The 134,821-nt window shown below is 39.3% G+C and overlaps 7 protein-coding genes and 1 long non-coding RNA gene across 13 annotated transcripts; 5 read left to right on the top strand and 3 right to left on the bottom strand.

The window, feature by feature from the left end:
• Positions 1-16,327: 16,327 nt before the first annotated feature.
• Positions 16,328-18,547, bottom strand: LOC122662791 (patatin-like protein 2). The gene is made up of 7 exons (XM_043858506.1): positions 18,404-18,547; positions 18,116-18,297; positions 17,795-17,981; positions 17,189-17,350; positions 16,787-17,089; positions 16,499-16,674; positions 16,328-16,403 (listed from the first exon to the last, which is right to left on the bottom strand). Exons 1-7 carry the CDS (start codon positions 18,545-18,547, stop codon positions 16,328-16,330), a joined length of 1,230 nt encoding a protein of 409 aa, XP_043714441.1.
• Positions 18,548-26,941: 8,394 nt separating this feature from the next.
• On the top strand, positions 26,942-46,388 carry LOC122661930. Of its 3 annotated transcripts, none has more exons than XM_043857447.1 (10): positions 26,942-27,933; positions 28,122-29,264; positions 29,408-30,595; positions 31,069-31,113; positions 36,441-36,517; positions 43,314-43,398; positions 43,499-43,582; positions 43,785-43,886; positions 43,975-44,073; positions 46,235-46,388. In XM_043857447.1, exons 1-10 carry the CDS (start codon positions 27,193-27,195, stop codon positions 46,343-46,345), a joined length of 3,675 nt encoding a protein of 1,224 aa, XP_043713382.1. In that variant the 5' UTR covers positions 26,942-27,192; the 3' UTR covers positions 46,346-46,388. The 3 variants fall into 3 exon arrangements, 2 of the variants coding, with proteins under 2 accessions (XP_043713382.1, XP_043713383.1); XM_043857448.1 differs by having other exon boundaries at positions 27,799-27,933; positions 28,165-29,264; XR_006332940.1 differs by lacking the exons at positions 43,314-43,398; positions 43,499-43,582; positions 43,785-43,886; positions 43,975-44,073; positions 46,235-46,388 and having other exon boundaries at positions 31,019-31,113; positions 36,441-36,492.
• On the bottom strand, positions 35,048-47,395 carry LOC122661931. The gene is made up of 3 exons (XR_006332941.1): positions 47,384-47,395; positions 38,457-38,466; positions 35,048-35,159 (listed from the first exon to the last, which is right to left on the bottom strand). It is a non-coding gene; the product is annotated as an uncharacterized LOC122661931 (long non-coding RNA).
• Positions 47,396-49,099: 1,704 nt separating this feature from the next.
• Positions 49,100-52,525, top strand: LOC122660823 (probable inactive heme oxygenase 2, chloroplastic). 2 transcript variants are annotated; one of them, XM_043856064.1, is made up of 5 exons: positions 49,100-49,708; positions 50,141-50,364; positions 51,576-51,683; positions 51,781-51,994; positions 52,229-52,525. In XM_043856064.1, exons 1-4 carry the CDS (start codon positions 49,135-49,137, stop codon positions 51,877-51,879), a joined length of 1,005 nt encoding a protein of 334 aa, XP_043711999.1. In that variant the 5' UTR covers positions 49,100-49,134; the 3' UTR covers positions 51,880-51,994; positions 52,229-52,525. The 2 variants fall into 2 exon arrangements, with proteins under 2 accessions (XP_043711999.1, XP_043712000.1); XM_043856065.1 differs by having other exon boundaries at positions 51,777-51,994.
• A 4,123-nt stretch (positions 52,526-56,648) lies between these two features.
• LOC122661006 lies at positions 56,649-63,974 on the top strand. The gene is made up of 6 exons (XM_043856294.1): positions 56,649-57,033; positions 61,413-61,483; positions 61,559-61,623; positions 61,702-62,166; positions 62,245-62,335; positions 63,783-63,974. The coding sequence occupies exons 1-6, from the start codon at positions 56,892-56,894 to the stop codon at positions 63,867-63,869; spliced, it is 921 nt and encodes a 306-aa protein (XP_043712229.1). The 5' UTR covers positions 56,649-56,891; the 3' UTR covers positions 63,870-63,974.
• Positions 63,975-76,431: 12,457 nt separating this feature from the next.
• LOC122661005 (nodulation protein H-like) lies at positions 76,432-81,384 on the top strand. The gene is made up of 6 exons (XM_043856293.1): positions 76,432-76,561; positions 77,214-77,449; positions 77,536-77,794; positions 80,611-80,790; positions 80,882-81,037; positions 81,165-81,384. Exons 1-6 carry the CDS (start codon positions 76,532-76,534, stop codon positions 81,336-81,338), a joined length of 1,035 nt encoding a protein of 344 aa, XP_043712228.1. The 5' UTR covers positions 76,432-76,531; the 3' UTR covers positions 81,339-81,384.
• Positions 81,385-83,215: 1,831 nt separating this feature from the next.
• Positions 83,216-98,441, bottom strand: LOC122661003. 3 transcript variants are annotated; one of them, XM_043856290.1, is made up of 16 exons: positions 98,260-98,441; positions 97,148-97,574; positions 96,807-97,032; positions 96,454-96,699; positions 96,199-96,314; positions 95,600-95,698; positions 95,424-95,511; positions 89,939-90,168; positions 87,499-87,683; positions 87,098-87,297; positions 85,959-86,291; positions 85,562-85,663; positions 85,057-85,354; positions 84,406-84,554; positions 84,025-84,309; positions 83,216-83,510 (listed from the first exon to the last, which is right to left on the bottom strand). In XM_043856290.1, exons 2-16 carry the CDS (start codon positions 97,444-97,446, stop codon positions 83,313-83,315), a joined length of 3,054 nt encoding a protein of 1,017 aa, XP_043712225.1. In that variant the 5' UTR covers positions 97,447-97,574; positions 98,260-98,441; the 3' UTR covers positions 83,216-83,312. The 3 variants fall into 3 exon arrangements, with proteins under 3 accessions (XP_043712225.1, XP_043712226.1, XP_043712227.1); XM_043856291.1 differs by lacking the exon at positions 98,260-98,441 and adding an exon at positions 97,642-97,655; XM_043856292.1 differs by lacking the exon at positions 98,260-98,441 and having other exon boundaries at positions 96,807-96,883; positions 96,976-97,032; positions 97,148-97,222.
• A 34,587-nt stretch (positions 98,442-133,028) lies between these two features.
• Positions 133,029-133,364, top strand: LOC122662790 (precursor of CEP6-like). Its single transcript, XM_043858505.1, has one exon. The coding sequence runs from the start codon at positions 133,029-133,031 to the stop codon at positions 133,362-133,364; it is 336 nt and encodes a 111-aa protein (XP_043714440.1).
• Positions 133,365-134,821: the final 1,457 nt, after the last annotated feature.

Here is a 134,821-nt window from a genome sequence, read left to right as displayed (position 1 = left end):
AGGGTCGATCATTGATGTCGGCCTGGTCTATGAGGACCGGTCTTACGACTTCAACTTGGGAGCTTGCCAATACGTTAAGTGTTGGAGAAAAAGACTTTATTGAATCAAATGTCGGAACTGAAGCGAATACAAGCATGCTCAATTATTGAAAAACTTCTTCAAATTTTCCGAGTTCCAAGGTCTCGGTACCTTCTTGCCCCTGAGTCTGCAGCGTATACGTGCAGGCAAATTTGCTTGGAGACTATGTACGGGCCTTCCCAATTTGGTGCTAATTTTCCTTGTTGCTTCGGTTGGGATGCGCTGAGTTTTCTGAGAACAAGGTCCCTTTGACGGAAATGCCGCTCTTTGACTCTTGAATCATAGTAGCCTGCCGTCTTCTGTTTGTACGCCGCGTTCTGGAGTAAGGCATTTTCTTGGACTTCATCGAGGAAGTCAAGATTTGCTCTCAGCCCATCTTCATAGGTCTTCTCATTGAAGTTGAGCACTCGGTACGATGAGGCCATAACTTCAACCGGTGCGAGGGCTTCGGTCCCATAAGCGAGGTGAAATGGACTCTCCCCGGTTGGAGTTCTTATAGTCGTCCGATATGCCCATAGGACGCTTGGGAGTTCTTCCACCCATCTCCCCTTGGCCTCATCCAACCTTCTCTTAATGCCGGCGAGTAATGTTCGGTTGGACACTTCTACTTGTCCATTTGCTTGCTGATGAGCTATCGAGATGGGTCGGAAGTCAATGTGGAAGTGCTCGCAGAACTCTCGGAAGGCCGGGTTGTTGAATTGTGCGCCATTATCAGTGATGAGAACTTTTGGTACCCCGAACTGGTAGATGACCTTATCTCGGAAAAATTTCTCCATGTTCTTCTCAGTGATGGTGGCAAGGGGCTCGGCCTCGACCCACTTGGTGAAGTAATCGATCGCTACTACTACGTATTTTCTGTTTCCCGATGCCGGGGTGAAATCTCCGAGAGTATCCATTCCCCACATAGCGAATGGGATTGGGCTCAGCATTGAGGTTAACTTTGTTGCTGGTCAACTTGGGATTGGCGCGAACAGTTGGCACTTCTCACACGTCTTCACGTATCTCATGGCCTCTTCTTGCATTCTTGGCCAATAGAATCCTTGCCGAAGTATCTTGTATGCAAGAGCTCGGCCGCCCATGTGACTCCCGCATATTCCCTCATGCACCTCGGCTAGTGCATACTCGGCCCCTTCGGTCCCGGACATCGGAGAAGAGGGGCCGAGATTGCCCTTTGTAGAGTACTCCGTCGATCATCGAGTACTTGGAAGCTCGGATCTTGACCTTCCTTGCTTCGTCTCGGTTCCCGGAGCAGTCATTCTCCAAGTAGTTGACAATGGGGTCCAACCAGGTCGGCCCGTCCTCTTCAATGTGCTTTACGCTTTCTTCTTGTAAGGATGGCTTCTCCAATATTTCTATGTATACTTGGCCAGCTCGGTATTGGAGGTCGGCCTCGGCCAACCTGGATAAGGAGTCCGCCGCGGCATTCTCTTTTCTCGGTATTCGAGTCATCTCAAAGTGCTCGAACTCGGAGATCGATCTTGGGCTCGGCCCGGTATGCTATCATCCTTTCGTCTTTCGCCTCGTAGTCTCCGTTGACCTGGTTGACCACAAGTTGGGAGTCTCCTCGCACCTTCAACGCTTTATGCCCATAGCTTTGCCGACTCAAGTCCACTAGAAGGGCTTCATACTCACCTCGTTGTTCGAGGCGGGAAACTTGAACCTTAGGGCATATTGGACCGAGAAGCCTTCGGGGCTTACAAGTATTAGGCCGGCCCGCTTCCTCCGGAGTTGCTTGAGCCGTCAACATTCATGGTCCAAATCGGGTCGGCCGTAGCCCCGACCTCCTCGATCGTCTTTTCTTCTCCGGCCTCATGTTCGAACCCGTGCATTCGGCGATGAAGTCGGCAAGGGCTTGTCCTTTTATCGCCGTCCTCGGTCGATAGCTTATATCGTATTCACTTAGCTCAACCGCCGAAATCAGCCGTCCCAAACGCTCGAGTTTTTGCAATATCTTCTTGAGTGGCTGGTTGGTCGATCGCGATCGGATGAGCTTGGAAGTACGGCCTTAGTTTCCTTGCAGCCATGACTAGAGCGAATGCTACCTTCTCGAACCCGAAATACCTTGTCTCGGCATCAACAAGAACGTGGCTGATATAGTATATCGGCCTTTGAGTTCGACTCTCTTCTCGATCAACACCGCACCGACCGCTACGGGAGTGGCGGCTAAGTAGATTTGAAGCTCCTCTTTTGGTTCAGGTCGGTGAGAAGAGGCGGGTTCTCCAAATATTTCTTCACTCTTCAAAAGCTTCCCGGCATTCGGACAACCGAGATAAAGTCTTTTGGGTTCCGATATTCTTTAGGGCCTTAAAGAACGGTAGGCACTTGTCGCCCGATCTCGACATGAATCGCGCCAACGCCGCCACACGTCCGTTTAGGCTCTGTACTTCTTGGATCGTCCTTGGAGGACTCATCTCTTTGATGGCTCTGATTTTTGCCGGATTGGCTTCGATGCCTCTGATAGAGACCATGAAGTCGAGGAATTTTCCCGAGGTTACGCCGAATGCACACTTGGCGGGATTCACTTCATCCGGTTCTTCCTCAATACGCCGAAGGCTTCTTCCAGTCGGCCAAGTGGTGCTCGGCCTTCAAACTTTTCACCAACATGTCATCCACGTAGACTTCCATGTTCTTTCCGATCTGCCGCGAATATATAGTTCACGAGGCGCCGGTATGTCGCTCCGTGTTCTTCATCCGAACGGCATGACCTTGTAGCGAAATTCTCTTGGTCGGTTCGGAAGGCCGTGTACGACTCGTCCTCCTCATGCATCATGATTTGGTTGTAGCCGAGTACGCGTCCATGAAGCTCGGCATCTCGTGACCTGCCGTGGCGTCGATCAAGAGGTCGATCCGAGGTAATGGGTATTCATCTTTTGGGCAAGCCTTGTTGAGGTCGGTGTAGTCAACACACATTCTCCACTTCCCGTTCGGTTTAGGGACCATGACGACGTTAGCCAACCAGGTCGGGAATTTCTCCTCTCGGATGAATCCCGATCGTGAAGCTTCTCCACCTCTTCTTTGATTGCGCTTGTCAATCAAGTGCGTAGTTCCTTCTCTTCCTGATTGGTTTTCGACCCGGATCCACATGGAGTCGGTGCTCGGCTATATGTCCGGTATGCTCGACATGTCGGCCGACCAGGCGAAGACATCGGCGTCGCTTTTAAGAAAACTCCGAGCCGCCTCCTTTGATCTTCATTTAGTAGTGATCCGAGTGGACCACCTTTGCTGGGTCATCTTCACCGAGATGAAGTGGGGTCAGGTCCTCCACGGGTCGTCCTCTTCTCTCGATAAGCTCATCCCGCTGATCTTAGGGAGATGCTCGACGCACATGGCCATTCCTCGAACATTACCCTTGTTTTGCTTGACGAAAGTAGCGTAGCACTCTCGTGCCTTCTTCTGATCGCCTCGGACCTCGCCGACACCGTTCTCGGTGGGGAACTTCATTTTCAAGTGAGTCGGGGAGATGATGGCTTGGAGGGCGGTCAATGAAGTTGAAAGCCACTACCGACCGTACCACCATGAATTTGACTTGGATCGTCGCCTGGCATGGAGCTTGCCCAATTGTGACTAGTAGATCGATCGAGCCCTTGATGGTCGCGGCTGCTCCCGAGAACCCGTGAAGCTAGGTGCCTTCGGGCTTGAGCGCATCGTCACCGAAGCCAAATTGCCGGTACGCTTCTAGTGACATAAGGTCCACGGATGCGCCGGTATCGACCAATACACGGTGGATGGGCCTGTTCTCAATTTCTACCTGCACCACTAAAGCATCGTCATGAGGTAAACTTATACCTTCGAGGTCGGCTTCGGTGAAGGAGATCGTCACCGCCGGCTTGAGTTTCTTGGCGGGCATCTCGGCTACTCCGATGAAGCGAGCGTTTGCCTTAGCCTTTCGAGTACTCTCTTGCCCGGGCCCTCCGAGGATAGTGTATATGGGGGCTCCCTTGTCATTGCTTGGCCCGGATCCGTCCTCCTTCTTCTCGGCTCGGACCTTGTCATCGTCTCTTTCAACTCGCCTATTTTTGGCCCTAGGCTCGACTCTTCTTTGATCTCGGTCATCAGGCCGCCGACCTCCATGATCTTCTCGGCCTCCTTTGATATATCGCTTCAAGTGGCCCGCTTTTATCAGCTCTTCGATTTCTCTTTTCAGCTGATAACAATCTTCGGTGTCGTGACCGGTGTCCTTGTGGAATTGGCAATATTTGTTGGGATTTTGAGATGACCCCGCTTGCATCGATCGGGGTCGGCGGATGTACCCCCCATCTTGTATTTGCATCAGGATCTCCTTGCGAGACGCATTCGGTGGCGTGTAGTCGGGCTCGTGCTCGATCCGACTGGCGCCTTGGCGATCCGTCCTTGGCCTTTTGTCTTCCCTTCTATCGCCTGCTGTCGGCCTTTTTCTTGTCGATCGACCTTCGTTGCCCTTCCGGGCTTGGAGGACCTCGGCCATATTTGCGAACTCGTTGCACCTCTCCAAGAGCTCGGCCAGGTTTTTTGTCGGCTTAGGCCAAGTCCTTGATAAGGTCCATGTCGGCCAATCCGTTGCTCATAGCCGTATGGGCCGTGGCCTCATCCAAATCCTTGATGTCCAAGGATTCCTTGTTGAAGAGGGAGACGAATGCTCGGATCGACTCGTCGGGCCTTTGCTTCATCTGAGGAGGTTGACCGTGGTCTTCTTATGTTTCATACTACTCGGAAGTGCGTGACAAAGGCTCGCAGAGTTGAGCGAAGCTTTTATGGAATTCGACGACAACCAGGAGAACCATGAGGTCGCCGCGCCCTTGAGGGATGCAGGGAAGGCTCGACAAGAGACGATCTTGGTTCCCCGTACATGGTCATCATCGCATTAAAGTAGTTGATGTGATCGTCGGTCGGTCGTCCGTCAGACGATCGAACGGGGAGGCTTGAAATCGTTGGGTAGCGGCGCGTCATGATCTCGGGAGGATACGGGTGACGCCCGACCAAAGAGTAGGCATCCGGGGTCGCTTATTTCTTCAACCCCTCCACTTGCTCGGCCAAATCTCGTAGCCGCTTCTCCAGCTCGGTTTCAGGTGCTCGGCCAACCGGCTCCTCAGCCCGGGGTCGATAGGGTCGGTTGTCCCGTTGTAGTCGGCCATTCTGGTCAGCTCGGTCCTCACCATCCTTCCTTGTTCTTTTTTCTTCTTGGAAGTTGGACCCTCGGGGGCTCCCCTATTGTTCTTCTCGGGGAGGTGAGCTCTGACGCCGGGGAGTATGACGCGATCCTTCTTCGTGTCTCGGTGCGGGCCTTTCAACCGGGTCTTTCCTTTGTTCTCGGAATCTCCTCGGCGGTTCGTCCTCTCCGATCCGTCCAGAAAATACCGACCTCCTTGCTACAGAGCCGGTCGGTTCAATTTCCTGCCTTGTTCGTGGGCTTTGGCGATGTTCTTGTTCACCCCGTCGAGCGCCTCTACTGGGGCGCGGAGGTGGAGTCTTCTGATGAGACGGGTGCGAGGACGCAGCCCGACTCGGCTCGGCCCTACGTCGGCCACCATTTTGTTGTAAGTTTCTTTCGGCGGACCGAGGGGGAGGAGCGCGCGCGGCGGCTGGCCCATCAGCCCGCCTCGGGCCATCCCAGTTCATTAAGGCGCGCAGACATCTCGTTGGTGTGGAGCATCTGCACTGCAAATCCATAACACATCAATTATTTGCCGGGGCTTCACGGGTCCAAACTCTCCGGCAAGGGTGGCGGTGCTGGTAGGCCATTCCCGTCCAAACTTGGCTCGGCCTGTACCCGGCTAGCCGCGGCCGTGGTTAGCGCACCTCCCCCATTCCCGCTCTCTGGAGGGGGAATGGTGCCCGTGATGGGCTGCGCACCACCTGCCCTAGGGGGTCTTCTGTTTATCCCCTGCTGAGAGGCTTCGGGGGGGGTGATAGCCTCGTCTGCACAACGGGTTGCGGCTCCTCCGTACGGGAAGTAGAGCCATGCTGTCCTGACCTCGTGTGCACCATTATTATTGCTCTGGGAATTGGCAGAAACGACGATGCTTGCTGATGTCGTTCCCACAGACGGTGCCAAATCTGTTGCGTGTGAAAACCTCCGGTGCTTGGTTCGCCTGTGGATGAACCTGCAAAAACCAAGCAATGAGCGCAAGAGGGCCGGTGTGGCTCCAGCCTAGGACTCTCCGATGCTCAAGTCAGGTCTCCAACGCGACAGCGTAACTGCGTAGTAGAAAGCAAGATGCGGAATAGTGCTCCATACCTGGGTATTTATAGGGTAAGGAGGAGATGAGACGGTTTGGAAGAGTCCTAGTATGGTAGGAGTCCTTCTTTCGGAAGGTTCTCTCGCGTAGAGCGGAGTGGAGAGTTATTTTTGGCCGGACTCTTATTAAGGTAAGAGTCCATGTGTGGTGCGATTCCGTGTCGCTACCGGGATCGTGGCTCGGTCCTTATCCCGTGATTCTTGGGATGTGGCCGACGTGGCCTGAGATCCCCGGTGGGGGCTATGAGAGCTTCAATGGAGGAGGGCTCGGCCTACGAGGTCGGCCCATGGGGTCGGCAATGGAGGTCGAGCTCGGGAGGTTGGTCTCGGCCATGAGCTCGGCTAGGTGTCTATGGCTGACCCGTATAATCTCGGCCTCAGCCACCGGCTAGCTCGCTCAAAACAGGCTTTGTCAGGTGACTTATTGGATATGGGGTCGGCCCAATTTCCTGCTCGGCCCCACTCGGTTCTCGGACTGAGGTCGGGTCGACCACGTGGTAGCCTCTGATAGGTGGGGTGTTTTATGCCTCATCAGATAAAGCACATTAAAGATGAATCCGAGTCAGCAAATTCTAAAGGAGAGGATGTAAATGTCCACCTCAGCTGTGGTTGGTGGTGGTTTTGAAGTTTTTTATTTTTTTATTTGTTGGCAGCTTTGAAGCTCTTTTAGCAAGGATAAGAAAATTAGAGTGTCCATGTCTTTCGCGGGACAAAATTGATGAGATAGGGAAACAATTAAATAAAAAGTTTTATCTTATTTTGATGAGATAGTTGTTTATTGATAGACATCGAACCATTTTTTATTAACATAATGACACCGAGCCTTTATTGCGGCAAAGAAGATTCAAATTCAAATTCAATATCATCAATGGGATTGTATGTTGATCAAGTCAATGCATATCTCATGCAAGGCTCCAACCGGCTATCCTCTTCTTACTATTTCTCTTCATATTGTTGTATAGAGTAGTTTGGAATCTAGATCCTCTGCCGTACTACAAGGTGTGTGGTGCACATCCTGCAGCACAGCAGAGGTCACGTGATACACATGGTGTCATAAAAAAAAACTCCGTTTGAAGAAGGAAACTTCAAACTGCTTTGAACGCGATCTCGCTATCTTAAAGGAGATATTTGCCCCACACGGCAAATTCACCTTCAGGAATCAACAAAGCAATAAAAGTAAAACACAGAACTCCACTTAGAGATACTGAAATGCAACAGAGAGAGATAATTCGTTTGAACACAGGACCTCTATTTTATAGAAGTGGAGCACCTCTTCTGAATAGACATATCTATTCATTCTGTATCCATTAGATCGATTGCCATCTGATCTAACTGTCCAGATTAAACCAGAGATGAACCTGTTCACAACAGTCATATCTTATCAAACGTGACCGTAGGATCTTCTAATCCGACGGATCTGATCATTTCACAAAATCAACGTAGCGATGCAAAGTGCTAAGTGCGTGCGTATGCCACTAACGCCTCTACAGCCCACTGCCCACGCCGCACGTGCGCGTGCGCAGACAGATACGCCGTCCTCGCATATACACCGTAGAATGTTTCCCTTTTCCGATTTAATTCAAGAGATAAAGAAGGTAATATAATAAATACCATTTATAACTCTTGTAGTTTTCCGATGTGGGACTAAAGCACTTTTCCCAAAATAACAAATTATTTATTTAATCTCTCATTTTATTACAATCTATCTACCACATGGCACACATAGCTATTGCTGTGCCGCAGGATATGCACCACATACACACCCTGCAATATGGTACAGGATTTTTATACGAATAGTTTGTACTTACTCAAACTCTATGCTATCTTTTTGAATTTCAAATATACTATGTAAAGCTCATGTACGATACAAGTAGAGAAGACCAGAGAACTCAAAGAGTGCGGATGAATTCTTATCCAATTCTCTTCTTTGTTTTTTTATCTTTACATCTTTGATGAAAGTTTGAACTAGAAATTTGTACATTTTTGGCCAAATTCACAGTGAGTTTGAATCGTTTGAAACATACAAAGGGAACAATTTAGTTAGAGTTTTTGGTAATATTGGCGTGTAGTTATCTGGTCAAGATTCAAAATCACAACTTCGTCCTCAGGTTGTTGTATTGTTGGGGGGGGGGGGGGCTCTCTCCCGCGTTTTTTTTTTTTTCATTCTTCTTTCTTCTGTATTATTCTTTCCTCTAATTTTGGAAGATTGACACATTCTCACTCGAATGTTGAACCATATGCCCTCTAAATAATTAGGTGAGGCTAAGAATTTGTATATATGTGAATCTTAAAATCTTCTTTTCACATCTCATGAATGGTGGGAGATCGATTCTAGTGATTAAATGTCATTGGAGAAGATCCGAACTCGTACTGATGATGTAAGATGAGACGGTACGACAATGGCAGAAGATCAAAGGGCAGCAGAACATGGGAGGGGCAACAATACAATGATGATGAATCGTGGGTGATGTAGTGGCAACGACATCGAATGGCAGTGGTTTAAACCACCTTCTCTGACAGTAAAAAAAGTGCCTATATGTACGAGTCCAGGGGGGATTTAGTCGGCCTAAAGTCGGATACCCCTCCTGTCTCCAAAAAAAAAAAAAAAAAGTGCCTGCCAAAAATATGGTGTTGGCATCATATATATTCCTTTGATTTTAAGTCATTTGGAAGATAACACGGTAAACTTCAACCGTTGGATGGGTTAGCCAGTAGGGGTGTGAAGGAGTGGATTACATTATTTAAACCGACGACTTGACTTATTGGAACCGAAACCAGACCAACCAGTTAGTAAACTGCCTAGTCTCGAGCAGAGACCGATTGTTAATCGGCCTTTCTTGGTGTTTGGTCCCACTAAAGCACATAGTTGGAAAATCGGGTTTTGACTGGGGGTCATCCGAGTCAAGTCAAATTTTTGAAAAACCTGCTCAAGAGCCATGTAGACTAGGTCAAGGTAAAAGAGGACGAGACTGGGTTATGAATCGTCCAAGTCAAATATGACTTGGTGTTTTTACCTGAGTCATGACAAACTCGGCAAGTTTAGTCGTTTTTAAAAAAACCATAAAGCTGGTTCATTTAGATTCTGAGTTGAGTAAAGTAGTAAATCCGTACTCTAAAACAATAAGAAATCCTCAACTCCTCGATTCCCTTCTCTTGTTCAATGGTATAAACTCTAAATGCAATGATATGTGATTCCTTTTTCATATAAATATTTTTCTGATTTTTTTATTATTAATTTATACATATTTATTGCATTAAAAAAAATTAACAAATGTGACTCACCTTGACCGGGTTTGACAAGGCTAGGTCTGGTTTTTCTGAAAAAACGAGTCGAGTAAAAAAACCTAGTTTTCCAACTATACTTAAGCATCGACATTACAAAATTAGTTTTCATTTTTTATATTTTTAATGTCCATGCATAGGTAGGATAGGTAATTCATAGGGTTCATAGCACTACAATTTCTTAGAGCTAGCATTTCAAATAACGTCAACAAAGAAAGTCCAAGATTTTGTTAACACAATAACAATCCAAGCCATAGCTGAGGACACACATCTAGCCATGGAGCATATAGTAGCTTCCCACTATATTAATTGTTGGCAACTTTGTGTTTGGCTCTTTTTCTAGTTGCTCAAACAATTAGTCTACCGTTTGATCGGTCAATCGTCATTGAATAACATGCGATAATGAGTGCGGGCGTGCTAGAGTCTCCAAAATTCTAAATTTGAAGAAGATCGCACTTCTGACTTCTATCAGGAGATGTGGATTCTCCTCTTGCCTCGATTGCTCCAAGGACTTTATGTTAAAGGTCAAATTGCAATGCGTGAAAAAAGGATAATTACATAAACAAATGATAGAAATGAAAATAGCGGAAATCAAGAATTTCTATTGATCTCAGTGTTGATATACACGAAGGACATACCACTGAAAGAGGGAATAAAGGGAAGAACTTGACAAAGAAAAATGACCACGATGGTCAGGGAGAAGATTACACTAAGGGAAAAAAAATGCAGTAAATGAAATAAAAGATTAGTAAAATAACAGGTTGTTGATTGATCGAGAGATCCTCTCTTCTTTTGAGATTCTGACTTTTATACTTGTGAGGATGGAGTCTCCATTAGCCATTCTTTAATTGCACTACCTTTGACAGTTATAGAACCGCTTGATTGTCATGTCTCCCTAGAGTAGTTCCCACTTCAATGGTGGTGTTAGTATTGGGTGCTTCACAGTTATAACCGTTCTGGTCCCACTAACCTTCCTCATGGGGAATCTGCTTTGCTGACTGATCTTTTTACAATTCGAACTTAATCGGTCTACCATTACCAGCCAATTGGTAATTTTAGGGTGTAAACACTTTGTTATGGAGTGATCTTTGCTCCCGAAATATCCTTTCTTTTGAAAGCAATTCTGCAAACCTGTTTGTAACAAAGAAAATGATCAATTAATATTTAGGCTCATAAGATGATCATTAATCACAGTATAGGCTCTACAAAATGTTGAGAAAAAAATTTTGGGTGGATAAAATATATTCAACCAAGCCCAGAAATCCTCCCCCCCCCCCTCCGGGCCAAATGGAGGAAAAATAAGAAAAAAAAATACATGGAGATAGATCCACAATAAAATCAATGGCTTATCTCTACAGTCGAATCAATCTATAAGGAACAACTGAGGAAGACACAAGGACAGAGCCAGCCCAAAACAGCCAGACACTTAGCCAACCCGAGAGAACCAAGCCAACTGAGAGGACTGGTCACCAAAACAGCTCTACAAAGAGAATAAAAAGGGTGTACCCAGTGCACGAGGCTCCCGCCAAGGTCTGGGGAGGGTCATAACTCATAATGTACGCAGCCTTACCCCTGCTTTTGCAGGGAGGCTGTTTCCATACTCGAACACGTGACCACTTGTTCACAATGGATCAATCTTTACCGTTGCACCAAGGCTCGGGTTCATTAGCTCTACAAAGAGAATGTTGAGATAAAATTTAAAGTAGCACTTACTTTGTAAGAGCCTCTGCATTGGTGACACCATTGTTAACAGGTTTCGTGAGACCAGTCTCTGGATTCACCCTCGAAAGTGGTTTTCTTCAGTAACTCTTCACCAACCTTCACAAGATTGTTCAAGTTTTCTTTGGTAGCAATATCAACTAAAGATAGATTACTAGTTAACTTATCATCCTGAATTTCATTTTGAATGGCATAGTCAGTAATAATTCATGGACGTTCGAAAAATTACAACTTAGATTATTGTTCGGATTTCAAGCGAATTGCAGAAGTAATAATCACACATCGGAAGTGAATAGTCCAATGTAAAAACTTATAGGTACTTGGGCACCCTCTCCTTAACAACCATCTTCTAAGGATGAGTTCCACCCAAATCCCTATAACAATTATATCATCTAAGAAGAGTTTCATCATTTCAATTACCTGAATTCGTAGGTAATTCTCTTCAGAGTGCAATGCTTGAAAGACCACACCAAGATGGAGATCAACCATGTCTGCACTTGCTTTACTAAACACAGATTAATGGAGTTGAGCCATCATTATGTATCCAATTAATAGCTCCCCACTTGGCTGCCTCAGTAGCAGTATATATGTGTTCTATATTTGCTGCTCCTGATCCTATAGAGATGACTAGAAATCGACCATAGTCCATGGTTTTGATTGGGAAGAAATCTTGATTTTTTCTCAAAACCTGCTTGGTGACTTCACCAATTGCAACTAAGGCCTAGAACTATGTGGGTGAAAATCCATTAGCTTATGTTAAATACTGATGCTAAGGCTCTGTTTGTTTCAGCGTAAACTATTACTTGGAAAACTTTACTTGAAAATTTTCACTTCAAATTTACATGTTGAAAAGTGTTCCAATGTTTGTTTTTTTTATGGAAAAAAATATTGAAAATTTTTTTAACATATAAGATTTTAAATTTACGAAGTAAAATTTATCAAGGAAAATTGTCCAGGTAAAATTTTACACCGAAACAAACGGAGCCTAAAAAAAAAAGTAAATAACAAGGTTTTTAGTCATGAATTTACCGGATTATTAGTGGCTACGCCGCCATCGGTGAGATTGAATTCTCTCACATTCTTTCTTTATCTTCATTTTTAAAGTAATAGGTTGAAAGGTATGTTGGAGCTGCAAAGGTACCAATACATATGTCTGCAAGTTGAGCATTCATTGTTGGATCATTGCCAACCTGCATGAGAAAAAGAAAAAGAGTATATTGTTTTAGTAAGAGTAGATGAGAGAGAGAAAGAGAGAGAGAGAGAGATCAACCTCAAAGCTGGAGAAGATAGTGGGCTGGAGTCGCTTGATGTCAAAGGTGGGAATGACAACACAGGTTAGGGTTTCGCTCAACCTCTTTGTTCCCAGCTTCTCCTTTGTGACTTTAAGAAGACACTACCCATCATATTTAGGTCCTGTCACTTCTTTGACCTGCATTTCAATCGAGCTAATCGGGCCACCATGAGTAGAAAGGGAGAAAAAGATAGGGAGGATTTAGCTAGCTCTATATATAGAAAACAAAATCACAAACAAACAATCACACAATGCATACAAGGGTTTACGTGGTTTGACTATATCCATATAGTGAAACCTTATATAGGAATTTTATCGAAATACCCATATAGCTCTTGAGGTCTTCGGCCTCTTAACAGTCCTTCCAAATCAACCCACTAAAGCAAATTACGGAATACTAGACATTGTATCCCCCAACACTCTAGGCATTAGGGTATGGGGGTGAACCTTTCTTGTGGGAAAATCTTGGGGCAGTTCTCAAGGTAAAAGGGTTTGATATCTTTGGCAGCAAACAAAGGATGATTGTTATCATTTGGAGCTGTTAACATGGCCGCCACAAGTCCACCTGTACTCCTCCCTGCAATCACGTCAAAGTAGTCTGCAAGTCTTGCCTCTTCACCATCCAGTTTCTGTTCATTGAAGAAATAAGAGAATCCTAACATGAGTGTTTCATACATTATTGCATTTCTATACTAAAATCATATATGAACAATAATTAGCTTATATGTACGAAAGACTAGGCTCAATGAATGTTCATATTAATGGTTAAACATGGTTAGGACTCAAGAGACCTGAAGTTGGGACTCGAGGAGCTCGAGAATGGTGGCCGGAATAATCCCTCTTATTCCTCCTCCATCAATGCTAAGGATGGTAATAAGGTTACCAAAGGTGGGAGGTTGTATCTGAGGCACTGATATTGATGGCTTTCTCTCCATTTGGAAATTGATTCAGGCTAAAAAATGTGACTTGTAATGAATTAAGGAAGTGGGTAATGCTCAAGAACTCCAAATTAGAACTATGTATAGTAAGTATGGATTCAATAGAAGATGGTTTAGAGGATAAACAAAGAAATAGAAGTATTTATAATCAATCCTTGTTTTCTTGTATTCGTCTAGTAATGTTCGGACGCTAAACACTTGTAATTTTTAATTTCTTTTTAATATAATCTTGTTGACCTTTAGCAGAAAAAAAAAAAAAAAATCTTTTCACATTATGTACAACAAAGACCTCTATCCTGTGGTAAAATCAATGCTAAGAAATGGTCATTTGCAGGTCGAAGAATATATAAGAATCTGTTTTATTTCATACAAGACTAATTAACCAAGCAAGACTTTTAATTGTTGAATTAATGATGACCACTTGGGTTATAGTACTTTTAATTAATTGTTGAATTAATGATGATCAGTTGACCATTTGGGTTGGCTCTCACATGTACGTTCACTTGTTGATACGTTCCAGATGATTCATTCTCGATAATCAAGTCGTCGAAGCAACGTTACAACCACAACGCCCAACAACCTAAAAGAATCGCATTTTTTAGAGGAATGAATCTAACACTGGATTCAAAAAATTATTTCTTTGTTTTTCCCTCTTGGTGGTGACGAAATAAACAATTACAAAGGACGAGTGGACGAGTGGGAGAGAATCGGGGATCTGTTAATACCGCCATGATTAGGGATTAGGGTTATTCTTCTCCATAGTATTTATTAATTTGATGTACCCTTAAATCTAAAAATAAACAACAACATTAGACACATGTGGTTTAATTTCTGAAAAGATGAATAGATATAAACTATGACCAAGGAGTTGAAACATGAAGGTCACATTTAAGAATTCTGGTGCCTCTATTTCTATTATTTATTAAAGCTGATCACATTTAAGAATTTTAGTGTCTATGACCTCTGTTATTGTTTTTTATTTTGACCATTCATATAAAGGTCAACGCTTTTAAGGGTTACAATGACCACCCTACCCCTGTACGAACACTTTGCACGGGTGGGGTCCATCCCCTCTTATTAGAGGCACTGAGGGACTTGGGGCGGGTAGGAAACTGGAGAAGATAATTTTCTGAGGGAGTAAGAACAAGTTGTCACCATTCTATGTGACACAAGAATTTAAATGAGACAAAACCTCATAATGAGATAACTTTTCGTTACCCAAATTACTTTTATTGTATGGAGGTTCAATTGGGGCCAAGGTTGGTGTATGGTTGGTTACACCAAGCTAGACCCTTTTCTAAACTTTTTTTGTAGTTTAGAATAAAGGAATTTGTATATTTTCTTGGACCAGGTCTTTCTTCGTCCACTGTGAAAAATAATCTCTTAATCCATGAATTTTGGTGTTTGAATGGGACTCCTACTATAGTGTCAAGGGTATTTTTGACTTTGTACAGTAGGTGGGCAAAAGGATTATATAATGACACATCAATGACTAGATTCTCTTCACCAGTAATGAAAAAAAACTCACATTTATTTTCTTGAAATTTTAATTTGACGGGAATGACAAGGGGTGCAATGGTCATTTTGTGCACCCCATGTGTCTGGGCACAGGGGCAATGTGTGCTGCTCGACCGGGTGGCATTTTAATTTTTTGCCATAATACATATATAGCTTATTGTCTCAATACTTTTCACCCTACAATCAGGAGCACTATATATATATATACACATTTGTTACTGTTTCAATGAAGGTGATGCATCCGTATCAATTGAGTTCATGGATCCCATATGTTCCACAGTTATTGCAATCAAGGTTGGGCACCTTAATTACATGCCCTACCGTATTTGATTTATGGATTATAATTAAAGAAGGTAATTTTTGTTTATCAACCTTATTGGATATGCTCAATAGATTATTACATGGCTACCACATACAAAGATAACAACTATGACATGGAATGCCACGTAGTACGTGAGATAAAACTTGGGGGTAGCCTGCCTATTTGGACCTTAGACTAGATAATTAAAAACCAGGGGTTGGTCTGCGTTTCAATTGAAAACTAGGGGGTGACGTGTAATTTACCTTTTACATTTTGAATCAAAAGGAATTGGATGCAAAGTAAAGCAAAATTTAATAACCAAATATGGAATAATTTGGAGTTAGTAATACAGTCATCTGGGATAATGATTACAAAAGTTTTTTTTTTAGGTTTAAAGTTTTCACTTTCTTTCCTTTTAATCCCCCTTGCAACATACGAAGGAGCCGGAGGTGTTGTCAGATATCTGTCAAGCATTTCATGCCCAAAACATTGGGTATTGTTAAAGGGGATGTTTGCTTATAAATAAGGGGCCTTGGGACATCTCTCAATTTACAAGACTTTTGCATGTTGGGCCGCAGGTTTTAGTTCTAATCAATTCATCAAACATAGCTCCGAACATGGAATTCTGGCCAGCGTACGTTAGAGAGAGAGAGAGAGAGAGAGTAGTTGTGGTTGTCTCGAATATACTCTACCTCCGACTTTGAATAACTCACCGTAGTCTTTCCAAATTGATATTTCAACAGCTATGCGTTCTTCACGTTCTAATAAATAAATCTCTTCTATTACTTAAAGGATGTCTTATTTCAAATAACGAATTAATGAACAAACAATTTTTGAGGTTCAACTCCACATTTACAAAATTTCTAATACATAAAAGAATTAAGATTAAATTAAAAAAACTAGGAGGAACAAATTAATACAGTAACAATCCAAGCCATAACTAAGGATTCACATCTAGCCATAAAGCATAGTAGTTTCCCACTATATTAATTGTTGGTAACTTTGTTATGGGGTGATCTTTGCTCACGAAGTTTCCTTTCTTTTGAAAGCAATTCTGCAAACCTGTTTGTAACAAAAAAAAAAAAAAAAAAAAAATCAATTAATATTTAACACCATAACAAAGAGAATGTTGAGAGAAAATTTAAACTATGCCGTACTTCTTAAGAGCTTCAGCATTGGTGACACCATTTTTAACAAGTTCAGTGAGGCCAGTCTCTGGATTTACCCTTGAAAGTGGTTTTTTCAGTAACTCTTCTCCCACCTTCACAAGATTGTTCAAGTTTGTTGGGGTAGCAATATCAACTGAAGACACATTACCAGTTAATGAATCTTCCTGAAATTTCCATTGGAAGAGCATATAAAGTAAGTAAAAATTCATACAAGTTTGAAAGGTTGAGAGCTCAGATTATAACATATAAGAAGAGTGTCATGATCAGTTCAAGTACCTGAATTCTTAGGTAATTATCTTCGGAGTGCAATGCTTGAAAGATCACACCAAGATGGAGATCAACCATGTCTGCACTTGCTTGTGTAAACACATCAACTAATGGAGTTGAGCCATTATGAAGTAACCAGTTAACAGCTCCCCACTTGGCTGCCTTATTAGCAGTATATTTTTGTTCTATCTTTGCTGCTCCAGTTCCTATTGAGATGACTAGAAAGCGACCATAGTCCATGGGCTTGATAGGGAAGAAATCTTGATTTTTCTTGAAGATTTGTTTGGTGATTTCCCCAATTGCTACCAGGGTCTAGAACATGTGGGGTGAAAATCCATTAGTTAATTATGTAATTATATATTTCAATTACTAGCTAATCATCATAGTTAATTAACTTCATCGTAAAATTACCGGATTATTAGCTGCTACACCGCCATCGGTGAGATTGAATTCTCTCACATTCCCTTCTTTATCTTCATTCTTGAAGTAATAGGTTGGAAGGTATGTTGGGGCTGCAGAGGTGCCAATACATATGTCTGAAAGTTGAGCATTCATTGTTGGATCATTGCTAACCTGCATGAGAAAAATAAAAATGAGTATTTAGGTTTAGTGTCCATAACCTAGCAAAGCTAACAACTATGTTAGAACACATTTAATAATTGCAGTATTTACTATATATACTAATTTACTTAGGCTGTGTTTGGTATGCATTCTTAGAATGCATTTTAGTCCAATTTTGCATTCTCGAATGATAAAAAATAGTTGTTTTTATCATCTGAGAATGCGAAATCAACCTAGAATGCATACCAAACCCTTGGTCTGTGTTTAGTATGCATTCTAGGTTGATTTCACATTCTCGGATGATAAAAATAGTTGTTTTTATCGTTTGAAAATGTGAAATAGACCTAGAATGCATTCCAAACACAACCTTAGATTTTAGCTACGATATTTGAATCTTTTGAGTCAATATATCCACAAGTGTGTGTGTGTGTGAGAGAGAGAGAGAGAGAGAGCAACCTCATAGCTGGAGAAAATGGTGGGTTGGAGTTGTTTGATATCAAAGGTGGGAATGGCAATAGAGGTTAGGGTTTGGCTCAACCTCTTTGATCCCAGCTTCTCCTTTATGAGCTTATGAAGATACGTCCCATCATATTTGGGTCCTGCCACTGTTTTGAATAGCTTTGCAATTGAGCTAAATGGGCCCCTGTGAATAGAAAGAGAAGGATATGAAGAGGATTAATTATCTATCTAAGGATTAGGGTTTCTAATGAAGCAATATTTTCTTAAAAGAAAAGAAAAGAAACATTAATAGAGTAATATTAATATTTGATTTAATACCTTTCCTGTGGGAAAATCTTTGGGCAGTTCTCAAGGTAAAAGGGCTTGATATCTTTGGCAGCAAACAAAGGACGATTGTTATCATCTGGAGCTGTTAACATGGCAGTCACAAGCCCACCAGTACTCGTCCCTGCAATCACATCAAAGTAGTCTGCAAGTCTTGCCTGCTCACCATCCAGTTCCTGCCCATTAAAAAAAAATAAGAAAATCCTAACATGAGTTCTTCATATATTATTGCACTTTGATACTAATAGTGAAACATGGTAATTAAGGACTTAAGAGATAGACCTGAAGTTGGGACTCAAGGAACTCGAGAATGGTGGCCGGAATAATCCCTCTAATTCCTCCTCCATCAATGCTAAGGATAGTAATTAGGTTACCGTAGGTGGGAGGTTGTATCTGAGGCACTGATATTGATGGGTTTTTCTCCATTGGAAATTGATTTTAGGGGAAAAATTGAGAATTTGAATGAATTAAGGAAGTGGGTAAAGTTCACGAACTCCAAATAGAGAGCTTTATCTGTAATAAGTAGGGATTTGATAATGAAGGATGATTTGGATGATAACTAACTTAGTAGAAGTATTTATAATCGATCTTTGTGTTGATGAGATAAAGAAGGAACCAACCAATTGCCAGTTAATTAAAGATTTTCTTCTCATGGCATTTACATGGAACAGGTGATGAAGGAGTCCAAGAAGCCCTCTATGCTTTGCTTTGACTACTGATTTGAAAAGATCAATTCAAGGAAATGGTAGTTTCAAGATTGAAAAATCTCTTCTACTGGACACAAGACCAACCAAGAAGAATTTTAATTATTTGTTAAACAATATTAGCCACATGGGCGGGCTAAGATTTTCTCCACCAAAGTTGCCAATCTAGTATGTTTTCTTCATCATTTAATAGTTAAATCAAAACTAAATTTATAGGAGAAAGTTTTCTTGTAACCAAAGGGAACTCTTTACCCACAAATCTACCATCACAATTACCTATCCTCCTATTAATTAAGTGAAGGTATGAAATGTCTTTTCATGTTCCCAAGTCCCATCTAAAGGCATTAATAAGGGTGTCAATCGGTTCAGTTTCAATTCGATTATATAATATGTGGAAATTGAAACTGAATAAAGCCTATTTTTCTAAATGAACGGTTTCAATTTTGGTTTTTGGTTTTGATTAATTCGGTAAAAGGGTTTGATATCTTTGGCAGCAAACAAAGGACGATTGTTATCATCTAGAGCTGTCAACATGGCCGCCACAAGTCCACCTGTACTCGTCCCTGCAATCACGTCAAAGTAGTCTGCAAGTCTTGCCTCTTCACCATCCAGTTTCTGCTCATTGAAGAAATAAGAGAATCCTAACATGAGTGTTTCATACATTATTGCATTTCTATACTAAAATTATATATGAACAATAATTAGCTTATATGTACGAAAGACTAGGCTCAATGAATGTTCATATTAATGGTTAAACATGGTTAGGACTCAAGAGACCTGAAGTTGGGACTCAAGGAACTCGAGAATGGTGGCCGGAATAATCCCTCTTATTCCTCCTCCATCAATGCTAAGGATGGTAATAAGGTTACCAAAGGTGGGAGGTTGTATCTGAGGCACTGATATTGATGGCTTTCTCTCCATTTGGAAATTGATTCAAGCTAAAAAATGTGACTTGTAATGAATTAAGGAAGTGGGTAATGCTCAAGAACTCCAAATTAGAACTATGTATAGTAAGTATGGATTCAATAGAAGATGGTTTAGAGGATAACCAAAGAAGTAGAAGTATTTACAATCAATCCTTAATTGTTTTCTTGTATTCGTCTAGTAATGTTCGGACGCTAAACACTTGTAATTTTTAATTTCTTCTTAATATAATCTTGTTGACCTTTAGCCAAAAAAAAAAAAAAATTTATTTTCACATTATGTACAACAAAGACCTCTATCCCGTGGTATGATCAATGCTAAGAAATGGTAATGTGCAGGTCGAAGAATATATAACTCTGTTTATTTCATACAAGACTAATTAACCAAGCAAGACTTTTAATTGTTGAATTAATGATGACCACTTGGGTTATAGTACTTTTAATTAATTGTTGAATTAATGATGATCAGTTGACCACTTGGGTTGGCTCTCACATGTACGATCACTTGTTGATACGTTCCAGATGATTCATTCTCGATAATCAAGTCGTTGAAGCAACGTTACAACCACAACACCCAACAACCTAAAAGAATCGCATTTTTTAGAGGAATGAATCTAACACTGGATTCAAAAAATTATTTCTTTGTTTTTCCCTCTTGGTGGTGATGAAATAAACAATTACAAAGGACTAGTGGACGAGTGGGAGAGAATCGGGGATCCGTTAATACCGCCATGATTAGGGAGTAGGGATTAGGGATTAGGGATTAGGGATTAGGGTTCTTCTTCTCCATAGTATTTATTAATTTGGTGTACCCTTAAATCTAAAAATAAAAAACAACAACATTAGACGCATGTGGTTTAATTTCTGAAAAGATGAATAGATATAAACTATGACCAAGGAGAATGAAGATGAAACATGAAGGTCACATTTAAGAATTCTGGTGCCTTTATTTCTATTATTTGTTAAAGCTGATCACATTTAAGAATTTTAGTGTCTATGACCTCTGTTATTGTTTTTTATTTTGACCATTCATATAAAGGTCAACGCTTTTAAGGGTTTTGGCTGTGAATATATATATAGATATATTTTTAAGTTACAAGTTGGTGTGACCAAGCAGGGTAACAGCGGATCTTTATCCCCTCCAATTCTTCTAATAGGGGGTACAATGACCACCCTACCCCTGCACGAACACTTTGCACGGGTGGGGTCCATCCCCTCTTATTAGAGGCATTGAGGGACTTGGGCGGGGTAAGAAACTGGAGAAGATAATTTTTTGAGGGAGTAAGAACAAGTTGTCACCATTCTATGTGACACAAGAATTTAAATGAGACAAAACCTCATAATGAGATAACTTTTCGTTACCCAAATTACTTTTATTGTATGGAGGTTCGATTGGGGCCAAGGTTGGTGTATGGTTGGTTACACCAAGCTAGACCGTTTTCTAAATTCTTTTTGTAGTTTAGAAAAAGGAATTTGTATATTTTCTTGGACCAGGTCTTTCTTCGTCCACTGTGAAAAATAATCTCTTAATCCATGAATTCTAGTGTTTGAAGGGGACTCCTACTATAGTGTCAAGGGTATTTTAGACTTTGTATAGTAGGTGGGCAAAAGGAATAATGACACATCAATGACTAGATTCTCTTCACCAGTAATGAAAAAAACTCACATTTATTTTCTTGAAATTTTAATCTGTCGGGAATGACCAGGGGTGCAACGGTCATTTTGTGCACCCCATGTGTCTGGGCACAGGGGCAATGTGTGCTGCTCGACCGGGTGGCATTTTAATTTTCTTCCATAATACATATATAGCTTATGTCTCAATACTTTTCACCCGTTTCAATGAAGGTGATGCATCCGTATCAATTGAGTTCATGGATCCCATATGTTCCACAGTTATTGCAATCAAGGTTGGGCACCTTAATTACATGCCCTACCGTATTTGAATTATGGATTACAATTAAAGAAGGTAATTTTTGTTTATCAACCTTATTGGATATGCTCAATAGATTATTACGTGGCTACCACATTCAAAGATAACAACTATGACATGGAATGCCACGTAGTATGTGAGATAAAACTTGGGGGTAGCCTGCCTATTTGGACCTTAGACTAGACAATTAAACTTGGTCAACTAGTACATATATATGATAAGTGATCTAGCTTATTATATTGTTTCCCAGATGAACTAGAAAGAAATTTAGTTAAGGTGGATTAATATAAACCATAAGATAAGCCAATATCCATGCAGAAACATGCAATTCAAATAAAAACCTTTTTGCATCAAAATCCGATCCTTGATAAGTTGACTGATCAAAATCTCTGAGAAGTTGGAGAAAAATTGATGTGTTTCTTAAAACGGAAGGGGTTTGCTGTCAGGCTGCATGGCCCATGTACCAGTGTGAAGGGCCAACAGGAATGTGCACACGGGCATCCAAGGGAAGGGGTGGATTGATCATTCACTGCTTTATGTGAGAGGGCGCAACGGAATGCTAACAGACAACGTTCTTTTTCCCTTCAACTTAATGGAAAATATAGGACCTTGTGTATTCATCTTTAGCTAAAGCTTGTAGCTAACTGAATCACCTTTTATATGGTTTAAGAGTCAAGTCAATTCGAGTTTGAGAGAATAAGTTATAGTCATTTTACTAAGAAGTGTTTGGAGGATGAATAGTGACGGATGTTTGCAATGACTGAAGAGTGACGGTTGATCGGACTAAAACAAACATTTTCGCCATTTAACAGTGATGGACGTCCATTCACAGTTTTGAATGGCCATACTTATGACTGTTTAAGAGTATAACAACTAGTGTTAACCCCACGAACATCTATAGGCTACCTTTGGTTGCAAAGGGGAATTGAAGGGAGAGGAAGTGAAAATTTTTAAATCTAAAAAAGAAACTTTGTAATGATTATCCCTTGCGATTGTATAAACTACTTAAATTTTTTAGTAATGATACATTTTACATGTAATTATTTTATTTTTAGGTAAATTACACATCACCCCTTGGTTTTCAAACGACTCAGATCACCCCCTGGTTTTTGAAAAAACTCAAACGTCCCTCTACAGTAACGGTGTTAATTTAAATGAAACCAAAAAGTTAAATGACATAATTACCATTAACTCATTCATTTCCCTGTTTGAGATTTCTGGGCAGCAGAACCACCTCTCCCAGTCAGCGACACCCCCACCGCAACTCATCTCTCCGACAGGACTGGGCTACATTAATAAAAAAAAACAAGAAGAAGAAAAAGAAATCAAAGGCCATAACGTTTTTGGGCAGGCAGAGCACATCTCCTATTAAAAAATAGCTAAAAAAAACAGAGCATCGTGGTGTGAAGGGGATCTGAAACCGCATGAAATATTCTTGGTGGATAGCCTTCAAACTTGTATCGAGCGGTCCTAGGTAACATGCCATGTGTGTCCACAATAGGAAACAGTCCAAATTGGAAAACCATTATTGGTTTTTTGTACGGGTATAATAAAACAGAAGTTAGTAACATGTGCATCTGCCATGGATGCTCTTTCACACCAGCCTAGTTCGTGAATCATGTAGGAGGCACAGATGTATCAAATCCATTGAAGCACATAGTTGTGGTTTCTTCCCCATTTTAATGAAGACTGGTATTTTTCTATTTGGTTTTTGTCTTGGGGTTTTGTGGTGGGAGGAAACAGGGAAAGCTAATCGTGAGGTGCAAGGATCGCTGGAGATTGATGGCGTCTGACGCCCTGCGACTGGTCGCTGGCCTATCACCATCCTTCGTTGGGATTATTGGGCTACTGTCACGGTGTTTTGGCCGCCATTCACGATTTTTCCTTGAGGCGGAACCCTAAGGGTTTTACTGTTTTCTATTTTGTCTTTCCGTTGATTTGGGGAATCAGAGGGGAATGGGGAAGAAGAGGGAATATTCCCCTTTGATTCCCCTCATCTTTGTATAGTAAAAAAAATTGGGGTTTTTAGATCCAAGGGTAAAAAAGTAACTCTACACTAGTCAAAGGGTAGTTTAGGGATTTAAATTTATTTAACTGGGTGACATCATCACTTAACAGCATAAAACTAACGTTAGGGACTAATTTGTCATTTTGGGGTCTAAACCAGGGGGTGGTCTGCGTTTCAATTGAAAACTAGGGGGTGACGTGTAATTTACCCTTTACTTTTTAAACCAAAGGGAATTGAATGCAAAGTAAAGCAAAATTTAATAACCAAATATAAAATAATTTAGAGTTAGTAATACAGTCATCTGGAATAATGATTACAAAAGTTTTTGTTTTAGGTTTAAAGTTTTCATTTCCTTTCCTTTTAATCCCCCTTGCAACATTACGGAAGAGCCATAGGTGTTGTCAGATATTTCATGCCCAAAACATTGGGTATTCTTAAAGGGGATGTTTGCTTATAAATAAGGGGCCTTGGGACATCTCTCAATTTACAAGACTTTTGCATGTTACTTGCACATTTTTTATTCTTGGATCTCGGTGATTTGAAAAACTTTCTATTGCATGATAAGACTAAAAGATGTTCCGTACCACGGCAAATTCCCTATGTTGTGTGATTGTTTACTTAGTTTCTTCCTTGTGGTTATTCATTCATTCCCAATATCTTGCTTATTCATCTTTTGACATTTTGTGTTGTAAATTCTCTTCTTTATAAGAGTTGTTAATGGAGATTAGGTACCTCCAAGCTGTAATCACGTAAGTGATTGAGAATGTTTAAAAGCTACCATTTAAAAAGCAACTGGGTTTGTGTGTGAGCTCGTGGAAACAATTGGATGGATTGTGATAAACAAAATTTTAAAGGTTTGATCATTACCTTTGGGAAAGCGATTAAGATAGTGAGAAGTCCAAGAGCATGAATATCTCTTTATGTTAGTTATTTTTTTCCTTTATCTTGATCACAATTTGTTTCTCATCAGTTGGGTTAGAAAGTAAAATAAAATTTACAAAAACAAGATGTGAGAGGTTACCATATCTTGTTAGATAATGATTTACAAAAATTTCCGGTTTAGTGTTGATTTGATTTCCTCTCCCTTCTTTTATTTTCCATGCAACCAGACAAGCCTATGGGTCTTGTATAATGGATGGCCCATTCCGATATTTGATCCACCAACCGTTAGGTTTCAGGTGGATTGGTTATGGTGCTCTACTTTTGTAGCTCACAATGGTGCATTGGAATCAAAATGGTGGTCCAATTTGTCTAATAGCTCAGCACCTTGTTAGTCAGACTAATGGGAACTAGCCCAAGCCCAAATCCAAGCCCAACCACAAGGCCAATAGTATAATACATTTTAGAATAGATCTTGAAATGTAAATTAAATGTTTCTTTTCTTATGCAACCTTTCTATAAAAACCTACAACTCTGTTTGGTTGCGAGGGAAATGGGGAAAGAGAAGAAGCGAAGAGCAGGCAAATATTTGTATTTCCTGTAAAATATATTTTATTTTTTAAAAAAATATTTGCATTTTGTCGGCAATTAAACATTAAAGATGTTTTATTTTTTTCATAAATTATATGCAAACTAACAGAGCCTAAGTTATTTTGTTAAAGAAAAAAAATTCCCACACAGCCAATGTATCTTCTCGCACTGGTTTAACTGTTTAAGTTATTATTTTCTCTCTTTCTCTAACAGCCAATGATACCGTTTTCGACACCACCATTGGTATGACGAGGGAGATTTCGCTTTACATTCGCATCATGAGGAACCCTCTCTAACAGCCAATGGCGTCAGTTGGGTGAAAAACAAGCCCAAACCCAAGCCCAAGCTCAATAAAATGGAACCCTAGTGACTGGTAACTGGTTCTAGTTGGGTTTAGCTACTGGTCTGGGTCGAAGTTGGGTGAAAAACAAGCCCAAGCCCAAGCCCAATTTTTTTAATTTCGTTTGATTTGTTCTTCATTTGGACCAATCAGTCCAATGATGAACTTTTCCAGCCAACTTAATGTAGGATTTGTGGTCTAACTTCCATATTGTGTCACAACAAAAGTTTGCACCCCTTGTAATAAGGTTAAGGGCAAGAGATGGCTGTGTGATCGTTTAGCCGTTGCACTAGCACAGGACCAATGGGAGTGTAGGGGCATTTTTTTTATTTCACAGATGGCGGAGTGGTAAATTATCGGCCTCATGCATAGGCACATGGGTTATGTGACTAGGCATCGTTCTTTTTCTCTAAGGTTAAAAACCTTTAGACGAGAAGAGCCTCTTGGCATGGTCATGGTGATTGTTGTCAGTATGGTATAGAGCGTTGATGTAAGTCTGGGGGATGCCTGACATCCATGTTATTCCCCCTTATCCCCCTCCCCCTGCCTCTTGTAGTTGGAGTTAAAAGTTCCATTAAGAAGTTAGATAGGATAAAAAAAAAAAAACCCTTTACCACTCCATTTGATTGGTTGCAAGGGAGGTGCGGAAAGGGAAGTGAAGCCCCCCCCCACCCCACTCTTCCCTTGCCTCTTAGAGTTGTAGTTAAAAGTTCCATTAGGCAATTAGATAGAATAGACTCAGAAAAAAAACATTTAGACTCCATTAGGTTGCAAGGGATGTGGGAAAGGGAAGTGAAGGTTTTCCACTTACTTGAGTCCAATTATCAATGAGTTTGGAGAGGGTTTCTGCTTAGTTCTTACGAACAAACTGTGATGATTCAATAAGAAACCAAATGGAATGGGCCACATCCAACCTTTAATTGAAAAATGTTCTTATCTCTCCTGTGGACGTGGGTACCTTGTTGAACTACGTAACTCATTGTATTGCGATTGTGTGTGATTATTTATTCTTTTTAATTATTATGTATATTGGATCATGAATAGGATCCAATCCATGATAATGTTTCCTAAAAGTCATAAGACAGATCTGAGTCATCCATTTTCATGATTTTTCTTATTTAAATCGTCTTAATTACATTTATATTAAATTTATCAAAAAAATTAAAATGACAACAATGCTTGTGATACTGATATTTGACGAAAAAAATAATAAAAATGAGGATAAAGGCTGGAGTTTTGGACACGCTAGCTGTGTGCCAGCAATGCCTCTCTCTCTTCATCCCAAGGAAAAGTCCTCAAAGCTCTAGAAAAACTAACGGCGTGTTCATCAACCTCCGTTCTAAAAATAAATTGGATTATCCTAGATTCTTTATCGATCCGAATATATTCTAGATGCCCATTTCAAGATCCGAACCGGTATTTAAACACCCCGGAAGCCTCGCGTGTCGCGAAGCCTCCATTCCTTACCTCCACTCTATTCTCCAACGCGACACCGCGCAGACGCACGCACAGCCTCTTTTCGCCGCGAGAATCGCCTCGCTTCTCTTCTCCTATCCTCTCCTGCAACTCTCGAAATTATTCTTATTCTATCTTTAATTCTTCATCCTCTAATAACTAGCTTCATGAACCAGTTGATTATGAGATGAGAGAACTCCATTACCATTTATTGTTGGATAATTAGTTAATTACCTTCGATATGCTTCGTCTCTGTATCGGTAGAACCCGACGTTTCCCACTTCGATTCTCCTCTTCTTCTTCGTCTTCTCGTCCACTCGGAAACCCTATCGACTCCCCAAAAGACCTCCAAAATCCCCAACATGTCCCTTCCCCCCCTCCTCCAGTCCTCCATCACCCCGCTTCTCTTCTCTCTACCACCACCACCACCTCTGCTTTCACTCGCAAATCTCTCCTCGCCCTCTCCGCAGCTCTATTCTCCGCCATTATCGCCTCCGCCGCCCTAATCTTCGCTGACGAAGATCGATTCAAGCGTACAACCATCGATATCTACGCTGATCTCGAACACTCGGTCGAGCGCTCCAATGAATCTTTCAAGAAGGTTCTCCACCAAATGAAGCAGACCGGCGTCGCCGCCTCTGTTCTCTTGAAGTCCTTGAGTTCTGTCTTATCGTCGGCGAACCAGGAAGTCCGTTCCGGCTTTGAACTCAGGGTTGCGGCTCTTCTTGCCGACATTGCTGCGGCCAATGAGAGTCGCAGGTTGGCGATCGTTGGTGCCGGTGGTGGCGCTGTAGTGGATTGGCTCCTCGAGACCGTTTCTTCTTCGGGTGATAATAACTCAGGCACCCAAGCTGAGGCTGCGAGGGCTCTCTCCCACTTGATTGCTGACCCAAGTGTGGGCCACGCCGTGCTTGGACGTCCCCACGCTATTCCATATCTTCTGAGGTCGATATTTTCTATTCAGCCTCATCGCTCCAAGAAGGTCAGTAGTAACTTTGTTCTTCGTTTGTTTTCTTCTTGGTTTTGGATAATTCTGTTGGATTTAACGATACATGGGGCCGTACTTATTAGCTAAATTTTTTTTTTTCTTTTTTGACATTTAATTCTGTATTTCCTTCATGTTTTGTGAAATTGTTCGGCTATAAACTACTTGTTTTCTTGTGGGACCAGCAAATTAGACGAAGTTCATTTGATGCTTCTGATACTTTGAAAGGTCGGAGCATGCTTGTTGCTGCCATCATGGACATTGTCACTTCCAACTGTGATAGCTTAGACAAAACTACGTTTCGACCATTGCTACCTGGAAATGCTGATATGAGGGACATTGCGGCTGTCATTCAGGTAATTGAGGAAGGTGGCATGCACATTGATGCGCCGCTTGGTGATGACAATGATGAGGATGGTGGGAAGGGACTTCGGGGTATTGGAATTAAAGTTCTTGGAGGAACGACTGTGCTAGGATTTTCGAGAAGTGATGAATCTGATGTGAATTACTTAGAATCAGTTGGGTCTATTCCTAGACCAATTAAATTGCTGGAAAATCATGATAGTTCGCTTGTGCAAGCGAATATAGCTTCTGGTTTTACTCCAGGGCTCTGGGATGATTTGCAGGGTCAACATGTTGCTGTGCCTTTCGCAGCATGGGCCTTAGCAAATTGGGCATCGGCATCAAACCTTAATCGATCACATATTCAAGAACTCGATCAAGATGGGCATGCTGTCATGACTGCTTTGGTGGCGCCTGAGAGGACTGTCAAATGGCATGGAAGTTTGGTCGCTAGGCTGTTGTTGGAAGATCATAATTTACCATTAAGCAATTCTGTTCCCGATTGGAGCTCCATTCTTCTTTCTACTGCTTCTCAGTCAAGTAAATCGGAAGACATTGCTTTGGCTCGGATGGCTTTATCGGCTTTTCTTGTTTCAGTTCAGAGAAGTCCTGATGCACAAAATGTAGTGATGGAGAAGGGTCTTCATCTAATGAGAGAAACCGCTAAGAAGACTCAAAAGCATAAGCATGTACAAGAAGCATTGGCAAAAGCTTTGGAATTGCTTTGTACTGGAGACAAGCATTTATCTCTCGAAGAAAGCCAAAAATGGTCCAGTATCCTTCTGCCTTGGGTTTTTGGAAAATTCTCATCAGACACCATACGGTTTTCAGCTTCTGAAATCCTGTCACGCATTCTTGAAGACTATGGGCCATATTCAATCCCAATTTCTCAAGGATGGTTGGCTCTGTTGCTCACTGAGGTTCTGGGTTTGAGCAAGACAACATCAATGAAAGGAACCAAAGAGCCTAAAGACGATAAAGTGAAGGTTCAAAGATGTTAAATTTTTCATTGTTCTGTTTTAGCATGGAAATTCAATTTGTGTTCCTAAAGTGGCTTTGTTTTCTTAAAATTAACCAACTTATTTTTTTTCTACTGGCATTCATAGAATTTTTTTTTTAATCTTTGCAGACTCATATTGATCATTCAAATGCTGCTTCTGCCACACAGATTGCGAGTCAATTAGTTGGTGCTGTTGTTAATCGTGCAGGAAAGCAGTTGGGTACAGCCACTGATTCTGTTGATGTATTTCCTCTCGCAGATCTTCTTTCTCTAGAACCATTTACTGGTCCATTCAAAAAGATGAAAAAAAATGGTTTGCCCAAGTTTGATGCTGCAGATTCTGCAGTGGCTACACTTAAGGGTATTAAAGCACTGTGCGAAGTTTGCGATGAAGATTCTGTTGCCCAAAACAAAATAGCTGATTTTGGGGTATTGTGTTTGCTGAGGCGCTTCCTATTGCGGGATGATTATGAACAGCTGGCTGCTATTGAGGCATATGATGCATCAAGAATCCGTGAGATGCAGGACCAAGCTGCAAATGCCCCTTCTGAAGCCACTGCTTTAAATTCTAATGATTCTTCCAGTGTCCGAGTTCCTCCCACAGCTCATATTCGAAGACATGCTGCTCGGCTGCTCACCATTCTTTCTGTTCTCCCAAAGGTTCAGAAGGTTGTTGTAGCGGATGAAACTTGGTGCAGATGGCTTGAAGATTGTGCCAATGGGAAAATCCCTGGTTGCAATGATCTTAAAATTCAAAGTTATGCAAGGGCAACACTGTTAAATATTTTTTGCTCACGGAAAGGTGATGAAAATCCTGTAGATGATAATGTTCCTGATGTAGGTGCTCGGATCCAGAGTAGTATGTATCCCTACTATGATGACATGATATTTTTAATCAATCCTGAGCTGCCACATTGGAAATGTCCTGAAAAAACTGGTTCAGATGCAGGTCAACCAGAGTTTCCAGCTTCAAAGAAACCAAATTGTAATGATAATGCATCTGCATATCATGATGAATCTGTTAACAGTGATGGTAGGTCTGTTATTGGATATTCAGATGATACAGGTGTCTCTCATGCTACTGTGTCTGGCAAACTCTCACAGTCAGAGGTTCCTTTACTGGATGTTGTTTTTGTTCATGGTCTGCGTGGTGGGCCTTTCAAAAGTTGGCGCATTTCAGAGGACAAGTCCTCAACTACTAAATCTGGTCTGGTAGAGAATATCGATTTGGATGCTGGAAAAGAGGGAACATTTTGGCCTGGAGAATGGCTTCCAACTGATTTTCCTCGTGCTCGTTTATTTAGTGTTAAATACAAGGTTTGTGATGTACTCTGCTGCATTAATAGTTTGACATTGCATCTTGCATCAGTGTGAAGTTCCTATCCTTTATCAAGAGTTCTAAGCAAGGTTTTAGTTCACAATATCAACGCGGTATCAGGCGCTGCTGATACTGTTACTGATACAGATTGGCCATATCAGGCTGATTCCAGTACAGAAAACCACTTTTTGTCCAAGAAAAAGCACTTTTTAACCATTTCGGTCAATATGTAGTGGTGCTGTATCGGTATTGATCACCGCCGATACCAGTATGAATTGGCCAATATGGCCGGCCTGATACTGATACCTAAATTCATGGTTCTAAGAGTATCTTCTTCCATAGTTTTATTGTGAAGACTGCTATCCTTCATGTCCATCTTTGTAGCAGCTCTAGTAATTTTAATATTCTAAGGTCGTCTCCAGGTTGGGACCCTCTGATGAACATGTACCATCTAATTGAATGATTCATGCAGACAAATCTGACTCAGTGGTCTGGAGGAGCTAGCCTGCCTCTTCAGGTATGCCATTTTTATTCATCTATTATAATACATGTTCTTTGATTTTGAAAGGAATTTCTGTTTCATCAGTTTTGTTGGCTTTGATAGATGACACAGAAGTTATCAGACCAAATTCCGAGTTTGGATCGGTTATATGTCAACTTATAGTTATTTATTTTGAACTCTTTTCTGCTGATGCGATAAGAAAACAAGATGTTATTGAAGCTCTTCTTCTGAGAATTTATGCAGCACAATGTTTACAGTTAGGTAGTAGGAAAAGGGAAAGAAATGTTTAAGGTTATGAATTTAGTGGTTTTAGGTTACAGAATTCTATGAGCCACTCTTTCAATGATTACCGCTTTAACTTCGACACCGCATTTAAATGGGCATGTTATTTCATAAATGCATGATCCTTATCAACCTATTATGTCTGAATATAATACTGTATTGATCAGATTTGGTGGATCTGATTGGCCTGCGGGTAATGGGCTCACAAATGGAATTAAAGAGATCCCAATCTGATGGTTAGATATAGCGGTCAGATTTTGATCTAGGGGTTGATATGGCTGGATCTGAATCTAAATCTAATGATAAAAAAGAATAATCCAGATCTGTTGGTCAAATTTTGTGGAAGACTAAAAGCAGAATTCCAAGGCACTGTTTCAGATAGTAATAAAAACTAACAAGAAGATGTGAAATTGATAGAGAAGAAAGGAGGAGAGAAGGAAACTGTTGGCTGTTCAAAGATGGAAAGTAAGACAACGACACAAGAGAGAGAAAATATGATGCAGTTATGCGTAGGAATTAGGATTTATCTTTTTGAGTTAAAAATTGTAATTTTCTTGTTTAGTATTTTATTCTTGATAGAGTCGTACATACTACGTAGAGTTAGAGGTAGAGTTTGTTTCAGTTTGAATCCCATATAGAGTCGAACTCTATTTCAGTTTCAAGGTAGGATTAGGATTTTATTTTCCTTTAAATACTTGGCTGTACCCAATGGTTGAGGTTGGATTATTTTGATTGAAATTGAAAGAAGTGCTTACCGGTGCTGCCAAGAGTTGTGTGTGCAACCTTTCCTCCTCTGATTGTCTCTCTCTTTTCTCCCATACTCCTATCTTCTTAATCTCTTCATTTGTTATTAATACCTATTTCCAGCGACACCTGCAACCTACCAGATCTGAACTGAACTCTAAAATCCTGTCCAGTTCTTCCTGAAAACTGGAGTGAAGATCTTACACTTACAGGGTGATTTCTCCATCTGATTTTCAGACTGAAATACACAATGGGCTGTGAGATCGAGACCAGAAACTACTGTTGGTTCCTGTTCCACCACCAGAAGCAAAATCAGGTAATTTCCCTTTGACGATTTGAGGGCTGTTCACTGGAATAGTGCTTGGATTTTAAAGGATTTTGAACTGCGATTCAAGGCTAAAATCCTTGGCTTGATTGAATATATTGCTTGGAAATTTCTGAGGTCGACTCATAATCCTTTCCTGCCGCTGGGTTCTGGTATGTCTCAAGGTTGAAGACACATAACCAGACACACGATTATTGGCCCTAACACTTCTTTATTTCTTGTTAGTTGAATACCCCTTCTTTTACCTTTATTTGCTTCTTACCCCTTGCATTATAATTACTTCCTAGTTTACCCTTAGTCATTAAATCAAAACCCCTTTTTTATTCTTTCCTTTTATTTACTTATTCAACTTTTAAGATTCTTCTTATTTACAGTTCTGCCATCTTAATTTAGAAGGGGTTCAAGTAAGAACCACTCTACAGTAGGATCGATGATAGGTTGCAGCAGAACATCAAAATAGCAACAAAATCAGAATTAGCAGCTTAGAGAAATAAAACCAAATCAGCCATCAGAACTGCACCAGATTGGGATTGAGTGAAGGAGGAGTTGTGGAGGACCTGTGCTCCAAATCTTAGCCTATTCTGATGGCTAACAACTGAGATATGAGATGGAGTCAAAATTAGAAGGTTGTAGCAGATATTGCAAACCAGGGGAAACTGGGTCTTCAAACAATGGATCGAGTGGAGCTCCTGGTGTGATTCAACCCTCCAAACCTCTGCTGAAACTGAGTTCAGGTTGCAGAGAAATGGAGGCTTGAAGTTTGCTGGAGAAATAGAGCAGAACAGCAGGGCCACAAGGTTGTCCAGACCTCCTCTGGATTGTATGTCACAGCAGCAGTCCTTGAGGTGATTGGAGATTGATTCAGGCTTTCAAGGAGTCTTCACAGCAATTGTATTGAGCAGCAGAGAACAGCAGCAGCACAAGGATCAATTTTAAGGGCAGAGATAATAGAAGGCAGGGTGATAATGGGATTTGGCTCTCTCAGCCAGGCTCCTAATGACCCTTCATGTCACTCATAAGGGACAAGAGAATCTTTGCATTCAAAGCAAACTTCCGTTCAACTCATAAAATCGTTCTGAGGCTTCTAAAAGTCTTTACAATAAATAGAGGGCTTATACTTGCTCCTCAAGAAACTAACTTGACTGGAAAATAGAAACTAAATCTTGCAACGTAAAAATAGAAACTGTTTGAAAATAATAACTACTAAGGTTTTATAGAATCAGCCTTCTAAACATGCAAGGAAACAAAAATAGAAACAAACTGAAATTAGAAACTACCTAATATATTTTCTAAAACTGAAAATAGAACCTAAACTATGGCAGCATTAGGATAGAATCTTTCTCCACTTGATGGGCTCACAAAATCTTCAAAAAAATATCTCCACACAAGGAAAATATGGGCTGTGACAACGTTCATGTGAACAGTGTTTTGGCGGCTTCTTCTTCATTTACTATTTTGCCATCAATCTTTTAATTTGAACCCCCTACTCTTTGTGTGGGCCCATAAGCGTCTCCAAAAGGGTTTCCAAACCCCAGGGTTGCATGTCCTAACTCAGCACCTTTCTTAGAGTCATTCTACCTCTGGCTCTTTTAGCTCCTTCAATTTGAATCAAATCATCCCTCCATACTGGAGCATTCAAAGGTCTCCGTTGTATATGTCATTGCCACCTCAAATGACTTTCTCGCAACTTATCGTGTATCGGAGCTGCTTTTAATTTAGCTTTAATTTGTTAATTCCTTATTTTATCTTTTCTATATTTACCACTTATCTATCTCAACATCCTCATTTCGCCTACTCTAAGTTTGTTTGTATGTTATGTTTTCACTGCCCAACATTGAGTTTCACACATCATTGCTTGTTGTATAACTGTCCAATAAAATATTCCTATGAAGTTTAAAGATACACTGTTCATACAATACTCCGGAAACACCCCTCCACCATAGTTGTCATGGCGTCTGGGTGACCTAAGGCATTGGATGGTGCCTGGATGCAAGGCGACACCAACAAGCCATCCAAGGCCCCTGCCTAGGCGACACTTTGACAACTATGCCCTCCACTTCATCCACCATATTCTAATTCTTTGTGTAATATCATCCTCTATTTCTTCTTCTTTATTTATTTAGGTACCTAAATTTTCACTTTGTTGTATCTCCCTATCATCAATTTCCACTACCCCACTTTCAATCCTATTGTTATTAAAGTTACACACCATAACTTTGTTTTTGTTCTACTTATCTTAAAACCTTTTGATTCCAATGTTGATCTCCATAATTCTAACTTCGCATTCATCCATCAAACGATATCATCAACAAAAGGCATACACCAAGGGATTTGATCTTGAATGTTTTTACTCAGCTCTTCTATGATTAGAGCAAACAAATATGAGCTTAAGATGATCCTTGATGTAATCCAATCATGATTGAGAATTCACTACGTTCCTCCCCCCCCCCCCCCAAAAGTTCTTACACTACCTAATAAACTATTACACACACTTTAATTGTCCACATATTTACTTGAAACACTTTTGTGTTCTAACACTTGCAAACAAACTCTCTGGAAACTTTTATCATGAGTTTTTTGTTAGTCAATAAGATATAAAGATGCTTCTTACATTCTCTAAATCTTCCCTTTAGCCTCCTAAGCAAATAAATAGCTTCTGTGGTTGATCTTCCCAGCATAAAACCAAATTTGTTATCTGAAATATTAGTTCCTTGTCTAGGCGGTGATGGGATCCCGGGATTCGGAAACCCTGTTTGGGTTCGCTACGGATCCACCCAATCATGAAATAGCTCAAATCAAGAATGGAGTGGCAGAATTATAAATATTATAAACATGTAGGGTCCCTTATGGTATAGAACAGGATAAAGACTTAAATAAAATAAGTGTTCAAAGATGAGGGTATTTCTGGAATTAGAGTAACGACAAGGGAATAATAAAATAAAGAAAGAAGTGGGGTGATATCACAAAGTAAGAGTTTAAAGAAAACAACCCATAATTTAGGTTGTCTTCGACCTTATGAAAAGAACAGGAGGCAGAAGACCAGGAGCTGTTTTGGATGAGAGAACTCCCTCTACAGGACACCAAACAATGTGAGGTTTTATTCATAGGTTGCTACTTCAATACTCTACCGAATGCAAGCCCTAGCAGCTCCATGGATCCACAACTAACAGAGATTTAAATCTCTGAATATATTAGGAGCTGAAACTTAGCTTGAATTGAGAAGAGGAAGAGAAACAGGAAATGGGGATGAGGAAACAGCAAGTATAATGGAACCAAAGATTAAAGAATTAAAATCCCACTTTTGGAATTTATGTTTCAGTCTATTATAATAATCAAACCTAAGGCCCAAACCAAACCAAAGCTAAAACCCAGCCCACATTTAAACCAGGCCTGTATCAACAGTATACTGGACCTTAGATGTGTCTTGGATATGAAAAACAATATTAAAATCTTGAGCAAATAATATTATTAATTGTTGTTGGGGTCACAAATTATTTTTTTTTTTAATGATGTGTTGGGGTCACAATTGATCTTCTTGATGCACTTCTAGCTATCCTTTTCTGGAAGCTCCTAGTGGACTCTTTCCTTCAACATGTACATCCGTGGCTACCAAGTGTCCTTTTGGAGGACATGGTTATATTAAGAGTTTCCTCAGCTATTTATCATTGTGATAGTCACAAGGTCCTGTAAGGATTCGAACTTGTTTATTCATTACCTCCACAAAATTTTTTTATGCTTGCAGTTTTCTGCATGTTTTATATTAGTTGCCTCATTTTATTTATCTTCCCTAACTGCATATTTTTATGCAAATCCCTTCGTTACTTTTTATAACTGTGACATTACATGACCTAAGGGCGTTGAACTTGTGGTATTTATTATTTTCCAAGAAATTTTTTATCCGCGTTATTTTCTGCATGTTTTCTCTAGTTTTTTTCATTTTATGGTTTCTTCTGTTAATTCAATCTAGCCTCTGACTGTGGAAAATGTACAGGAAGTCAGCTCGCTGCTGCTAAAGAAACTTACTGCTGCAGGCATTGGGAATCGACCTGTTGTGTTTGTGACTCACAGGTTTGTGCTTATTTCGGCTTGTTTTGCTATGTCAATGATTTTGGACTGTCTATCAAGCATTTGCATTCACTATGATACTTGAACTGGATTGTCATTCATAATTATGCTGTTTTAACCTTTGCTTTTATGGAAGACTGAAACGATGGCCTCTCTAATTACAGGAACTATCAATTCAAAATTTCAAATGTAAAATGTTGATGGAAAGTGATCAATTATATACTTGATGTTTTTGTTTGGATGTTTGCTGAGCTGGGTTTTATTTATAGGAATAGGCTTGTGAAAAATTAGGTTTTAGGTTAAATTATTCTGACATGAAGTTGTTATATGTGTTGGTGACTTGGTGAAAGGCTCCTGTCCTTTTTTTTTGGGGGGGAGGGAAGTTACTGACTAAAAACAAATTTCTGACTAGCATCATTAGATAAGACATGTATGAGCAAGTTTGAATGAAAATATGGTCTAGTAGGCTTTGGAAGGGCTAGAGTTCAACATTGCCCCATTTTCTGAATTCAGCACTAGGGGATGACATGTCTGCAAATTAACGGTACTGGAATCACCGTGATCTTACTAATTGCTACATATGTCAATGATCAATATATTGACATTATTCTTGTCATTTTGCATTTTTACTGTTACCATGCTTTTCTTCATATTGCGGAGGTATTATTATGTTAGCATGTTGTTAGTGAATATGTTACAAAGGTAAACGGCAAGAGGGAAAAACCGCAAGGAGTTTCCATAGAGGAAAAGTAAGAAGTTTGCTCGCAAGTGAAGATTACAAGAATCCAACTTTTGTTTAGGAGATTATACAGAACATAAAATCAAGTATCCATTGGTTAAAAGGAGTGAAAAAATGTTCTTATTCCCAGAAGATGGAGAATGCAACAAGTTGATTCCCAAATTTTCATGCTTGAAAAGGTTGTTCTTTCTGTTGAAGAGAATATGATGCAAGGGAGTTGCAGTTCTTCCAAGGACTACTTTTAGAATCAAATTTATTGTTTAATTGTATTTATCCCGTAGAAGGAACTATATTTCTTCCAAGGACTATTTTCAGGTCCATTTGACCATCAACAATCACCTGTATGGAATTATTTCCCAAATGCATACAAGTATAGAGGATGCAGTGAAGTTGCCAATCCTCTCCCTTGGTTTCAGTCATTAGGATGTGGCTAACCACATAAGCACCATAAGATTCCTCCTCATTTGCATTGTCATCAATATCACCAGTGGTGTCTTCATCATCAAGTGGATATGGGAATAAATCATCATCATCAGCATCTCCCTCCACATTAGCAGCTGCATTAACCTTATGACGAAACGGACTAGTTTTTGCAAAGTGCCCGAATTCCTTACAGTGAAAGAATTGTTCCTTTCTGTTGCTGGTCATAGAGTGCCTTCCCTTTATTGTCAAAGCATGTAGGGGCCGTGGCACGTGTAGGACCCGTATTGGTGGGTATTTGTGCTGGAAAAATTTCTGTGATACTCCCCAAATTGGAACCCAAATCTTCTCCTAGAGGATGTCAGTAGTTTTGCACGTATAGCTTTCTCAAAGCAATCCTGGAGTCTGTAAACATCTGTAACACCAATTGCCTTAATGTCAGATTTCATTGCCTGTACGAGCAGAAAGAGATTCAAATTTCTCCATGTATTCAGCTACTGCTAGATTCCCTTGTTGAAGGGAGTTTAGTTGATCTTGCAGTTGAGCCTTGAATGTCTGTGGTAAGTACTTTTCCTTCAGCTCTTCTTTCATCTTGTCCCACAAAGTGGGTGCTCTGCCACGGTTTTCAAGCTTCCTCTCATTTGAACTGTTAGAGAAGAGCCGTGTCAATGTATACACCAACACTCCCTTGCACGTGGAGCTCACACGGCATTTCTTTCTCGCAGCACCATGGGAGAAGAAATGTTGAAAAAACTCTTCCGATGCACTTCCCAAGAGTCGAACACTTGACTTCCTTGCTTTGATACCATGTTCACTACCGTTTTACCTAAAAGCTCAAACTGTTAGGGAGGGGCAGCGTCAATGTGTACATCAATACTACCCTGCATGTGTAGGCCAAGATCCCATGGCTCTTGCATGTGGAGCCCACGTGGCATCGAGGGAGAAGAAATGTTGGGAAAACTCTTCCGATGCACTTCCCAGGAGTCGAACACTTAACCTCCCTACTCTGATACCATGTTCGCTACCGTTTCACCTAGAAGTTCAAACTGTTAGGGAGGGGCCGCGTCAATGTATGCATCAACATGTCCACCATTCACGTGTTGCACCGATCAATTTAGTTCGAGCCAACTTCATCTTTCTTGTTTCAAGAGTTCGAACCGATCAAAGTAGTCATCCAAGCTTGCCAACCAGTTATAAAATATCTGTGGATCATGTCTCACACTGTACTCCTTTAGTTTGAGCTTGACCTTCTGTGTCATCAAAGCGTCATTGGGGTACACTATTACCACCATTAAAATATGATTGCATGTGGTCTTCAAAAGTTGGTTGGCGTGTATTAATCCTCTATGGGCCTCTATCCGTGAACCTTTGAGTGTGGTTGTTCATTGTAGAATGTGCCAGACATCTTGTGTAATCTTCAGGAGGTGCATAACTCCCTTGTTTAAGGGCAGCCATTTAATTTTCCATTCATGTCATCCACTCATTCATGCTTTTCTGATTAGATGTTATCTTCTGAAACATCTCCAATATCCTGCTGAAAGGATCAGGAGGGGGGGGGGTTCTGGATTTCTTGAACTATTCTCTGCCGTAGCTCCGATACCACTAATGTAATGCTGATTTAAGAAGTTAAAATGGTATGGAATTATAATTGACAATAGAGGAACAATAACCCAGATTTAAGAGAAAAGTCATTGATGCAAGAGCAGATGTCTTATTATGCAGCCAAAGGAACATCTTGTTGTCATGGACCCATCTTGTAGTGGAAAAATTATTATGCAGCTAAAGGAACATCTTGTTGTCTTGGAGGCTGAGATTGACAGATGCCTTAGCAGATGTATTTGCCAAGTCTGGGTGGGAAGAGAGGTCTTTTATATAGGCTGTATCAAGGATTTAAGTATCGGTATCGGGTATCGTATTGGTCGGGCGATTTTAAGAGACGTATCGTATCGTATCGGAGATACGTATCGACCGGTGCAGAAACGCATGAAAATGATCAAAATACACATGGAAATACACTTTTGGACAATAAAAACAATATAAACAAGCAATTTGTGTCATATATCATGCATATATACTAAGAATTGTGAATAATCAATAACCAGACAAGTGCAGCACATTGAAATTGTTATAAAAGATTAAAAGATGAAATTTCTTAGATGTAGAGTCACTCTATTGCCATGAAGAATGTTGGGGTGGATCAAAGTCATGTCTATAAGGGTCTTCCACAATAGGAGCGACTATTGTGATAGATTTTAGGGTAAATATATAATCTTCTTGGAATGTGATAGATCTATACATAATGTAGTACATATATTATATACATTAGCATTTGTTTTAAATTTTAGAAGAGAATAAAAAAAAATCATTTTAAAGAAGCAATTTTCGGGTTTGGGTAAAAAATGCAAAGAAACATGGATTTTGAACTCAAATCTTTGTAAATGTATACAAAGAATGCAATATTAAGTTAGTTTAACATATTCCCTTTGAATCATAGCAAAAAAAAATACCAAAAATCAAAGATTTAAACAAAAGAATCAAGTTTTTTTCAAAAAACCTACCTTTCCCTTCAAGAACACCTTTTGATTTCGAATGTGAGCTGTTAGATGCAGCAAATGATGAGATTTCACCTCCTTTAGGATCCTTTTTGGCAAAGGAATCAAAGCCCTCAACAAATCTTTGGCAAAAACCAAGTTTAAAGATGTTTTTTGATGGGTTTCTCAAAGCTGGAACTGTTTTTTTTCCGCCAGCCTGCTCCTGCTCGAGTTTTCTGTTCTGAGAAGACTTGGGCCCATATGGTTTTTAAGTTGCCGATACGTATCTAGACGTCTCGGTATGTATCGATATGTATCGACTGATACATATCGAGACGTCTCGATACGTATCGTTATTTCAAAAATAATAAAATAATGGTTTAAATCATGTCTCGTCTGTATCGATACGTATCAACCGTATCGTATTGTATCGATATGTATCGGTCGATACATACCGATACATTCGAGACATTTACATTTAAAAAAAAAAAGATACGTCTCGACCTGTCTTGTCTCGGCCACGACCGATACCGAGACGTATCGGCCGAGACGATACGATACGCTCCGATACTTAATTCCTTGGGCTGTATCCTATTGGTATGAGGTGAGGTTTTTTTGGTATATTTTGGGTTTCACATACTCGTGGGGGTTTTTGTCAGTCTTGTTTATGCTTATATACTTCTTGTACTCCTACCCCCCCCCCCCCCCAAAAAAAGGCCACTTTTCATCAAGGTTCAAGGTTTTAGTTTCAAAACCAGGCGAAACTGCGAAATTTTTGTCGAAACCTGGAAGGTTTTGGTTGCTGGTTTCGATTGATGTTTTTTATGCCCAAATGGCTAAATTTGTTACCAATTTCTAGAAAACCCTATTTTAGGCCCTTTAACCATAGTGGAACCCTTTGATTGTAAGAAACATATACAAAATGTTAGTTTGTCTATGAACTCTAGGTTGGTATTGTACGCACTACACCATATGGTGTACAATGCTATATACACAAAATGTAGTTCTATAACACACATAATTCAATTAAAACAACTAAAATATAATGAAGAAGTAGTTCAACTAAGAACCACTCTACAGTAGGATTGATTATAGGCCAGTAGTAGAGTCCAGCAACAATGGTCCACCCAGTGCATGAAGCTCCCGCCACTGCGGGGTCTGGGGAGAGTCATAATGTACGCCGCGTTACCCCTGCTTTCCCAGAGAGGCTGTTTCCAGAACAATGATCCCTAGTTGAATGATGAACAAATCAGAAATATTCTTCAGCTTATAGATCTTCTAAACAGCAGCAACAATGAAGCTTCGATTGTATCTTAGATGTATATTAACTCACAGAACAATAAACTAGTAAGTAAGAACGAAACTGCAAAATAGAGAAGGGATAGGGATGGGTCTCTCACCCGTGGCCTCTCACCGTGGCTGCCTCTCACAGTCATAGGAGCTGTCTGTCACAGTCATTGCGCAAAGCAACATCCCTTTTTTTCTAATATAAAATCTTTGGCTGATCCATACGGCTTCTTGCTTTTATTTATAACTAAAGCATGGTTACAAAATAGTAATTTCCCTTTTGGCTATTAGGAAGGATAACAAAATAGAAACCAAATGAAAATAGAAACTAAATCTAACTAAAAGGAAACAGAATGAAATAGAAACTTCTAAATAAAAGCTAAGCCTGTTTTCTAAATCTGAAATTAGAAACTATATCTAGGCAGTACATGGAAATAGAAGTAATTAAAAATTGAAGTAGCTAAAATAGAAATATTGTCCTCCATGGAAGTCAATATTCTGGACTGGGGTACATGCTCCATCAAACCAACAAAAACCTGCCACATCATCAGACCAGGCTGCCTCCCACCGCAGTTGAATCCACAACTATACCAAGCTGGTTTTGGGGCCTTGTTGGCTACACATGGTCCTGTGATCTACATCAAAATATGCTTCAGGAATGAATAAACATAAAGTTAGAAACCATTTCATAATTATCAAATATTATTCATGGCTCAATACAAAGATATGGCAGTGATATGGCCAAAAATCATAAGAACTAAGGTTTTTCTAAGAAGTTTCCCTCTTTGGAGTCAAACTAGCGAAACGATACCCGAAACTCGAAACATGGTTGAAATTTCATTGAAACTGCAAAATTTTGATTGAAGCCATGCATTTTATACAAACAGTTTGGCCGAAACGATATCGAAATCCGAAACATGGTTGAAAGTTGAAACTACGCCGAAACTGCAAAAGTTTGGTCGAAACATTGCAATTCTTCAGTATCACAGGTTGTTTTGTTTCAATAGCTTGCGAAACTGAAATATTTCAGTTGCTTTTGCGAAATTTCATCGAAACATTGTACCATGTGTCCATGTTCATTACCTCCGGGTAGATACTCTTTGAGAAGCCTAGAGTTGTTGATTCTCATGCAACTTCTATTGTTTTATAGTTGTTTTCGATCTCTGCTTGCATACACAATCATTATATGCATAAATTAATAGAGGATAGAGCTAATACAGGCATAGTTATCACAACAACAAGGCAACCCAAGTTGTGTCGCCCAGGCTGGCAATACATGGCTATATGTAATATAGCAAATGATAATTGTATAAATTATACTTAAATGCAACATAGAAACCATATCAATGTAATATGATATAATTATGCTAGTAATGACCTAATATGAGAAAACCAACCTATAATAAAACAAAGCATAGGATATAATATAAGCATGTTTATCAAAAAAACAAAACAATGAACATAAAGCAGCGTAAACTCAAGTGTAAACAAGGTGTGTTGTCGCCTTGAACCCAAGAAAAAGCCTGGAGCCCTAGGTGGCGCCTTGACAACAATGAATGGATTGATGATCACTCATGGTTGGTAGAAGATGAAGAACTCTTATAGGGGAGATGACTGCTAGATTATGCATGTTTCTGGAAGTTATTATGTACTGGCCCATGTAAATCTTGACCAGAAGAGCTACTCTGGTGAATATGTCATTTTCCATCTAATTAGCATTATCAACTTGAGAGTAACTGAGGTTGGATATGTGTTTTACAGAAGCCTGATATTTAGAGTGTGTTTTTTATACTAATACTTATCGATGGGTTCTTCTTTGCAGCATGGGAGGCCTGGTTGTTAAGCAGCTTCTGTTCCAAGCAAAGGCGGATAACTTGAATAATTTTATCAACAACACCATTGGAGTTGTAAGTTTCCTTCACAATTTTGTCATTTACTTTCAATGCACCTTTACCTTACATTTTTATTTAGTGTAATTTGTGACAATTGTTCGTGCTATTGCTTCAGGTTTTCTATAGCTGTCCACATTTTGGCAGCAAGCTTGCAGACATGCCTTGGCGGATGGGCTTTGTTCTTCGTCCAGCTCCCACTGTTAGTATTTCTTCATTATAACCTGAGCTTCTGAAAATTTCGTCCAGCTCCCACTGTTAGTATTTCTTCATTATAACCTGAGCTTCTGAAAATAAATCATTACTAGCCCATGATTTTCCATCACAAACAGTGCTGCTAATTTCTTGGTAGTTCTTAATCATGCTTTGACATCATAATTATTACTCTCTTCCATCTTTTGTAGATAGGAGAGCTAAGGAGTGGATCTCCGAGACTGATAGAGCTTAATGACTTTATTCGTCACCTTCATAATAAAGGATTGCTCAAGGTTCTCAGTTTCAGCGAGGTATCAATGTTTGTGCTTTTGATAGTCCCTAACATTTCAAAATCATTTCTATAGTGCATGGGGTAGGCTAATTAGAGCTGTTTCGCAGACCAAGGTAACTCCACTTGTTGAAGGTTATGGAGGATGGGCATTCCGAATGGAAATTGTACCAATTGAATCTGCATATCCTGGGTTTGGTGAACTTGTTGTAAGTTTTTTTTCCTTTTCTTTTTTCTTCTCAACAACTTCTTGTATGTTTGGTACTGTTATTGATTGGTTACTGTGATGAGATATATTTTAAAAAAATGCTGCTAGCACCGGACAGTGCCGGAAGCCAACCGCCAACCTGCACGGTCATGGTGGGCCATTTCTTGATTTCCTCCCTGTAGTGGGATGATTTGATCACCTTTGTATAGATGGAGAATTCCCTAGAGGCCTCACGTGAATTTAATAGCCACCTCAATTGTATGTAATGTAGAAAGTGGTTCAACTAAGAACCACTCTACAGTAGGATCATTAATAGTTGCAGCAGATGATCAATAATAGAAGCATATCAAAACTTAGAAGGTAACAAATACTAGGTAATCCAGCCAGCAGTTTGGTGTCAAGCTTGGATCGAATGGAGCAGGGACCGAGTAGGTCTAGTGCTCCAAATCTCAGCCTGTTGTGATGGCTGGTTGCTGAGATATGAACTGAAGTCAAAATTAGAAGGTTAAAGCAGATTTCCTAAACCAGGGGTCGAGTGTAGCCCTTGGTTGTGTGATTCAGCCCTCCAAATCTCTTCTGGTTCCAGTGCCTGATGGTGGAGTTGTTCAAAGTCTGAAACTTGCAGCAGCCTGGGCAGAAACTGGAATCGCAGGGATGCTTGTCGTCTCCTTTGTGTTGAACAGCAGCAGCAGTTAATATCTCAATTTGGTGGATTGAATCTAATCTTTGAAGTGATCGTCAGCACAGGTAGCAGTCACAGGCAGCCGCAGCAACAGAAGGGAATCAAATAGGGCAAGGGAAGAAGATAGGAGAAGAAGAGGGAAAGGGATAGGAGGATTCGGCTCTCACAGCCAGACTCCTATTAGCCCTAGGATTTTGGCTCTCTCGGCCAGGCCACCCAGCCCTTTATGTCACAGCCATTGGACTAGAGAATCTTTTGCTTCAAAGCAATTTTTTTTCATTCAACTATTCAAATCGTGGGGTGACTCTATGGGCAGGTTACAATATATAAAGGCCCAAGGATTGAGCTCCAAATTAGAAAGTCCCTTATAAGGCTGAGACTTGGGTTACAAGTAATGAAATTAAAATAGTAACTCTAAGTTGCAAGGTTCAAAATAGAAACCAAGTCTAATTAAAAATAGAAACTTAAGCTGACTTTCTAAATCTGAAATTAGAAACTAAACTAAACTTCTAAATCCCCACGCATAAAACACCATGCAATCTGATCTTGTGCCCCACTGAATCTTCTAATAATATTCTCACCAAGGCAAAATAAGGGGCTGACACTGTTCACGTGAACAGTAACGTGAATAGTGTTTTAGCCTCTTTTTCTTCATGTTTTGTCCTACATCAGTATGGTTCACCAATCCACCATATATGATGCCCATTTGTTTTTTTCATTATTCAACAATATTCTTCAAAGAGTTTTCAGAGCATTATATTGACACATCATGAGGCCAGTTTTCTTGATTTCCTGGGCTTGCCTCTTTCCTCTTAGTCTCATTTTTCATTTTTCCATTTATCACTTTTCTCATCTCATTTCTTCATTTATCTTACTTGCACTTTGTTAGGACCTCTATTTTCCCTACTTTGTTTTGTAAGGATCCATGTAACCGACCCCATTTAGTTGGGATAAGGCTGAATTTTTGTTGTTGCATGAGGCCAGTTTTGGACTGAAGAAATAATTGAAGGATTGATGATGATGTGTATACTTGTCCATTAAATTTGATTGTTAACCATACTGCCATGTTGTGACTCTGCTTATTAAATTTTGAGAGAATGCTATATTTGATTAAAAAAAATTCTAAAGCATAAGCTTATTTCCACACTAATTTCACTCATCAGTATCAGTATGAGTGAAGCGGGTGATATCTGTGTTTATTTTGGCTGTCATGTCGAAATTTAGTACTATACAGTACAGTTTTTAAGGTTTCTTAGGCTTTAGACTATTTTCTTCATTTTGTATGAGAATACATCACAAGAACAAATTTCCATGTTATTAGTTAAGCTTTTCATTTGAAAGCAGCTGGGAATGGTGCCTATGGTTACAGGCTCCAATTCTTCTACTTGCCGGCCTTCTTTGCCTGTATAGCCTAAAATATTGACCAAGATTTTTTACTTAAACCAGCTTATATTTTTGTTTGGGTATGTTTCTGGAGCAGGTATTAGAGTCGACTGATCACATAAATTCCTGCAAGCCACTCAGCCGCACAGATCCATCCTACACAGAGACATTACAGTTCATGCAGAAGCTAAAAGCCCATTGTACATGAAGAGATATTTGGTTCTGTAAATTTGGCACATGGCCCTTGTGTATATAAAAGGAATAACTATAGTTAAGAGCTTCATGCACCCACAAATCAAAAGGTTGGAGCAGGTAGCTTGATGTAGACATATACATGTACATTTGCAGGATTCGGATAACAAGAAGACACAAAGAGCTGAAATGTTGATTGAGGTGAAGCTCTTTGTGTGAAAGGTCATCCAGCCAGTTCCCATGACACAGGCAGTCATTTCTGCTAAAGACAGACTGAGAACATGATATCAATGTCATTCATTATTGTATTTTATTTAGTTTAATTTAATTATTGGGGAGGAAGTTGGTTGTATCTTATTTCAAGTAATGGTTCAGACAGCGCAGAATGTTGATGATGATGTTGTAATCTAATTGTATGAAACTTGATTTCCTGAAAAGAAGAAAAGATAATTGATTCAGATACGGAAGCTGAGAATTCTGGTGTTTCTGGAATGGATTTGCTTTATCTGTTGATATATGGAGATCTGGTGGAAACTGGAAATGCTTCGTGAAGAAAATAGAATTGATTTGTACAATGGAGAAAGGTCATCAATTGCCTTCTTGTAGTGCTTCTTCCGTCCTAACGTATGGTATGATTATGAATGCTCTTTGTTGCAGGCTTGCAGCATGTGGGGTAACCCACTTAAACTTAGGCTGGAGATTTTACGTTTGTCAAGTTTCAGCCCAGCAGCAGTGCTTTGCGATAAAATAAAGTTTGGGCCAATGGACATAGGCACCACACAGCTTGGTAATTTTCTTTTTCTCTTTATTTTTGTAAGTTTTTCTTATTGATATACTCAAGGTGTCAAATAATTAATGGAATCCTATTCACCGCAGGACGGGAGAATGGGGGCATACCCGAAAGCCCTAAGAAATGCATGGGAAAGAGGGTTAGATAAAATGGGTGTTTTGTATTGTATCGAACCTCCCCACATGGTAGCCAGGTGGGAACATGTTTACTGCCAACAAAGAATGAGATGTCTATTTCTTGGGGGGGTTGGGACGCCACTTCTACTTCGCTGGATATATTGTGATCTACGACAGGTAGATCACTTCACCATTCGGCCCATCAAGAGAGTCATATCCTAAACCAAACCTATTTAGGGTTTTATCGTCTCCTTCATCCCAACGCATCGTAACATTTGTATCAACGATTCCATAAAAGGAGAGGAAATTGGATCCATCCCTGGGGGCATAGGCATAGATAGAGAAAGCAGAAGCATAGGGAGAAGTTGAAGTAGCAGCAAAGGAGGGGGATTGAATGAGGAATGCATCTCCTGAATTGGAAGATTGGGGTATTCCGACTTATACCCACTTATACAGGTAAGATATCGTCCTTTGATGGGGAGGGCGGAGAGGATAAGAAATGAATGCAAATTTTATCTCCTTTATGCAACTCCTCTTCTCTTATACAAATCGGCTAGACTAGAAAGCCTATCAAGAGGGTATTTACTACATACCAAAACCCTAGGAGGGGTTTGTAAACCCTAAGGTGGTGGGTGAACCGTCCTCTATAGGTGGAGGAAACTTAATCTAATAATTTATAACCTTACTTTTGGAGAAAGTTTTCCTCCATCGCACAGTGATGAATCAACCATCAATCTAGCGTTCACAAACCCCTATAGAGTTTTAATATGTTGTTCAAAATACCCTCTTGATACGTATATCTGAAACCCCCTCAGTTCCCATTCACCATAGTGGAGGGAAACTCGATCCTACTTTTTTACCTTTTTAAAATACAAAAATTGTGATTAAGTTGTGATCTTCATTTAATGGTCCATTTTATTATTTTCAAAATTTATTATTAAATATTATATTTAATACATAAATTAGAAAAGATTAAACTTTTAGTTTAATGCAATATTAATTTTTTTCAACATAATTCGGTTTGGGAAAGAGCGCCATCTGGTCGCACAACACACGCCGCCCCTGTGCCCCAGACACAAGGGTGTACGAAATGACCGTCGCTTCCCTAGTCATTTCCATCTTTCAAGGGGGTGCGACAGTCATTATGCATACCCTTATGTATAGGCGTAAGGACAACGTGTATTACATAGGGACGGCGTGCGTTGCTCGTGTGACGTTCTTTCTCCCATTCGGTTTTTATGTAAAATGAGATTCTCTCATTGGAAGTTTAAAGAAAAAAGGTAAGTAGTTCTCTGTCTGGGAGTGTAGCCTACGTCAGCATTCCCATGTGTATATTTTTCTCCTTCTCAAAACAAAAACAAGGGGCAGTAGGGTCTTTTCATATGAGGAGGAGAGAGATAGACTCATGGGAGTGCTGGTGTAGGCCACACTCTCCCACAGGGTTCCCCCCCCCCCCCCCCCACACAAAAAAAAAATTGGGTTATTTGATTAGCCCTTTGGTTAAAGGGAGAATGTTCTCTGTACCAAGGGTGCAGGCTGCGCCCAGACACATGGGGTGGGCGCAATAACCACCCTACCCCTTGAGTGGCAAGCCCATCTGTCTGGGCGCAGCACAAAGAACATGAGCCCTTGGTTAAAACTTACAACAAGATTTTGCCAGTAATGATTTGCCTAATAATGCTTTACCAAAAAAAAAAGAAAAAAATTTGGCTAATAATGCACACGTCAGCTGCGACCCTAATCCAAAGTGGCTCGCTCGTGTCAAAAGAGAAAACTTTTCCTTTGAACGGTTGAACCTCGACTTTCTCCCTCTGGAGGGTTATAAAATCTAAGCAGTTCTCAAGTCTGGAAGTTAAAACCCCGAAGCCAAAACTTGCCGTGGTAAGAGGGAGTGAGAGGATGTTCTCTTCTCCAGCAGCAGCAGCAGCTGCAATACAGACAACTTCGCCTTTCCAGATGTCGTTGAGGCCGTTGGTGGGTAAGCCTTTGGTAGATGGTGGTAGACTACATTTCTCACTTCGCCATGAAATTGGGTTTCAGTTACCCAAGTTTAATACGGCAAAGTTTCAGTCTCAGAGGAGCAGAAATAATGGCCTTTTCCTATTCTGTTGCTCTAATTCGGATAATTCAACTGCTAATGATACTGCCTCGACAGCGACAGCAGTAGTTCCTCAACCACCTCCAGTTATAAAGCAGAGGAAGAGATACAGGAAGCTTTATCCAGGAGAAAACGAGGGCATCGTCGAAGAGATGAGGTTTGTTGCCATGAGACTCCGCAACAACAAAGGTAAGCCTATCTCTACTGTAGGAGATGAAGAAGAAATGAAAGAAGAGGAATCGTCATCATCGCCAGATGGTGTTGTGGAAGAGACGTGGCAACCCAGCATGGAAGGCTTCCTCAAGTACCTGGTCGACAGCAAGCTTGTCTTCGATACCCTTGACAGCATCGTCGAAGCATCCGATGATGTCGCTTGTGAGCTTCTTTTCCCTCCCTTTCTGAAATTTCGCTTTCTATTTCCAATAATTTCTTGTTTTACACATGAAAGCAGCTTTCGCAAATTTAGGGCTATTATTGTGTCCATGTCGCAGCCATGAGTACAGGGTATTAATCCGAATCTGCTTTTGAAACTAAAATAAATAAGAACATAGTACTGTTTAGACTCTAGAACTGCTTTGATTGGAGACCAGTTCTAAGATTAGTTATTCAGTCAAATAATAGCAAGAACAGGAACTAGAAACGAGGGGAAAGAAAAATGGTGAGGAGCTTGTTTATGGATTTGCTTTGCTTGGCAACCTCTGTAAGAGTAAAATAATGGCATAGATGAATGACTCTTTCATACTTGTTACTCTGTATTGGACTCCTGTCACTCACAACTGGTTTCTCTCTGTCTGTCTTTTTCTACAGATGCTTACTTTCGAAAAACTGGATTAGAGCGATCTGAATGTCTTTCCAAAGATCTAGAGTGGTTTGCTCAACAGGATATTGCGATTCCAGAACCTGGTCCTCCTGGAGTTTCTTATGCTGAATATTTGAGGGAACTTGCAGAAAAGAGTGCTCCGCTGTTTCTCTGCCATTTTTATAATGTATATTTTGCCCACATTGCCGGTGGTCAAGTGATTGCAAAACAGGTACAATGTTGTCATTCATGGGCCATTTAGATGAGCATATGACTCTTCTCATGGCTGTATAATATTTGGAATTTAATGTATGAAATAAGAAAATCCTACGAGTGCAGGGCACGGTAGTGTTTAATGAGTTCTTATGATGTCAGACACCTCATACAGCAGTGGTGAGATTTTGCCATCTTATTTAATCATGCCTGGTAAGATACCGAGTGTGATCCATCATCCAAGGGCTTAGTATCCATAACCTAGTTTCATTCCTAAATATGAGTTTCTTTAGGTTACATATTTGAGAAGTAGGGCTGTGTGAAGTTTATGTTCTAGTAATGGTGTTTGTATTTTACTAGGAGTCGGATCTTCTGACTCTAGGTTCTTAGGTTGTGTGATGCAGCTAGATTGGCTTTGAAGCTCATTTTAAAGGTGCATGAACAGATCCTACAATGAAAATAGCTAGTTGCAGACTTTACTACTAATGAAAATGCATTCACTTATTTATAACCATTGAACAAAACATTCATTGAGAATTGGGTACAATAATGAACTAATTGCAGTACAATAAATAATTCCATGTGTCAGTATATACAAATTTAGAATGTACAAATTAGACATACATAGTTGGATGTTGTGTACTAGACACGGTTTAACTTCTCATTTTTGGTTTCTCTCTTTACCAAATCGTTCCATGAATGTAAACTACCAAAATTTACATTTGAGTGCATGTCCAAAATAGTATTTGCATACCAGAAACCATCAAAGTTTCTGGGGAAGAAGAATGGCCTTGCTTGACTTTAGGATAATATAACAGTGAACAAAAACGGAAGTACAGTAAATCAAGAAATGAAAGCTTCTGTACATTAAGTGGCAAATCAGAAGCTTTAAACATGCTTTTACAATTTTCCAGTGAATCGCTGCATAGCAACATATGTAATGCCTAGTATATGAAGATTGGAAATATTCCTATAACTCCTCTCAGCTCTCTCCCTTGTTTTCTTATCTCTGTTATGTTGGTAAATATTATGTTCTAGATGTTGTATTCTTGGCCTTCACACTTGTGGTTTCCATGAACTGTATCCTCATTACCTGATATCTGCAAGTACAGGAATCATTTTTCCTTGTTTGGAAAACTGTGAATTAATAGTTCATGAGATAAGTCCTTTCTCATAAAATTACACTGGTGGTAAGATTTACAGGCTGGTCTCTCTGCATTGTCATTGTAGGTTTCAGAGAAGCTCCTCGAAGGAAGGCAGCTGGAGTTTTACAAATGGGATGGGGATGTGCAGGAGACGTTGAAAGATGTAAGAGAGAAGCTCAACAGGCTTGGGGAGGTAAATGCTTCATGTAAGTTACTTGTATCTGTTCAGAAGGAATGAGTAGAACTTCTCTTGATTTATTTTTTTGGCTTATGGGTTTTTGACAAGGCAGCATTGGACGCGAGATGAGAAAAACAGATGCTTGAGAGAAGCAAAGAAGTCGTTCACGTTCTTAGGGCAGATCATCCGCTTGATAATTTTAGTAGTCTAACATGGTTTCACTCAGTGGATCTGAAAATGCTCTCCAATTACATGGCATCGGCTGGTTCTACCTTGAAGAACTTATACCATCTGGAAACTTATTAATTAAGCAAAATGGAATTGCTGTATGTTTTCTTATCTTCCCTTATTGTCTAATGGCTTAGCTCTCACACACACACACACTTGTCCATGCATGCACTAGTCCAGCAAAATAAGAGACTGTTCTAAACACCCTTGTATTTTCTCCACCTCGCATTCGTATATTCCTTTTTTCAATTTTTAAGTTTAAACCAGTAAACCCACATTCTTCTACATACCTTTCTGCTTCTTACCAGGACCTTGTATAATCTGTGATGCAGTTATTTGACTTGACCAATGGTTCATGTATCAGACTTGTTGGATTTATGTAACAGAAGTGGGCTGGCTGTCAATGGAAATATCCGGTTCAATGAAGGTGTGGAGGATGATACCATCATCATCAATCATCAAATATCCCTGGAAACAGAAATACCAACATTATTATTTTCCTTTGTGTGTTTTTTCTTGACTAGAACCAAGTACTAATCTAACAAATGATATGCTCTGATTCCTCTCCTGAACCTTGTAAAATCTTTTGAATATCAGAATTCAGGACCCACCGGTAGATGGGTTCCAGCCCAGAGATCGTCAAATATCAATGCCAAAGATGAGGTAGGAGATTAATGGGCTAGTGCGGTAGGCGTTTGGGCCCCCCCTGAGGTCGCGGTTTTAAGCCTCAGTTCCACAGGTAGGATCCACCCCCTAGTATACCTCTTGTCCCCTCTTCTTGATCCCCTTTTGTGGTTCCATTTGTTTCGACGTAAAGTTTTCCAGACTTGAAAATTCACTTCAAAAAAATTTAGATGTAAAATTTTAAATGTTGAAAAGTGTTCCAATGTTTGTTTTTTTATGGAAACAAACATTAGAAAATTTTTCAACGTGTAAAATTTTATCGCGTAAAATTTTACGTCCAAACAAACAGAGCATGTGTAGTTCAGGCTTGGGCCCAAGCCTTATGTATTGGGCCTAACCTCATGTATATGTAGTTCAGGCTTGAGCCCAAACCTTGAGCCTAGGGCAAGCAATCGGGCTGAGTTGACATCACATATCAGACTAGGGCTGGGCTTGACCTTAAACTTTTTGGTCCTCTGTGGTGTCAAACTATTCAGGCTTATTTTAGGGCCGGGCTGATTAGGCCACAGACTGGGCCAAGAGTTGAATAAAACATTATAGTTCTCAAAACAGAAATTCCATTACAGGTTAACACCCAACCAATAAATGAAGTTTGATAACCTAATATGAAATGATTCGGAGTTCGTGAAGTAACCTTCTGGGATAATGATTGCAGAAATTTCTTTATTAGGTTTGAGATTTTCACTTCAATTTCCCTAGCAACCAGAATTGAAATGTCGGGAAATGGATGACACTATTGGACATAAGGAAATAAATAAATCAATAGAGGAAATGATTTCTATGGGGAGTGTGACCCTTACGCCTAGACACAAGAGGGGGGGTGCAAAATGATTGCCCGCTCCCATGAAAAATAGAAATGCCCACCTTCTTGATGTTTTCGTGCATGCTTTCATTGGTCCGTGTGTGCTCAGGTGCCACACTCCCCCATGGAGAACTCTTCCCCAATTCAATATAAGGTAGATCCATATGGTTAAATTGGAGTTTTGCATTATCATTGGTTCTATCTATCCAACGGTTCTTATAAGCTGAAATGTTGCATCATCAATTCATGCCGCTGAAACTTCCACTGACCCCTCTGGTAAAAATTTTCAGGGAAAGAGAATGCTATCTAGTCGCGTGCGGTGCGTGGCCCCTATGCCTAGGCACATGGCCGCACGAAATGATTGATGTGTCCTCAAGAATTTTTGCCTCTCTATGGGAATGTGGCGGTCATTTTGTGTAGCTCTGTGTCTGTCTGCAGGGGTTGCGTGCCGCATTCGATCAGATAGCATTCTTTTTACAATTATATACAAAATCAATCATGAGCTATTTTTCTTTGGAGGAGGTGATTCTCTAATGGATAAAAATCTTGTCCAATTCTCATATCGAGGAGTGTTTTGTAATGCTACCTTCAGCGTGCGACACGTGGCCTGAACGAATTGTGTGGATGAGGCTGATTTGCACCATTTCAGCTAGCCAAACCCGTTTTCCTTACCGGATCGCTCAGAACCCGCCTGGATATGTAAAACGAAACCCCCAAAAATTTCTTTCCCTCTCGTCCGACAGTTCATCTCCCCATTCCATTTTCGAGCTTCAAAGGTCTAAAACCAGAATGCATTCATGGAGATTTTGTGCTTTCTTCAACATCTTTGAAGAGAATGCGCTTGCCCAGCTTGTGAGAAGAAAGGTCCAATTCGAAGATTTCAAATTGCATTGTTCTTCACTTTCCCTCTCTCGACGAATGACGATTTGAAGATTCACTGATCATCGACGATTTGCGGATTCAGACGAACGAAACCCAGATCTTGTAGGTGATTGAATCAGACGAGTTTGCTATTGCCCTGTGCTCTGCGATTTGGGGATTCAGACGAACGAAACCAAAGCTATTATGGATCATTGGAACTTTCATCTCTCTGATCGACAAAGCAAAAAAACGAAGGATTGAGATTCTTGGGAGGGTTATTTTTGGCAATTCAAAGGAGGAGATTTTTGACGTTTGAGTTCTCCTCATTAGGGCCTAGGGGTGTCAACTGGTGAAGATTTTACGGCCCCACACCATGACTCGTAGGTTAAGGCATGGACATATTTCTATTTGGTTGATTGGTTATTGATCTATAATCAAGCTAAATCTTGTATCAGGTTGTTTTACTAGTCGGATCATCCGATGAATCGATCAATCCGATATTGGACTTTAACCGTATAGATAGACCAATGTAGACCAACATTTGACACTCCTACTCATAACCACCTCTACTCCGCCAAATAGAGAACTTTCTTCCTTTCTGTTTTAACTGCATCAAAATTTTCTTCCTTTCTATTTTACCCAACATAGAAACTTTTTAGATGGTATTAATGAGAAACAAAAATTCTCTATATATAAGGGGTTTATCAGAACCATTTGCCTTAAAAAATAGGGGAATATCCATCCTAATAAACACGTGTTATAATGTCTTGATTCCAGGGTTTAAGAGGGTAAAATCACAACAGTTATAACAAAAGAATAACGAAAAAGGAACCGAGTACCTGAGGAAGCCAATTTTTCGGCTAAGATCCTCATTTGTCGAAGTGGGAAGTGAGCGATCGCTGGCAGCTGCTGAAGCGCACTGCCGACTGGTATGAATGATTTCTTATCGAATTTTCCCAATTTCGTTTCATTTCCTTCTCAGAGAACCCTTCGGTTAGAATATTTAATGATGTCGAACCCTCCCTACCTCACCGCATGAGCAGGCCATTCTAAGCTTCTTCTATAGGCTTGATCTGTGACTGAGAACACTTTTCCCGTTCTCTTGTTTGAATGCAATCGAGGGTCAATTGATCAGACAGAGTATATTTTGGGGCGAACTGAGAGAACGGACTTCCACTTTTGAAATTGTTTGCAGGTTTGTAGTTGCACAACTTTCAATCAGACTGATGTGGAATCTTTTTTTATATTGTTTCAGCTATTGTAGATTTTCCCTACTTCTCTTTATTCCAATAAAACTCGCGCCTTTTCTTGCAACAATTAAAGAGAATGGAATCCGACGGAAAATTAGGTTGGAGATGCATCGAAGCTTATGTCTTCCAGGATCTCCACCGAAAATTTTGGATGCCTCACTGGATAACCAGAAGAGATTTTGTATTTGTCTGTCTATCAAGTACTGTTCATGGGTCTCTACCAGAAGCTTTTTAGGCATTCTCTCAGGTGCTTCTTGTAGAAGATCAAACGATTGAAATTGCTGCACCTATTGATAAGGTTGAATTAGGGGACATCAATGAAAACATCAAGGAACCCACAACAATCCGACTAGAAATGGACACAGAGAGGGCCAGAATCGGTGTAACAAAAGAAATTGAATTGTAGCAGCGCATGGTTATCCAAACACCTTCTCCATTCTGGACCACCTTACCCAATAAAATAACCAAACCCTTTCTCTTTCTAACCCAGAAACCGACTGAATCTCTTTCTAAGAAAGAGCAGAAATGCTTTCGGTGAACTTTTAGCAAAGAGAGCTAAAGTTTCTTAATCCTATTACGTTGTGCTTGACAAACTAAAATGCATTATTTTCACTGTTATATTTGATATTAAATATTTCAGATACATGGTTATATCAGTTTTTGCCTACTAACATACTGTAAACAGACTCTATGTATTCTTCCCCCTCTCCCCAACCCCCCAAGCAATGAAGAGGGTGGCACATGCGATTTTTTCTGTTATAGTGTATAGAGGTGTTATGTACATACCTTATTTCAATGAAAATAATATTTCTTGGAAAATTGATTTGTGGTTATAAAATTTATTTTGTATTTTCTTTTTTATTTTACATGATAACAAAGCATAATTTGGTATGTTTGAATGATGAAAGGAACATTGGAACATATAATGGGTTTAGTATCCTCAGTAGGTGGCATTTATATGATTAAGCAAGATATGTCACTTTTTCCCCTCCAGAAAAGAACATCCAGAAAATTAAATTGGAAGTTTTCTTTTGCTTTTAAAACAATTTGGTTAAAGTATCTTCGGTTGGAATAAACTGAGCCAAAGTTTAAAATGCCATACCCAAGTTGTACTTTTGCTCAATATGGTGCACATCACATGTATTATTTATGATCATATATTTTCTCAAGGCTTACCATCGTATATATGTCATGTTGAGCTGATCATTATGGTGGGTTTGCAGTTTTCTCAAATTTATTCATGTGCACATGCACTCTCCCTAGTTGAGCTTGCATATTTGCATTATACTGGAGTTGACATAGCTCTGATTCTATACCTCCCTCCCTGTTTTGTTCCCTTCAATCGCAATCAAAATCTCCCCTTTCTTCTGCTTTGTATCCTGCTTTGAACAGAAAGAAATGGCTGACAAACCAAGCCGAGGTTTGGTGTTGTATGGTGATGGGTTGGTGCGTCTAATTTCTCCTTCGCATACCAATATGCATTCTCTTGCGGCTCGGGGAATATGCGGCTTCTTGTCCCTTCCACATTCCCTTGATGCAGGTCTGCACGTTCTCTAACCTTCTCTCCTTTCTCTCTTTCTTCTATGAGTGATGAATTTGTTTTAAGCTTTTAATACAGTATTGGAGCCAATCAAGGGACCTGGATTGTGTTAATGTCATTGTTTGACTTTCTTTTTGATCTGTTACTCGTAATAAAACCATGTGGAAGAGTGGGTTGCAGGGCTGAAGAACAAAGTCAGAACCATGCTGATTGAGAATCTAGGCAATAATTCATGAAGAGATGGCCAGAAAAATAAAAGAAGGGGGGGGGGGAGATGTAAGAACCTATGTAATTCATCATTGACTTGCATTCTTCAGGAATTTCAAGTTAAATTGATCACTTCTTGGTTGATGTGCTCAAAAAATCCATTCATACCCAAACTTGATGCCGTGGCTGGAGCGCATGACTACCATGAGTTGATTCAACAACTCTTCATTCTCCATTTCAGGTTTTGTAAATGCTGATCAGTAACTCCACAAATTGAATGAACATATTGCTTCAGTAATGGTAATGGTAATGCCACCTGGGGTGAGAAGACACACATTGATTGTTTTTAATGAGCTAGTTATATTGCTTATGTGTAGGGTAGATGCAACTTTTGTTGGAGACAAAATTCAGACTTAAACGACTCACAAGTTGCGGATCGAGCAATTACGGATGGGTGAGGTGCTGCCGAATGACCCGGGGGGGCGGCAACTGCCGGAGATAGGGAAGCAGTTGCGTATTGTTGATTTCTTCAGGCCTATGTCCAAACCGGCCGAAGGGGTGGAGCAGTTGGGTGCTGCGGTGCAAGCCGATGGTGTTGGTGGCCTCTCTAGGCCTCCTTTGGGGCATTCGTACGCCTAGGCTGTGGGTGGGTCGTTGCCAGTCTTGGCCGATCTACCAGACCCTATCAAGGCTGGTAATTTTACAAAGATTATTATACCCCAAGAGGCTTACGAATCTGAACTTCAAAATTTCAAGAATGCCTTGATTGGCAGAACCAACTTTCGGTTTGTTACGTTGGATGATATAAGGGGAGCATGCAGATCTGCATGGCAATTAGAGGGAAGGGTGATGCTATCACCGATGGGGAAAGGTTATTTCCTGGCTAGATTTGAGAAGCAGAGCGATATGGCGGCTGTTTGGAAACGTGGTACAATGAGGGTGGGGTCCCAGGTTGTCTCTTTCCAGCGATGGCGACCGAGGTTTAGTCCACACGATAAGACGCCGGCGACGAAATTGGTCTGGATCAGATTCCCAGATCTTCCACTTGAATACTGGAATGAAAAAATACTATTCTCCATGGCCAAAGCTGCGGGAAGGCCTGTGGCGATTGATCGGCGGACCCAGCGACTGCTGTTTGGGAACTTCGCTAGAGTCTTGGTAGAAGTTGACGTGGAAGGTGATAGAACTGGAGAAATCCAAGTGGAGCATTTAAATCCTGGTTCCAGCGATCCTTTCTAGTTCCAACAGGGTATTGTTTATGAAGATGAACTGGAGTGGTGTGCCTTGTGTAAACGAGTAGGGCACTCATTAGAGAAGTGTCGTGTTCAGTGTAGTTCTGAGGAAGGTGATCGGGATGCTGCCACGAGAGGTCACCGGGATGTTCCCACCATCGAGGGGAAGGGCGGCCGGCGAAGACGACGACGATCTAGGATGCATCATTCTCGGTCATGCTCGGCTCATGAGAATCGTGACAACTTTGGTATCCTTCCTAATGAGGAAGATCCCAAGTCACACTCACCTTCCTTGGAGCATAATCCACGTCAAGTGGAGGCAGTTTTGGATGCTGTTACCTTATTGGGTGGAGATTTAGTGGGGATTGATAAGTCCAAGGATAATAGAGGGAAGTCGGTAATTGTTGATAAAGCTTTTGCGTTGTTAGCGGACCTGGAGGAGGATTCGTTGGAGTCCAATAATGAAGATATTGGTGCTGGTTTGGTAGGTAAAGATTTGTCTATCCAAGAGGTTAATCATCTTGATCCCATTGTGGATTCTCATACGGCTGTAGATGAGGATGATGGTAATCAATATAAAGAATTTAATGCAACAAGGAATATGGGAGTTATAAGTAATGATGAGGTGGAGATTGAGTTGGGAAAGGAGTCTTTATATTCAAATAAGGAGGGATCTTCTCACGTAGGTGGGTCGGATGGAGTGGATTCGGGCCTAAATATAGGTGTGGGTTCTGCCTGTGCATCCGGGTCAGACGTGGGTGGGTCGGATTATGACCAATTTTATCAAAGAGGAGATGAAAGGTGGGTGGACTCCGGTGTTGGGTCGGAAAAATCGCAATGGCCGCGGGAATGCCCCTCGAGGTGGTCGTGTGGGTTGCCGTATGGCAACTCCAGTTATTGGTAGAACTCGACGTCAAAAGAAGGCAAAGCCTGGTGTTAAAGCGGTGGACATGGCAGTAGATAGACCTCTGGTTGAAAAGGAGACCGCATCTTCCTTTTCACCAAAGGAGGAGGCTCTTTTGGCTCGTGTGGCTTTTGATCGGCCTGGTGTATATGCTGAGATCCCCCGACGATCAAATAGGACAAGGACCCCCTCGGTGCGCCTCGCAGATCCCCCGTAGCCTTGTTTTATTTTTCCTCTCGGGTTTGCGAGCGGCCTGACGCCCTCGTCAATATGGTTTAGGACTGAGTCCCCCCCTTTGTAAGCTTTAGCTTTCTTTGCCAGTATTCTGTCATAGGCTTGTTTGCCCACTTTTATATATTCAATAAAATTTCACTTAAAAAAAGAAAGAAAGAAAGAAAGAAAAGAAAAGAAAAAAAGATGCAACTTTTGTTAAATGACTTCATTGATAACCAAAAATAATAAAAAAGAGAAGTTGAATACACAATCTAAACAACAACAAGAAGAACAATAACACAGACACACTATCACACACAAAATGTAACCACCCAAGACTGTTGGTTGATGACCAAAGTACATAGGTTTCCTTAGTGCACCACTTTTTACCTAGTTTTCCTGCTTGGACATTACTGAAATGAGGTTACATTGAGAACAAAATGATCATAGTGGAGATGAAGGTCTTAATTATGTTGACAAGATGAGAAACCCTCCATGCAGCTCTACTATCAAATATAATCTGACAATTACTATGGTGTAATAGCTCTAATGCAGTGAAGAAGAATAGTTAAGGCTAGGTAACAGTGATATATGCTCCAGTTTAACTGACTCTGCTACGCCAATGGACCATAGAAGACTCGAATCATGTCTACTTCACTATACTGAAATGGACCACCAATACCTGTTGTACGTTGATTGTGAAGGGAACACTCACCAAATCCCTAGGCCAAATTTCAATGGGAGGGGAGGACATGGTAATCTGGAACCAACTGTAAATGATAGAACCAGAGGATGGTCCATGGAAATTGGAATGTGCCAATCTTTGAAGCTGACCAAGCTGCTCTAGGTTTTCTGCAACCATGAATAACCTATTATTTTGCTCCTTCAAGATTCTTCAGGCTCTCTCCAGTAATGTGTCTCCAATTCTACATAGAGCTTGCCTCAGCCCAAATGGAATACAGTAACTAGTAGAAACTCAACATAAAGTGAAGGACATCACTGGGTGACATCAAGGAGACTTGGAGGAGACATAGGAAATAGAGCCAGATCCTTCGCATTACCATGGAAAATGTAGAAGTGATTAGCTGACTTCCCATCTGCCATGGGAGGAGCCAAGACTTTCTAACTTTATCTTATGTTCAGAAATCAATTCGTTGTTGTGCTGCATATATGGCAGCGGAGAAGAAGAATTTAGATGACAACTCTCCTTTTATTGAGAGAATCCAGACATACTACGCATACAGTCTTGGGTGATGAAAACCTCCTTAAGGCCATGAATTAATGAAATGCTACATTCTATTTCCACATTTCTCATTTTATGTGTGAACCCAAACCCCAAACAACCAAGAGGAGTTATTCAGATGCAGTCGCTGTATATTCTCTTCATAACATAGAAAATGGTGCTTCATAGGAGAAGGTTTGTCCATGTGTTTCAAATTTGTAACGGAGATCTGATTAGGTTATTTTCTAATATGACCTAATAATTGCTACTATTTCTTCTCTGCCAGCTCATCGGTTTCAACATCAGATTTGTATGTAGAAGAACTCATTGGAAACGTTTCTTTTCCGTCTTTCTGAATGATTATTTTCTAACATGCCATTGCCAATTAATTTGTCACTGCTTATGATGTCACATTTGCAAAATTATTCATGTAACTGTTAGTACTTCCTGGACCAGGTAGCAAGTGGAGCAATATTAGTTTCAACATAGAATCTAGTGCTTTAGAGAGCTTACATAATCTAGTTTCGAATATGATACTAAAATAAAAATTATCTTGCGACTTATCTGTTACTTTTCAAGCGTACTTGAATTTGTCATGCAGAAACTGAGGATGAGAGAGTGGTTAGAGAGATGGCTCAACTACTGGATTCCGATTATGATTACATCAGCAAAGTAAGTTTCATAACTTATTCATGTCCTAAAGCACAAAACCAGTGAACCTGTTAGCTGATGTACTTTAATTTTCAGGATGGAGAGCATGCTTCCACAATTGAATGTCAGCAAACATCCTTTTTGCCAACTATTTCAGAGAAGTAAAATAGCTTTGGTCTCTCTAAACTTGATACTGTTGCGTATCATATAAAGCAACATCTTTCTGTATTGAACTTCAGGTTCATGGGACTGAGAGCTGCTATTTTGACAACCAATTCAAACGTGAAGTCTTTGGGAAGAAACCTTGGCTTCACAGTGTTTGGTTTTAATGAGTTGACCAATGAATCCTCCCAGGATGTTTTAGTCTCTGAGATATTACAGTTGCTGGGTTTTCATGAGGGAAGGATGTTAGAAACGAGCCAATTTGATTTAGTGTTGGTGCATGTTGGTCATGTTGGGAAGGAAAATGAACTAGATTGGCTCAATGCTTTGGTTGGAAGGATTACGCAAACAGCGCGACCTGGATCAGAAGTTGGTTCCTGTCTTCACTTCTCTATTGTCATGAGCTATGGGGCTGTATCTAATGATGAGGATCCAAATTTAACAATTTTGATCTCACACAAGCAGACAAACTCCAATCTTTCATTGCTCGTCCCTAATCAAAGTTACACTATGAAAGGAGGGAATTTACTGAAAAACATTCGGTAAGTGGAAAGTAAAACTGTCCATTTCTTGGTGTTCTTGCAACATATACTGAAAAACTTCTAATTTCTGTCCTGCAGGCACCATTGTCCAATGTTAATTGCACAGTGGCAGGAGGCTGTAACTCGGAAGGATATGGTTGAGACATTTTCATTCGAGGAATTTAAGGAGGTAAACATTAACTGATATGAAATTTCTAACTAATATGGTTATATTATTTGAATCATGATTATTTCATAATCTATTGAGTAGAAACTTTTACGTTCATCCTCGTTACTCAATTACTGGCCTATCGGGGAATGAAAGGACATTTCCACATTGTCTTATCTGTTGAATGTTTTGTTAGTGTCCATGTAGAACAGTCTAAAATGTGCATTGCTTTCTTCAGCATTCTGACCGACCTTAAATCAGCTAGCATTACTCAAAGAAGAGCTGATGGGGGGGGGGGGGGGGACGACTAAGATTCCAAGGTATTCTGCTAGCCTTTATTGGTGTCATAAGCTGGGATGTATTCGACTGTTTGGGATTTAAGATGAGCATGGTAAGAAAACACAAAAAAGGAGAGGGGCAGGCGGTGCAGATTTTTTTTTGTGCACGTTTCTGGAAATACGCATGCATGTAAATTCAAAGAAATACAGTCACTGAACTGTCTTTAGCTAAAGTTAGCACAAAATGTGGAAGCAATTATTGGCTTTCATATTTACTAATAACTAATTTGAAGTTTATTAAGATTTACAAGCTTATAGAATCTGGATCATAAGTTATGTGAACTTTTAAATATCAGCTACATGTTGCCTGTTGGTTCCAAAATGATTTCTAATTCTTTCATTCCCTTTTCTTTATGTAAAATTTGGGACTATAAAAGGGCCAATGCTCATAAATTAGAGCATAGAAAGATCAAGCAAATAGTATGAATACCTGTACAGATAATGCAGTAAAGCTATCAAGCAAATAGTCTGATCAGCTGTACAGATTATACAGTAAAGCTATTATCTCCAGAAGTAATTTTCCCCCTCTAAGCTCATTTTACTCATCACCATTCCTACTAATGACTGTGGGGCTGTTTCTGTTTTTGTGCATAAAAGAATTGGGAGTATCCCTCAATCAAATTGACCTTTCTATCTCCTCCCCCCCCCCCCCCCCCCCCAACCCTCAAAAAATGCCACAAAGTGTGTGTGTGGGGGGGGGGGGGGGGAGTCGTGGCCAAGCAGGAATAATTTGTTGATGGTTGGGGGATGATAGACTCTAGACCTAGGTCTGTTGGTCTCAACACTCTCAACACAGTTTACCAAATAAGCTAGCTGGCATCTTCAGTAATATATTTAGGGAGAGCTTGGGTACTACTACTACCAATGTATTTATTTGGAATCTATTGTATAGTCTAGTTGTACAGTCATATTCCCTTCCTCTATTTACTGATTCCTTGACTCCTTTTCTGGAGTTGTACTCCTCTCCATAAACACCAAAAAATTGGGTTAGTTGTATCACAAATCCAAGCAGAGTAGTGCACCATGAATTATAAGTAATCTATTTGTCTAAACAAAGATACTGGGTTTGTAGGTATCAATGAATTGCATACTCTCTGATATATGTCTTGCTTTTGTTGCTCTTCGTGCAGCACGGTGCAAACCTTGCTATGCCTGCAAACCGGTTTTTGCATGAGGTAGCATTTAAGATTTGGAAGGCCCCTAAATATGGAGCATGAGGGTCTTCTCGCATATCCAAAATGCTTGAGTAGGAAGTTCAATATCGCCAACCAAATCTAGAACAAAGTAGCTTTATTTATTTATTTATTTTTTCTGTCTAATATCTTTCTATCTTTTTGTCATTCTTAAGATTCTTATCAATGTATTGTGTGATGGAGATCGGAACAACGATACTGCTCAAGTTCCATCGATAAGCTGTTTGCATTCGTTGTATTATTGTAATCAGGGTGCGATTCCTTGCACTTTTATGAAAAGTACTTTGAAGGAAGACCTTAACCTTTAAAAGTAATCTATGGAGTCTATTCACAATTCTATTGTGAACCTATCTGTAATTGTCTAGGGTGCTTTATACCCATTAGTCTTGCACATATCTGTGAACCAAAGATAATTGGTTCCCACATAAAACAAGGATCTGTGGAGCTTCCTGGAATGAAATCTCCATGCCACCAATTTCTGGCTTTTCTCACCATGAAAGTTCTGATCCTTATACTTATCACAGCCATCAAGCAGGAACATAAACCATGTCTGCCTCACCCCTCCATCAATGGGAAGAGCACATAGTTCAACTGGTGTTGCTAATCAACTGCATTGGCAATTACTGTCCCACCTAAAGCTCATGAGATTAATACATTGGCTTTCTAATGATCTGAGGTTACAAAATTGCTGAAGATGGCAAATAAAACTTGTTACCAGAAGAGTTACTTCTATAAATACAGCATGAAGTGGTGGAAGTTAATTAAAAATCTCACTTACAACTCGTTTTGCAATTCAAACCAGGATGAAAAGTGTTTGGTACTTGAGTCATCGGATGCATGAAATACCATTATTTGATCCTAGATCCCAAAATAACTTATGAAGACTAGAGTGAAAAAATATTTCCTTTCATCTATTTATTGGTTGGGTCAAGTAATCTATGTAGTAATGTTTTATAAGCATCCTCAACTGTGCCTTATCCCGACCAAATGGGTCGGTTACATGGATCCTTTTTCTTCAATCAGCTTTATTTAGAGTCATACATGTTACTAGTCCTAAGCTATGAATTTCTTTCCTCACCATTTCTTCTGGAATCATTTATAACATACTTGGGTTTCTTGATTTGAATCAAATCCCCTTTTTGTACTGACACACTCAAAAGCCTCTGTTGCCCATGTCCATGTCACTTCGAACGATTTTCTTGTAACTTATCATGTATCAGAGCTACTCTTTCTGTAGATCACCCAAATTGCTAAACATTTGTGTTTCTAGAGGACCAAGAAATTTTTTTTTTCTCTTACAAGGGTAAATTAGTAGCTGTACTAAATGGTAAAGGTCATTGAAGAATGATTTGCTTTATAAAGTTCATAAGTTGTTGTAAATAGGTGACCCTTTACACAAAAGATCTTACATCCATCTCATAGGTCAAGTTTGAGTCTCATATAAGTATGTAATGTTGAATAAAGTATTGGGATTGAGTCAATCTGGAGATTTCAATTTTCATATCCTTGATTGGTCAAACACTGAATGCCCCATGTTTGGAGACAAATGAGGAAGGGTTAAGATTTTTCTTTTCTTTTTTTTTTTTTGGGGGGGGGGGGGGGGGGGGAGGGATGGGTTAAAGAAAGAATTAGGAGATTAAGTGGTGGAAACTGGAAAGGAAGCAAATGAGAATGAAGTACACATCGCTGAATTGTATGTGGATATGTATGTGATCCCCCACACGACCACACCACAGGACCACAGGGCCACAGTTAGTTAGAAATGATTTTTAATGTCTCAGGCGAGCCAAGACATTACCTGTGGCCTATGGATCATTCCCTCACTTAGTGGACTTTTTTCATATTTCAATTATAAATTAGAAACTCCTTATTTCTTTTATAATTTCAATAATACACTTTCTTCGACCCAAAAAAAAAAAAAAAAATTTTAATATACTTTCTCCAAACCAATTATTTTCTTTCTCATTTCAAACTACAACAGTATATACGTTTCTAATTATATTAGGGAGATTATTATTTATTGGACCTGATAGACCTGCAGATTTGGTTTACAGAGAGTGAGATCTGGTTCTTGAACCCTACCCGAATCAGACAAAATACATGAAAAGAAAGATTTGGAAGCATTTATGCCAGGCTGCCACCTCATTGTCAATTATATAAAACCATGGAATATAGAATTCAGGGCAATGATAAGATTGCTCTATTCGATCTAGTGCTCGTGAGTTTGAGTCAAAAAAACAATATCTTCTTAAAATAGAAATAAAACTGCAGACATTATGGCCTTTGCTAGATACAACCTTTAGATAGGAAGTCCAGAGGGATCAGAGGGGGAAGTGGGTGTAAGTAGGAGGGAGGAGATTCCAAGCAAATAATTTTAATTCTTTCCTCTTCGAGTATGGGTGTCAAAAAAGAATTTTTCTCCTCTCAGGTTTCCTGTCCGGTCAGATTCGTAGGTTCCTCTCATAGGGAGGGCAGAAATGACGACTTCACCCCACCCGATCAATGTGTTCAGGCAAGGAATGAGGTCGTCACTTCCGGCCCCTTATAAGAGGAACCTACGAACCTGACCGGGCAGGAGACCAATCTGATTTTGAACTGGTTGGATTATGTATCAGTTTGGTATTAGTTTTGATTTTAGAAATCGTTAAAAAATCCGAAACCAGCACCGTTAAGATTGACTGAAATTGATTGTATGACAATAATAATTCATCTTTATTTTATATTTTCCCTTTTATATATGAAAAATGATAATAGATTGTTTAGAAGCAGTTTTCTGTTCGGGAGTGTGGCCTACGCCAACACTCCCATGTGTCTATCTCTCTCTTCTTTAAAACAAAAGGGCAGAGGTGTCTTTTCAAATGGGGAGGAGAGATATAGACTCATGGGAGTGCTGGCATAGGCCACACTCCTGGACAGAGAACTTTCTCCTTAGATTGTTTGAAGAAATCGATAACAAAACAAAATCGATCGGCCGATAGCTATTAGCTTCTATTTGACTTTTATAAATTAAAAAACTTATTGGTTTGATTTTGGTTTAACTTGATACATAAAAAAAATTAAACAAAAATGAGAAACCGGACCATCAATTTGACACACTGTCACACAGGTGGAGTGGGGAGAGGGCAATGGACACCACTAGTGTTTCCCACAATGGCAGTGTAAAAAAGAATCTACACACCACACTAATGAGGGTATGAAGAATGATATCATTCACATAGGATCCACATACGGCCCATATGAATGAGAGAGAGAGGAATCTGTACAGGGCAGCGCATGCTTCTTTTTCCCTATATATAATGTCAAAAAATAAGACATACTAAGAGGAAAGAAAAGAGAAACGTAGAGTTATGTGAGGAGTTCATACTTGTTGAAGAGGATGTTTGTTGCTGCCTTGCCTTCCATGCATGATTCCATCTTATATTTATTTATTGGGAAAAAGAATACTACTTGGTCGCGTGATTAACGTGGCTCTTCTGCCTAAACATAGTTTCATCTTGCCCCATAGAAAGACAGAAATTCAGTCCAAATCGATGCTTACATGCACGCTAAGGCAGCGTTCTATCGCCAATGGATACCGCCATGGATATAGTGGAAGTGGATCCACCCAGCGTGCATGTGTTAGGTGTGAGGATTAAGGAATGTAATTAGATACCAAAGTTTAGAAAGAACTTTAACTAGACTTCCTTTAGATTATAATCCTAATTACTAGATTAATGATCTGAGAAAAGTGAGAAGAATATTCAAATAAGGAAAAGGATTCTAAAGGGATAAAGGGAATGAGTTTTTCCCATTTAATTTATATATATATTAGCTGAGAATCACCATGATCACAATGTGGTTTGGTACTCTCTTCCCCAAACACATACACGTTTTTCTTTTGGTAAAATCCCAAATACATACACAGCACAGAGAAAAGAGAAAAGTTTGTTTCTTATTCTTGCTCATCTTTATAATATATGATACTATTTTATCGCATTTTATTAGTACACTTTCGGCTTGCATCATACAGGAGGGATAGGAATATAGGATCATTTCAAAGGAGAAAGAGAGACATAGATACAAGGGGTGTTAGCTCGTTGTACGCGGGGAGTGAGTTCAACATTTTACCATTTATAATGGTATAGAAATAGAGTATTCTATCCACAAAAAAAAAAAACTGATTACGTATTTGGATAATCGGAAATTTGAATTCAATTCTCACCCGTATCTGTTTAGGGGCATCTGTATTTGTCTAGGTATCTGGATCCGAATTTGGATAAAATCCGAAACAAAATCTATCTGTGTCGCAGCGCAACCTGAGCCCAAACACATGGGCTGAATATTTAGGGGGGCAGGGTGATCATTTCGCCCACCCCCATGTGTCTGGGCGCAACCTGCACCCCGGCACAGAGAACATTTGATCTAGAAGGAAATATCATTATTGAAATTTTGACAATTTCTAAAGATGAGGAAAATAACTAAGACGATTCAGAGACATGGATTGTGAACAAATTATATCCGTCGAGGGGAGGAAGGTTTAGATTACACAAATCAAGAATGTAAACAGGTAGTTCAAAATTTGAATTCGATTCATATTTGTATCTAATTAGGAATATTTGTATCCAGATCCAATCACATCCGATTTGTATTTGATCACTTGGTTTTGTGTGGTCTTTACGGAACTGTCTATATAATCAATCGATTAGCTAACAAAAAATGGATGAAAGGACTAGTAATACGTAATAATCAATAACAGGGAGTGCTCCTCTGCTCCCTCTATTCTTACACTGAGAGACTCAAAAATAAATTTAAAAAAAAAAGTAAAGTATCAGGGAAAGAAGGAACCACCAATTATAAATTCACTTGCACCCAATCAGGACTGCACAGTTGGGTCGGCGAGGCTAGTGGATGTGGGTCGTGATCTTTATTGTTAAAAAGCTGCGTACGCCCTACGCGGTGGTATGCTCTTGGTTGAGAGGGTCGGTTGGTCCACACTCCTCAGCCCTCGTGAGTCGAGCCATGACTCATGACCATAAATAGTTTTGCCGTAACGGCGTAAATGAGAGGGCAGTAGTAGTAAGAAAGTAATAATTTTGCAAAAAGTCAATAAGCACTGGAAATGGTAAATGGATGGCTTTGGAACGAACTAGTCATAATTAATGATCATTAATGTTAATGAATAATAATAAAAGATAAAATCTCAACTCCCCAAACTGCCCTTCTCTGTGTGTTTGAATTATTATTATGGAAAAAAGAACCATGAGTCTGCAATCTCGTTCTCGTGCTTTATGCCTTCACTTTAGATAGTAATTAGAAATCCATAACCATATAAAAATAAATATGATATTGACTTTGGTGGCATGCAATCATGGCCATATGGGGATGGACCCATTTATGATTGGGTGTTCTTGTGGGGTAGGCTTCCTAGGAAGAATTAAATTAGAGCAATAAAAAATGTTTTTGCTACGCATACTATGCTCCTTCGAGGTATTTGAAAGCAGAGGAATGCTAGAGCTTATGACACTATATACATATCAACCCTTCATCGATAGTTTTGATCATAGTTAATTCAAATGGCAATCCTCACCTCCAAAAAAAAAACCTTTGTTCTATATTACATATTTTAAATTTAAAATTTTAAATTTTAAAACAGTTCGAAATTTGAATATGACGATAAAAAAATATAGTCAAACATTTGGAAAACGACAATGAACCAGCTTATGTATTATTAATAGGGTAAAAGATCTCTACTTGGTGGTGAATAGTTGAAAAACTAAGTTTTCTGATTCGATTCATCTTTTAGAAAAACTTGATGAGTGATGTTTTTTTAAATTTTTACTATATATGTATAAATTAGTAAAATATTAGAAAAATATAAAAATAGATACAATAATGAATCACATATCAATGCATTTTGAGTTTATACCATTGAATAAGAGAAGGGAGTCAAAGCGTTTGAGGGTTTATTACTGTTTTAGAATATTCTCTTTCCTTTCTTTCTTTAAGTATTCTTTCTTTTTCTCAGAGCATTAGCCGAGTGAGTAGGATTTTAAACCAAAGGAAGTAACCTAGCTAATAAAAGTTCTAAACTTTAGTATCTAATTACGTACCTTAAATCCTCACCTAACACATGCACGTTGGGTGCATGGGTCCACTTCTGCTAATTAAATTAATGGTGGCAGCCGGTAGGGGTGTCAATCGATCAATTCAGGTTAGTTTTAGTCCAGACTTAATCGATTTTGGTCTAATTTGGACTCGATTTGGCATATATAATATGTATACAAAAATTATGAGAAAATACATTTTTAATGAGTTTTGGGTTAGTAAGAGATTCTTATCGATTAGTGTGGCTTCAATTTTGGTCCGGTTTTTTCACCCAGTTTTGGTTCCCACATAGTGGATGCCTTCTGGGTGGCTCACACCCATTCTCGTACATTTTCATACAAAAATAAGATCCAAGCTCCCCTACTATCCCAGTACAGAAAATTATCCTCTCCAATTCCTTAAAGCTCGATAGTTCGATAGTGCTAGGAAGAGATGTTGACACATGGCAGCGCGGACATCCAACAGTCCAACCTCAACATAATCAATGAACCCGTATCGTTAAATATCCAAGCTGTCATGTGTCGATATTTTCACCTAGTAGTGCTACACTGCCGAACTTTAACAATTAGAGAGGATAATAATCCAGAAAACCTGGAAATAATAAAGAAGAATGGAAACGTGCACAGACCAGATTTCCGTTGTAGGTAGACGCAATGAAGACCACCCACCCCAAGGTAGTGGGGGTCCTCTCTCCGTCTCACACTGCAAATATTCTTTTGGTTTTGTGTGTTCTTCACGTAATTGTCTATATATCCCATTGATTAGTTAACAAAAATTGATCAAAAAGTACTACTAATACGTAATAATCAACAACAGGGGTTGCTCACTTGATTCTTATTTCTTACTCCTTTAAAGACTCAAAAATAATAAAAAAACGAAGGAGGAGAAGAAAGCTGCCTGGTCGCATGCCCCTGCACCAGTATAAGGTCAATGAGAGCACACGTTGGGGTATCCAATAGGGAAGGATTATTTATTTTATAAGGAGAAGGATGGACCGGTTATTTCAAGAGGTGTTGTGTTTAGATACACCACCCGAACAAGCAACGTTATTTTTTTCAAAATAAAATTATGTGCAAGTAGCAAGGAGAGACCCACCAAATATAAACTCACTTGCACCCAATCAAGATCGATCATTTGGTTCAACTAGGCCAGTGTAGGTCTTGATTTTATAATTTTACAAAAAAGGGGCATAACTGTCAGGCTATGTGGTTATGTGGTCCTTGGACCAGCATAGGGGCCAAATTGGCCAATAATCATTTTGCCCTTTCTGATCAAACACCATACAGCTTGACAGCTTTCTTTTTCCTCTTCATAGACGGTGACACGCCCTTGGGTCGAGTGATCGGTGACTCGGTCCTCAACTCAGTCCTCTAGACCTTTAGTTCTTTACTTGGTTTTTGCGTAAATGGTAAGGGAAGTAAGTAATTATTATAAAAAGGCAATAATAAAAGCTATGGGAAGAAGTGGACGCTGGTTTCTTTCGAACTGAACTCACTAGTCACTAGCACTCATAATGATCATCAATGTTAATAATAAAATATTAAAATGCCCAAACTGCCCATCTCTTTTTGCTCCAACACCCACACACCCATGACCCACCACACTTGTTGTATTACACAATTACCCAAAAAAAAAAAGTCATGTTATGTATGATCTTCTACAGGAATTAATTGTGGCAGTTGAGTAATCTCATCTCGTGCCTTACGCCTCTATTTTTAATTGTAATTAAAAATCCAATAAAACATAAAATATGAGGATTTGACTTTTTTTGTAGCATGTTATTTATGATCTATCATAGCTCTCTTCCCACTCTCTCTTCCATTTTCAAATAAAAAAATAAAATAAATTTAAATAATATGTTGTGGGAACCCAATCTCCATGGATAGCTCAAATCATAGTTAGTTAATATAAGCAAGTTTAAAAAACTTTATTTGGTATGATGTGTTTAAAAAGATTCAGAATTCAAATGCAACGGTAAATAAACATGGTCAAATATTTTGAAAATAGTAAAAAACAAAAAATATTACTCAGATTATATTAATTAAATAGTAATATATAATGTGTGGGTGATAGATTTCATAATAAAAATTATGATTTTAGTGCCTTTTTTTCACACAAAAAATAGCAAACGCATCTTAGAGTTGTTATAACTTATGTTATTTTTAGGCGTATAGTGAGGATGAATTTAGGATGAATTTGCCATCTTGTTTTTATGTTGTTTTCTAAATTCATCATAACTTTTTAACTGATTATTTGGTCAAAGACGATTCTACCCTTCGACATTTTTTTTGTATAAAAGTAACCTATTAGAAATTACAAGGGGATGAAGGGTATTGTTGCGTTAAGAATTGGGATGGAACGTACCGTTCCTGCAAAGAAGAGAACAGAAATAGAGGATTGGACTGAGCCGGTTTGGTCGCTCTGATGCCTAAGTCAGAACTCTCTAGCAACAAATAATTGTGATTGAATGCAGATGATCATGGAAGGAGATTATCCGGTTATTTATAGGCAATTGGGAGAGTCCTGCAAGCAGTGACGTGACTTAATAGGAAAGGAAATTTCCTTGGTGTGAGTTTAGGAGACTAGGAGGCCATTAGGGCCATCCTGTTTCATTTTCGGGATATGATTTTGCCGCTTTATCGGGATTTGTTATCACACCGTGGTCAGGCCTCTATTAGGATCGGGTCACCATTTATACTAGGTCGGCCCTTTTCCCACCTCGTCCTTCATGGAACTACTTGATCGAGTGCCCACGCCTCGTTCTCTCTGACCTCTCCCCCGATAGGACACATGTGTCTTCTCTCTATTGGGTGTCAATTTTATGATGTATTAGGTATTAATGAAAACAAAAAGAACAATTGATTACCTCTCTGATACGAAATCAAGATTATTCATCCATCTAGATCAACTTTGACACCGTAAAAGATCACTTCCATTAAGAATACACGATGGACGATGGACTCATTCTCTGACTAGTCATTGTTCTTTGGGTGAGCTTATATAGAGGAAGAATTGTTCTTTAGGTGAGCTCAGAAGGAGGCTAACTGTTAAGAATAGTGTTGAGGAAGTCACGAAAGGCGACTGAAGACCAAAGTAGATCGGGCCCTAAAAATCTACGAACTATTGCGGCTTCAACATTCAAAGCAACCACTAGAAGATGAGACTCTTCACAAAAGTCACATTATCAGGAATCTCACCATTTAATTTTTCATTTTTTGTTATTAGGTTGGCGTCCCAAGTCCCAACTCCCAAGAGGTGGGTTATTTTTTGATTCTTTATATGAGGTGCTATTTAGAGGTTTGAGCAATTCAGCCGCCTCTCACTGTGGATGATCATACGGGTTTGTAATTATATTTTGGATCCAAGTTTTCTGTGGGGAGTGTGGGCCTATGCATACATGGGGTCAATGAGATGTGTATATTGGTATCATGGGGATAGGATTTTTGCCTCTCATAAGGGCAACGCGGTTACTTATGGTTTTAAAAAGATCGAAATTGATTGACACTGACCCTGATTTTCATCGCTCTTAATCGTTGTTTTTTCGAATTGATCAATTTCTAGTCATTTTCTTTATAATTTATCTTGAATCGAACTGATTTACGGGTTGATTTCTAATTTCTAATCCTTGAACCACTTCAATTTTCATCAAAAAATAGCTTAGATTCTCGATTCTTGAACCAATTTATATCAAATTAGATCAAAATCATCACTAATGGATTCTGAATTTTAAAACCTTGAGTACACTCTTTTCCACATAGAACTTTTCTCCATAAATTTTTTTTTACTTTGTAGATCAAATAAGAGAAATGATTCCCCAAATAAGAGAAATGACAAAAGTAAAATTCATTATCATTTTTTTTAAAAAAAAAAAGTAAAATCTATTGTAGTGTATAGAAAATGAATTTTGAAATTTTTTTATTATGACGTGTAAAATATCATACCGCCTTAGCTGGGATAAAGTTGGGTTTAATTGAGTTGTTGAGTTGAGTTGTGTAAATATAATACTTTTCCGGCTTTCCCTCCTTATACGTGTTAAGAATTGGCAAAATTTTGTAGGGTGGCAGTCGGTCAGTATAACACTATAACTAGCAGAGGGGCAAAAAGGTAATTACAAACCCACTAGGGATATAAATATCGGTGTCGGTGTTTGTATCTGTCGTATCAGGCCGCATCAGACATAAATTAAAAAACAAAACCACTTTTTGATCCATCAAAGATAAAACCCACACATACCTTACATCCATAAAAACAACTTAAAGGTGGAAGGTAAACCCATATATATTGTATTGAGAATGAGAGATGAGTAAATGACAGGACCATTTCTAAATTTGTAACTAATTCAAACGAGAAAACTTAGTATTAGTAGTAGGATAGACCCACAAATTTGGGGCTGTTGATGATAAGTTTCTCATGCACTCTCCCACACACGGTTTTAGTTATCTTGATTGGAATCGGTCTCGGTCGATATCCGGATCACCCTGAATCCGGATTGATTTGACGTTTTTACCCTTGTTTTTCTTTTTAAAAAAAAAACAAAATTGAATTTTTGACTCTTGATCCATACCAATCCACTGATACTCTGTCGATTCCGATATAAATCACCAATTTCGGCGATCCTCAAACCATGCTCCCACATAATCAAATGCAAAAATGGTAGATATTATTTTTCTTTTTAAGATAGGATTGTCTAAGCTATGGAGAACCCATCAATCAAGATTCAAGAGTGGGGAAGAGAGAGAGAGAGAAAGAAGAGCGATTGAACCTCTATCTAGGGTTTCAATCGATCGGTTTAATCTGGTTTTCGATCAAACTAATATCGTATTAGGTCAAATCGAAACCAAACCATTTCGACAAAGTTCGGTTTCAATCATTTTTAGTTTTGAGCTAGTTTGGTTCTGTCCTTTTATGGGCTAGTATCGGTCCATCCGTTGGTTGGACCAACCATGGGTATTTGGGGACATGGGAGGGAGAGAAAACCAAAAAGAGAGGATAGTTTGGACCATTCATCCAAAAGAGGCGGATTTTATTTTGCAATCGACAACATTGCCATTTTTTGTATTGGGGGGGATTTTCGCCTTTCATTGGAGGTGGGGCGATCATTTCGGCCCCCCACTGTGTCTAGGTGTGGCCCCTACTCTCTCTCTCTCTCTCTCTCTCTCTCGTCTATATCATATATATAGTGAGAGGGATAGGCACACCATTCTAATGTGGTAAGCTAAAAGCCTAGAAGGTGGGACCAATAGGGGCATAGGATGGGAAATCATACAAGAGGGGCAAAGGGGTCATTTTCAAAGGGGGAAAGAGAGAGAGATAAGACACAATGCTTGCTACCTTCTACCTTGTCGAGTGAGGACGGTGTGCCCATCCTCGCGAAACTACTGCACTCACCCCTGCCCCACCCTTGTGAAATAAAAAATCACATCCATGTTGATGCTCAATTGCTCATGCATGCACTCATTGGCCCTCATGCTAGTTCATGTGCTACACGACCAAGCCACGATCTTTTACCTTAAATATATACACTAAATATAATTGAAAAAATGTTTTCTTTATGGGAAAAAGGACTTAGGAATATGACTCCTACGCTCAGACACATGACAGGGTGAAATAACCACACTACCCCCATGAAAGGTGGAGATTCCAACCCTATTGATGCTTTTGCATGCGTTCCCATTGACCCTGCGCTAGCACAAAAACTATGCCCTTGGACAAAGAACTCTTCCCCTTTCTTTATTTATAATGTTTCTGGGTTTTTATCGGTTCTTTATCCATCATCGATATGGTCCGCTTTTCTATGGGTTTCATGAAAATCCAAACCAAAACCAAAACGATAAGGGCTCGATTTGATTGGACCCGGTTTTTAATCAGTCCAAAAAATTTGAGCTGAAAATCGACACCCTACCACTGCCGGCAGCACAGCCTAGGGATACTTTCTTTCTTTTCTGTTTTTTTCTTTTGGAGGCAAAGATTCTGTTTGGCACAAAACGTTTTAATCTAAACAACACGTTCCGTATAAAGGATGCAAAAATAAACCCCTCACCTCACCCCTACGGCCCCACCCCCCCTAATTCAAAGTTTAAGAGTTTAACCAACACTTAAACAAAGAATTTTAACGGATTAACCGAGAAAAACAAAGTCAAATCCAAGTGGTCTTACGACTCGGTTTGTACTGAAGAAAATTACGGAATGTGCCTACCCCGAGTATCGATAGAACCTAAAGACAACAAATCCAAAAATCTTTAGAACACAGAGGAAGAAGAAGAAGAAGAAGAAGAAGCCATTCTTACTGCCACAGAGGAGAAGAGAGAGAAAGAGAGAAGAAAAAGAGTAAAATAAACCAAAAATAAATCTAAGAGGAGAAGAAGGAGCGTGCAGGTGTTAATGATGTCACTCTTCTCGAAGAAGAAAAAAATTGCCAAGGTGTCTCTTTCTTCTCTTAGTTCCTTACTCCCTGAAGCATCTGAGTTTTAGGAGAAAAAAAGAGACCTCAGACTTTAGAGCAAGAGAGGTGAAAAGGGGTGGAAGGGAGAAGGGGAGAAGGGGAGAAGAGGAGAATCTGAGCTGCAAATGCCCTTTTGTTTCCTTCCTTTTGGAAAAAAAGGATGACTGAAGATCTCTATTTCTTCATCAAGGTGTGTGTTTGGTTGTGTTCATGCTCCGCATTTTTCTTCTGCAATTTTTATTGATTTGCCTTTCGTCTCTCCTTGAAGGTTCCATCCTAAAATTTGAGTTTATGGGTGCTCTTGTACAGTTTGATTTTATTTTTTTTTCTTTCCAATTTTTTTACTCTTCAGGGGCCTTTTTCTGTCTGATTAATAGACTGCATATCAGATATTGATGATTTCATTGGAGAAGTGTAAATCATTTTTAATTAAATGTCTGAACTTTAAGCTCTGTATTCTGCTCATTCGTTTTGATTTGGCATCTCCCCACAGAAATATGATTTTTCTTTTTTATTGATGCTGTCCTGACCTCTCAATCTCTCTCTGATTTAGATTTTATTGGTAACATTGTTTTGGGTTTTCATTTTGCTGAAATATTCAAACAGAATGAAGATTCCCCCTCTTCTTTTTTATTTTTTGGGATAAATTTTATGGGTTGTTCAGGCTTCAGTTTTTGCAATTTAGATGTTATTTATGTTTCTCTAGTCTGTGCCTTATTGATTTCTCCAGCCCCAATAGATTGGTAGTGCTATTGTGTTGGATGCTCCCCCCAGTGCTTATTCATCTGATTCTGGTCATGTAGCACCCCCTGACAAATATCTGCATAACTTCTTCATCACAGGATTCCCTCGTCATTAAGCCCCCTAAGAAATCTCCCTTGGTATTGAGGACGGTTGTCTTATTATTCTCCGTGGTCTGCGGTGTTTATATTTGCTCAATCTGTCTAAAGCAGATAAGCACCCAAACCAGAGCCAGATTCCTAAGTTTTGAAGAGGTTCAAAGGCCTTGTCATGTACTGGATATCCATCCACAGGAGATTCATTATGTGCACTATCCCATACCCAACACTTATGACAGGTAATTCAGACATTCCTGCTGTTGATTGCAAATTTTGGTCTGGGCTTACGTTAATCAACATCAAATGTTGTTTGATGCATTAACAGGGCTGAATGTGTGTGCAATCCTGTAAGATTCTTTGCCATCGTATCGATGCAAAGATCTGGTAGTGGATGGTTTGAAACCTTGTTAAACAGCCATATCAATGTAAGCTCGAATGGTGAAATCTTTTCTGCAAAAGAAAGAAGAGAAAATGCTTCGGCAATTGTGGAGACGCTGGATAAAGTTTATAATCTTGACTGGTTAAGTAGTGCTTCCAAGAATGAATGTTCAGCTGCAGTCGGCTTCAAGTGGATGCTTAATCAGGTTAGTAATGTCGTGGAAGTTAAGCTGCATTTGTTATTACTAATGTCTCCAGCATGGTGACTTTAAGTTTGAGGCTCCTTCATGATAAAACCCGAATTAAAAATGTTTGTGTTGTTTTTTTCATTGACTCTTAAAGCAAGGACCCATCGGATAACACTTGTTTTTTGCTTTCCCGGTCTTTTGGCTTTTTTTTTCCTGTTAAATTTTTGTTTTGAAGTCCATGCAGATATAAATGGAAGTTCCTGCTTGTTGCATTCATGCATTAGCAAAATGAGTGTTGACACCTACATAGTGAGGGTGGCCAACACTGGAGAACCCTCCAGCATCTGTAATTCATAGCTAAACCCTAAGAATCTGTCTGCTGCATGTCAAGTTTCCCAGTTTCAGTATGTTTCAGAGACACTAGTAAAAAACTTTCTGGTTGCTCAAAATCCATAAACTATAGGTAGGTCGTGTATCTTCTTTTCCTTTTCAAAAGGTTGGTATAAAGATCATAAGTTTGTTACTGTTTGCTGCTGCTGGACCTCCATTAAAATCAGTAAATCACAAATTTGCTTGGGAGATCTCAGGAGGCTATTATTACTACAGTGTGAGCTACTGTCTGTCCATACAATTTCTATATGAAAAATGGATGTAAATCCTTACACAATCTGTGGCATTGTTTAAAGCTTAAAACTGATGATGAAATGGCAGCAAGGCAAATGGACCCTTTGTCAGTATTTAATAATCTTTTCTCTTCTCTGTACCTCCAAACTTCTTGCTCATGTGGAGTCACCATTCAGTTAATAAGGTACAATGTCCATGCATTTGTTGTGTGGAAAACAAGTTGAATTCCTACATACCTTTTCCCATGAACTAAGCTTGAAACAGATGATGAAATTGCAAAGCACCTCCAGTCTGTGATTGTTGAAATAGAGACAAGCACACCTCCATTTGGTGTCTGATAATCTATTTTTCTCTCTTTAACTCCATACCTCCAATTCTCCAAATATAATTGATTCGGAATCACCATTTAGTTAATGAGGCTCCACCCCATTGGATAGTAGTTATCACTCTTGTTGAGGTTCCATTAAGTCGCATAGGTACAAAGCTGCCACTTGTTTGTTATAGTTTTTAGTTGAAGATTTTTAACATTGGAATAGAGGAACATCCAATGGCTAGCAATGAGGATCTAAATGGAACTATGATGGAATAGGATATATTATACTCTAATAGAAGGCATTGATAGGGAAGAGAAGATATTTAAATTTGGCATACTGTTCTAGCTTCTTAATGTTGTACTATGAAGACACGAGTAAAAGAATTTTCTACTGAGGTCCCAAAGCCGTCAAGATGGTGGCTTGAAGCATAATTATGGGAGCTTGATTAAGGTGTAAAAATATTTGGGTGAAAGAATGGTGTGGCCATTGGAAATTCACTAGCTTTTGGTTTTGGTTTCAAGTTCCAGTGAACAGAACTGATGCTTCTAATTTGTCTTGGGATTTGAAGAAGACGGTTATGGTCTGTATCAAACTTTAGAGATCCTGTAGTCTTCTTTGGTGAAGAATCTTCTTATTTCAAATAGAATTTAGCTAAAGTCTTAGTTACTTAAGGTAATATTGTGATTGCAAGCAGATATATGACAACAAAGACCTTTACCAGTTGGTACTTCACAGGAACCACTGTAGCCTACTTATTTCCCGGATAATGGTTAATGTTTCTTATCATTTTGTTGACTTGTTTTGGTGGTATGAGCATTAAGAACAACTGACTGACACGTTTTTTTAGTACTTCCCATCACTAGCTTTCATATTTATTTAATCAATAAGCATGAAGTTTTTATAGAGAACTGAGATTCTACATGCAAATAGGTCAAAAGAAAATAATCAATTTATATGTTAAAGTTTGTAAGAATTGTATAATTGTACAATATGCATCAAATGTGGAGAGTACAGCCATTTCCTTCAGCTATTCTAGGTGAAGATAAATGGCTATACTGTCTTGGAGGGTAGAAAGCTTTGTTCAACTTTTGGGAAAACAAAAGAAGAGCTTCATCAGTAATCACCTCAATCTGAAGTCATCCTTTACCCATGGGGTTGTTATCCTGAAGATGGTCTCACCCCAATCGAGCTGCAGCCCTCCCCCTACCCCTCTCCAAACCTCGCTCAGCCAAAAAAATATCTGATACTTTTTCTACGTCCATATGGTGGCTTTGATTCTAATCTCTCAGATGAGAGTATGAGTGCTAGCTGTAGTAATGTTATGACACTATTCCTCGGTGCCAGTCATAATTTCATTTTTCTTGACTTCTCACAATAGTTGTCCTTCATTTGTATTTGTCCTGTGATAATGCAATTACTTCTTGTTTCCAGCTGTAATCACAAATCTCTGATTTTTTGTGGTTCAGCCAAAGCATTCTTTTCACAGTAATTTGGGAAACAACTGAAAGTCCGATGAATGGGACAGAACCACATGTTTCTTCACGTAATCAGTTACTTATATATGCAAATTGTAGTTGTTGACAATCTGTACCTTTCTTTTTTTAATTTTTGGGTGACAGAAATTTGTTTTAGTGATTGGCATTGATTGTGTTATCTTTTCTTCTTGTTTTTTTTCCCCTGCTTGCTTGATTGGTCAATATGTAGAATTGCAACTTAAACATTATGGTTCAAACACGTAGAAGTATCTATCCTCTAGATTTTGACTTCTAGTCTGGTATATGTGCGTTTTATGTTGGTCTCTTTGGCCTTCTTGGCGACATTGGTCCTATGTATGATGTTTGTTTTAGTGGGGTAAAACCTGTCGACCTTAATTGTCTTGCTCTGTTTAATGCTCAGGGCCTGATGGTGCATCACAAAGAAATTGTAGAATACTTTAATCGCAGAGGCGTCTCTGCAATATTTCTCTTTCGGAGAAATGTGCTGCGCAGGATGGTATCAGTTCTTGCAAATTCTTATGATCGAGATGCTAAGCTACTGAATGGGACCCACAAGTCTCATGTACATTCACCTCATGAGGTCTCTCTCTCTCTCTCTCTCTCACACACACACACACACACATGCACGTGCTCATAGCCTGTTCCTGAATTTGGTTTCTTATTGTTTGCAGGCCCAGATACTAGCAACATACAAGCCTATCATCAATGCCACATTATTGATTCCCAATCTGAAACAAGTGCAGGATACAACTGCAAAAGCTTTAGAATACTTCAAGAGCACTCGGCACATAATTCTTTACTACGAGGACATCATAAAGAACCGCACTGTAAGATATCTGCGATCCATAGGACATGATGCTGATTCATTTTCCTTTTTCATAAAACAAAAGGTTTTTTCTCCCTTCCACTGTGTAATGCTATCTTCATTTCTCAAGTTCCTCCACTTCCCTGCAGAAGCTGATGGACGTCCAAGACTTTCTTAGGGTTCCACAGAGGAAGCTTAAGAGCCGTCAGGTGAAGATACACAAAGGGTCTTTATCAGAGCAGGTTGAGAACTGGGATGATGTTCACAAGACACTCAAGGGAACACCGTATGAGAGCTTCCTCCATTCAGACTATCAAATGTAGTACTCTTGTCCTCTTTCACCTGGGTCATGTAAATAACACCACTTTCCACCCCCCCCTGCCCCATCATATTTTTTTTCCCACAAAAGAGCCAGCAATGACCCCTCATGTGTTCTCCCCCACCCCAACCCAGCTCAAAATTTTGGATACAGCACAAGCTTCAAGTTTCCATATTTTATTTTCTTTTTACTGTTGTTTAATTTACTCCTTGTTTTGGAGCTCTTTTTATTCTCCCCCCCCCCCCCTCGCTAGATTTTTAGGTTCCAGGCAGACACTAATGTATATTAATTGTGAAAATGAAATCTAATCTTTCTTTTGTGGCTTCTACACTTGTTTTTTTTTCCCTTGGGAGTTTTCTACAGTTAGGTTGAAGCCTCAAAAAAAAAAAAAAAAAAAAGTTTCAGTTAAAGGCAATCAATTGAGGATGGTGGCAAAAACAAAAAGAAGTGAGGATGGTCAATGGTGCAGCTGAATATGGTCAATGGTGCAGCTGAATTTCAGTTCCTTTCAAACAGGTAAATTAATTAAGGGAGAAAGTTCTTTCCGGGAGTATGGTCTATGCCAGCACTCCCATGAGTCTATCTCTCTCCTCTCCATTTGAAAAGATACCTCTGACCCCTTGTTTTGAGGAGAGAGACAGACACATGGGGGTGCTGGTGTAGGCCACACTCCCAGACTAAAAATAATTAAATGGAAAGGGGTGATTTTTCTTAACTGGCCCAGACCAGACAGAGCAGGGTTTTAGTAAGCGGTATCGGTATCGGGTAACTATCGATACCGATCTGGATCGGCCGTATTGATCCTGTTTTATTTTTAAATTTTAATTTTTTTACATTTTTACCCCTGCCGTATCGAACCACCGATACAGGATCGGTCAGATATCGGTATCGGTGGATGAATTGGCCGTTCCGGCTGATCTGATACCGATTCCTCAAACCATGGACCAGAGTCACTTGACCAGCCATCTGATTTTGGCCTTGCCTGAGTACCATCCTGGAACATAATTTTCTGGGCCTTGGTTGAAAGTTGAAACTGTTATTTATTTGTTTGGGTTGATCTCATGCTTGAGCGTCTCCTTCACCCAGTCAGGCCTCAAAAGTAGGCGTGGAACCAGATTGGGCTGAGGTCGGGTTGGGATATCTCAGGCTCTCAGCCCAGCCAAGCTCTGAAAGCCCAAGGCCGTGCTGGCTGGGCTGATCCTAGGTGTCCTAGTGGCCTGTATTCGAAAGTAACGACACCCTCTCTCTCTCTCTACTGTCACACTCACACCTTCTCTCTCTATAATCTCAGCTTCTTTAGAGGGAGATGGAGAGTTGGCGAATTCGAGAGAGATGAAAGAGTAATGTCTGAAGTTAGAGAGGTAGGAAATCCATAGGGCAAACTCGACTTGTCTTCTAAAGAGGAGCACTGTTAGCTCCAAGAGACATACACGGCCTTCTCATTTTCCATCTTTATTATTTTTCAGAAGTAACAGATTCACTAAAAGATCAACAAGAGGGAAGGATTCTACTTCCAGGTTTTCAACATTTATTCTAACGTTCTATCACAGTTTGATCAATCATCCACTAATGCTTCGAATTCAATCAATACACAGAATGGGTAGCTTAGGAAAGAGCTATTACTCATACTACTGGGACTTTTGAGGTAATCAAATGTCTGTTCAAGGCTCCCACTATTGCAAGATTTGGGAAGGGCAAATGTAAGACCATAGATCCTCTTTGTAGCCCTTGATTTCTGCTGGCAAGAGACCTTGGAGTCCAGTTTCAGCCTAGTTGGACTACAATAAGGTGTATGAAAAAAATACATGAAAGGTTATTTGATTGAACTTGAATTTGAAGGATCACGACAAAATTTAACTTGCTCGAGCGTAAGAAATCTTCTAATCTCTTCCTTTTCTTTTTCTTCCTCTTGAATGATGGAAAGCTACAAAAGCTGTTTACAGATCTCAAGGCCCAAATCACTGAATAACCACAAGCATTATTTGCTTGCCTCAGAATTGGGGTTCCTAGGATCCGTTCTATCAATTACAAAATGGTCAACAATCCGAACAGTAGCAAGTGGGTCCTGTTGAGCAGCAGCAGCACTCCACTTGCTAGGGAACTTCCTAAGATGACTCGGTTGCTGCTGTTTTACTTCCTTGTCCCACTCCGGATCCAGTCTCCATTCCTTTGGCACCTGCAAATCAAAGAATCAATAATGCCTCCCAAAGAAAAAGGAGAAAAAAATTAACAAAATTAGAAACCGAATTGGCTACATAGTCCCTAAAAAACAGATTTTGAATTTGAGTCTTCATTTACCAAGGATGACTAATAGGACCAAACACATTCTGAAACTATTCTTCTCAGGGATCAGTTGGAGAAATCATTTCCACCAATGGCCAGTGTTGAACTAAATTGAGTTAGAGATCCAGTGACCAGGGTTCAACCCAGTAACAACCACCCATTTTAGTTACCCAACCTCTATCTCCATGACACATGAAAAGATGGTAACAAGTAGCTTTCTCATTTGCTGCTTGTTCACACTCTACCCAAATCTCCACCTATGGTCCCTGATATACAAAGAAGGCATCCGAACCCAACTGACAGGGTTTGGACAGAGTGAATCCTTGTGAAAGGAACAGAACTCAATGGAAAATTGTTAACTGCAGTTTCACAAAATTGCCATCTCTTTAGCCAAGGTAGTCTCATACCTTATCAACTGCAAGGGTGAATACTTCAAGGTCACCATCACGGGTAATGTGGAAGCGAGTGAAGGCCTTATAATTTGCAATGCGGAGTGACGAAAAAGCTTCATCGAAGTGTATGTGAAACCAGTTGATGCAGATATACAAGTAACTCCCAAACACCAGGGATACAACAGGGGTTGAGAAAACCCAGAAATAGAGGAAGACAGACGCATAGTAAATGATAGCACCTCCACGTGACAGTGATTCCATCCCGTTCTTGCAGATGCTACTCCTGGTGACAGCCATAACCTGAAAATATTCAGCATATGTTCAATTGTGATAAATGGAAAAGTACCCAAGAGAGTTTTTTTTTTTTTTTTTTTGGAATTAGAGAGCATTTCTCACCTCTGGAACATCAAATGCAGACATGAGATACTTTATACAAGCTGGGTAAAGGCCAAACGTCCACTGTTCTATACGAGCTCGGAGGCCAGTTGGGTCGGGGAAGTGCTCACTCTCCACCGATCGATACCATTCATATAATGTGTGATATCCTAAAAATAGACAAGTTAAACTCAATCGTAAATATTCAAAGCCCCAGTTGCCAGTTACCTATTTTAGCATCTTTTTCTAAGATAATGAGTTAATTTCAATGATTACATTTGCATATTAACTACCCTCAATTAACAATTTTGGACACTGCATATCAACTCAGTCCAACAAATATAACTAATCATCAAGGTTAGGGTTAATGCCCCTAATTTTTCATAAACTGCATTTCCAACCTAAGCAATCCAGTGATTAACGACTCTTCCATCAAAGCAATTCAAATATTAATAGCTCACTTTTATCTAGATACCCTCAAACTTGTTTCAATAGCTTAATTTGTACACGGAATCAAAACAGATCTCAGACACATTATTTATGCCACTACCTACATGCTTGGTGCATATAACTATGAATTCGATCTGGCTATCACTCGGCGTCGGCAACCATTTTAATAGTTCTATGCAACCAAACGAGGGAGGAGGAAGAGGGAAGAAAGAAAAAGCAGACCTGAAGTTGCTAGCAGCTGATGGCGGATACATGTCTCAACCCCCAGTTCCAGCAACAACATGAGAATTAGTGCTGCAGCTGTGTGAGAAAAACCATGAACCATTCCAATTATTGCCCGTTTCTTCCGCGACACTTTGGAAGGGACGAAACAAAATGCTGCCATAAGTAATAACAGAGTTCCAGCTGAAGACACATATGAATTTCCCAGCATGTATATTAAAGCATCCCACACTGTGCTAAAGAAAGTCTTCAAGTGACCAGAAAACGAATCATCCTTCAAGATGTGGTCAAGCCGACACTGGAAAGAACAAATTAAGTTGTTAATTATCTCTAATAAACATTTCCCCTCTTCCCCCCCCCCCCCCCCCAAAAAAAAAAAAAAAAGCCTAGAATGTGTATGTGTGAAGAGGAGGGGGGGGGGTGTGGGCATGCATAGTACATGTAATCAAGGAGGTCAACAGAATCCACTCATAAAGGAGAGAATGCTAGGACCACAGAAAACTACCTGTGGGAACATAGAAAAAGCCAGTATAAAGTAGATGATGCCGCCAATGAAGTCAAACTGCCAGTTCTTCTTCCGGAACTTCAAGATATTTCCTAATGCAATCTGGATCAAATTCACAAGTATGTCAGATTGACCATTATAAAAGGGCGTACCCAGTGCATGAGGCTCCTGCCACTGCAGGGTCTGGGGAGGAGTAGATATACACAGCCTTAGCACCCCCCACTTCACAGAGAGGCTGTTTCCTGATTCTAACCTGCAACCAGCAGGTCGCAATGGAGACCTTACCGTTGCGCTGGCTCAGATCGACCATTATGACACCAAAAAATACATATGGAGAACTTTTATTGTTGACTAGTTTGCAACAACTGAAGTGCAAGAATCAAACTTAGAAACTCACCCTGCTGGAATCCTCAATAGATGGATAAGCCGCCTTGCTTTCATACGAAGTCCCATAAAGCCTTTTGAAACTACTAAAAACATGAGTAGGATGTAAAAAAGCCCCACCACAACCATTGACAAGTAAATGTTGTACATAGACTGGTTTATCTGAAGAAACAGAAGAATGACGCAAGTAATGGTGCAAGTCTCCAGCCATTTGGAGCTTACACCTTCCCTTTAGATAATCACGAATTAAATGAGAGACATTCTTCCCAGAGACATCATTCCAGTACCAATCAAGTAGCCAATTTGGTTCATGTGTTAAAATGATTACAGAGTCATTCTCCCCAACCTGGAAAAAACTAAAAATGTTTTATAATCCATATGATCCAGACAAACTACATGATCAACTCTGTGAAGTTACCTCACCAGAAACTAAAGATGTGTTTGGTATGCAATCTTTGAATAGATTCTGGGTCTAGAATGCATTCCGAAGCGAGAAAATAGAGAAGAATCGGGTTTCATAATATTTTGTAAACCCAGAATCTATACCGAGAATGCATAGCAAACACAGCCTAAGCAAATAATCATAGACATCAAGAGATTTAGTTTCTCAGGCTGAGCATTGACATTAAAGGAGGTACATCACACATGACATCAAGTACTGATATTCAAAATAATTGAAGTGTGACAAAAGTGACAGTGAAATGCAATCTGACATTGACTAAAAACTTCTGAAAGTGAAATGGACTTCCTTGAGGAATATACTATGAACATAATAGATCCAGCATGATTGCAACAAGCAAATTCATGATTTCTAGAATGCAGAAATTTCTCCACTCCAAAGAATAATCAGAACTGAACTACATTCTGAGCCGCAAACTTCTTCTTGCAACTAATGCTTTATAGTTTTACAACACCAGAAATGACTCCTCATGGAAAATGGATAATTAGTAAATGTTCATATCCTTTACGAAACAAATACAAAGCAACTACTAGAAAGAACTCCCTTGAGTAAATGATACAATACCAGAAACAAGCAGCCAATATTACAGAGCATTAAAGAAAATCCATCCTGTGTCACTAAATTGTGTTAAACATATAACAGTCATTCAAGGTAGCTAGATTCTGTGAATGGTGCAGAATCACAAATAGTACCTTGTCTTTAGTTAATTCTGAGAAGAACTTGAATTGATACACATCAATGTCACCATGGAGAGCTTGATCAAGACCAAACACCCACCATCCTTTAGGCAGTTGCAGGGCAAAGTAACTTTTCTTTTGGGGCAGCAACCAACCACCTAACCAGCTTCGATGGCATATGTGCCTCATAAAAGTGTGAAGCCCATCAAACCAGTCTGTAGAAAAGAACACTTAAACTCATGTAAGGATCACGTTAACATTCTTTACAACAAAAACACTGGATCTGGTCTGCAAATTAATTATAATAATAACAAAATTGTATATTGAAATAAAACTCAACCCATTAACTTTTTTTTCGTCTGTTACAACCAAGAATTCTAACTGTTCAAGAAAGTTTGGCAAGCATTAGCACTAACCATGATTTCCAGGAATCACAAAACACTGTGGTCCATCATTTTGAATTGGTTCAGATTCTGCACAAGGTAACTCAGGCTTGTTCACAGCAACATGCTCTGGTTTATAACAAGGTGGAGGCTGGAAAGCATATTCGAAAGGACGAAAAAACCGATTCTCATATGTGAATGCTGAAGGATTAGGGTACCTGTAAAATAATGGAGAATTTAATTTTTCCAACAGAACAATACAACTAATTACGATAGCAACTGTTTTCCATCTTTCCCAACAAATCTGACAGATTATGTACCCATAAACAACAAAAACAACAAAAACAACTGGAAAATACAACTAAATTACCATGGAAGCTGCGCTTCATTTTCTCAACCATAAATGTTTCAGTAGGCCATTCTTCTTTCCAGAAGGCAGGGAACTAGAAGAAAACATTTAGTTACTACTTCAGCATAAGTTGCATCTGATTAGAAAATCTGGACCAAATAATCAGCTATTTCTTGTTTTTACGGAAAACAAAGTGCAAACATGTATATAGACGTGAGAGAGAGAGAGAGAGAGAGAGAGAGAGAAGCATATTTTTGCAATCCATTTTGTTCTTGACTACAGGAGAGAGCTCTCAAGGGAAATCCTAGTGGTGCAAACTTGCTCATTCACATGACTTGTATTCTTTATTTATTTATTTGATGGGTTACTACCTACTTTATGGTGGGGGGAAGGGAAGTGAGGACCAGGAGGCCCGAACCCGAGACCTCCTGGTGAACATGGCCTTTACTGCACCACACTACACCAACTGCGCTAGGCAGTTGTCTTCGGGGACTGTATAGATGCTCCTTTGTTTGTATATCATCTTTTACAGAGTTGCAGGCCCACAAAATCAGTTTTCACCGTATCAGCCTTATATAACTAGCTTCCCACAGACAAATATTCCCCTAGGAAAAGATTCTTTTTAGCCCTCGCTGCCACAAACACAAACACATGGAGCAGATGTGCAGAGCATCAGATGATTCTTGAAAGCATCGTCACTATAGGTTCTTCCCTGCCTGCTGCCTATTTTCCATTTTCTCACAAGAAAAGAAAATACTGATATAGATGAAATTACTAAAAAGCATGCACCACAGATAACAGCCTAACAAGGTGACCTAGCCGGCTAGCCCAAAAAAAAAGACCTCAAAAGTCAAAACCGCCTGCTTGGGCAATAAATTGGCAAGATTATGCAAGATAAGTTCAAATTATAACTTACGTTCATTCTACTAGAAGAAAATAACATAACCCCATAAGTCCAAATATTGAGTAAGAGCTGAGATATAGACCACTAAAAAAGTATATGTTCTTACACAAGCAAGTTAATGGAGCATCATCTAGAAACCTCTCCCCCAAGTTTAATTAACAAAGAGGAAAATGTTCATCACAGTGTCTCCTATTTTGATCTAAAACTCGAGGAAATAAAGTCATGATCCCATATCAGCTAGGCCACCAATAAAGTATATGTTCTTACACAAGCAAGTTAATGGAACATCATCTAGAAACCCCCTCCCCCAACTTTAATTAACAAGGAGGAAAATGTTCATCACACTGCCTCATACATTGATCTAAAACTCGAGGAAAGAAAGGCATGATCCCATATCAGCAAAACCTCAACAACCTAATCAAATTATGTATATGCAGAGTTTTGGGAGAGGAGAGTGAGAAAAACAAAAGTAAATCAGAAGCTAGATAACAAGGCTTCAAGTTCAACTGATTCAGACCACTTAACCAGCTTTCCCATGAAGCAAAGAAAATAAGAGTGTGGTTGATTTAAGAAGTTGCAACAAAAAGGGGTTAAATAAAATATTTGATTTGATAAATCTGTGATCAACACTATACCTATCGACACATAAATCAGTTTTTATCAAAGGTTTGACCTCATGGTGGGGCCCTGAAACTACTGAACTAAAAGAAATGTATTGTTTTGTTGAACATAATTTGATGATATGTTTGAATGCTTTCATCGAAAAGAAAGCAGAGAAACAAGAAATCAGAAATGGCAGATTGGTAACCTAGAATTCCTGTAGCAGATAGAGAAATTATAATTAGTTAAAGAAAAAAATTAGTTATGGCAGTTTAGCAACAAGGAGCCAAAGTATTTCACCCAAGACAAGGCAAACCCAAAAAAGCATGCGAAATTTTGTGATAGATGAAGAAAATTACACAGATACCTGTTTCTCAATAGTTGCTGAACAATTAGACCATAGTTGTCATAGCGTCTAGGCGACCCAAGACGTTGGAGGGTCCTGGACGCAAGATGACAACAACAAGGTGACCAAGGCGACACTAGTTGTCAAGGCACTTGGATGCCAAGGCGGTCACCTAGGCGACGCCTTGACAACTATGAATTAGACATCAGTTTGGATAATTTGTTCCTTTTAATTTAATTAAAAACCATAACAAAGAAGCAGAAGTCCAACTCACGCAAGATCCCCGCCTATAAGAAGTAAATCTCCACGTGGTAGGGCACACATAGAATTGCCGGAATTGACACGAATGGAGGGCTGAGCAAGTAACCGGGCCACAGTATATGCTGGGTTTCCTCCATCCCCAGTATCAGCCATGAAGTCAAACCACAAGTCTTCCTTATCACTAAAATGATCAAATAAAAGATCATCTTTTTGAGCTCCATCATGAACCTTACTCATTGCAGCCTGATCATACAACAAAGACAAAGAAGCAAAGGAAATTCTGAAACAAGAAATTTATTCAAAAAAAAAATAAACCGATTTTGCAGGGGAAAAAATATAACTAAAGAACCTTTAATGCGCAGCACAGAAAGAGAAAAAGAAGATGGGTGTTTTAGAAGTTCACTTCGAGGCTTCTTTACTCAGTCAAGGAGAACCATGCCATAGTTCTGTCTTTGAAAGAGTGGTTGATGCAGCTACGTCGCCAAAAGAGGCTTATTTTAATGGGAATAAGTCTAGGGTTGGGTTATATACATGTTGGGCCTTTGATCCCCATGGGTTTTCAATGTAATAGACTACTTTTATGGGCCTAAACTATGGGTAATAAGATTTCATATGGGATTAGTTTCCATACTTTGTTTTATTTTTGAAGTCTTTTGTTTTTAAATTGAACAGAGTCCAAGCTGGTCCAACAAGTGGTTCAATTTAAGTGATTTTAGTAGTTTTCTTTATTCGCTTTTTAAGCAATATAAGTTGCGCTGGATTAGGATTCTATAAGTCCAGCCATGTTTTGAGTCTATTTCCTTCAGTATTTCAATTTCCTAGTCAGTTTAGGTTATCTAATAAGTTAAGGATTGGGTTGGGCCTTTCTTTTTTAGTGTAGGAATCTATTTTTGAGTCTTTTATATAAGGTTGTAAGGGGGGCAAACATTGGACACAAATTTTGATTAACGAAAACCTTCTTGTTGCTCTTCTTCTCCATTGAAGATTTTTGTCTTGTGTTTGATCAAAGTTGAAGGATTCGGCGTTTGATCCGATTGACACCTTACGGTGGGAAGGGCGGGTGGATCGTTTGGTTACTTTATTGCATCCTCTACTGCTGTTCTTCAAGTTTGAAGGTTTTATTTCAGTTTGCTGCCATTAACAAGTACAAACCTAGTTCGAGTGCTTCTCCACCTCCATACAGAACTCGATCCAAACCTGCACCAATTCTGCCCAGCCTTTAACCCTAAACCCGCAATTCCCATCTTCCAAAGCCTAACCCTAACGGTCTAACTCAACCATACTTGTTGCCGATTCTGTCCAGCAGTCTTAGACTGGTTATTTGTTAACGAGACCTTCACTGAAAGACTCTCCTACATCAAGTTACCCTAACCCTAACATCAAACTCTAGATCCCACTAAACCCTAACCCTAAATTTGATCTTTCCATTAATGTAACTCTAACTGAATCTCCCTTGAAAAACAGATCCTGGTTTTGGCTTCTAGTTGGATTATATTCAATCCAGGACTACATAAAATTGGTATCAGAGCTATGGCAGAGGGTGAAGATCCAATCATACTACCAGCACCACCTGATCCTATGGGTAAGGTTATTGAGATGTTTCAGCAATCAGCGGCTGAACAAAGAACTATTAGTGAAAGGTTGCAACAACTTGAGGGATATCAAATTACTTCAGTAAAGGAAACTAACCAACCACTCAAAGAAGACAGATATCAGGTACAGTCTCAAATTCATCGCTCTAACAGAAGGAACAGAGAAGAAAGGGAACAGCCTAGAACCCTAGAGGCTAGGCCAACTTTTGAAGAACATGTGAGATCCTATTTTAATGGAGATACTGGTACTCCTCATCGACATTTTGATGATACACACAACGTTAATCTCGAGTTGAAGGAATACGATGGCAGACATGATCCACATGTATTTTATGATTGGTTATCTGCTTTGGATAATTATTTTGATTGGTATTATTTATCTGAGTTTTTTAAATAGATGAGACTAACTTGCACTAAGCTAGTGGGATTAGCACATAAGTGGTGGAGAACCCATATGAATGATCTTGAATACCATGGTAGAGCCCTCGTTACATGGGTAGAGATGAAGCAAGAACTAAGTGACAAATATTTACCATGGACGTTCAAAGCTCTACAGCAAGGTAAATTAATTTTCCTTCGACAACATCATCACCAAAAGGCCTCCAAAGCTGAAGACAACTTGAAGCCTCCATCAATGAGATTCAGTTTGCAAGTTGAAGATTGTTGGAAATCTGACATCAACAATGTTAAATCAAAGGCTGAATGCAAATTTACATTGCCAAAGGAAATTGAGAGAGCACCAGTTGAAGATAAAGCTGAAGTGATCATAGTGAATTGGGATGAAAAAGAAAACACAGTGCTTGAAGCTTCAAAGATGGAAGGTCAACATGTGGAAGATTCTACTGAAGTGGTCTACATTGAAGAGATCAAAGTAGACAAAGCTGAAACAGTGGAAGATAAAGCGGTGGTTGAGAGCAAGGTTCTAAAACTCGAGTTTCAACCAACCAGAAACCGAGATATGGTCGAAACCTGGTCAAAACTTGTGGTTTTTTCCCAGCCAACTCGAGCTGGTGGTTTTGAGGCCCAGAAATGTTTTTTTTTATCTGAATTTTTGTATACAGCTTATTTTGACATTCTAAACACATTGCATGAACTTGTGGTTTTTTACCCAAGTTTACTAGTGTACGCACAGTGTACTGAGAATCATAGTTGTCAAGACAGACACTTATTTATGCCAAATATCATTTCAGTAAATGTTTTTATATTTGGTATTTCATTTACTTAAGATATTATTCATAAATAAGCAAATCCCCCTATTTGAATCCAATCAAAATAGTTAAAAAATCAAATTCCAAAAGGATAAAAGGTCAATCCCACCCTCACACCCCCCCGGTTCAAGAACAAAAACTGGATTTTCGGTGGTAGGTCCAATTTTCAACTTTTCAATGTTGGGGTTTTTCTCCGATCTAAAAATTCCATAAATCTTAATATGGTAAAACATTGCTAAAAACCAAAAGTGTAGTAAAATATTCATTTGTTTTGATGTCTAAAAATATATTTTCATTCAGAGCAATTTTGACAGCATCATAGTTGTCATGGCGCTGGAGAGGGTTGCATGGTGACCTACGCCATGGCGACCCTCTTTGATTTCTTCTTCCTGTCTCTCTTTCCCTCTTCGATTTCTTCTTCCTGTCTTCGATTTCTTCTTCCCTCTTCGATTTCTTCTTCGATTTCTGAATTTTCTTCTTAAAACTTGAGAAACAATAGAGAAAAAATAAAACATGGCTTGAGTATACATCTATTAACACATTAAAAATAGAGAAAATAAAAAATAAAACATGGTCGACATGCTCGCCATGGCGGGCGACATGTCGATATATCGACGTGACACCCCTCCACCGACTTGGATCGCCGTGACAACTATGGACAGCATTCACGCACACAGCACACCAAATTAAGTTTGACCGGTACATAATCCTTCAATATAAATCAGATTTAAGCCTACTTTCTAAATCTGAAATTAGAAACTAGTGCTAACTTGCTAAAACTGAATTTAGAAACTATCTAATCTCCTATTACAACCAAACTGGAAAATAGAAACAAGGTAAACTAACATAGCTAAACAAAAATAGGAACAAATCTGTCCATAGGTGCCACAAATTACTGTTCACGTGAACAGTAACTCGGGTACTGTTCATGTGAAAAGTAACTTTTTTTTTTGTCTTGGTCTCTTATCTTCTTCATGCTTCTCTTTGGGCTGGGGCTGCCTTAGCTGACGCTCCATCAAACCAACAAAAACTTGTCACATCATCAGACTAGGCTGTCTCTCACAGAAGTTGAATCCCACAACCTTGTTGGACTGGTTTTGGGGCTTGTTCCTGCGGGTACATATGGACTTGTGATCTACATCAGCTCTCCCCATCTTGAAAAAAGGGCTGAAAATACTGTTCACACAACACTATTCAAGTGAACAGTGATTTGGGGACTGATATGGACAGCTGGTGTGAAGATTAGCTGTTGTATGTTGGTGGAGTATTCTATTAGAAGTTGCTATTAACTTAGTTTCTATTTTTGTAATTGTTTCTTAGTTATTAAGTCTAGGTATCTAGTAGTTTCTAATTTTGTTAACTTAGTTTCTATTTTTGTAATTGTCTCTTAGTTATTAAGTCTAGGTATCTAGTAGTTTCTAATTTTGTTTCTTTCTTTTTTGTAGTTATTATATTTACTAGTTGCTATTTTGTTCCTTGCATGTTGGCTGAACTATAAAACCTAATTTCTATTTTCATTAGGTTTCTATTTTTAGAAGTTACTATTTCTTAAGTTTCTTATTTTGTAAGCTAACTTATTCCATTAAATAGGCAGCCTTTGTTGTAATAGAAACAGATTTTGGAGAATAGAATTTTCAAGCCATGTTGCCATCGTTTATGGGAGAATATCCTTGTTTCAACAGTTGGGATGGCTGTCGGTGAGAGACCCAAGCAGAGAAAGCCATCCCCTACCCCCCATCTTCTTCTATCTTCTCTATATCCTCTTCTTCTTATCCTTTTCTATGTTCTTCTTTCATATTTAAACAGGAAAAAAAAGCAATAAAAGTTTCAGTTAATCAATTAATTCATACTTATTGTGTTGATCCTGGCTGCAAGCGATCTCCTGCTGGTGTCCCTGGTTCGAAATCGACTTTTGCATTAACATGTTAGTATGGTAGTAGTTGCAGTGTTCATGTGTGATGGGGTAGGAATATTTGCCAACACGTGTCAGACACAGTTGAGGCTCCTATTTTGAAGCATCCAAGTAAAGATAGGGGCCCGTGAGGTAGAGGGCATATCAATAAGGATTAAGGAATATCGATTAGAACTTTATTGGATTAAGGAAACCAAAAATAGTTTGTAAATTCTATTTTGAAGCTCAAGAAGTTCATACTTTTCAAAATCTTAACATGTTCGATTTCTTACATAAAATCTGAAACCTCTTGGGTTTGCCCTGCATAAGACAATAAGAAATCTACAGTTCATGTTCCCAGGAATTTCTCCAAAAGGAAAATCTATACACAGACACATCAGAATTTTACCACCAAAGAGGTGGAGCAAGAGTAGGAAATTAGTTGAGTCATTTAAAACATTAATGCATCAAATTGTACTAAATGCTGATCAAGATTTCTGAGAGTTCTCTATTATCATCATTAGTCATTTATCCCAACTATTTTGGTTTGATCATTCTTAACGATTTCACTCTATCAAACACCATAGGCTCCATCAAAGTGCGCATTTGAGATATCTTTTTCGGAATAATTAAGTTCTTGCTGACTATAGTTGGGCACAACATTTAACAAAGAAAGACATCCAAGGATCATTGAACTTTTCAGATGGTTATCTAACAGAGGATTTGTTAACAATTAAAATGGTCAATTAAAAGATGAAAAACCATTGGGCGAGACTATATATTAATTAATATAACATCGAAGAGTACCTGCATCATACGCATATCAAATCGACCAACGAATACTGTTACAGATACCAGGAGGTCAAAAACAGTCTTAAATAAATCGGCAGATGTCCTACAATATATTTCCAACAGCTTCATCAGGATGGTTAATGGAGTTTTCTCCTTGATGCAAATAACAGAGCAAAATTGTAAACACATACCCTGAGTACCAGGGAACCATATCCAAGAAATCAGGTTTCATCTGTTGTTTCTTCAGCTTCTCATATTCCTCAACTGGCAAAGGGTGAGTAAGAGCCCATCTGTTAAATGGCAAAATTAATGAATTCAAAATTAAAACCATAACGGATTAGATCAAATGAATTTGGACTAACATCCTCAGAATATCAAATATAATACAAGAAGAATATGATATAAAGACTTCATTTCTCATCTACTACTCAAATAGAATGGATCCAATTGTAGGTTCCATTAAAGATATTTAAACATCGGAGAGAAATCAGCCTAGTTACATGATCTCAACCATCTTTAAAACTGAGGTCATAATAAATGACCAAGGTCAGATATAGGCAGAATTTGGGCTAAGGAATTTTTGGTGAGGCCAATACCGATTCAAACTGGAGTTAGAGTATAAGCACTAAACCTTCACACTGATGCCCCCATCCAAAATAAAACCCATCATAAATTTAACACTTGATCTGGTGATTTTTTTCAAATGGCGGCAGTTCTCTTACAGATATGGAGAATTCGACTGAATATATCTCATCAAATGCAACAGGAGAATATACAAATCAGCACTAACCCCGTAGACCGTTCCACCACATAATTGGCAATGTAAAGACATATAAATGTGGCCCACAATGAATATATAGGAGAGATTTCATTTGATGTTCCCGGACATGATCCGCTACAAGCTAACTGAAAAAAAAAAAGGGGTATTGATAAAAAAAATGAGGGGAATGGTGTAAACAGAAATGACAACAGAAGGTAATATCCAGATAAAATACAATAAAAAATAAAGAAATATATTTAAAACAAAAAATGGCTTCCTCCATACCTCTCCATAGATAACCCACTTCGACAGAAGTGGGTAATCACTGGCTGATCCCACCGGGGCAAACCAGGATGAGCAGACCTGATCTTTCAACTCATTCATACGCAGAAATTTTGCCAGCAATGTGTTTCTTTCTTCTTTCTTCCAAATGGAAAACCAGCCAGAACTTCTCCTTTCAAAAGGTCTTTCCCACAAAACAGCACGGTTACCGCAGTGACTATAAAATACACAGCAGGCTATACTAATGACCTGCACAAGTATGACGGAGTCCAAAAAAAAAAGGATTAATGTGACCGACAGAAGCAACAGACATGTCTGTTAATATACACTCATATGTGTGTTTTAGTATCACTTACAGCACAATTTTGAAATATGGCTAGGATCTCTGGCCGCTTTCCAGCCACACGAGCAACAAGTCCAATATACCACATGCCAAGGAATATAATATGGAAAACAAGAAGAAACAAAATAGAAGAGATGTAAATCGTCAAAAATAGCGACAGGTTCATCCTCATATCCACTCCCATTGATTGAAAACTGGGAAGATGATACAAAGCAGCTATTAGAATCCATGCAACATACCTGAAATATAATCAATTTCTAAAAGTCAGCAACATCCAGGGTCTACACACCCTAAGCTAGGAATCAACAAGAAGAAGTCCAGATATAACCATAAGCTTTAGAATAAATTACATACCACCTACTGAAGTTTGAATAGCTTGGTTTAATCGTCTTCCCAACGAATGGAGATGAAAAGAAATAGAAAAATCCAAGCAAGCACGCATACATTGACCACCATTTAATATTGTTGTCTAACTTCTGTATGAGAGTATGCATGTTATCTGATGAAATAAAGAATAAACACCCCACGACTACTGCAATTATGGCATGGCGTGAATGTTCATGTGGATATGGATATGTTGGGGTCAATATTGTTCTGACCCTGTCCATCTTGAAGGTATCTAGTAGACCAATAGACGGCTTTGAGGATCCCATCAATCTTTGTCCAAGAAATTTATGTTACTTCACTCATTTAATGCACTTTCAAAGGAATGGCACTTGCAGAAGCCACATCCAACATAGAAATTTCTCCCAGTCCTTGAAATCAAGTTCATCTAGAAAATCTGCAAGGAAATAGTTCTCAGAGAAGCCTTCAGATTATAGTCCCTTGTATTATAAAACACAACACACCTATGATGGAACCATGCAGCTAATGAATTTATAATTAGCGAAATGTAAGAATTACAACATCAAATATCTCTGTAAAAGCATAAAACTACCAGTATCCAGAATGGCGTGAAATAAAACTCCTCCACTAAGTTACTGATTCACACATTTTCTAAGTATAATATGTAGTAAATAGCATCAATTAAGAAAAACAGAGAAGAAAAAGAGGAAATGATAAAAAGCAGTAGCAGCACAACTTAGCAACAAAACAAGAAGGGTTAACATTCCTCTTTTTCCAATTTGATTGTTCAAAAAACAAAACCACGTAAAATAGTAAATCTTAGGGTTTTATTTCAGACATTGCAGAGCAAGATAAAACAAAAGGGAGAGAAGCAGACGCAGATACGAGAAACCCAGAAGAGACATTGTGAAGTTTTTACACCATAAATCCATAATAAAACCCAAAAACAAAAAAGGAATAAAAAACACAGAAATGTTAATTTGGAAAACAGACGAGACAGAACCTATTGTACTTCCATCGAACAACATTGTATTGAATACTGAGCAAAGAAAAACACAAAAAATGAAAAAATAAAAAAAAAGAAGAAGAAACTTGGAATAGAGATTGAGAGACAGAGGTACCTGAATGAGGGAAAATGAGAGGAGAAGGAGGAGAAATGAAAGGAAGGGGAGTCCTTGAGGTTTTAAAGGTGAAGGGAATTGGGGTTCGTAGGACCGACTTGGCATGGCATCCCGGAATGTTTGCAAGGAACCAGGAAATGGCATATTCTCCTCCACTCTCCATTCAAATCACCATGAGAGATAGAGAGAGAGTGAAAATTAGAAAAAGAAAAAAGAAAAAATGATAGCTTATAATTTACATAGCTTACAATATATCCATCATGTGCTTCAGGCCAACTCCACCTTTGCATAATTCATAATTCTACGTAAATATTCCAATGATTAGGTGCTCCGCCAATCAGGACCGTTGATTTAACGATCTAAGTCATCTAACTGACTTGTATTATGATTGAGAGTTTGCAGCCGTTGGATAACTGACCATGATTCTGATTCGTACAAAATCTAATAGGAGTCTTATGCGATGCCCACCAATAACCAATTATGGGATGTAGGTAGTACAGAGATCTTATTTATAGTGCAGTTTTACGTTAGATTGCAACGTGGCAAGTTTTTATGTCATGCTCAACTATTTCGTCAGCTACGTGACAAATCTGTCTCTCGAGGGACAGTATTAATGGGTCCCACCAAGTAGCTAAAAGAAACTTCATTCACATGAGCCACGTGGCATACTCGAAGGTAATATGCGTGCGGTCAGCCTGAGGCCCTGAGCCCCCTCTTGTAATCGGTCGGATAAAGGCGCGTATCATTAATTGCATCTAGATTATAAACAACCGGGAAAGGTTCCCCACGCTGGTGCGTAGAGGAATCTCCCACGCTACATTCAATAACCCGCATAGCGAAATAACTCACCTGAGATGATGACATGGGACTTATTTATATTTTGTTTGGAGAGACTTCGGTATGACAAATTTTTATAAGCTAGCGGCATACACCACATACATTTATTTTAATGTCCAAATTTTAATCCAAAGGTAACAAGGAAAGTCACTGATTCGAAGGTCCAGTAACATTATCAAAATATCATTAAATGAAAATAAATATAAATTACAAAATAATATCTTTTGTAATTTTAGTTATTTTTTCTATTTTTTTTAAGTTGAAATTGTACCAATGAGATGCTTTCCTCGTCTTCTATCATATGGACTGACCCCATGCATTATTATGTGGCAAATAGTAAAACATTATACTTCACTAGGCATAGTAATGAGGAAGAAAACCCTAAACATTTATTCTTAAGTTTCTCTAGTCTAACACGATCCCATTCCTTCTTACTAACAACGACCTTTTGACTATTAATAGTTATCTATATTTGTTTTAGGGAAAGGTTGGGCACTCCACTGGCTTTCTTAGAGCTAGTGATTGTGCATAATGGAGAGGATGGGATGGGGAGGACAGGGGGATAATTTCCATAAGAGGTGGGAGAGAGACAAACTCAGGCTGTGTAGAGCACTGGTGTGCCTAGCCTTTAACCCCTTTTGTTTTTATGACAAACAAAAACAAAGAGTCTTAAATTATAGCACTCAACAAAATATCCATAGTAAGAGATTCCCTGATATGCAACCTCACTTCCCTAGAATGAAAGTTTCTGGGGTAGATACATACTTTGTTGGGCCTGGTTAGGCCCATTATGGAATAAACTGTACCATAATGGCACACCCTCTATCTATTATAGGCTCAGAGCAGGCCTTTTAACGAACTGGACCTGGACATCCAAGCCCAATTTCTATCATTAGGTCTACAGTCTACACTTGACCCAATGTCCAGCCTCATGTTAAGGATGATTGAGCCAGCCCATCGCATTTGAGGCTTGAAACGTCCATATGAGTTTAAGTGAAAGCCAAATGTTAGTCCAAGATATATAAGCTAGGCCCAAGAACCCACTGAACAAAATTAATCTATGGCCATAATCAGGTTTGGAGTCATGTTAAGCTTGGATCTTTATCCTCTCAAGTGCGGTGCACTGCCCAGTGCATCACACTTGAGAATCCAACTGTCAAAAACATGGGCAATGACGTCTTTTTATCTTCTCAAGTGTTGGATGGACAGTTGGATTCTCAAGTGTGGTGCATTGGGCAGTGCCACCGCACTTGAGGGGATAAAAATCCGTAAAGCGTAGCACGTTAGGGAACATACCCATGCAAAAACACGGAACCCTGAGAGGAGTTTTAAGGAGCTTTAATTTTCATGATAGTGTATACAGTGACATGTACATGTGAGTTGTGTAGTATTCATGTTGTATTGAACGGTGACCTATTCTACCGTGTAAAGTATCCAATCTCTTGTATATATGCCCTACTCTACAATGAATGAATCACGCAGAGAGTTTCACACATTCTAACAGTTCAAAGTCCAATTCACGCGTTCATGGGGCCTCTTAGTGTTTATTGAATTACTAGTTCTTAATACTTTCTAGTGCTAAATGGAAGAGTAAAATAAGAACAAACTTGGATACTCCATTGAAATAGAAAACAAGAAAATAATTAATTAATAAATATCATGATAAAGAATAAAAAGAAGAGGCGTGGTATCTTCGAAGCAGTTGTGGCGGGTTTTCTGTTTTGAGTATAGGTTCAAAGCAGTTGTGGTTGTACCCACCGGAGTGAAGAATTTCTCTAGCGAGTGAAGTGTTGGGCTTGTTGATGTATGGAAAAAGCTTAGTATTTTTATCTCTAAATTTAAGCTAATTTATTTTCTCACGTTGCCTCCATTTGATTTCCCCCTCTTGATGTTCAAATCTAACTCATCTAAGAACTGTTTTTCTTTCTCGATGGAAGAAAGATAAGGATCTGGTGGATGCTTTAGATAAGTGTTCAAGTTTAGATTTAACTTCTTGATGTGGTCTTCCACATAACCAAATTCAGTTTTGTTCCAAGATTTAAGGTTAAATTGAACAGCCTTAATGTGCTTCCACCTGCACAGGTTCATGTGCTTCTTCTTGTCTTTACTTTTTTCGATCTCATGCAGTTAATTACCGAAAAGGCCCCTGTCCTGCAGTGGGCCCCACATGTGAAATGACCACCTCACCCCCTTTTTTGGGTGGTTTCCATGGGCTGGACGCTCCAGCTCCCGCCACTGCAGGACAGGAGCCAAATCGAACAGGTCTGCAACTTAGATATATAGGTGATTCACCATTTGATTTGAGGATCGCATCTTTAAACCTGGAAATTATGCTGTTTTTTGATGTAATCAATGATCCACCATCTTCACTAGGCAGGGTTCCTCTTGATTCCTTCAATATAATCGATAGTGTTATTGCAACATAGGAGAAAGTATTCGGCTCTCCTCCAGCCGTGGCGGGAGCTAGAGAATCCAGCCCAACAAAAACAGGGGTGTTTGGGACATTTCATAGCTCCCAATGATCGAAACCCCCCGTTTTTGTAAAATTCGTATGAAAAGTTCAGTTAGTTTTGTAAAATTTGGAATAAAAATACGGTACATTCATAAGATTCGCCAATCTACAAAATACGACCGGGTTTGTCAAACTCGTATGCAACGTTCGGATAAATTGCGTATAAAAACGACAGGTTTGCAAAAGCTGGGTTAAAATTCTGGATGAAAAGTACGGTTATGTTTATAAATTCGTTCGGCCACACACTATAAGCATACTAAGCCAAAAATAGGTGAGTCTAGTAGCAATGCCCAAGTCCATATGATTTCAATTCAAAGCCCAATCCAGGTCCAAGATAACTGAGCTAGCTAGGCCCAACAATCCACTCAACAAATTTATTTGGCTGGATTGTAATTGAACACAAACCAGAGTAAATTATGTTCTATGCTAAGGGGATTCCATATTTATTCATTTATAAATCAAATATAACTGATACAATTTATTTTACTCATTCGCCAAGAAGAAATCTTTACCTGTTTAAAATACATATAGTAATGCAGATGGCTGCTTACTTGGGACATCACCCAAGTAAAGGCCTCAAGCCCAACAAATAATATAGTCTTCTAAAGTCAAGCCCATTACTGGCCTAAAATCTGAAAAGACTTAAGACTTGAGGCCCAGGGTTAAGCCCACGGCTGAGTTCTGCACCAAAACGAAATGCTTCTAAAATAATGAAAAGTAAACTATATCATGTAGGGCCCACCCCTCGTCTAGAAGATATTTTTTTTTTGTATTTTATAACTTTAAAATTAAGGGGGTTGGTTTACTACCACCGAAATTCCAATAGTACCAGCACCTGTAATTGCCACATGGGAATTGTGCTAGCCAAGTAGACATATCGGAGTGTTCTGAAACCCACTCACCTGAAGTCCCTTTTGTTCATTCTTTTCTTGTATAAGTCTTTGATGTATTTTTCCCTTTTGTCTAGCTTTGTTAAGCTGATGCTCTCGTTCCTTTTGCGGGCTGTACCTGCCCACTTGTATGTGCTTTTTTCTTTTTCTCTTACCCCTGTTTTTTAATACATTCTTTATTAAAAAAAGAAAAAAACTGTTTTTAGGTAGTATTCCTATTCGCAGAATGCAATTGGATTGGAGGTTCTCAAGACTTAATAACATGCCTAATCTTAGGAGTATCTAAACAAATTCTAGCATGGAAATCAAGCTTGTCCCAAACTTGGAAAAAGATATTTACCCAAATATGAGGAATTGTTCTAGATGATGAATATCCTTGTTAATATGAACCGGATCTTGAACCCGGTTCCGGGTGCCCAACTAGGGCAGCCACCCGCTACCCACATGAAGGAGAGAGAGAGAGAGAGGGGGTCGGCTCCCCCTCCTCTCCTTCCCACTTTGATTCCAAAAGGGGTTCCCAAGAACTTTGGCATGCACAAAGGGAGATTAAAAAATGAAACAAGAAAAACAAAACAACCATGTAAAGGGGGAGGGGGAGGAGAGGTGGTGCACCTGCACTAGATCAGGATACTATATAAAATTGTAGATCATATATAGCCACAAAACTATTTTGATTAACTTATTCCATGGCCTCTGATGATCATAGGCTTCAACTTGAACTAAAGAAATCTCATGTCCAGTGGACTTCCGTACTTACCATTCCAAGAAAGCTTCAGAAAACCAGAAGTGAAATTCCCTGAAATTGAAAAGTTCTGCTTTTGGACAGGAAATAACACTATAAATAAAGCTTTAAACCATTTTTAAAGTTATATGAAGCTAATTAAGTGGGGGGAAAGGGGAGGGGGGACCATAGGAATCTAATATGTCCCTCTTACCATGTGATCAGTGGGGTCCACCAACTACTTGTCTCCCAAATATCTCAATTTTTTTAATCAATCATGGTCAATATAAAAGTGCACCCACAGTATTAAATTGTGAGAACCAACCCTATGAGATGTAAAGATGGTCGACCCAACACTCAAAACATGGAGTGAAACTTTGAACCAACGGCTGAGAATCGTAGAAAGCTTATTAAATGGAGTCCCCAAAACATTGGAGACGGCACAAAAGAAAAAAAGGAAAGGAAAAACTTTTTTTATTTGGTGAAAAGGAAAAACAGTTCCAATGCATGGGACATGCAAACCTGTACTATATACATTTATTTGTACTTTGTATATATAGTGCCTTCAAGCTAAGCTGTCTTTTTGTTTCATCTTTCAAGACTCAGTTCCGATTCAAATTCAAACACAGCTCGTCATTGTTAGATCAATCAAAAGGGTAAAACCCAAAAAAAAAAAAAAAAAAAAAAAGTCAAAATCAAATCGTACTTTTACAAGGGTGATCTGATTGGGGGATGTGACACTCGAGATGGATCATCAGCACGTATCAACAAGTGAATGTACATCTCAGAACCAATCACATTTAATTTTGTTTTCATAAAAACCCCTCCTCTCCTTTTAAATGGCAAAAATAAGACAGTTGGTTGGCTCTCGCATGTACGTTCACCTATTTGTACGTGCACAGGAACCGAACTCCGTGGAACTAAGGGTCCAGCTCCACGCACGTGTGAGAGGTAACCACCTTACTCATTTTTGCCATTTACAAGAAGAAAAGGGTATTAATGAAAACAAAAAGGGCAAGTGGTTAACCTGTACGTATCTACAGATGATCCATTCTTAGTGTCAAACGGTTGATTTTGGTTCAGTTCTGATCTTTTTGGTCTATTGTTTGTTTCTTTTTATGATTCATTATAAGTCTATTATCGACCCAGTCTTTTATTTTTTTATTTTTTTATTTTTTTATTTTTTTATTTTGAAAGTGTAAAAATATATTGAAAATTTTTAGTTATTTCTTGTAGATTCTTTCCTGTTTCAGTCCAAATGGTCCGTTTCGATTAGTTTTTGAGTTTGCTTCGATTGGTTTTCGATCCATTCAATCATTCCAATCTCATTTTTCACATTCCTTATAAATGGAATAAAACATCTTCCTAAGTTACTCACCGGGTTATGAGACATATTAGTGAGCTGAGAGAGCCTACACAATCTACCTAGAAATAATCAACTCTTAGACATAAGAAACATCCCTACTATCCAATTTATGGGAAAAGGAATGCCATCTGGTCGTGTGCTGTGGTGTGTACCTGCGCCCAGACACAGTCAGTTGCGAAATAATCAAAACAACCCTGCCTTTTCATGGGGGTTGGATGGTCATTTTGTGTTTGGCTGTGTTTGGATGGAGGTACACGCCACAACACATGACCGGGTGGAGTTCTTTCTCCCCAACTCTATATATATAATTTTTTTTTTGTGAGTGGGTTCCCCAAAGACAGGGTGGTCTATGCCAATGCGGGGCCAATGGAAACATGTATTAAACATCAACAATGACGAAATTTCCACCTTTCATGGGGTGGGGCAGTCATTTCACGCCCCATGTGTTTAGACGGAGGGGTCATACTGGACTTGGCTCCTGTCCTACAGTGGCGGGAGCTGGAGCGTCCAGCACCTCCCTGCGATCACTTCACGTGGCCCTCTTTGAATCCAACGACATAATATTGTTTGAACCATTATTTTAATCCAGATCTCCCAGTAACCTCTCACCCGCCCAGATCCCATTAAACACGACCCGATGTATTTCACTTTTTGAAAACCAAAATCGAGGAGTGGGTCTTTCTCTTCCCTTATTTTCTTCTGTTCGTTTTGCTTAAACAGCGACAAACCCTAGGGAGCTCTCACCTCCATCTCTACTGGTTGAACGGCGAACGATGAAAAGCGACGAAGGCGAACGGCGACCGACGACAATAGTTCGTGTGACTCTCCCCTCTTCTTCTCTCTCCTTTTCCGAACGCCACATAATTCAGGCGACGGTGGCACTGAATCAGCTTTGGATCAGAAAAGCAATTGGAAAAAGAGGCTGGATTTTGAGGTTTTGCTAGTTTCCGATTTCTTTGAAGAAACAGAAGAAAATAAACCCCGGCAAAAACCTTCATCGAAGCTTCATTTAAATGGGTCCTTCTTCCTTTGTCTACTTCTCTCAGTCAAGAAAGCGGCAAAAATGTAGAAATTGCTGAAAGTGGTGGTTCTCTTCTTCAATTCTTCGAGTTTTAATCTCTGATTCACAGTCACAAGGGTCCCCCTTCTCTGAGTTTAATCTCTGATTCACATTCTTATGTGACTTCAAAGCTTACACGGTAATCTCCAACAATAATAAATGGAAAAAGCATGTGTGATATATCGGGTCGGGTTTAATGGGACCTGGGTGGGTAAGAGAGGTTAATGGGAGGTCTGAATTAAAATAATGATTCAAACAATATTATATCGTTGGATTCAAGGAGGGCCACATGGAGTGATCGCAGGGATGCTGGACGCTCCAACTCCCACCACTGCAGGACAGGAGCCAAGTCTGGGTCATACTGCCTCTGTGTGTGTGTGTGTGTGGGGGTTTTTTTTTTTTTTTGTTTTTTCACTCAGTAGATACTGTCTTAGTCCCTTGAATCTTCATCCAAATCTTTAGCACTTCCACATCCCACTCAAGTAACTACTTTTCAATTAAAAATAATAATATATAATAATGATAAAAAAAATTCTCTCTCTCTCTCTCTCTCAGGGACTCTAATACGAATACCACTATATATACCCCATGGAGTACTCCTGTTGAAGTATCTCTGGCCTCTAACCTTGAGTAGTTTTAAGTCTCTCCCTCCCCCTCTCTCTCTCTCTCTCTCTCTCTGAGCATTTGATTCCCAGGTTTGTTTCTTGGTTCTTTGGTAATAAGTTTCTGATTCATTGAACTTTTAACATTACTCAAGAGTTATGGCGAAGGTCAACAAGTTCATCTTTGCTTCTGTGCTTCTCCTTGTCTTTGTTTTCTCTTACGCTGTTAACTCTGTTGAGGGAAGGCATTTAAAGATTGGGAGGAAGACAAAGGAGTCTAACAAGAACAAGAAGAAACCTATTATAACTACTCCCACCAGAGAGAAGAGTACTCATGAAACTGCCTCAGAAAAGTTTGGTGGTGAAAACACCATCACCAGTACCTTGCATGGTGAGCATGCAAGTAAAACCATGATGGCACAATTAGTATCAAACGAGTTTCAGCCAGCAGATGCAGCACCCCTGCTTGTTCATATCCAAGACATTAATGAAGCTGCTGCAAACCCTACAGTTCCAACAGACGATTATTCATCACCATCACCTCCTTCAGGTCATACAGAAGACTTCCGGCCAACAGCCCCCGGTCACAGTCCAGGCATCGGCCATACCATTCACAACTAGCTGCTAGCTTCATGCTTTCTTCTTCGAATTTACTCACTTGGCTTGTGCCTCCCATTGCTTCCACCACTTCAAGCTGGTTAATTTTGTTCATACATGTATAGTTTTTTTTTTCTTTTTTCTTTCTGGCTTTCCCCGGCCTTTCTTGTAAGGGGCTCATTTTTTCCTTGCACTTTGTTGAATATATTGATTATTCACCAAAAAAAAAAAAAAAAAAAAAAAAAAACAAAATTTTATCTATATCAAACCTTTTATGTTTTCCTCCCTTTTTTCTTCCTTTGTTTTGTTGCTTCACCAGTGACCTTAAAGAAGTTGGTTACTCCATGCAGCTCTCCAGTGTAATGTAATGCAATGTGCTTCACCGATTGTGGATTACTTATCTAAATCAGCAGCGAAGAATGGTGTCTCTTTTGTCTCGCAGTCTTTTCCTCCTTCTATTGTTAGAGATATAAAGGTCGATGCTTTAAGAAGTCCTCGGTTTCAGATTTTTTTTTACTTTATTGATGGCCATAGGTGGGAGTTTCGACCTCGTGTCTTTATTAGGGAGTGATTTCTTTAGATATACAAGAATGTGTTTCACTGTTCTCATTGCATCTTCTTTCTTAACAACTTCTTAATTTTCTCTATTCACCCTCAAAATCTCAACTGTGCAAGACAACTGGTAAAGTAGGAACTAAGAAGGGAATATTTAATTTGGCAATGGAACAGTTATAAGAATTTGAATGATGAGGAAGATGCTCTTTAGTTTGTAAAGGAATCCATAACAACATTATTTTAGTGCCTGAATGTTAACTGTGTAACCCTAAAATAAATTATATTCTTAGAAAAAACAAAAAAGAGATAGATGCCATAACAAAAGGTTAGTTTAAGCCAGTTATGCAGAATTTGTACATCTTCTGGATGAGAATCTTTGGGTTACAGATCTCTGATGAGTGCATTTTAATTTTATGGAAGGATACTGATAACAATAAGTTCTTGCATACTATTGGCTGAACTTCTGTTTGTTTCTCAATAAGGAAGAGGGATTGTTGTTCTTGCTTACATAAGTGGGCTGATTCTGGAGGACCATTAAGAGGCCGAGGAGGAATTGGTCCACCTTGCTCATTAATCTACGTTATTGGTAGGGCCTCGACAATCAGATGGGTCCATTCGGGGGGGGGGGTTCACTATATATTTGTAATGACAGTTATTTCTCTATATGCAATCTGAGAGAGGTGTGAGGACTAGTGACTCTAGTCTCCATTGATATGAAATAGATCTCATCTCATCGTGGACGTAGAAAATTGATGCAGGCCCAATTCGGCAAGGCCACATCAACATCGTTGGTTTCTAAAAGTGTGAACACAACCGACCACTTTCCTATTTTTTTGGAGAAAGAGCACGTTTAGGAGATATTGCTACTTTCCTATTTTGTAAAAAATGAATTTGAAGAGGATATTTCCTATTTAACAGCAAAGGAGATTGAGGAGAATCAGGAAAGTTGATATTTTAAGTTCTTTCCCTATTTAATTGGCTATAATTTGGAATATCTTTAAGCCAAGGAATCAACAACTATAGGTGTTGATTTGAGTTTTATTAATTTTAGTATTTCTAAATTGTCAAGATGTCTAGATTAAATGATTAATTAGGTTTTACTTTAATATTTAATTTTCTTTTAATGTAATTTGCAATTAATCTTAGCCGTAGGATTTAGTAGTCTTAGAGATTAAAATTAGGTTAATGATTTTTTATAAATGTAAGAGCTATGCTCATTGAGATGATGGAATTGATTAATGAATATTACTCTGTTAATGAAAAAGTTACATTACTTCCCGTTGACGTAGGTTTCTAAACCGAACCACGTTAACTCTGTTGTGTCGTTCTCTTCTTTTCTAACACTGCCAAATGCAGTATCACTCATTTTGTTGTGGATGCATGATAGATTGATAGTGCTAAGCACCTCAACTTCCGAAGATTTGCCGAAAGATCTCTGTCTTTCTCTTTTGATTAAGATATTTGACCTATGTACTACTTGAACCTTAGACCTAATTGTTCATAAAAACTAACCTTTTAATAACTTCAGTGCATGATAGACCACTAATATTTTTGGCTGGCTTACTCCACTTTCTTCTAAAATGATGTAAAGTGATTGTATAAGATAATATAACTCACAATATTGAGGCTAATTAAATTCTTTCTAGAGATGAAAACAGAATTTTGATTCAATCTTCTTGCCCTCATGAACTAACAAAAAAAAAAAAAGGGTTTGACAAATAGTGCATCAATAGATGTTATGGCAAGAAGAATCCTTATTGTTGCCAAATGGCAGACCGGGGAGTAGATGTCAAAATAATCTATCCCTCTCACCTGTTTATAGCCCTTAGCTACTAATCGTGCTTTATACCTGGCTATAGACCCATCCGGACTAAGTTTCTTCTTTAGTACCCACTTACACCCTATTGTCTTGGCCCCTCTAGGTAGATCAACAAGGTGCCAAGTCTCATTCTGCATTAAAGAGCTCATTTCCTCATCAATGGCTTCTTTCCACAACAGTGAGTCCCTAAATCTCATCGCTTCCTTATAGGTGGATGGATCAACTTCTAAATGGTAGGTCACAAAATCCTCACCAAAATTCTTGGGTACTCGATCTCTAATAGATACTCTTCTAGATTCTGATTCAAGGAGCATTGTGGGAGTAGTGTCAGAAACAATTGGTTCAGATTCCAAAGGTGATTCTGTAACCACTTCAGTCAAACCAGGCAAGGTCAGGCCTTTATCTCTAAGGAATTTATCCTCAAAGAATATAGCATCCCTAGATTCTATCACCACATTGGTTGATAGATCCAAAAATCGGTCTGCAGCACTATCTTCTGCACGACCTAGATATACACAAGTGTTTGTTCTAGTTCCCACCTTAGGTCTCCTAGGGTCTTGTATCGTAACATAAGCTATACAGTCCCAAACCTTAAGAGTGTCATATCTACAGGGATGATTATGCCATAGTTCATAAGGTGTAGAAGTCAGTTTTGAATGTGGTAGTCTATTTAGAATGTGATTTGCAGTCAACACTGCTTCTCCCCAATAGCAAGAGGGCATGCCAGCTGTCAATAACATGGAGTTTAACATCTCTGTTAACGTCCTGTTCTTTCTTTCAGCTATGCCATTTGATTGAGGTGAGTAAGGAGCAGTAGTTTCAAGGATTATGCCTGCAGAGGCACATAATTCCTTGAACTCTGTCAATTTGTATTCTCCTCCCCTATCACTTCTAAATCTTTAAATTTTCAAGTTCAACTGATTTTCTACCCTATTCTTGAAAATTTTAAAATTTTCAAATGCTTCATCTTTAGATTTTAACAGGCATAAATGATAATATCTAGAAAAATCATCTATAAATGTTATCAAATACTTCCGACCTCCTCTAGTTGTATAGTTTTTAAAGTCACAAATGTCAGAATGTATAAGTTCAAGAAGTTGAGTGCTCCTAGAAACCGGTCTGAACGGTTTTCTAGTTATTTTGGTTTGAGCACACATTTCACATCTGTTAAATCTAATTGAAGTGTCTAATGGTAAATTATGAGTTTTAGCTAGTTTGAGCATTTTTCTATAGTTCACATGTCCTAACCTACAATGTAGTATTTTGGGATCAAGTGACTTATGGTTAACCTGGTTTATTGTCTCATTAGCTAAACTCAACCTAAACATACCATTCAAATTATAAGCACATCGAAAATAAAAGGAGTTAATAGACAATGTTACTCTACCACTACTAAAAGTAATAGACATGCCAGCATCAAGCAAAATTCCCATGAAAATTTAATTCTTTTCAAAACCAGAAAATATTTTAACATTTTTCAAAGTTAATATTTTACCTGATGATAGAACCAGGTTTGCTGTCCCTTGTTGAGCCACTTCCACGATGTCTCCATTTGCAACAGTGACAATCTCTGCTACTTGAACAACATTAGTGAGCAGGTCCTTGCTATTGCAAACATGACAAGTCGCTCCAGAGTCTAACCACCAATCTGAAGATGTACTGGCCAACAATCCCTTACCCTTGCCAACCATGGCAACAAAGTTAGTAGGCTCAGTCTTGTCCACCAGCATGTGAACTTCCTTCTGTGGTGTGTCAGTGTTCCCTTTCTTAGGACCCCTACACTAAGATGCATAGTGACCCCACTTTCCACAGTTGCGGCACTTGCCCCTCTTTTGAAAATTAGTCTTTTTGGCTTCCAACTGTTGGGGTTCTTTCTTAGGTGGCTTGGATTGCCTAGGATATTTCTTGGGTTGTGAAACCAAATTGGTAGATGCCTGTTATTGTTTCACCATTTCCAAGTTATTCCTGGCTCTGCTCTCATCTTCGATTCTAATGAACCGTTTGAGATCATCCAGCCCCACTTGTGTTTTCTTTCTGTGCATCTCAGTTTTAAAGGAATGCCAGGTAGAGGGTAACTTAAAGATAATTGCACCCACTAAGAATGCATCAACAACAGGAATGTTTTCTTGATTCAATTTTGTTCTCAAGTTCTCAAAGTCTGTTACTTTTGGAAGTATCTCCTTATCTTCTTGAAACTTGAAGTCCATAAACTTGTCAACCAAGTGAGTTTTTGATAGGTCCTCATCCTTTTTGAATTGGGCTTCTAGGTTTTCCCAAATCTCTTTTGCAGACTCATATTTACTGTAGGTCTCTGCCAGCCTATCTGACAGGCAGTTCAATAGGTAGTCTTTGCAAAAATCCTCATCACTTATCCATTGGGCTTTAGTTAGGTCCGTATAATCAGAAAAAATATTTACTACAGTGTAGAAAATATTAAGGTACTTCAGTTCAAACTGAGTCCTCATTTTCCAAGAACTGAACTCAGAGCCACTAAAGCTTTCCAATTTAATCATCTCAATTGGAACAGCGTGTTTCTCCATATTTATGTGATTTGTTTATATACCCAAGCAAAAATTCAAATAAAAAAAATAAATGCTCAAGGAACAGTCACACCTGAGATGGAGAACCCTGGATTTAGACGACGGAGGAAAGAATGGCGGCAGTGCTGCGACATCGACAGTCGTGGTGGGCACTCTAGTGCTGGCAGGCACGGGTCATTGGCTGCTGTTTGGTGACGGCTGGCACTGGTCGCAACCCGTAGGTAGTGACCGATCTCAAAAACAAATCAAAAGTTAAACCCTTTTGTCTTCTTTTACTTTTTTTTTTTTTTTTTTTTTTTTTTTGAGTAGTCAAATCAAGGAAATAGAAAAGAGCTTTGAAAAATAGAAATTCCCTGCCAATAACGTACTCTGCCAAAAGGTAAACTCCAAAACTTCTTTTGATTTGATTTTTTTTTTTGGTTCAAACCAATCAAATCAAAAGGGATTAATTGCTTTTGTCTTTGTAATCAAACAACCAAATAAAAAACCTTTGATAAAGGTTCAATGCCAAGGTCTGCAAACGTTGCAGCTTTGTTTTAAAACCAAATCAAAACAAAACTTTGAGAAATGAAAGCCGTGACGCACGTTCGAACAAAATCGTGAAGATAGATCTCCAAGCTTGATTGATCGTTTGATAAAGAATTACCTCTCAAACTGGAACCGTGATGCAAGAGCTTTGATCGATGTCGTCTTTGATAAAACAGTAACCGTGATCAGATTCCATGATCACCAAAAGGTCGATCAAATAAAAACTCTAAAGTCGATCAGAAAATCAGAATTGAGACGAAGTCGAACGTGAATCCGAAATCCAAAGCCGATCTTGATCGCAAAGAAACGAAAATCCTAATGCTTTAAGATTGTTAGGGTTTAGGGTTTAAGCACAAGGTTGCTTAAAGCATTACACCCTGAATATCTAGTTTGGAATACACAGACTGCTGCCTCCAGCTAGTATATATAGAGAAACTAGGGTTTAGGTCAGATGGGCTAGTTACTAGATTGCCCCTCGTAGCCTGGGCATAAACACAAGTAGGATTATATTAGAACATATGAAGGAATATTACATAACTACCCTTACAATAACAACGCAGCAGAATAGCGATTTGCAAAAGAAAACAAGGAGAAGAGAAAGAACACACACACAAGATAAAGATTTACGTGGTTCACTCTCAAGAAGGTAGGCTACATCCACGGTAGAGCGATAGTCCAAATCCATTATTTCCTTGAAGAAATTACAAACCCTCACACACCTCTCTCGAAGAGATAACCACGTTAGCCTTCGGCGTTGACGTATGCACTTTTTGGCCGTTTACGCGTATTTTGAAGGCAAACATCTTGCCGAAGAATCACAATACTTTCTAAATTAAAACTGAGATCAGGCTTCACCAATAACACACGAGAAAGTATAAGAAGGGTATTTTAGAAAACATACTAAAACCCTATAACCCCCCCCCCCCCCCAGTTTGTTTGACAAGGAGGATGGGGTGGGAATGTTGTGGGACTAGGTCCCACAATGTAGTGGGTTGGGGTATGGGGTTTTTTTTTTTAACTTTTCCCATGAACAGTAACCAAAGTCCTTTGTTATTTGTAGAACTTTGGATACCATGGCAGTAGAATTTTCAAATGTCATGTGAGCAGACAAAACATTTAATACTGTTCCCTGAGTTTTTGTAGTTCACCACCCCATGTTAAACAAACAAGATTGGGATGAGATTTTGAAGTGCTACATCAATACTTTCCTACCTCAATTCTCCCACCCTACCTAAGTCCCCATCAAACAAACGGGACCATAGGGTTTGTGAACCCTAGTACGGTGCGATAAACCATTACCACATTGGTGAGGGCAAACTTTATCCTATGCGAATATTGTTGGGCTTAGTGTTCATGGATTAGAGGAAATGGAAATCTTTCTCACTTAACAAACTTGAGGATCCTTCTCCTAGTTGACCAACATTTACGAAATATCTAAGTACGAGAAGAGAATAGACAGGCAAAAAACAAGTGGTGAATATCCTCATAATCATTCTAGCACAAACCCTTAAGGCAATTAGTTATTTTTTCGAGTATGATCAGTGGGAATGCACACATTGAAGAGTTCCAAAGTAACTGCTAATCTCTTGAGTTGTTAATTAATATCACTTCCAACTCTTATGTTTCATTAATATATGAGTCATTTTTAGAGTTGTTGAAGAGAGCAACGTTTCTATTCCACAATCACAGAATTGCCCCTTTATTTTCTCTCAACTCGGTTATAGTCTTTTTGACCAATTCTTTGGAGATAAGACTGAGACTATGTGACCACATCACTAACAAACTTTGACATGTAAAAGGAAAATTAGAAAATGAAAAACAAAAAATACAAAACAACCATGGCGAGGGGGAGAGGATGGGGGGATACTATAGAAAATTTTTGGTCATACCCACAAAGCTATTTTGGTTAACTTTAAAAAGTCTCACGTCCAGTAGACTATTCACGACTTGCTATTCGTGAAAAGTCTTGGAAAAGCAGAAGCAGTGGTTTCCTTTGTTTTTATTGGTATAAAGATTCACAGCTTCTGTTTGTGGAAAGGTCAGTAGTGGGGTCCGCCAACTACTTGTCTCCCAAATACCTTTGTTTATAAATCAATCATGGTCAATATATAAAAGTGCAATAATACAACCCAACAGCTAAGAATTATAGAAAGCTTATTAAATAATAATAATAATAATAATAATAATAATAAAAATTCCCTAAATCTGTATTAAATACATTTCTCTGTTTGTATAGTGCATTCAAGCTAAGTTGGCTTATCCCCCATGAAATGGTAAATCGATTTTGATTGGTTCAATCAGTCCGATCTCATTTATGAAAATTCCATTTTTCCGATTCCCTCACAGTCAACCTGGTAGAGATCGAGAGCCTACACTCTTGTTTATACCCCATTTCGGTCATCCGATCGAAATACCATATTTATCAATCCAACAAGTAACTATAAGGGATTGCCAGTAACAATTATATAAGGGATGTTAGCGATGAAGAAGGGATCCACAAATCAATCCAACTAGTCTTTATCATTTATTTTTTTCTTTTTCTTTTTAGATATAGTTTTTGTTGAATTTTTCTCTTCTCAGGTTCCCTACCTGGTCAGGTTCGTAGGTTCCTCTCATAAGGAGGGCAGAAATGACGACCTCACCCCACCCTGTCAGTGTGTTCGGACAGGGGGTGAGGTCGTCATTTTCGGCCCCCTATTAGAGGAATCTACGAACCTGACTGGGTAAGAAACCTGAGAGGAGTTAAGTCCGTTTTTGTTGGGATTGTTCCCGGCCCCAACTCTTAAACATAAGAAACATCCGTAGTATCAACTTTATTTTTTGTCCCTTTCAGTATATACTGTCCTAGTCCCTCGAATCTTCTTCTCAATTCCCATTGGTTGCTTCTTCCACGTATCTCTCTCTCTCTCTCTCTCTCTCTCTCTATCTATAGTACTAGTAACCACTATAAATACCCCATGGAGTACTCCAGTTGAAGTATCCCTCGCCTCTAACCTTAAGTTGTTTTTAATTATCTCTCCCTGCTCTCTCTCTCTCTCTCTTTAATTATCGTTCTGGTTTCCACAATTTTTTCTCGATCGGTTCTTCTGATTCAGTGAAGTACTCTATTAATAATATCGATCAGTAGGAGTTGAGTATGGGGAAGGTCGACTTCATCATCTTTGCTTCTGTTCTTCTTCTTCTTCTCTTTGCTTTCTCTCATGCCGAGGAGTCTAACAATATTGAAACTGCATCATGAAATATTAGTGATAATATCAATAATACCTTGCGTGATGGTGACCATGCAACGAGTAGAACAACGATAGCAAAAGAATTTCAGGCAGCTGCAAGCCTTGTTCATATCCAAGACAATATTGAAGCTGAAGCTGCAAAGCCTGAAGTTCCATTAGTAGACGATTCACCATCACCTCCACCACCAGGTCATGTACAACTCGACCGGCCAATGAACTCCGGTAACAGTCCAGGCATCGGTCATTAATCCATTCACAACTGGTAGCTAGTGGTCTTGTATTAGTTATTAGAGTTTCCCATATGAAGTCCTTTTTTTTTTTAAAAAAAAAAAAACTTGTTTGGTTGCTTCACCAGTGACCTTAGAAAAGTAGGTTATTCCATGCAGCTCTGCACTGTAATATAATACAATATGATTTAGAGTCCCTCTCCAAGTAAAGAAGGAAACTATATATGTTTGATTTCTTTGTGTATATAATAAAAAGGTATATTTGACTATATATTCCCATTCCATCTTCTTAATTTTCCCTGTTTGACCTTCAAAATCGGACGTGTGGCAGTTTGTCTTGCAGACATGAGGATACGGTGAAGTGTCATCCCAAAACTTCGAATTGTTTGGTGGAGAGTTTTCCAGGTATATAAGAGGGCTATATAGGATTATTAGTAGCCGATGTGGGACTAATCTCTCAACACGTAAGATCTTTCTATAATCCTCTAATAAATTATAGGGAGAATGTTTTCTGTGCCGCAGCACAACCTGTGCTTAGGCACATGGGAAGCCTGTACAGGGGGCAGGTTGGTCATTGCGCCCACCCCCATGTGCCTGGGCGCAGCCTGCGCTGCGGCACAGAGAACAACGCTCCTAAATTATATTCTCAAGGAAAAAAAGAAAAGAGAAAGGAGATTTCATTACAAATGGTTGAGATGAATCACCGCTAGGGGTTGTCAAACCCTAAACTGAACTGCTAAAAGCACTGAATTGAACAAAAAAAGTCCAAACCGAACTAAACCGATATTATATCGGGCTGGCTATGGTTTGGGATATTATGGAATCAGCTGAAAACTATATCACAACGGAATATCGGATTGTCCGAAAATCACACCAAATGAAAAATCGGACCAAACACAATCCGAAATAAAATCGATTCTTTATCTGGCTGGCTTCGGTTTGATACTTTCATATTTTTCTATCACTAAAGTCAAATTAATGGCCAGATCATGGATTGTGGGATCTTTATCGGATTGGCCATTGGCATTTAACTTGGGATCAGTGTCCCTCCCAGATTCGACTCCTCTACTTTCGCCTGCCCGGTTCTGCTATGCGCCCCCACACACAAGTGCTGCAGAAAGTACCGCCTTACCCCCCGCTCGGGCAAGGTGCTCGGGCAAGGGTTAGGCGGTACATTCAGCCTTGCTTGTGTGTGGGGCACACAAGGCAGTAGGGGCAAGCGGAAGTACCCCCCCACCACCCCCAACCCCAATTTTTATCCTCTCAAGTGCACTCCCTAATGCACCTACGAGGTGTATTGGACGGTGCACCACACAAGGAGAGTGATGGATTTTTATCCTCTCAAGTATTGTGCACCACCCGATGCACCCTCCCTTCCCCCGAATTTTTTTCCTATGCGGTTCCCTGACCGGTGCAGTTCTCTAGTGCCTCTCACAAGAGGAGGGTGGACCCCACCTGGGCAGAGTGTTCGGTTAGTGCCCTGGGTGGATCCCACCCCCCTCTTGTGGGAGGAACTAGAGAACCGTAGACGATAACGAATCCCCCCCATCCCAAAAAAAAGAAAAAGAAAAAGAAAAATTCATACCAAATGTAGTATCACACATTTTGTTGTGGCGTATCATCACACGGTTGTCATGAAGTGCGTTATAGAGTTAGAACAACCCTTTGAGGGCCAACCAAATAAAGAGACCCAATGGATTTCTGAGTATAGAGAGTAGCTACGGCTTATAAAATTAAAGGGGTTTCTTGCTGTGCAAGTTGTTCACTTCCTTTGATCGTGGAAAGACTTAATTAGAAGCTTCATGGCCCTAATGGGCTCACGGAACTCCTATTTTGACCAAAGAAGAGCAGCAGCCTACTTTTTAACTTTGCGTCTCAATTTTTTCATGTGGAAGCATGAGATAGTTCTAACCACCTGAACTTCCCAAGATTTTCCTTAAAGATCTCTCTCTCTCTCTCTCTTGATTAAGATATTTGAACTATATATGCCAAAAAGCTCCCTATATATGTGGTTGGACTCGGACCTATGACCTTGTTCATAAAAATTAATATTTAATTTAATTTTGCAATAATAATAATAGAGACAACGATGGAAGTCGGTTTCAAACAAGATTCTCATTGGTCTGACAGGACAGAATCCAACTTAATTTAAAAATTAATGACTCCCCATGTACTCAGGTGTGACTAACAAGTTAAAAAGAAAAAGGTCGGTCTTCTCTGTGTTTGGAGAGTGTGTATAAGCATGGGCCAATTTGAGTGCGAGCATTAGCATCATGGGCTACAATTTCCATGTCTCATGTGGTGGGGAGGTTATTTCGTCCCTTCTGTGTCTGATGGTGGGCAATATACTCCTCCATAGAAAATCTTTTTTTTTATAAAAAAATATATATATTTTCTCTTCTCAATTCCCCTAATTAATCTAAAGCAAACATGTCTAATTAAGGGTATCAATTTAGAATTAGAATAAAAAATCAGAATCAAAACTAATCATTTTTTAAATTGAATCGAATTAAAAGGGGGGCAAAGAGGTCATTTTTTATGAAAAAAAAGAGAAATAGATATGATACTAATGTATCCTTCGTAGTCGGCTCAGAGAACCTTTTCCTTTTATATATAAATGTATAAAGTAGCAAATGAGTAGTGGAGCGATTACATCAATGCCATGCCTAAAATAGACTCTAACCCAACCCATCAAGTGATTCGTGCATGGGTGTTCCCAGGATCTTTTCAAATACAAACCTGATCATAACCCATTTTTTGGGGTTATGCATATGATAACCTATTTACTAAAAGGGGCATATTTTCCAATGTAATTTTTTCTTTCTTTTTAGAAGATAGAAAATTTTATAAAGAAAAATTTGAAAAAAAGATGTAAAAGATAAACGTAGGCATATCTTAACGATAACTTGAACCTTGAAAAAGATCCTGCCAATCCGGGCAGTTGGGCTGCATGTGCAGCGCCAGAAGTGAGGTGATGCACATTTATCGCCTTACCCCTACTGGGGCAAGGCGCTCTAACAGGGGTAAGACAGTAAATGCGTGCTGCCTCACCTCTGGCGCTGCAAATGCAGTCCAACTGCCCGGATTGACAGGAGCCGAGTCCACTTGAACCTCCTCCACTTATGGCATTGCCATCTTGAGATGACAAGAGCACTAAATTTGGTCTACATTGAGCATCCCAGACGATCTCGTGTGACACAAAAGGAGGAGGGATACTCATGGTTTCCAGATGATACATACCAGTTTTGCTAGTCATCAATATCGATACCCGCATGGTACAGACAAGGGGTAAAATGTCAGAAAACTCATTTTAAAAGAAATTTAGGGATAATTTTATCCGATATAGCTGATCCAAGCCGATACCGTATCGATATTGTATCGGTTTTGCGTGTTTCCGATACCCGTTTCAATACCATGCACTAAAACCAAGGAGATACTCCCCCATTTTTTATTTTCTTTTGGGTAATAGGTAAGCTATAGAGTTAAATTCCCTATAGCAGTGGATCATCCTCCAAGTAATTGATATTCCATTGCCACTGAAATCTCCAAGGAGTAACTTGGGATAGAACACAAGACACTATGGCAGTAGAATCTAATTCAACACTATGGATCATCCTCTCTGGAAATCTTAACACCAATAAAAAAGGCTGAGAATCCTAAAAAAAAAATTTGAGTATACTCCCAAATAATGAGAGAAATACCCTTGAGGAGTCTTTGTTGAATTTATGAAAATACCACGTGCAAGTCTGCAACTACATGGCCCGGATTCCCTAACGAACAACCATCAATGTTTAACTTAGTCTAGCCCAGCCCAACTGAGTAGTACTACACCAAAGAACTTCCATGACTTTAGAGGAAGGAGAGCGAGGGAAATAATACCTAGCTGCTTAACAATAACCACGTCCTCCACTGGAACTGGCCTCTGGTAAGTCCTTGTTAATTTACAGCATCAAAGCATTAGAGTTCCGTCCATTTCCATCAATTTTTCTACAATTCCTTTCATTCCATAGGTTCACATGAATCAATATAAAATCAGCCATCCAGATTAAATGAGTCTAGTAGCAAGGCCCAAGACGTCCATATGATTTTAAGCACAAGCCCAAACTAAGGTCCAATTTAGATAAGGTAGGCCCAACAACCCACTCAAAAAAATTAATCTCTGGCCATAATAAGGTTTTTAAGCCAAGTTTAGTTTACACTTTCAAGGGAACCTTTCCCTAATGAAATTTATATGACTAGTTTACATCTATATTTCTATTGCTGGGCCTAGTATATTGTGTAACTAATTTTTTTGACATGGTAACAGAGTAAATGATGTTCATCTATGCTAGGAGATTGCATTTAGTAATACCATGGTTTGAGGTATCGGTATCGTATCGCCCGTATTGGGTGATATGTAACAGTTTTGGCTGTGGCTGATCCCGATACTGTGCCGATACACTGTAGGGACAAGGGGTAAAACAATTCAAAAATCCTCTTTTTAAAAGGAAATCAAGGGCAATTTTGTCCAATATGATCAATTCTTGTCGATACCATATCGGTATCATATCGGTTTTGCAAGTGACTGATACCCGATTTGATACCATGGTCTAAAACCATGAGTGATATAGAGGACTTACTTGGGATATCACTCAAAGGCCTCATGCCCGTTCCCAACAGTTTATAGGCTTGCAAAGTCAAGCCCATAACTGGCCCAAAAATCTGAAGCCTAAAACTTATGACCAGGCCTAAAGCCCACACCTGAGCTTGACACCAAACGAAATGCTTCTCAAGTAGTGAGAACACTGTGAGAATTAACTGTGTCATGCATGTTGAGCTTCTCCTCTGGAAGATTTTTCTTTTGCGAAAGGCAATCCACCTCTGTGATATCGTACCCATCTCCATCGAATCAACTTATTCCATACTGCTCGCATGAACCGCTTGCAATCCGGATTTTCAGGACCAACTTTAAAATAAAGGTGAACACCTGCTTGGTCAGTTGGTCAGTGGCTTGTCAATAGAGTGCATGCCCCCAAGAGGTCAAGGGATTGATTCTCATGTTTCACATTTCTGCCATAAGCTAGTTAGGCACCCCTTCCCCCCCTCCCCCTCTCCCTTGTAATGGTTAAAAAAATCTATTGTAGTTGTAGTAAAGTCCCGTTGGGCAGCTAGATAGGATAGACAAAAATAAAATAAAGTATATAAGATGCCTACGATGCCTTGATCTGTTATTGCCACATGGCAATTGTTTTAGCCAACTGTACTCGGAGTTCTGACCAAAATCAACTTAGCTGAAGTATGTGACTTAATCTGGACTGTTAAGTCACCTCAAAAATTCAATTGGGAAGAGTTGACTAGCTGAGTCTCAAGTGAACTCGTTGGTCTTTAGGCATTTGAACTGTGTAAAACCACCGGTTTCAACTCTTAATATCAATGCTTTAGGATTGTCCTCCAAGCCTATAATGAATCAGGAGTGCACTGGACCGTCCAAATAGAGTCCTTTTTGAGATACTGAGAGTAAATTCATTCCATTGTGAATACCGGATCGAATTGAGGGGGGGGGGTGAATCAGTTTCCTTAATTTTTGACATTTTCTGCAAACCACACAGTCGCTTACAATCTCACCTCCCACCACCAGAATGTGGTCAGGTCGACCAAGACTGTAAACCCACTTTGCAGTATGTGAAGGCTACGTCCACGGAACAATACCCCTCGGGGTTTTATATATGCCCAATGCTCAACTCCAATACAATTAACTGCCCCTACGGCCATGACACCTCTTACCCTGCTTCAACCTCTCACCTCAGTGAGAGCAGGGACCTCAATCCCAATACAAAAAATGTCTTCAGCCTTACAATCAATCAACCCAATTAACAGATTGAATCACAAACCCAACCTATAACAGATTACACTCTAGGTTCTACTCAATACATTCAAGAATAAAGAAATAAACCTAGAACAGAGAAGCAATGGTTTGTGAACACGTTTACCTTTTCAAAGGCAAACTCCCAACTCCAGATACAAATGCTATGAGATCTTCAATAGAACGTATCAAGCACTCAAATCTATGGCCGACAACCAAACCGATGTTTTCAGTCGATTTCCTTCCCGCCTATGCTCTCGAATCACGCCAACATGGTAGAAGACGACTTCTCCTTGATTTCCTTCTTCTCTAAGGCTCTAGAGGTGCGTTTTCGGTCCTCTCACGAGAATATATATATATATATATATATATATATATAATTCCAAGAGATACCCTTCGGACCAATAAGAAAGAAGCAAAAAAATGCAAGTCCAAAATACACCCTACTGACCCACTGAATACTGTCTCCACAACCATATGCTGATGACCGCAATTGCCAAATCCTTGTTGCCAACAATGACAACACAACACTGCTGCCACTACAAGCACGAAGAGCACTAACACATTCAAATTCTCGAGCTCCAAGAAGCTTTGTTCCACCTAGGAATATTTTTATTTGAATGAGCTCAAAAAATATAGAGAGGCTTCTTAGAAGAAGAGGGAGTGTAAAGAAAAGAAAGAGAAGATCAAACAACAACCATTTTCAGGGAGTATTTTCATTCGCGGAATGTAAACTCAATAAGAAGCTCTTGAGATTGAACAACGTTCTTATTCCTAAGAGTATCAAAGCAAGACTCTACATAAAAGTCAAGCTTGCCCCGAAATTTTTTATTTTAACCTAAATATTATCTAGGACCAGGGAAACCCCTAAATTTTAACACAGAAATTAAGAGGACATAACCCGAAATTCGAAGAGGATAATAGCTCAAATGTGAGGAATTGTTTTAATTTTTACATTCCATCTTCTCAAATTCCTCCCCATTTTTTTGCTAAAGGTCAGCAAAGAATATATTGATACGAAAAAAGAGAAAAACAACTATTTAACGTCCAGGCATACCCAGACGAATACAAAAACAAAGCGAAGGCCTCATGCAAAAGAAAAATATAATAAGATAATAACACAGAAAGCTAAATTCTTCATGTAAAAAATAATTGATCAATATCCTCGAAAGCATTCCAACACAATCTCTTATTAAGGTATTTAATTACTGTTTACCGAGAACTTTGGCATGCCCGCAAAAGGAAGATTAGAAAAAATAGAAACAACCATAGCGAGGGGGAGAGGAGAGATGGTGCACCAGCACTAGAGAATACTATAGAATATTCTTGAGTCATAGCCGCAAAGCTATTCTAATTAACTTATTCCATGGCCTTCGATGATCAGAGGCTTCCACTTGAACTAAAGAAGTCTCATGTCCAGAAGACTTCAGTACTTAGCATTTCCCAGAAAGTCTTATAGAAAAATCAGAATCTCTCTGAAACTCTAAAATTATTTATAACCAAATGCAAACACAAGGGTCGGTGGTTTAGGTTCAGAGTTAGCTTGTGGGTTTCCTTCGCTTTTATTGGTATAAAGATTCACATCTTCTGGTTATGGAAAGCTAAGCTTGTGGACATGAAATAAACTCTGTATATTATATGTAGCTTTAAAACCATTTTTTAAATTTTATGAAGCAAGTTGGGGTACGGACCACAGGAATCTGATATCTCCTCGTACCATGTTATCAGTGGGGTCCACCAACTTGCCTTCCAAATACCTATTTTTATTATTTTTAATCAATCATCGTCAATATAAAAGTGCAATAATACTAACACGCCAACGGTTGAGATGTAAAGAAGGTCGACCCAACGCTCGATAGTGGAAAGATTTTCAAGTACCCATAGTGGCAGTAGACCACTTTGTAGACCACTTTCTTTTGTTAAAAGAATCTTATCAAAAATAAAATAAAAAATAAAAAATCTTTTGTTTAAAGAAATCCCCCAAAACATAGGAGCTAGAGACGACATATATGCATGGGACATGCAAACCAGTACTATATATTACTTTGTAATTTGTGCAGTGCATTCAAGCTAAGCTGGCTTACTATTGCATGACTCCGATCTCTGGCGGAGCTTTATCCCCTCCATTTTTCTGTCTGGCCCACATCCCAGTGCCCCTAATAAGAGGGGGGGTTGCAATGATCACCCTAGCCTTGTCGGACACTTTGCTCGAGTAGGGCCCACCACCCCCTTATTAGAGGCACTGGGCCGGGCAGAAAACTGGAAGAGATAATTTTTCGATCTCTGACTCCCGTATCCAATTCTTTCATGTCCAGGGTTTTTTTTCCCCCCATTTTTGACCGTATCAAATCGTTAAAAATCGAGGTCAATATCAGAATCGACCAATTCACTGATTTTTGAAACCCTGGTTATGTCCAATGCATCACCAAAGTAACTCAGCTGTTCACTGTTAGGCCAACCAAAAATGGGAAAAAAAGAGAGGTAAGTTAGAGTAAAACCAGGTTTATACCGAGGTGAGTTGATAGGAGTGAACTTGAGCCAAAGCAAAATTCTGACTGGTTAGTGGTACGGAATAGGGTGTGAAACCGCTGGTAATGATGTTGTTTTTTTTTTTTTGGGGAGAAGTGGTTGGGGTGGGGGTGGGGGTGGGGAAGGAAAAAACTAGCAAAGTTTGAATACACATAAAATAACAAAATCCAAATCAAAGAGAAGATCTAGGCGTCAGACAAAGTTCTAGAGATAAGTTCCAAGATGATACAACATATATAATGGTTCCTCTTTGAGTTGGGGCAGGACCTTATAAAGAATTTGGAGCGCACTTCAAAAATGATGGAGTCCAAGATTTGTTGTGTTGGTGCCTATCAAAAGCTTGATGTTGCACTCTTTTCATATATGGTACACCGATGCACCTAAAACAAGCTTTCCAAGGGCGTCAACGATGGATTTCCTTTGAAGTGATTTAAGATCCCCTTCCATTCATTGTCAAAGGATCCAATGCTTCTACGAGAAGGCCAGCACCGATTGCTAACATGGAACCAACTCCACATGGAAATGGGACATTCAAAGACAAGGTGGGAGATGCTTTCAGCGGCATTCCCGCAGAGACAATTGGGGGGGGGGGGGGGGATGTGTTTTCAGATAAGGAGGTCATGGGTTGGTAGGGATTTAGTCAAAACACACCAAACAATGGAACTATGCTTAGGAATGTGATCTTTGAACCAGACAACAAGGTGCCAGGTGACTTGAGGGGCACGGGAACAAATAAGGTTCCAGGCTGAGGAGGAGAAGAGTCCATTTGAAGACTCTTTCCAGATGACAATGTCAAATAAGCCTCGAGGCAGATAGGGGATCTCAAGGACGGCATTCTAAACATCATTCAGACTGTGGGGGGGGGGGGGGGGAAGGGGAAATAGTAGGGCCAGGGTCCCAATTGCCGTCTTGAATGAGGGAAGAGACTAAGGCAAACAGTCTATTGCTTCTAGAGTCATAAGGAATTATATCCCCAAAACACATTCACTAGAACACCAAGAGAATGCTAGTTATCAAGCCAAAGGAGGGTGGATGAATGGGGGAAAAAAGTATCAACCCAAAGGAGGGGGTGTTGATAACTTTTGTTGGTTTTATATATATATATATATATACCTGCCTTGCACATAAAATTTCTTGGGACGCTCTTGGCCGCCCCTCTTGTAGATTTACCTAGCCTATTATCATAGGTTAAGTTGGGACCCAGCCTTTGTAAGGAACAACTGGGCCATGTTTCTTTAACTTTCAGTATCCTACTTGTAATTTACATTACATTAATATACACATTGCTAATCTTTAACAATATATATATATATATATATATATATATATATATATATATGTATATACCAGCCAGACCAAAACCAAATCGATAAGGTATTCGGTTAGTTTTGGTTTGGTCCGGTTATTTCAGGTCATTGCGTTGGTCTATTATTGCAATTTAGATCCTCTATGACGCGCTGTCAGTAGCGGCCTAAGTGGCGCAGGCACATGGGTGCATGCAATGACCTCCTTACCCCCCGCTCGGGCAGGGGGTAAGGCGGTCAATGCATGCCCTCTTTTGTCTATGCCATTCAGGCCTCTACGAGCAGTGCACCATCGAAGATCTGGATCCCTATTATTGACCCAATCTGAGAGAATCAACTCTTAAACATATGAAACATCCCAAGTGTAGGGAATGTTCACGTATGTGAGTGTACATGAACAACTCATAGCCGTTCAGATAGAATCTATTCTATGAGAATATTCCATCTGAACGGCTGGGAGTTGTGAGCGTACGTGAACATTCACCCCCCTCAAACGTCCCTACAATAAACTTTTTTTTTTTTTTTCCTTTTCAGTATATACTATCTTAGTCCGTCGAATCTTCTTCGCATTAGTTAGCACACTTCCACACACACACACTCTCTCTCTCTCTCTCTCTCTCTCGCTCTTAAGGACCCTAGTACCACTATAAATAGCCCATGGAGTACTCCAGTTGAAGTATCCCTCGCCTCTAAACTTGAGTTGTTTTTAAGTCTCTCTCTCTCTCTCTTGTTTCTCGGTTCTTTGATTCTACATTTTCTGATTCAGTGAAGTTCAAACATCACTTACAGTTATGGCGAAGGTGAAGTTCATCTTTGCTTCTGTGCTTCTCCTTGTCATTGCTTTCTCTCATGCAGTTAATTCTGTTGAGGGAAGGCATTTAAAGACAAAGGAGTCTCCTAACAAGAACAAGAAACCTATTATAACTACTCCCAGGCCCAGCAGAGAGAAGAGTAGTCATGAAACCCCATCAAAAAAAGTTGGTGAAAATACCATCAGTACCTTGCGTGGTTACCATGCAAGCACAACAATGGCACACGTACCAAGCGAGTTTCGGCCAGCAGCCCCTGTTCAGATCGAAGACGTTGAAGCTGCAAACCCTGCAGTTCCGTTAGGCGATTCACCACCACCTCCACCAGGTCATACAGAAGACTTCCGACCAACAGCCCCCGGTCACAGTCCAGGGATCGGCCATTCCGTTCACAACTAGTGAAACATGCTTTAGGAATTGGTATCGGATCAATATCGGCCACTATTGATACCAATTAATGACCGATATGATACGATACGATTCACTGTACGGATCAAGGGTAAAAAGGGAGTTAAAAACTGATTTTTTTGTTTAAAAATCAGGACTAAAAGTGTCCGATCCGGCTCAATACCGATTCCTAAAACCCTGAAGTGTCTTTTCTTTCCATGCAGTTCTGCACTGTAATATAATGCGAGACATGCTTAAGAGCCCCTGTCTAAGTAAGAAGGAAACTATGTCTCATTTCTGTGTTTATAACTTTATATAAGAATGTATTTCACCATTCCCATTGTTTCTTCTTTCTTTTATGTTTATTTTTCCCGTTAAAAGGTCATTTATATTAATAAAAAAGAAAAAAAAAAAAATGAATACAATGAAAAAATCTGGGAAAATCCAAACGCACAAAGAACAAAAGTCTAGTAAACGTTCTCCATTTTCCGTATTACAATCAGGAGGGAGACGTTAACCAGATAGAAAATACAATCATCTAGAGAATCGAAATCTCAGTCTGCATGCATTGAGCATCAACCACCAACTCGTCTTGCTAGTCTTTGCAGTTTTTGAATTATGTTTTTTTTTTTTTTTTTTCATTCTTTTATATATTTTCTTTTTAGTGTAAATATAGGATGATATGATTTTTGAACATCGAGTTAACGAAGAGGTCAACCATGAGGGAGGGCTATTGAAAAAACCAGTGGAATTGTTGTGTAGTCAAGACCTTCAAGTTGAATGTATCTTTTCGATATGTATCGACATTCTCTACTTCCGTTCATGCACCAACCCACTGTAGACCACTGGGTAGCAATAAAATGAATATTACGGTATTTAAAACATACCTCACAGCTAACCCTATCTTTTATATTCATACAAAAAATATATTGAAATAGACTTCCACTTTGTCTAGGTCAAAATTTAATTTAGCATTTTTCACGCGTCAAACTCTGAGCCCCAAACTGTACCACACTACCTATTAAGGAATTGGAGAGGATTTTAATCCCTGTATTATTTTCTAGCTAGGGCTGATAAGACTCGGAAGGCATATTATATTAAAGAAAGGGAGGGAAAACAATTGGAATATTCCATGTTCAAACGGGATTCCAAAGGTAGAATCTTCCACTTTCCAGCCAAAAACTCACAATCGTCCAAACCCCCACCTCCTACCCTTTAATATTATTTATGGCGGCACCCACAGCCTAGCACTCACTCACCCTAACCAGGGAAGCACACCCTATCCTATCCCACCCTTCCTTCCTACCCCGAGGAGCCAGTAAGTAGTCGGCCCATAACCAGCCGAGACAATACCACCAACGCCCCTCTATCTCTCAAGCCCCAAACCACCACCAGAAAGACTTGCGCCACACAGCTTCGCTTCCTTCTGGCCACTGAACGAACACATCTTCAAACCCTTGCAACCCTACCCGCATCTCCACCTCCACAGACCTTGGAACGCACCTGCAAACCCTACCAGCCAACCAATGACAACAAGAACTTGCAACACCCTCAGGCCGGGGCTAGGACTTAACCCTAATCCATGGAATTAAGAGAAACAATCCTAATCCATTAATGCACATTAGGAAGAATAGGAGTTCAGTACCTATTGCCATTTACAAGGTGATGAAGAACAAAAAAAAGATATGTGGTTGCCTCTCACATGTATATGTACGTATACATGCACCTGCACGTGCATGCAGAGAATCTATTCTCAAATAAATAGTATCACTCGCTACCAAATCCGAGTCCCCGTGCATGAGAGGGGAACGCTCTTTTAATAGGAATAATGAAAAGAAATTGGATCACACATTCTAGGAACCCTATTTAACAACTTAATTGAGAATTGAGATAAAGAAAGAACAGATCGAAAAATGGAAAAAGAATGAAGACTAAATGAAGCTCCCCAAGCTCCGGAGCCAATGAGAGAGAGAGAGAGAGAGAGAAATATATTCTACGTAGTGGCGGTGACCACCACCGATCCAATGTCACCTGTAACAACCCAAAACCGGCAAATTATTATTTACTTTTATTTTTTAATAATGATAATGGAGACAGATCGATGCAAGTTGGTTCAAACAATGATTTTTAGTCGTGTGACTCAAAAAATGTTAATGCACCAAAAAAATTTGTACTCTACTTTGATTGAGTCCTTGCTCTGCTAATGGCCGTGTCGAATATGGAGTTTGTGCTTCAATGGTTTTTTCTAGCTCTTATAGTGTTGTAATTTTACTCTATCAAAATACACTTAAAAAAAATCCAAAAAGTTAGAAGTCAGCCGTTTGATTTTGGAAGTGAAATTTCATTCGTATTCAATTTGGTTTCATTTATAGACTAAAAACTATTGGTTAATTTAAACTGAATCTAACTGAGTAAAGTGTAACTTTAATAGATTGAACTCGAATTGAATCTAAATTATACCAAACTTTCCAATCAAGTACGTGTCCTAGTTGAGTTATGTGAAATTACTATTATGGGTTTCTTTGTTGGGTTATACAAAAAGGGTTGAAAGAAACTAGGTTTGACATTATGGGAATGTATCTTCACAAAATTATAATTTCCTTCCCAACACTTTGTTATTTCAGTAAAACTAAATTTAAACCAGCAACTCCACTTGATCGAAAGAGGCAGTCCATTGCAAGGTTGTAGGTTACTCTCATGTGTTGGTTTTGTTGGAACATTGGGAGTATCAAGCAGCTTTGCAGTCAGGAATGATTAAGCTATGTAAGACCTTATAGACCGTAAAATAATTCTTTTGATAGTAGACATATCTTCTACGGCGTGTTGCCTTGTCCTGCCTGTGCTGCGCAGACACATGGCAGTGCGCATTGACCGCCTTACCACCCCCCTGCTCAGGTAAGGCGCTTGGGTAGGGTTAAGGCTGTCAATGCATGCCACCTTGTGTCTGCGCAGCACAGGCAGGACGGGCAGCCCACGCTGTAGAAGATCTGGATCCAGATCTTAGACCTTTAAACCCAAGCAAGAAATCCTCAACTTGGTTGGGCTCGATTAGGCCCATTATGAAGAACCACAGGCTATCTATTCGAGGCTCAGGACATACCTTCTAAGGAACTGGATCTGAACGTCCAAGCCCAGTTTCTATCAATTGGTCTACGGTTTATACTTGACCCAGTGTCCAACCTCAAGTCCGTTGCATGCATTTGAGATCCACGTGGGTCAAAAGTAGTGGGCCGAGATGTCTATATGATTTCAAGAGCAAGCCCAACTTAGGTCCAAATTAAATAAGGTAGGCCCAGCAACCCACTCAACAAAATTAATCTCTAGCAATAATAATGTTCGGAGCCAAGAGTCCGGATCCTCTACTTCCGCCTGCTCCTACTTTCATGTGCGCCCTACACACAACGGGGTGTGCAAAGACCGCCTTACCCCTGCTCGATGGGGGTAAGGCGGTCTTTGTGTGCTTCGTTTGTGTAGAGCGCACACGAAAGTAGGGGCAGGCGGAAGTAGAGGATGTCGATTCTCAGAGCCAAATTTAGTCTACGCTTCCAATATAACCTTCTCTCATGGGATGTCGAGGAAACCTTTCCCTAATGATATTTATACATCTATATTTCTACTCTGTGGTTCAGACATGTGAATCGGATTGAATTTTCCTCAATCCACGGTGAATGAGAGGGAAAGTATTAGGAGGGTATTTTCGGGAATATATTAAAACCCTATAGAGGTTTGTGAACCCTAGGATGGCATGGTGAACCTTCACCATGTGGTGAATGAAAACATTCTCCTATGTGAATATTGTTGGGCTAGTGTTCATGGATTAAAGGAAATCGGAAATCTTTCTCACTTAACACACTTAAATCGAAGATCCTTCATTTAGTAGGCCAGCATTTACAAAATATCCTCCAAAAAAATGAAAAGTGAATAAATAGGGAAAGAACGAGTCCCTGAACACAGCTTACAACTTTCATCGTACCTTGCTCTCCAAAAAGAAACTCTTTTCAAAATCCTCTCTACTTTGATTTTGGGCGGCATTCTCATCAGGCTTTTGCTATCACGCATTTTTCTAGGTAGGTTTACTTTGATGTCGAGATTGATGGCTTCCGGACTAAACAAAATAAAAGTGGTCAATGAATGACTGTAGGAACTTAGGCCAAAAGAGCAGAGCAGACTAGCCTTGAAAAGAAAAGGGCAATGAAGAAGGCATAACCGAACCCGAACTCGTAGACAACTAATCTTTCATGTAGCACTATTCTTTCTGTTCATCTTTTGAGGCTTTTTGATTAGCCACTTCTAGGCAACAGGGGCCAAGTGATATTCACTACAAAAAATTAGGTCTACTACAACGTTTATATATATAAAGATATTTTTTTGAACTATGTGGTTGGACCCTAGACCTTGGTGTTCAACAAAAGTAACCTTTTTAGTAACTTCAGTGAATGAAAGACCGGCCAATACATTTTTGGCATACTTCCACTTTCCTCTAAAATGCTTGAGAGTGATTGTTACAAAATAAGACAACTCACAATATTAAGAGGCCATTTGAATTCTTTCCAGATTTGCATACGTATGAAATTTTGATTCATTCATTCATTCTTGCCTTCATAAACCAATATAATTTTTGGCATACTTCCACTTTCGTCTAAAATGCTTGAGAGTGATTGTTATAAAAAGAGACAACTCACAATATTGAGGCCATTTGAATTCTTTCCACAGATTCATTCTTCTTGGCTTCACGCACAATAAAATACTTTGACAAAGAGAGATACAGACCCAATACTGAAAGTCTAAAATGAAATTAACACATTTACTATTGAAGCTCTGATTCTATATGGTTCTAGGAAGAGGAACTCTTTTTGATTGGTAAAAATTTGTTAGGAAAGAGTTCTTTATGTGGGAGTGTGGCTCCTGCGCGGGGGGAGGGGGACAATGGGAGCACACATGGAAGCATTAACAGGGTAGACATTTCTGTTTCATGGGAGTAGGACGGTCATTTCACCATCCTTTGTGTCTAGGCATAGAAACCACGCACCCCCTTCACATAAACCATCTCATTATAAGATCATAAAATGGGTTGACAAATACAGTTCAGATTTCTTTCTCTCTCTCTTGCCGTTTTAGAGTTAAACAATCAAAACTTTTTTTTTTTTTTTGGTCTTCCACAAAGTTAAAGCAGGAACGTTGTATTTCACCTTGGGGGTCAAATTTGAAATTATTGGTTTTTGACTTGGATGAGCACGACTTACCAGAAAAAAAGTTGGTCAGCTCCCAATTTCTTGTTAGCTGATCTTAGGCTTACGAAGAATGAAAAAAAAAAAAATCCTCAAAGCTCAAATAGGTTTTGCTAGAAAAAAAAAAAATCCTCACATGGGCAAGGTTAAAGTATTAGTATCGACTATTATATTAGAACAGTGATTTTAAGAGATGTATTGTATTATATTGTATCGTATCAAAAAGATGCATATTTAATTAATTTGGTATCAAACGTTATGGATCAAAAGAGTCAAGAACATACTTTACAGTTCTTCTAGGCTGGTAGTGAAACTCTCTGTGATTTTAAATGATATAACGTGACACTTCAAGGTTATGGGAAAATTGCAACATTTCAAGGATGTAACATAATTTTTCAGAATTACGGGGTAGAACACTTTAAGATTAAAATAAACAACTCAATAGTTGAATAAATTCAATTCGATCAATTTCATAACTCAATTCCATTACAATGAGAAAAACTTTTACAATTTATAAGAAAAATTGAACCCTAATGCTCTTGTTTAAATCTACTTTAATCCTACGATTAAGATTAAACAATAAAAATCTAAATCCTATAGTCTAAAATTCGTAGAAAAAATAAATCTAAACAATGTAACATTTACTAAGGTAGATTTGTTGATACAAAAGACATACTAAACATAAAATTAAAATTAAAGAAGGAAAGGGATTCCATAATCTGGCTAAGCTAGATGCACCATTGATTGCGATCAAACTTCTTCCAAAACTAAGAATGAGGAAAGATCTTTGTTGCTAGTATTCCATCTTGGTTGTTGAAGGTGAAAATATTGCTGCTATTTTCATATACCAAAGATATGAAGAATCTCTGATTGACTCTCACATGGGCATCATTGTAAAATCCATGCCATAGGAACAAAAAGAACTAGATTTCCAAAGTAAACAGAACAAAGACAAATCCAAAGAAACAAAAAAAAGAAGTTTCTTACCTTGTCCCTTGAATTTTCTTTTCATTGGTTAGCACTTCCACTTCCCACTCAATTAACTACTCTCACTTTCTCTTCAAGGGACTCTACTACCACTATAAATACCCCTTGGAGTATTCCAGTTGAAGTATCCCTCACCCTCTAACCTTAAGTTGTTTTTAATTCTCTCTCTCTCTCTCTACGTTCAACATCACTAGGAATTATGGGGAAGGTCGAGTTCATCTTTGCTTCTGTCCTTCTTGTCTTTGTTTTGTCTCATGCAATTTACTTTATCGAGGCAAGGCATTTAACTGAAGTTGAATCAAGAAAAGTTGGTGAAAACACCAATACCTTGGGTGGTGACCATACAAGTAAAAAGATGGCACAAGTAGCAAACCAGTTTAAGCCAACAGCCTTTGTTCATATCCAAGGCATTGAAGCTGTAAACCCTGCAGTTCCATTAGAAGATTCACCATCACCTTCACCAGCTCATATAGAACACTTCCGGCCAACGGAATCCGGTAACAGTCCAGGCGTTGGGCATTCCATTCACAACTAGTGGTCTTGTATTAGTTATTAGAGTTTCTCAATATGAACTCCTTTTCTTTTTTCTTTTTTCTTTTTTTTTCCTTTGTTCCTTTTTCCATGCAGCTCTAAGTGTGTGAGCATTGCACGAAAACTGATGAATTAGGAACTAGGAAGAAAATCAATGATTTGTCTATGGAATGGTTTATGTCAATTTGAATGAAAGTTGTGTGCACTAATGGATTTAGATTCTGCACGACAACCTTTCTGTTTCAAAAAACTGGTTCTGAATTAGCAACACTTTTTTTGTTTCTGTATTTTTGAAATAATTCCGTACATTACAACAAAATACACTTGTAGCTACACATAGTTAACTGTTAAAACCGCAGCTATAAATGTCCTGTAACTGCGATTTTTTCATGTGCAGTAACATGGGATATTTATTGCTGCGGTATTTACAAACCGCAATAACAAATGCCTTTATAACTGTGGAAACAAAAGTGCAGTCAACAATCGCAGTAATATGGAATACGTATTACTGCGGTTTTTAAAACCGCAGTGACAAAGGACCCTCTAACTACAGAAACAAAATCACAGGTATAAATCGCAGTAATATGATATTTTTATTACTGCTGTATTTAAAATCGCAACAATAGAGGATACTGTAACTATGGAAACAAAACCTTAGTTAAAAATCGCAGTAATATGAGATACTTATTACTACAGTATTTAAGATTGTAACAACAGAGGACTCTGTAATTGCAGAAACAAAATCGCAGTTAAAAATTGCAGTAATATGGGGTACTTATTACTGCAGTTTTAAATACCGTAGCCACAGAGGACCCCGTAACTACGAAAACTAATCCGCAGTTAAAAGTCTCAATAATATATGATACTTATTGCTGTGGTATTTAAAACCGCAATAACAGAGGACCCTATAACTGTGGAAACAAAACCGCAGTTAAAAATCGCGGTAATATGAAATACTTATTATTGCGAAGATAATGGCGATAGAGGTAATGGTGGCATTGGTAGAGGTAATGGTGGCATTATGGTGATGGTCGAAATTGCATTAAAGGTGGTATAAATTTTAGGGCCCCAATTTTTTGTTTATGTTTCTTTGGTATAAATTTTAGGGCCTAAATTTATTTTATGTTTAGGGTGAATGAAATGTATAATTATTCAAAAGGAATAATTTTTTTTTTAATTTCTCAAAACGGTTTCAGATATGTTTTTTTTTTTTTTTTTCTTTAAATTACTCAGATTTCTTCCAAAAAATCAGAAAAAACAGACGAGACAATAAATTCAAGATCTATTCCAAAAAACTACAAAGCATTAAATTGTGAGAGAATCTACCCCTTGAGACTTGAGAGTTGAAATATAAAGAAAGTCGACGTCCCAACACTCCTAAAATGGAGAGAAGCTTTGAACCAATGGCTGTTAATACTGGAAAGCTTTTCAAGTTACGCTAGTGGCACGTACTATACCACT

Source organism: Telopea speciosissima, chromosome 5, assembly GCF_018873765.1.
Source record: "Telopea speciosissima isolate NSW1024214 ecotype Mountain lineage chromosome 5, Tspe_v1, whole genome shotgun sequence".
Classification (NCBI taxonomy): domain Eukaryota; kingdom Viridiplantae; phylum Streptophyta; class Magnoliopsida; order Proteales; family Proteaceae; genus Telopea; species Telopea speciosissima.
Note: the sequence above shows the minus strand (reverse complement) of the source record. Positions and strands in the feature narration are given on the sequence as shown.

Excerpts from the sequence above, each read along its gene's own strand:
- LOC122662791 (XM_043858506.1), bottom strand. The coding sequence starts at position 18,547 with ATGGAGAAAAACCCATCAATATCAGTGCCTCAGATACAACCTCCCACC. Across the intron at positions 18,298-18,403 it reads TCCTTGAGTCCCAACTTCAG|GAACTGGATGGTGAGCAGGC; the intron begins GTCTATCTCTTA and ends TTTAATGGGCAG. Across the intron at positions 17,982-18,115 it reads AAGATTTTCCCACAGGAAAG|GGGCCCATTTAGCTCAATTG; the intron begins GTATTAAATCAA and ends TTCTATTCACAG.
- LOC122661930 (XM_043857447.1), top strand. The coding sequence starts at position 27,193 with ATGCTTCGTCTCTGTATCGGTAGAACCCGACGTTTCCCACTTCGATTC. Across the intron at positions 31,114-36,440 it reads GAGCTAGCCTGCCTCTTCAG|GAAGTCAGCTCGCTGCTGCT; the intron begins GTATGCCATTTT and ends GAAAATGTACAG. Across the intron at positions 44,074-46,234 it reads CTGGGTTTGGTGAACTTGTT|GTATTAGAGTCGACTGATCA; the intron begins GTAAGTTTTTTT and ends TTTCTGGAGCAG.
- LOC122660823 (XM_043856064.1), top strand. The coding sequence starts at position 49,135 with ATGTTCTCTTCTCCAGCAGCAGCAGCAGCTGCAATACAGACAACTTCG. Across the intron at positions 50,365-51,575 it reads GTCAAGTGATTGCAAAACAG|GTTTCAGAGAAGCTCCTCGA; the intron begins GTACAATGTTGT and ends TTGTCATTGTAG. Across the intron at positions 51,684-51,780 it reads AGCTCAACAGGCTTGGGGAG|CATTGGACGCGAGATGAGAA; the intron begins GTAAATGCTTCA and ends TTGACAAGGCAG.
- LOC122661006 (XM_043856294.1), top strand. The coding sequence starts at position 56,892 with ATGGCTGACAAACCAAGCCGAGGTTTGGTGTTGTATGGTGATGGGTTG. Across the intron at positions 61,484-61,558 it reads ATTATGATTACATCAGCAAA|GATGGAGAGCATGCTTCCAC; the intron begins GTAAGTTTCATA and ends TTTAATTTTCAG. Across the intron at positions 62,167-62,244 it reads AATTTACTGAAAAACATTCG|GCACCATTGTCCAATGTTAA; the intron begins GTAAGTGGAAAG and ends TCTGTCCTGCAG.
- LOC122661005 (XM_043856293.1), top strand. The coding sequence starts at position 76,532 with ATGACTGAAGATCTCTATTTCTTCATCAAG. Across the intron at positions 76,562-77,213 it reads ATCTCTATTTCTTCATCAAG|GATTCCCTCGTCATTAAGCC; the intron begins GTGTGTGTTTGG and ends TCTTCATCACAG. Across the intron at positions 81,038-81,164 it reads ACATCATAAAGAACCGCACT|AAGCTGATGGACGTCCAAGA; the intron begins GTAAGATATCTG and ends ACTTCCCTGCAG.
- LOC122661003 (XM_043856290.1), bottom strand. The coding sequence starts at position 97,446 with ATGGGATCCTCAAAGCCGTCTATTGGTCTACTAGATACCTTCAAGATG. Across the intron at positions 95,512-95,599 it reads ATGGTTCCCTGGTACTCAGG|GACATCTGCCGATTTATTTA; the intron begins GTATGTGTTTAC and ends AATATATTGTAG. Across the intron at positions 84,310-84,405 it reads CTGCATTTGATGTTCCAGAG|GTTATGGCTGTCACCAGGAG; the intron begins GTGAGAAATGCT and ends GAATATTTTCAG.
- LOC122662790 (XM_043858505.1), top strand. The coding sequence starts at position 133,029 with ATGGGGAAGGTCGAGTTCATCTTTGCTTCTGTCCTTCTTGTCTTTGTT.